Raw genomic sequence first — 144,179 nt, 5'->3', positions numbered from 1 at the left:
TATCTATCTATCTATCTATCTATCTCCAATTATAGTTGGTTTGAGAGGCTCTGAGATTTTCTGTGGGTGAAGATTTCTTTCTTACAGAACAGACTACAAAGTATCTGGAAAGACGTGTCTGTTTTTTCTTACTCTGCTAACAGTCCTAGAGGACTAGATCTCTCTAAAAGTGTGTATTTCATCCAAACTAAAGTTCATGCTGGGCAAGCATGTTGTTATATGGATCATAATCATAGAATCATAGAATCAACCAGGTTGGAAGAGACCTCCAGAATCATCCAGTCCAACCTAACACCCAGCTCTATCCAGTCAACTAGACCATGGCACTAAGTGCCTCATCCAGTCTTTTCTTGAACACCTCCAGGGATGGTGACTCCACCACCTCCCTGGGCAGCCCATTCCAATGACAAATCACTCTCTCTGTGTTTGGAGTATCTGTTTCAAAGCATTTAATTATTATATTTCTAAAGGGTAAGAATGTGAGATACAGAAGAATGTCTCAGAGGTCAGTAGTACCTGCTTTAGGGAAATGTACAAAAGGTAGTGTCCAACAACCTCTGCCGTTAGAGGAAATTTAAATATATGCCTCAATTTGTAAAAGTCTGTTTCCCCTAAAGCTCTTTTGTAGTTAAGTGTTACAGCTTCTTTTTCATAGAAAGAAACTGAAAGGAAACACAGTGTTTTTGGAAACCTTTAATGTCCCTGTAAAACAGGAAAAACTTCTGTCAAACAACTGCAAAGATGATGTACAAATGTGGAAGAACAAATACCATGATGAGTGTTTTCCAAATCTAGAATTCTTGTTGTAAAGCACAAGGAATACCCACTTTTTCATAAAGTACAGGAGTATTTTCAGTGAGAAGCTTTTTAATGTTGTTTTGGTACAAAAAGTGAATTGTGCAGTGTATTGCATTCACAGTATCACAGTATCACATTCATTGACTAGCAGCCCGCGTGCAGTAATTAAAATCACAGTGAAAGACCAAATACCAACTGAAGGTAATGGACTTTGGAACACATTTTTTTTCTGACAACTCTCGACACTGCATGGACAGTTCTTTATACACAACAGAAATACAGTAAATGCAGAATGTATGGAGAGCAATGCTTCTGGGAAGACTGAAATTCAATGAATTAGAGCAAAATACTGAATTCTGTTTATGTTTATGCCAGCATAAGTCCAGGGGTGCTCCACTAATTTAGTGTTACTCTGAATCTCAATCGATACATTTGAAATTAACATCTGGCTCACAGTACATATTTCATCTGTATCTTTTCCTGACTTCTATCAGCTATCTGAGAGCAGAAAGGAAAAATGGCCCTTGGCCTTAATTTCAATTCTAGAAGTCACGCTTTTAATTTGTATTTAATCCCTCATTCTTTCTGAACCATAAACCTCTCATTTCTGACAAAAAAGCCCCACAGCTATTGCATTGTCTTGTTCCTACTGCAGCTTTATACTCAAATACCTCTTTATAGAATCATAGAATCAATCAGGGTTGGAAGGGACCACAAGGATCTTCTAGTTCCAACCCCCCTGCCATGGGCAGGGACACCCTACCCTAGATCAGGCTGGCCAGAGCCTCATCCAGCCTGGCCTTAAACACTTTGAGGGATGAAGCCTCAACCACCTCCCTGGGCAACCCATTCCAGGCTCTCACCACTCTCATGCTCAACAATTTTCTCCTCACGGCCACTCTGAATCTCTCCCCCTCCAGCTTTGCTCCACCCCCAGTCCTGTCACTATCTGATAGCCTAAAAAGTCCCTCCCCATCTTTTTTGTAGGCCCCCTTTAGATACTGGAAGGCCACAAGAAGGTCACCTTGGAGCCTCCTCTTCTGCAGACTGAACAGCCCCAACACTTTCATTCTGTCCTCATAGCAGAGGTGCTCCAGCCCTCTAATCATCCTGGTGGCCCTTCTCTAGACATGCTCCAGCATGTCCACATCCCTCTTGTAATAGGGGATGCAGAACTAGATGCAGTGCTCCAGTGGGGTCTCACTAGAGCGGAATAGAGGGGGAGAATCACCTCCCTCGACCTGCTGGCCACGCTTCTCTTGATGCAGCCTAGGATCTGGTTGGCTTTCTGGGCTGCAAGTGCACACTGCTGGCTCATGTTGAGCTTCTCGTCCACCAGCACCCCGAAGTACCTCTCCTCAGGGCTGCTCTCCAGCCAAGCACTGCCCAGCTTGGATTTATGCTTGGGATTTCCTCAATCTCAAGCTGCAGGACCTTGCACTTGGTCTTGTTGAACCTCATGAGGTTGGTTTGTGCCCACCTCTCCAGCTTGTCCAGGTCTCTCTGGATGGCATCCCTTCCCTCCAGTGTGTCTGCCGCACCATACAGTTGGTGTCAACAGCAAAATTGCTGAGAGTACACTCAGTGCCTCTGCCATGGCAGTAACAAAGATGTTGAACAATACTGGTCCCAGGACTGATCCCTGAGGGACTCTGCTTGTTGTTGGTCTCCACTTGGACACAGAGCCATTGACAGCCACTCTTTGGGTATGGACATCAAGCCAGTTCTTTATTCATCTAGTGGTCCCCCCATCAAACCCATGTGTCACTAGCTTGGAGACCAGGATGTGGTGTGGGACAGTGTCAAAGGCCTTGCTCAGGTCCAGGTAAATAACATCAGTTGCTCACTCCTCATCTATCTTATATTTGTTCCTTTATTGAAAGCAAAAAATGTTTTTAAAATATGTACAATTCACTGTTATGATTTTGTATGTTTAGAAGTTACTTTTCCAATTCTAATAGCTTCCATAGATATCACCTTCTAGATAAAAGACTTAGAAGTAGTAATATAGAAATGCTTAGAATCTTTCAAACTTGAACAGTGTATTCCTGCTCGACTTAAACTTACCACAAACAGGAACACTTTTTACAAGAGAAATAAACTGTACAGAGAGTTATTTACTCTACATTAAATTACCAGTTCAGCTTCTGCTGAAACCAGTGGGACTTCCTACAGATTGGTTCAGATCCTAGATAAGAATTAGGCATTAATCAATGGAAAGAATCAGAGGCAGATGAATTGTATATGCATGCCATAGCGTGTAGAGTCATTTCATCTGGCTGGGTATTGCATTCTTTTTTTTACACAGATGCAGAAGCAAAAGAATACTGGTGCTATCTACAGCTGTGCATATTGCTAGGAAAAAAATAATATTCCATCCAATTATTAAAATGCTCTTCTTGCTTTGAAGAGAACCAGCTGGACTTTGAAGGCATCCTATTTTTCTGTCAGTCTCTTAAGATGTCTAGTGATGGTGATGTGAATTCTTGGGCTGGAGTGGTGACTGAAAATGGTTCTAGATTGCTCAGGCAGTCAGAGGTAAACAATTGAGTCCATCCACAGGAAAGAATGACTACTGTGGAAAGTACTGATTTGCAGTCCAGAAGCCAGTAGCACACTTACAATGTATAAGGGAACAACTAATCTTCCGCCAACACCAGCAGAATATTAATTGCCCTCTGGAAAGTAAAGCTAATTCCTAAGGCTGCTATCTCCTTGTCACAGTCCCAGAACATTTTCCTAAGCAACACAGTTATTACACAAGATGTACAAATTGTCTGTGGTGATTTAGTAGCAGTGTTGCAGTGCTGGCTAGCTGCTTCACCAAACGGCGGGCCAAGATTTAAATGACTTACCACAGGGACATGTTAAGCAAGCTTTTGAAATGCCTTAGAAATAAGAGTGATCTATCAAAGTATGTAATGTAGCACTTGTATGTACTGGCTTGACATCTCTTTTAAAGCAATTGCTCAGTGGTCCCTGGAATCCAAGTGGAATAGTAGCAGGAAAGAGTCATACTGCAATCAGTAGGAATCCATTGCTTGAAGGCTCTGAAGGACGTCCAGCACAACTTCATAACAGAATAAATATTCTTCCTGTATGCAGAGATACCAGTGTGAAATTGCTTGGTTACATTCAACATAAATTCTGGACAAAGAAGGATGGACTGTCTGAAGTGCTGTTTATAACATCAACATCTTTGCAACATGGATGTCTGGATTTTCTTCCTACCTCCTATTACTCCAAATTGAGTAATTGCATCTTGTCTTTTTCCTGCATGAAAAAGCTTTTCAGGGGTAGGTTTAGATCACCAGAAGGATTTTACTTAGGTTATGATGACTTAGCCATAGCAAGACTTTGGCCTGAAGGCTGCAGGTTTTGCCAGGCTAGCACTTTATGGCATCTTATTGGTTCTGTTGTGGATCCTTGCTTTTCTTTTAACTTTAGAATGGGGGGAAGGGTCTGGTATCTGTACTATGTTGATGTGTAGAATTTTATTTTCATAAGTTAGTAAGGGACAGATGTTTTGTATTCAAATCCAGACACCATTTGCCTTTAAGATTTTTCCTCAAAAGAGAGGGCTTTAAGTTCCAGGTTTATCAATGCATGTGGATATGTGCTACTAATTGATGTTTATAAGAAACATAAAGTAATTGTATGTTGAGAACTTACCTCAGTTTGGATCATGCCGAAACGCTGACATCCTCAAATCTCTAACTATCTGCTTGATGTTGAAACTATAAGAAGAGAACAGGTTTTATTTTGTTGACATGCACATTAGAAACAAAGATGGAGAAGTATATTCTTAAAGAAATAGCAAACAACAAAACCTGTATTTATTCCATCTTGTTAGGACAAATTTCTACAGGAGTTACTCAGGTCTAAGATATCTCTAACTGTTAAGGTCCCTACCAGTTTGTAATACTTAATGATGATCTGTTTGATACTACATGTAAATCTTTTTCTATATAGCTAAGCAGAATTTCAACACATAGCAAACCTCCACTTCTTCCAATGCCAGTGCTACAATGAGCAACAATAGGTCCTGTACTGTGAGCTTTCTCATATAACTAATAAATTTTAGAAGCTGCTCAGCCCGTCTGGGGGTATTGTGGTCAGGCCAAGTGATAAACTGCAAATGACTTACAATCCGCTCTCTTCTGTCTGGAAGAGAAAGACAAGAAATTATCAGTCTTAAGTCTGATTTTCGAGAAATTCCACTGATAAGCTCTCTTCAGAATCATTCTTAGTCAATTAGTCTACAGTTCTTCGGCTTCTCATGTATGACCACATCAAAGTTTCTTTTAGGTTTCAGAAATGAACTCAGAAAACAATGCCTAGGAAGTTTATTTCATGTAATAATGCTATATAAAAGTAATCATATTGTAGACAAAATATACAATGTTGTTAATTGAATAGTCCTGAGACAGTTCTTGTTGCCAGCTTGCCAAAAACACATCAAGCTGAATGGGAAAGAATTACCTGTTTTTTTACCATTAGATGCATTTCGAATGCATGTCTGGATTTCTGCTGAAGTCAACCTATAATCTTTCTGTAGTACTGTGATACTTGTGCAAGACAAAGACAGCAAACATAACACATCCCATTGAACAATCACTCATAATGGCCCACCTTCCCATTCTTAATAATCTTTTGGGAAGACTCATACTGAATGCTTTACTATACTTTACACTCAGTTACATAAGGTGAATTGTGTGTTCTTCATACCAAGAGACTTTTCCTTGACAGAAAAAGAACTCTCAACCTGGCACAAGTAGGAACTTTTTTATTATTCTATTAATTATTATGCACTGCAGACAATTTCTGGAAGCTTTACTTAATATTGAGGCAAGACTTGATGTCCTCAATTTCCTTATTCTTACATCTGGATTCCATACTTGTTCCGTTTCTACAAATTTGTTGCTAGATTTGTATTTCCTGGGCATTCATATCTTTTCCTGAATGAAGAGAAGAACAGATGTTCTAAATTCCTAGGATGAAATCCACCTTCTTTTCCTCTTTCCTTCCTGCCAACATTAGAGAATATGCATCCATTCTGGCAACCCTACTGGTTTGATGTTGTGAGAACAGTAACGCTTCTGCAAAACGCTGAACACACTAGCTCTATGACTCTAAAGAACCTAAATCCTGGATGTTCTCACCTTAATGTATGTAATGTTAGATCCATTACTCATGCAATAAGCAAAGAAGGAGCTTTTCGTTAACTCTAATTTCATGCCTATTATCTAGATTGTTATATTCCTAAAAAAAATGAGCAAATGTTCCTGTAGCAGTGACAAAAAATACTATTGAGTGTTTCCTCATGTGAAATATCTAACCAGTTTAATTGTATATGAAAGTATTAAGTCTACTCACCCACTTGTTGATCATTTCTATTGTTCTAATTATGAAGTATTCCAGAATCTGGTAACTGCCTAGCCTGAGATGGAAATTAGCCAGGTCTATAGAGTCATGAGGAGGTTCAGGCCAGTATCGATGGCATTTGACTTGCCCTAGCTCCACTTCTTTTGTCATCATGGCAATCACATCTGATTCACCTCTCCCAGACACCATTTGCCCAGAAATCAGCCATAGTGGATGGCAGAGGCCCTTGAGTTCTAGATATAGAAATGCTTCCTCTTCTCCAACTTTCATTCTAATGTAACTGCATTAATGTAGCCATTCTTCTCTCCCAGAGGAACCTCGTTTGTCTCTATCTTCTGCACAGAAACAGAAAGTTGCTATTTCTATCTGTAGATCCTGAAACAGATCTACCATCTTAAGCACCTCAGACGATGGAGAACTCCAGCCTAAACAGGAATTCCAAACAGATAAACTGTATGGTACACTGAGGCTTTATTTCTCCTAAGATACTTATGCAACATTCTGACCCTAGCCTACTCATCTACCATAGAATTGTCTGGCAGTAGTATTCAAAATACAGTATCCCGACTCTACTTTAATGTATGCCATAGGAACATTGTGCCCAGTAGTTCTTGTTATGAAATAGAAACTACTTCTGGGGTGTTTATATTGTATCACTAATGTAGAGAGGCAACAGTGATATAAATTTTGCCTGTGTTGCCCTGATGCTGTGGTGTGTCAAAAAGTGTTCTTCATTATACATATTGGGGAAATCGTAATAGCAGTCATTCAGCTCTTGGAATCAAATCTTCCTTCTAAAATGACTTCTCATCAGCAAGGAAACTTGTTTCTGACTCAGAGTTGAGAAGCTGAAAGCTCTAGTTATGTACTATACTTTCAAATACTTCTGGAAGAATCTTTATCTTTGCAAGACCTACATAACTCCATGATTTCCCCTATACATTTCAGAATTCCACTGTGTTGCAAGCACTAGATGTAGCTGTACATTTAAATGGATTTAAAGAACTGCTGCTATAGTTCATGTTACAGTTGCTCATAGAAATGTAGATTGTTATCTCTGAGAAAAAGGGAAGGAAACACAATGACAACTGATCCCCTACCAGATCAGTCTTTCCTTGTGGGAAGATGATAATTTAGAAACTTAAATATTGTGCAAGGCAGACATCCTTATGTTGAACTCTAGCTCTTTTGGAAATATCTCAACACATTCCATTATTAGTGGAGTTGTCTGTAACTAAGGACATGGTGGGATTAGCACCTCCTACATCTCAGTGTTGTAACTGGTTTTCTGTTTTCTGATGTCCTTGTTCACCAAATGTATGTTCGCATTAGTGTGCATACTTACATGGAAGAATATCTCTGTATCTGTTTTTCCCCTGGTTTTCTGGTGCTTTGCCAGTTCTACAGTCATCTGTTGGTATTCATATGTTCTAAAGCTAAATCAATGAGAAAATAGTGAATCCATGTAGTTTATATCCTTTAGAGACAACCTTTACAGAGTCAATGTGAGCAAACTTTACCGCTATATGTTACCCTGGGAAATATGCTTCTTACAGAAAAAAATCAGTACATCTTTCCTCTAAATGTTATAAAATAGAATTTGGAATAGTGTCTTGGCCAAATGTCAGCACTTATTGCTGACAACCCACATCACTAAAGCACCAGTTATTGCCCTGTTGCTAGTAGGGGATGCTAGTGAACACTTTTCAGTGAGAGAGAGTGATGTATTTACAGAAGAGCATCAATAATGGTAAGTGCAAATCATATAGTCATTGAGTGCTTTGTAGTACTGAGGTACTTTAGTCTGGAGAAGAGGAGGCTCAAGGGGGACCTCATTTCTGTCTACAACTACCTGAGGGAGGCTGTTGAGCGAGGTGGGGGTCAGTACCTTCTGCCAGGCAACCAGCAACAGAACAAGGGGACACAGTCTCAAGTTGTGCCAGGGGAGGTATAGGTTTGCTATTAGGAGGAAGGTTCTTGCCAGAGAGAGTGATTTGCCATTGGAACGGGCCTGCCCAGGGAAGTGATGGAGTTGCCATCCCTGGAGGTGTTCAAGAAAAGGACTGGATGGGGCACTTAGTGCCACAGTCTCGCTAATTGGATAGGGCTGGGTGCTAGGTTGGCCTGGATGATCCATGGAGCTCTCTTCTAACCTGGTTTATTCTATGATTCTATGATAGCAGATCTGGTAGAAGAGAATGCTGCCTAATGGGAAGCAGGAACGTGCAAGTTAAGTTCACTTACAGCTTCAAGCTACCTTCACTTTTCATTATTTTATCTCTTTGGCATGTATTGGCTGATGCTCTATCATCACATTATGCACTATACAGCATATATGTACTAAAATATGTGACAATTACTTAATGTCTTCTCAAGTCACTACAGCTTTTACTCAGATAAAATATCCATTTGCTTTGGTATCCAGTCCTTTTGCTGTTAGATCTTCATGTTTTCTGTGCAGACATGTGACTCAGCTTATAGCATGCTATGCCTACATCAGTAATAGAGTGGAATGAATGGAAATTAATACATGCCCTTGAGCCTTCAGGGAAAGTCAGCAAATCCCATACATTAGAGATTGAGGGATTTTGTACACAGCAAGTCAGAGATGTACAAGGCAAGTTGAAGAAACTGATAACACTGTAATTACGATGGAAAAATCGGTAGTAATCTCCTCCACTGGTGATGAGTACATCCTTTAAAGGAATTTCCAGTATTGTGTTGGAGAGTTTTGAAATAATGTCATCTTTGGGAATTTGCTAATAAATCAATACTCCATTTATATGCTTTCTAATTTTTACACTTTTAAAATAATTTATATGTCACTAAGTATAATTATGTGGTTTGTTATCTAAGGAGGTATATTGCTTTTCTTTTTAACTTCACAACGTTCCTGACATTAATAGCTCTTGTAGCAATGAATTCCATGGATCACTGGACCACTGTGTGAAATCACTTTCCTTTCAACCAGTTAAGTGTTTCAATACTAGTGACCTCTCTAATGGCATGGATTTCTTGCTTTAATGCAGCTTCTAGAATAGTTGCTTAGGAAGCCATTCAGCAGAGAGCTGGTTAACTGAAGAAGTCAGTCTAGGAAAAACTTGATTCATACATCTACATTTATGTATTGTTTTTCACTCGCATGTTAGCAGTATCTTTGGACAGAGAACAGCCTAATCCTGTGATCTATGTGGAAAGAGATCCAATACGTGTAGCATCACCCAAACAGAGTCGATTTCTAAGTCCCATTCTGGCTGAAGTAAATCTCTGAGAAGCAAGCAGAGTCAGTAAAGATACACAAGCTGATCCAAATTGGTATGATGCTAAAAGTCACTTTCTCTAGCTTTGCTAAGCTCTTAGATCTTAAAAAAGAATCCACTTTACCATAAACTCCTTAAAATACTTCTTCACTCTTGATCCGCAAACTGAAGGCCTCGAATAAGACTTGTGATGCCAGTCCTTGGAACTTACTCCAGTCAGTGATGGTTTAATTAACTGAGTCAGTTCATCTCCAGAAGCAAAGGTGCTACCTATATATGAACAAAAAAAGCAAAGGAGTTTTTAGTTACTATCATTAATAGTGCAAAGTCTTGCCTTGAAAACTAGCGGGCTACAGTCTTATGTGCATTTTGGTGCTTATGCTGTGGAATTGAAATGTTGAAAAAATATTTTTGGCTACTCTGTTGACAACAGAATAAGCTGGCACCACGGATACAACTAGCACTGGCATCTCATGTAATTTTCGGAAGCAAATCCCAACATATGGCAATTTATTGCCTCATACCATTTCTAAATACAGTCAGTTCTAAATTATTCTTACAGAACCAAAGACTTTAATGCAATTTTGTGTTGGTATATCCTTGGCCCAGCTTTACAGGGAATCATCTTCCTGATCTCCAGTGCTTTTCCAAAAACTAAATATTCCCTGTGTGATGCTAAAGAAAATATCTTCCGTCCTTTTCATCTTTACTTCACACTCCCCTTCAAGAATAAGATGTGAAGTATCATTGATTCACAAAAGTCAGGATTCAGTCTTTACTAATTAGCTCATCCAGAACTATATGTTCTGACCCAAAATTTGACAGGTTAAAAGAATGAGTAAACATTTATATCTCAGAAAGATGGACTACTCTACTGGAAAAGCTGAAAAAAAAATCTGTTATCATTTGGAATAAAACCAGGAGCTTATGTGGAAAAAATGGTGGTTTGAGGCAGAGGATTTATGGAATTTGTCACTTTAGTCATAGGCTACTATTGGCAAAGTATAACATGCCACAGCTACTTTTTAACTAATCTCCACTAAAGTGTGCTTTCAATGCTTTTGTCTGGGCCACAAACTTGCACCTGTCTTGACTAAGCTTCAAAGACATTTTCCATTCACTTTCTTTTCTCCAGCCACCTCACAGATGGGAGGATGTTTCTATTAAGTAGTTGAGAACGCTAGGGAAGACAGAACTCTGGCTCCAGACAGAAACATACTGTTTCCCATGCACCTCTTTTCCTTTTGGATCAAGTGAAATAAAAATTCATAAACTTTGAGCATTTAGCAGAGATAGAGTGGTTATAATTTTCTGTGTGCCAGCTAGTACAACTCGCTAATGAGAGGGAGAGAACTGTGGTTTAACTTCTAAAGCGCCCATCAGCAATTCATTGCGTCAACAGGGCAGGGCAAGAAGTAGGGAAAGACCCATCTGTGGAATACTGCAGCATTCTTACTAGGATTCCATTCACAAATAATCCTATGTTTCGGGGCTAGAAGCAGCTTGATTTCCTGTGGGAACAACCTAGACAGATTCTTTCTGGTATCAGAGGAGCTTTAGCACCCTTGAGCTGTTGAAGTGCTTCGCTATGCGCTTAAGCACATCAGCTCTAGAAGTTTTAATGATGTTACTGTAAGAGTGAAATCCCATAATTCTGGAAACAAAAACCTTGAAATAGAGTTTGACTCTTCATTCTACCGTTTTTGCGTAAACATTTCATTTAAAAAATTTTTTAAAAAGGAATTTTATTGGAACACTAAGGGAGAGAGGAGAGTGATTTAGAAAGGCCTATTGCATCCAGTGATCGATGAGCACATTTTGTCGTATGGTCCCACAATTGGTTCCATTAGTTCTCAAAACCTTCTTAGAGAATTGTCTTTCAGATATGAAAAAAACTTCCACTACATTCTGTTTACTGTAAGAAAATTTCATGTGCTTTTATTATAGTCATTTTATGACAAACTAAGAATTAATGTGGGTTTTTTTTTTGTTTGTTTGTTTTTTAATTCTGCACTGGGTAGCTCCCACAAATTTTCTTCTTACCCAAACTGTAATGTTGTTTCTTTTGTTTTGGTCAGCCACTGAACCAATGTGTCATTTATTCTACCACTGTCCAGTAGTGCATGATTTGAACAAAGGTCATGATGTTGCAACCAAAACAATTCTGTGATTCTATGTTACTCAAATTAATTCAACAACTTTCTTTTCCTCTTATTTTTTTCACTTTGTGCACCTAATTAAGTTAAACCAAGATATTCAGATATTTTCATTTGAGGAAGGATGTAATATATAAATGAAAAAAAATATCCCAAACAGAACTCAAATCATGTTCATAGTGTCCTGGTCTTTTAGACCAAAGAACAAATTCTTGGTTTGTATATAAGGGGATTAGTGTTGTTTTCACTGCACTTATAAAGAGTATCTGGCTTATAGTCTTAAAGAAACAAGCATAGTTTTTGCATGCTTACTTCTAGGGTAAGGGGGAAGTCTTGTGGGGTGCATTATCTTCATCACTGTTGCAGATGTCTGATTCAGACTGTTGATTTTCTCACTCCACAGCCTTCAACATTCTGCATAATTCTGTGATCTGTAAAATAGCATTAGTTTAAAGGTTTTATGGAAGTGGCTAGAAACTCTGAAAACTTAGCTGAACCAAGGTGGGTGGGGTGAATTTATGTTTGATAACTTTTAACTTTCTTGAGTAACACTGTCTTCAAGAATTCTTGATTCCCAGATGTCTGGAGTTGCAAACATCTGCATCAATACCCACAGTAGCCCAGGCTACAACATCTTTTTGGAACACTTAGTAAAATCCACAGGGATCCTGCCCACATCAGTGTGATAGTGGTGCCCACTGTTTCTCTCTCCTCCTCACCTAGATAGGCCTAAAGCTAGCTTAGGCATTTGCAAGAGCTGTCACATGTAGGTAGCTTCTGTTTCATTTATCTTAGTAGCCCATATGGAAGCTGACTAGCAACTCTTACTGTAGATGAAGCTGCATTCCAATAGAGATGCATATTCTGTTATTTCAGAAACAATGAGTGTGTTTGCCACACCATATAGGACAGCTCTGGAAAATTCAAGAATAAATTATTCATACTATTTATTTAAATAGTTTTGCTGCATTTGAAAACATTACCTGTACTGAAACTATCACTGGTGATATCCTATATAGCCTTGTCCAGCCACCTGAGCTTGCAGATAGGAATTGTGTGTACTTTCTCGGATCCTGCAGGTTTAAAATGAGAAAAAGTTTTCAATACATAGAAAATCAATATACAAAAACATCAATAATGTAGTTATTGATCATCATCATTCTTTCTCATATCTGAAAAAAAACCTGTGTCCTTCACTCAGAAAAGGACAGGGAAAACAGAGTATTTTCTACCTTAATAAGAAGGTATGTAACTGATTCTATGTATCTACTCGGACGTAGAAAGCCAGATCAGACATACTGGTGAGATTCACAGCAGTACAGTCATCAGACATGTCTACAACTTAGCATGCATGGACTAAACTTAGAAAAGCTTCATAGTAAATATATCTTCTCTGATCTCACATAGAAAATGCGGTCACAGGAATCATGAATCGCTCTCCACTTCTTCACCTCACAACTCTTTGCAGCAGAAAGCATCAAGGCCTGAGATAGAATTGTTGGTAATAATTTATTTCTGTCTCAGGACAGCCAATCTCTTAATGAAGTACTCAACTGAGAAGGCAAACCCTTTGATCACTCTTCATATGCAGTAGAAGCCAAAAGTATTGGTGGCTGGTTTTTCATCCTAGAGAATAACAACCTGGGTAACTGCATTTCAGATGCAGGACATCTGTTGTTAGTATGTGGAAGTGGCTCCTTCTCAGTTGTAGCTCTCGATCGATAAATATTTATATTCTAGTTCAGAGTAATGTTTCTTCATTCCCTGCTTCATATTCTAGATGCACTCAGAAACCTCCCTGGCATGTCACATGGTATAAACTATCCAATGTCCCCCAAGAACTATAATGGTAGCTGTCCTACATTGGGAACTATAGAGTTAAAAAATCCTCCAGGGACTAGAGAAGTCTAGGGGGGACACACAGGAAAGTGTAAAATTGTTATTCAATCCCATAATTCTGCTCTCTTTATAAGCTGGCAACAAGGCCAAGTCGTTCTCCCTTCCTCTTCCCCCTGCCTGGCATCTCTGGCAGGAGCTACTTTTCTTGGTAAATATGTAAGAAGTGAGCCTGTTTGTGGCCTCCAGGGGCCTTGTTTGAGCCTATAGGTGGCAGACGTGCTGGGACAGGAGAGGAGCATCAGACATTGTAGAGAAGTTTTGGGTTGAGGAAAGGTTTAAGGGGGTTTGCTATGTGTTCTGTATGCATTTTGTAATTTTTTCTGTATCTTTCTTTTCAAATATAATCCTGTATCTCACAGTATCACAGTATCACAGTATCACCAAGGTATGGAAGAGACCTCACAGATCATCAAGTTCCAACCCTTTACCACAGAGCTCAAGCTAGACAATTGGCACCTAAGTCGCCTGCCGTCCAACCTTGCCTTGAACTGCCCCAGGGACGGCGACTCCACCACCGCCCTGGGCAGCCCATTCCAGTGTCCATCTGACTCTCTCAGTGAAGAACTTTCTCCTCACCTCCAGCCTAAAATTCCCCTGGTGCAGCCTGAGGCTGTGTCCTCTTGTTCTGGTGCTGGCCACCTGAGAGAAGAGAGCAACCGTCCTCCTGGCCACAACACCCTTCAGGTAGTTGTAGACAGCAATAAGGTCACCCCTGAGCCTCCTCTTCTCCAGGCAAAACAAATCCCAGCTCCTCAGCCTCTCCTTGTAGGGCTTGCTGCTCAAGGCCTCTCACCCAGCCTCGTCGCCCTTCTCTGGACACGCTCAAGCATCTCAATGTCCCTCCTAAACTGGGGGGCCCAGAACTGAACACAGTACTCAAGGTGTGGTCTAACCGGTGCAGAGTACAGGGGCAGAATGACCTCCCTGCTCCTGCTGACCACACCATTCTTGATGCAGGCCAGGATGCCACTGGCTCTCTTGGCCACCTGGGCACACTGCTGGCTCATGTTCAGGCAGGTATCAATCAGCACCCCCAGATCCCTCTCTGTCTGGCTGCTCTCCAGCCACTCCGACCCCAGCCTGTATCTCTGCATGGGGTTGTTGTGGCCAAAGTGCAGCACCCTGCACTTCAAGCTATTGAATGCCATCCCATTCCAGTTCATTTGAGAGTGTCCTATTCTATCCACTCTTTTAAAACACCATGACAGTAGTTCCCACTTCCTTTTCATTTTATTTCTTTTGTGCTTGCATTTCCCCTATTAGAGCAGGGAAATTCATGTCTGTCTGTTTAACCATGAATTCCTTTACCCAGCTTCTGCATCTACTGACTACACTGCCTGGAGAATGTCATATGGATTTTTTTTTCCTATTTCCCAGGAAACGTATTTTATTGCTGGTTTTTTTGCCTCTGTTTTTTCAGTAGCTTATTACTTTCAAAGTCTACATATTTTGAGTGGGTGGCACTCTGTACAATAGAGTGTATTTTCTATCTCATGGAAGACAGCTAAAGGCTTTTGGACAACTTAGTGCAAATATCCATTCAGGAATCTACATAAAAAAGTCTACTTTTCTTTTCCTAGTTTGATTATATTGGTTGATCAGGTTTGTGTTTTCGTTTGTTTCTGGAGGATAAGACCTGTATTTCTCAGATTCTTTCTGAGGAGTAGGCTTACATTTGCAAACTTAGAAATAATTACGACGCTGTGAAATTTGATATGGGATGTCTTGCAGGACTTACTAAGATTGAAAAGTATAACTAATTGGAGAAGTTTGGATGCCTTGGAGTCTAATGAATATTAATGGAAGACAGATGAATGGAAATCTTGCAATGTACATTATTTTAAAATACTGAAAAAATAGAAAAAAAAATGTTAAACTAATAAATCATTCCTGCCAATATTATAAGGCACCAGAATTAGACTTGCATATGCAACCTTCCTTCACCTGCCCTTTTAGCATATATGTATTATTCTAATCCTATACTCTTATCTCAGTGGAATCCTCCTGGTTCATTCAAGTGTTAGCAGTTCAAATCATCGTAGGACACTTCTCTCACAATCTTTTTCTTTAAGATACTGTGGTTCTTGCCTGCATTACAGCAAACATATTATAAACAAGCATACGAGTAAGTGGTAGCATACAAGTTGTGCCAGGGTAGGTATAGGCTGGATATTAGGAAGAAGTTCTTCACAGAGAGAGTGATTTCCCATTGGAACGGGCTGCCCAGGGAGGTGGTGGAGGCACCGTCCCTGGGGGTCTTCAAGAAAAGCCTGGATGAGGCACTTAGTGCCATGGTCTAGTTGATTGGATAGGGCTGGGTGCTAGGTTGGACTGGATGATCTTGGAGGTCTCTTCCAACCTGGTTGATTCTATGATTCTATGATTCTATGATTCTAGAAGGCTGATTCAGATAGTACCTGGGTGCACGTCTGGTTGGATTCTTCTTCTTCCTTGAAAGTGAAAACAGGCTCACCTTTCGGGTTTCCCTCAGCACTATCTGAAGATCAGAAAACAAATCAAAATAAATCTGCCTATAAAATTGCTGAAAATATAGATCTATTTCTTCTGTGCCACTCACAACAGAGGACTCTGAGCATGAAAGATGCACTGAGATACAGTGTCAGATGCTGGCATGGTATATGCCTTTCATAGATGCTGTGAGAGTGTCAGTCCAGCATAACTGCTTTACATTACCACTGAAGAACCCAACATAATTCAGGTTGCCAGAAGATACTGTAGTAGACCCCTGAGTCAACAGCAGTTATAAGACATCCGAAACAGAACTTAAATTTGTTCTTTCTAGCCCAGCTCATGCCTTTGCACCGCTGAGGTACAAATTTCATAGATTAACATTGATGCCTGTGCTTTTGTAACACTATTGTGTTCTGCTGGTTCCACAGCAGTTCAGTTTCTAGTAACTCTAACTCACCAGTGCCATAATGCCATACAAGATGCAAGTAAATGTTCCCACAGTCAGTGCCTCGAACTTGCAGAGCTGGTGAAAAGGCCAGTCTTACTGAAGTGGATGGGGATATTTTTACAGCCCTTAGTAGAGCAAGAGCTTCAGTCAGCCTGTTCATAATTAGCTTTAATATCTGTCCTTTTGTATTTTTTTTTCATCATTAACCCCCCTATATTAAACTAGAATAGAGATGGGGAGAAAGCAAATGGCAATCATAGTGGCTTCTCACCTGAGATATGAAACAAAGCCTCCAATTTGTAATCAGCAGGCCAGGAAGTATATTGAGGAGGAATTACATATTCTTCCCAGTAAAGTTTATCCACATTATAGGAAGCATGTCAGTGTTCAAAGAAATAGAAAGCTGAGGAATGTGGAGCCATAGTCTATTGGTAATAGTACAGCTTTGTTTCTACCCCCAACTTTAATTAGCATTTAAATTTAGCGTATTCAGTAGAGCAGAGCCTGCAGCACGAGGAGATGTAGTGCTTTCAAGAGATAAGGTAGGAGTTCTGGGATTTGAAATTTGTGGGAAATGTATGTTAGCAGCTGGGTCAATAAATCTCTCTGATTTCATCAGTGACTTCTATAAAATTAAGTAAAATTAATTCAGAAACCCTTGTGACTTAAAAGCACAAACTGAATTAAAACATTTTTGAGGGCCTTGCAGCTTTGCTTCCGCTATTCCTAGAGTTAAAAGTCATGCTTAAGCATTCCTTCCTTGTGGTCCTCTGTATTGAGTAGCTCAGACAGATCTGCAGATCCTATGAATCAGGACTAAAGGTAAAGTTAACAACACTGAATTGTTTAGCTAATAGAAACCCTTACTATATACTCAGTGGATATAGCTTGCTTACCAGGCCCTACTTCCATATTTTGGGGGAAGGTTATACCTGCTGGCTTTGGCCACCTGAATAAGCCCATTGTAAGGCCATGCTTCGGCAGACAGTGAGTTGAACAGTGCCTTGAGCCTTGCGCAGCAAATCTATCACTGTTTGACGTGGCAGACCAGACACGAAAGTTTCATTCACCTGAAAAATACAACGATATGTGCTTCCAAAAATCCTGTCATGGAAATTTTTTCTTAATCCTGTATCCCAGCACTGAGCAACCTTTATATAGTTTCTTTGCACTTCATGCATCCTCATCCCCCCTGATTTTAGTAACTTGCTTGATTCTCTCCTTTATACCTCTTTATACCGTGATTGCCGGCAGTACACTGCAGAAGTATAGTTTGAATGTTTTCATAGACACTAAGGGGACACTCTTTCCCCACTTTTCAGATGGAAGATGGAGAACAAATGGAAGCAAATGAAAATCAGAAAAGCAAACAAAAATATTTAAACTATTGGCAAAGGAGGGAAAATAAGCTAAAGTTAAAACAAACAAAAGAAGACATGTTAAAAGATGATTAAGATAATAAGATTTATATAGAGATTCAAAAGCTCTAATTCCATGGTTTTATGCTGTCTTAGCAATACCTGACTGGCACTAATGATAATTTCCTTCTGGTTAGCTGATATATGCAGACTTTATCCGTTCCATCTTGCTCTCCCTGACTTCTTCTCATGTAATCCTCATGGACACAGTTACACTATGGAATAGTTGCATCTGCTATTTTGAGTCTGCTTCTCTGATAGAATATCCCACATGCTGCACTCAGCCAGTACAGATGCCCAGTGCCAAAGGAAGCCTCTAGGCATGGACTATGGGCAGTCCAGAAGAGTCATCTAAGCCTAGGCGCTGAAGGTCACCATCTTCTACATGTTACTGTGACAAACAGCCACAAATATCCAATCTGAAGAGCCCTTATACTGAACAGAGTGCTTCTTCTAGAGCATACTAGGAAAATGTAGGTAAAACCAATGAAGAGCAAGCCAATTACCTTCAGTAGGATTCACCAACTTGAAGCGTCCTCCATATATCAGCAATGCTGTCTGGGCTGATGGCTTTATTAGAATAGCCCTGCCATTTCTTCCAACCTACCAATGCAAATCTAGGCTTCAATTTCTGCTTTTTCAGCCTCAATCTTGATTATGAAGTCCTATAATGGAAAAGGATACAGTGTAAAGTGGATTTATTTTACCCTCCTCAGATGCCCCATCTGATAATTTCAGAATGAAATATCTCAGGTCTCAAAGATTGATGTAGAAAGTGCTTCACAATCACAGTTAGACTTATTTTCTCCTGAATTCCATGGTGTGATATTCTTTCATTTCCTACACTTTCTCTCTAAGCTAAAGCTTAACCTTGCAAGCTGTTTAAGATTAGTATAAAGACCTAATGAGAGGGCTACAACATATGAGTAGTTCTTAATTAACAAGCTGGCAAAATAGTGATACTATACATTGAAAAACAACAATAGAAGAATCTGACCTCACCAAGTACTCAGCATGCTCTGCTCTGTGAACACTGGAGCAATTCACAGGACCAGTCTTTAAATGCATTCTGTTTGCTTTTTTCAATGAAATAAACTATTGAAAAAATCTCACTCCATATAGCTCATTTCATTCAGTGGACCATCTCACACTTGATAAAATTTGTCACTTTACCTTACATTCTGGAAATCAGGGGCTGTATTTGCTGAGCATCACAGTTTGTTTCCTCTAAATGTTCTCTGTGAAAAACAGCAACATTTTTTACAGAGCCTCTATTGGTAAAATGTTCTGTAGTACAACACTTCAAATCATAGAAGACAAAAATGGAACTATTTTTATTTCACATGTAAAATCTAAAAACCCTCCTTTGGATTTATATGGACTTATATCCCCAAACTGCAATCTGAGCCTTGTGTGAATTATCCCTGTAGACTTCTTACCTCTCGTTAATCAGGTTCTAAAATGAGCTTTAAAAGCTGCTTGCTAGAGGGTCAGGATACCAAATGGACAACAAATAATGTATAAAAGTTCCCTAGAAACTACAAGTAACGGCAGTTTTGGTTTTGAAATATTAATCTTTCCCACGTGCTGCCAATACCACATACTGAATTCCTTTGAAAGAATGGGCACAAAATTTTACAGACTCTGATTGGAAAAATGCAATAGTTACATTAACCATGCTGATCGTGGCAGATTGCTGTTCTTGGGAATCCAAGTTTTCATTTAAGAAAGAAATATTGACTTTTTCTGTCTCTGCCAGTGACTCTGAAAAGCATATGTGTAGATTTTTTCTAAAAGGCCTCCCTTGTGTATACAAGGAAACATAAACTCTGTGCTTAGATTATTAAACAAAGCATCAATATCTGATACTGATGCTACATGAGGCAGTTTGCTATGTTTACTACTGCAAGATTAATTTTGCCAATTTGCAGAGTGAAAGAAACAATTCCGTCATGAATTAAGGAGATATTATGTCTCAGCAGTCGCTATTTTTAAACCTTTAACAACAATCAGAGATCAGACTGAGTCATTCTAGACATGTGGCAATGATCAGGCAGAGGAAGAAGCAGTGTTCATTAGTGTCTGCAGAGATGCATACGTAAGAAGACAATGTGTGTTTCTTGACACTCCCACCTCTACTTGCAGTTTACTTTATAATATCTTGGTGATCTTCCACAAAGTACTCTTAATGTATGAATTATAGAAAATTGTGAGTGTTCTGTTTTTAGGGAAAAAAGCTTCCCTGCTGTATCTGCAATTTTAGCATGCTTCTTGTAACTCTCTAAGAGAGTCTAGAAAATGAAGGCTCACTTCTCTTGTGGCAAATTACTATAAATATAACAGAGATGATAGTGAACAGAATATCAAAGTACTATAAAATATTTTAAGTGCCTTATAAAAGCAAAGAATATGTTTTTAATGAGGCAGGTAACTGTAGAGCTCCTAAATCTGTATAAAACATGATCAGATCTAGTGACCTGTATTGAAAGTGTCTTGAAAATGTTGGAATCTGCAAAGCTCATGGAGCAAGGATGTGTAAGCAAGATCCTACCAGGTTATGCATTTACCATTCTTTAGTTATACCACAGTCACTGACAATACACATAACTTCATTTGTGTCTTGTAGTAAATTTGGAGACGTTTGCTCTTCAGTAAGTCAAATAAGTTACTTCAGTTTATAAAAGCATGATTAGTTGTTGCAGAATAGGAAATCTGTGGCTAGCTTGCCTTGGAATATTTTTTCCAGGCAGCCAGTATTCAGATGAGCACAGGCATACAAGCAATACTGCTCCAGGGTTCCTTTTCTAAGTTACCTTCGCAGATAACCAGTCAGGTAAATGGAACTGTGGATTAGGCTTGACTCAACAGTGCAGCCAAATGTACCCGGGAATGTATTACCTGCGCAGCAAATACACTTTCTATGCAGTGATGTAGATGCAATACCTATCATTCCACTTGATGGCGCAGATGCAGCCTCTACTTGCTGAGACTCCTGATGCTGCTAAAGCAAATCTGGTAAAGTCTGTAGTGCAGATGGCTACTGATTTTTTTTTTTTTTTTTTTTTTTTTTTTTTTTGGTCACTTATACTGTTAAATACTGTGCCCTGATAGGAATACTCTAACATTATTTAAGGGACATTGGTGCTGCCTGTTTCTGATTTTCTATAGATTCATTGATTACAGTTTAAAAAGTTGGTCTAAATGATGTAGTGGCTCAAAAGGTGCTGGAAAAGTCCCTTAGAGTCTAATTTCAATCAAAACAAATGTTGAAATGCAACCATGTAAAATTGCCACTTAGTAACAATTTTTTTAAATGGAAATTGACTATGCAAAATGCAATAAATTCTTTATGGAGAATTATGTATTTTATCTCTATCTTTGAACTCTTAGAATGGCTACAGCAGAAATACTGAATGCCAAGTTACAATCTATTAATAATGTTTCAAATGCAATGAATCAATACCTTATGCTTATTTCCAAAATCAAAAGCAAGTTTAGAACTAAAAAACAAAATATTAGCCTTACTTACTATTTTCCTGTTCTATGGGAACCACAGGGTTGCCATTTCTGGGGGCAGAAAAAGTGAAATGTGTGAGCTATTAAAAGCTGTATGCTTTGTGAAGCATATATGAAAAATATTTTCAAAAGTTGTTTGTTTAAATCGTAGTTGTATTTTATTAATAATGTTGATTTTATTAATAGTGCTTTCTTAAAGAGCATTTCTATCAGCCTATAATGTATCTGACTGTATTTAACAATAGTGAGGCATTTTATTTCAATGGGTTGGGGAAAGAAAATACTCATTACACTGTCCGTTCAAATACATAACTGCTTTGTCATACATTTTGCACCTGGTTCCCCCTCTGTCAAGTTGGAATGATCTTTTGTCATTTCCCCATTTCTGTTTTTCTCCTTAGACTGTAAATTCTTACAACCAGAACGTCTCGTCTACTGATTGCTTGTATAGCCGGAAGTATAATGAAGCTGTGATTTCTTCATTTGCTAGAGCAGCACAAGTTGGTAAAGCATAGATAAAAATTTGAACTAAATCAAGACAGCTGTGACAGACATAGTATCACTTGCTCTGGTTGTGTTACTTTTGGAAACAATTTGTCTGTTCATCTAAGGTCTTTGGAAGCTGTTTCTCTATCAGTCTAAGACCTTTGCTGATGTTATGTCAGATTATAGAACAAAAAGAATCTAAAGTACAGCCAAGAATTCATGAGGAGAATTCTTAACTGCAGGTTATAGATAAAGCTTGAGATGATTTCTCATGACATGCTGCAGATATGCTTTCTAGTACATCTAGCTCTTGAACTAACAGAGTTTCCCATGCAAGGTAGTTTTGTGTCTGTAGTTAGGAATCTGAAGTTGTACAGAGAACATTAGCACTAGTGGTGGAAATGCAAAGATTTTCTCTGCAGAACAGAATATGTGGAAATGGCAGCAAGCCTCACAGTTGAAGGATTCACGTTTGCATTTGGATGATGATGTTTTAAGAGTTCTTATTTGTGTTGTGCAAACCTACTTGTACTTGCTGTGTGAGTTGTAATTAAAAGGGGTTAGGATATCTTTTGGATGTTATGTATCAGGTTGCAATGTTCAGATATTTGAGGTATTTTTATTGTAGTTCATTTTGTTTTTATTGTTTAACTAGATATAAAATTTAGAAACCTGTTTCAGCATTAGAATTGAGATTGAGTATGCTCAGATTTACCTTGTGGCTTTGATTTGGACATTCTGGGTGGCAGCTTCACACACTCTCACTGCATCATCCAGGCTAATGCCCTCAGTCCACAGTCCACAGATGTAAACAATTTGATCTCGTGGCTGCAAACTGCCCTCCACACTGGCAGGAGAGCCAGGCACTATGTCTAGCACATAAATACCTTGCAACTTGCTTCCAGCTCCTCCTGTGAGCTTCAAGCCTAGAATAATGCAGAGAAAGCACCTTTTGTGGCAGCTTGTTTTGCATTTCACTGTCAGTGACACACAGCCTAATGAAGTACATGTGGGGCATTGGAATATGGGCTGAACAAATCACCAATATTATAAAGAAGAACTTTGCCCCAGCAAGATGAGGTATAAGAGCTGGAGTGGGAATGTAATTAGATGTTAAAGTATGGGAAAAAATTGGAAATTATATTGTCTATATCTATGCTTCAGCATTTCAGTAGTGCTTTATTTCACCTGATTTCTAATAGTCATCTGAATAAGACACTTACCTGCATAACAGCTACTCACTCACTACCAGAGTGCCTAAGTGTCTTGCAGTCTGTAGAGTGCCATAGGGAAGGGAGACACACAACAACTAAGGAGATACCTATGCAGTGCAGAACGGAATTGTGCAAAGAAGCTCGATCTCCAAACAAGCTTCAGAACTGGAAACAGGCTGCTATTCCTAAGCAAATTTAGCTGTACAGTTTTTTGAATCTACAGTTTTATCTGTGTGCAGTACTTGCCATGTTCTGCAGACATATCAATATACTCCATGGGGATTTCTTTCATCACTTGTATTGCCCAGTGTAGACAAAGTCTTGTGTCTGCGGTGAATCAAGGATTTGAGTGGAGACTTTCCTGAATAGCAAACTATTGTCCTAACCAGCATTTTGTCCTTCTCAAATGTTTCCTTTTTTTATTTTCTTTTTTTTCCCTTTCCATCCAAGTAGATCTTTATGTATCTCATCAGATAGTAGACATTGTTATCTAACTACTAATAACTTCCCAATCAGTAACATAAAAATATGAGATTGGACATGTGGCAGAAACTTCAGCAGATAGGATGATAGAAAGATTATTTTCCTAACTATATTAATTAGTCTAGTAAGATATATCACTCTTCCTTTTAAAGCCTTTCCTGAAGTAAAATTCTCTTTTCCTTGGTCATGTGTGGTGGAGGAAAGCATAAAGGTGTCAACCCCACTGAGAATGATATTGATCAAAGACCACAGTTAGGGTTTTCTTACAATTGCTGTAATCTCTGTCCAAAACAGCATGCATAGTATTTACCACACACCTAGCTGTCCATTGGCACCTTTTGTGAGAGTAATTTTCAGGAATCTCATCTGGCACTAAGAGAGGGTTGTGGATCACTGTCAAGGTCGGCCAACCACAAGGTGCAGATCAGGAGAGATTTTTGCAGTTAAAGTCAGGACCCTCATTGCATGGTAAAGATGTGACGTCAATTCCATTCACCTAAACGGCAAATCAGTAAAGTCATGTCATAGATCTCATTTACCATCATGTGCTTCTCCCTCCAACCTTAATTTTGCATATGAACTTAAGTTTTCACTTTCTTGTTACTACTTTGCTGTGTTATTTATTTCACTGAGTGCAACAGTTAAAATTGCATTAAGATTTCTTGCTTGAACATTTATTTTGCTGAATGCAGAGCTTTCATTAAAATAGGGTGGGGTTTTTTTGTTGTTTTAAGTTTTTTGTTTGTTTGTTTGACACTCAAGGTCTTGTACCAAAAGATACCCCCAAAAAACAGTCTAATGCAACAAACTGGGAGATGACACCAGCTGTAAACAGACTATTCATACATTACAAAGAATATAACTCCTGCATCGTTTATATGTCACCTATCTTACTACACTAATTCCGGTTATGTCATTTAATTTGGAAGGCATTGAAAGTCTCAGTACATTGTTATTAGATCAATCATATTATCCACCTGGTCACACAGTCTGTTCAGTCTGAAATTTCTCCTACTGAAGTCAGTAGAAGTTACATGATTCATTTGCACTTGCATGGCTAAACATGTGACAAATTGGAAGAATGATCAAGCTAAATGACACTGTTTCTTACAATATTTTATCCTCTTATGACCAAAGCATTGCTGTACCAATCATGATTCAGGTCTCCCCTTCTTAGCCTTCCATCAGAAAGGGCAGGGTCATTCAAGATCTCATCAACATACAAGCAGGCATCACTTTATTAAAAACTACGGAGAATCCATAACCGCTGTTCTCTGACTTTGTCAAAGTTACAAAGATCTCCATTTCCTATTAAAATAAGCAGAAGACAGTTTTGATGTAGGCTTTTCTGTTGCCTCGTTAACATTTTCTGCTGTATTTCACATGCAGATAGAAAAAGGCTCCTCATATGGTATAAATAAAAGCATACATAAGCATTTTTCTGATTTGTCACTGTCTTATTTCAGAAATAATTTTACCTATTTTGACCTCGTGGAGATCATAGTGATTGATTGATAGGGCCTAATAAGGCAGAGAATGCCATCAAGGACTGGGAATTTTGGCATGTGAAATGTATGAAGGAATGCTTGGAGTCTCCTGAGCTGACAAGCACTGCAATAGTAGGGTGCAGAGATTATTGTTGGTATTGCTATTGCTATTTCTGTCCCACTGAAGGAAGTAGATGGAGACAAATTTTGTCCTCTGTGCTCTCAGTTTAGGAGGCTTTCAGAGCTCATTAGTGTCAGCAGGAATGCAAGATGTTCAGTATGTGGACTGAGTCTTATGTTTTGAACAGTAATTAGCATAAGAATCATACTTTCTTATCAGGACCTTACAGTAGTATCACTGTAACACAGTGATTTCCCACAAGAATTTAAATCAACAGAACTAAAATCCAGATAGAGTTTTGTAAATTGGGAATAATAGTGCAGAATGGTGGAAAGATGAAGAAATAATAAGGTTGCAAGAGCAAGGAGATTCCTTCAAGGCAAATAGCACAGAATTCTGGACAGATGGGCACAGTGGAGGGTCTGCTTTACTTGACTTGAAGATTGTGGACATTCAGAATAGTAAAAAAATCCATGTAGAAGTAGTGCAGATAATTAGTTTAATATTTAAGAATGCTGTACTTCAAACATTGTTTCTTTTCCCTTGATATATTCAACCTATTAATAATCTGATGCCTATCACATACCCTAGTGCAATCTTCCTTTTCTTCCCTCTCTTCCTTCTCCAGGTCTTCCAAGTCTTCCCATTCATTATCACTGTCATGTGTTTCTCTGGCAGGCAGGGATGATGAGAAGTGACCAGAGACACATGGCTGTGGAATTGTCCTTGTGGAGGGTATCTTGGAGTTTCCTTCCCGTGAAAGTGAGGTCACAGATGTTGAGCTGATGGTGAGATACTCTTCATCAATAAGGGTTAGAGAGAGAGTTTCAGGCATACATTTTGTTTTCAACAGGTCATCATCACTCTTATTAAGTATGTGACTGGAAAATAAGATTGCAGTGCTGGGGTTTCCTCCACGTGCTTTATTTGTTGGCCATGGAAAAGTTGCTGCTTATGCATGACCTTATTTTAATTTTAACTGAAGTGCTGGTTATGATTTTAAACTGCCATCTGGGTCCTTCGGTGTCACTAGAAGAATAAAGTCACTGATATTTTGCAAAGCTAGTTAAAAGATCAAAAAGCTTTCAGAATTTGAAAATAGCCTTTGCAAAATCTTGTATTCTTTTCTTTTAAGGCATTATTTAGTACTTTGAGTGCTTCTTGAAAACAATAATATGACTATTCCTAGACCAATAATTATTGTGTCTGCAGTAAGCAATTATCTGGCAAGTGGTATGCACATTACAATGTTACTATATTTTTTGTATTTGCATTTTTCTTGAAAAAAGGAATTCCAGCCACATTCCTGGCTTCTACAGCAATGTACCCTGGGACAGCAATGTGCCTTTGTGGTCAAGAAGGCAAATGGGATCCTGGGGTGTATTAAGAAGAGTGTATCCAGCAGATCAATGGAGGTTCTCCTCACGCTCTACTCTGCCCTGGTGAGACCTCATCTTAAGTATTACATTCAGTTGTGGGGTCCCTGGTTTAAGAGGGACAGGGATCTGCTGGAGAGGGTCCAGCAGAGGGCTACAAGGATGATTAGGGGACTGGAGTACTGCCTGATGAGGAGAGGCTGAGGGACCTAGGGCTTTTTAGTCTGGAGAAGACTGAGAAGGGATTTAATAAATGTCTATAAATATCTGAAGGCTGGGGGTCAGGAATGGGGGGACAGGGTCTGCTCACCTGCTCCCTGGGATAGGACAAGGAGCAATGGATGTAAGCTGCAGCACAGGAGGTTCCACCTTAACACAAGGGGGAACTTCTTTACTGTGAGGGTCATAGAACACTGGAACAGGCTCCCCAGAGAGATTGTGGAGTTTCTTTCTCTGGAGACTTTCAAAGCTCATCTAGATGTGTTCCTCTGTGACCTGAGCTAGATTGTATGGTCCTGCTCTGGCAGGGGGGTTAACTCAATCTCTTTGTGTCCCTTCCAACTCCTGACATTCTGTGATTTCCTTGGCAGCTACAGCATAGACCAGAAATGTGAAATACAAAAATATTCCTTTCTCTTCATAAAAAAATACAAGTCCTGACTTCTTTTCTTTTGTAAGCTTGCTTTTAATCTTATGTTTGCCTCAAAGCACAACAGTTGTCCTACAGAAATCAATGGATTTGTTCAATTACTTGAACTAAAATTATTACTGTTTTTTTTCCACAATATTTCAGACAGTAGTCACTTTTGATGTTCAAGTCCAGAAGGAATTGCATGTGTTGTTTTTACTGCTGTTTGGGTCATTGCTATTAATGAAGTCTACTAGACTACCATTGCAATATCTCCCATTAAATTTACAATTAAGATTACAGAAATGCTTGATTACTTTTTTTAAAGTATGTGTTGCCTTCACATTGACCTTACTGAACACTGCTAAACCTCTTTCTTCTTAAAAAAAATTAAAATGGGCATAACGTTTATCAATACTTCACACAGCAGAGATGCCAGCTCATTTCATATATATACAGCTGCCTAAGATTTGCCTCTTCTCTAATAGATAGTAGACACAGATCAATTCAACCAAGGCAAACATTCATGTCTAAAAGGAGCACAAGATTATTTGTCATGCATTGAATCACAGAAGGTCTCCAGTGCTAAGGTCTTGTTTCAAAATGTGCCCTCTATGTTCAGAAAAAAAAGATAGTTAAAGCACAATAGCAAAACAGTCATTTGATTTTAGGTATAGGTAGTAGCCTTTAATGGCAGTTCTGAAACACTGTTGGAAATATAGGAACTTGTAAGCTCATGCCATATACCCTCAGTGCTGAAGCAATCTAGCCTGTTAGCTTATACTTGTGCAGGAAGGGAATGAGAAGTTGGTCATCTTCAGTAGGACAGCAAAGCTAAAGGCTGATAGATTTAATGGCTGGACAGTGGATAATGTGGAAGAGATTGGAATAGTTTAAAGAAATGTATGGATAAAAGAAAATGGGATCTGCTCCCTTCTTTTAGAAACCAGAAGGAAAAAAGTTCAAGGATGTTGGTCAATGTGGATGTCAGTGCGGACTGATCTTCAAAGAGCATGAAGGTTGTTTGGCAGAGCTGCACAAGCTCAAGGCAACGAGCCAGCACTGACTTAATGCAGTACAGCTTCTAGCCCATCTCTAATATCCACCACGGGAAATAATTCAAGCTTGCTACTTGCAGACCCATACAACCAACTCCACTGACATGTCTGACTTTCTTTTGGAGTCTTGTGACCTCTGCACTGACTTCACAGGAGAAAACCATTAGATTTTCATAGCAACTTTTTTTAAAGGTTCTTATTGGCAACATAAGAAGAGTGAAAGGAATACATCTACAGTATCACAGTATCATCAGGGTGGAAGAGACCTCACAGATCATCAGTCCAACCCTTTACCACAGAGCTCAAGGCTACACCATGGCACCATGTTGCCGGCGTCCAACCTTGTCCTTGAACTGCCCAGGGACGGCGACTCCACCACCTCCTGGGCAGCCCATTCCAGTGTCCAATGACTCTCTCAGTGAAAGAACTTTCTCCTCACCTCGAGACTAAATTTCCCCTGGCGCAGCCTGAGGCTGTGTCCTCTCGTTCTGGTGCTGGCCACCTGAGAGAAGAGAGCAACCTCCTCCTGGCCACAACCACCCTTCAGGTAGTTGTAGACAGCAATAAGGTCACCCCTGAGCCTCCTCTTCTCATGGCTAAACAATCCCAGCTCCCTCAGCCTCTCCTCATAGGGCTTGTGCTCGAGGCCTCTCATCAGTCTTGTCGCCCTTCTCTGGACACGCTCAAGCATCTTGATGTCCCTTCTAAACTGGGGGGGCCCTGAACTGGACACAGTACTCAAGGTGTGGTGTAACCAGTGCAGAGTACAGGGGCAGAATGACCTCCCTGCTCCTGCTGACCACACCATTCTTGATGCAGGCCAGGATGCCACTGGCTCTCTTGGCCACCTGAGCAGGGAACTTGTAAAATTAATACCAGAAGAATTCTATATGTGCATGAAAAGTTTAGAGCAATCTGAATCCCTTTACTAATGTCTATTTCCTTCTAATTAGGTATATATATATATATATATATATATGTGTGTGTGTATATATATATATATATATATACACATATATATATTTGGAAGCACCATTTAAAATGAGATTACATTTAAAATATTATTTTAAATGCATGTTATCATAAACTGTTCATGCTGCCTTTTGAAAATGTAAAAGCTAAAAGTAAATAATACTGAGAATATACCAAACTAAAACATTTATTTTAGAACTTCTTTCTTGGGAAGAATCCACAATTTTTCTTCAAATTTGTATTTTCTCACAAGAAACTTTGTTTTGTTGAGACTGTATCATTTGGCAAACATGTTTGCTATGGACATATTTCTGTTGGTTTTATTCTCAGTAGTAGAGGATCATATTTGTAAGTAGTAACTTCGATTGTGAACAGCAGTAAAGCTTCTCCTCTGAAGAGACAGAAGACCTAAAAGTATGAATTGCCATAATGGTCCCACCTGACTTACTGTTGGGACTCTTCAGTCTGGAATCTCTGACTGTCTGGACTGTACTTGACAAATGTCAAGAGTAACAAAAGGATTTCGAGTGATTGTATGGAAAAAATAGAAATTAATTTCTAGGTAAAATTACTAATACTGTAAGGTTAAATGTCCCTAGGAGACCTTTAACTTGTCTTTCTAGCAATCTTTTCAGTTCTGATGATTTACATTCTTTTGCATTTGGACAGATAAATAGAATGGAATTGATCATCTTCTGTGTACCAGTGTCTGGTATGCCCAAAAGAGTACAAAAGAAGATTGAGTCCATTTGGACTGTACTTTATTGTATAAATCCTCTGGATCAGGGCTCTTGCTACCTTCTGGAGACCTTAAAATAACTTTCTTTTTTCCTTGATCACACATTCTGAGTTGTTTTTATTTACTTTCTAAAACATTGTCTCTGAACAAAAATTGAAAGCAAAAGGGTCATATAATTAAAAAAAACATGTTAGTGCCTATTTAACTCCGAGAAGCTGAAATGAAATCATATAATAAATAAGGAAGTTTTCTTTTCCTCTAAGTCAACAAGAGTCTGTCCACTAATTTTGAACAGCGTCAGTTCAGCTGAACACAGGCATAAATGTCTACAATAGTGCAGTGCTCAACAATTGTCCTGCAATGCAGGCTTATACAAAACCATAATAAGAGAAGACTGAACAGAAATAGCAGATCAGGATAGTCAGAATGGGTGGTATGACAAAATCTTCAGTAATCAGCAGTGATTAGAAGCAGGTAACCTTCTGCTTAAACAGCAATTTACTTTAAGAAATGAAGGAAAAGTTGCAGAGCACATTTTGGTATTCCCTACCTTTTGGCCATCCACATTCACAGGGTGAGTAGCAGTTCTGCTTCATTTCTTCTTCTAGAGGAGTGGACACTTCAGAAGTGGTAGCTTCTCGAAACTTCCGAAGATGCTTATAGAAATCTTCCCTGGGCATCACAAATTTCTGTGTGATTTTCTCTGTAAACTCAGCTTCCTGCTCTTCATAAGTGGAGCTGTCCTCTTCAGGAGGCTCACTGAAATCTGCTGCCACTGGAGAATCTAGGCAGTCGTCAAGGTCTGAGAGGTGCTACCTCCATCACTGGTAGACTGATCTATGTTATTTTCCTGCCTCTGCACTGCCTGGCACTTCTGCCTCAAACTCCTTATTTGGAGATGGTGCTGGAGTCTATCAAAAAACAGAGAGTTAGTGTAACTCCTTTTTTTAATCTCCCACCTTCTATAAGAAACAAATTAACCTGAAGATGTAACACATGTAAGCATCCAAATGTGAAAATATCAAATAGCCGCTGGAAGAGAGGAAAGAAAAAATAGAGGGATTTATTCTCATACTAAAGAATTGTTCTGCCCTTATGTTTATCTTTGACATTCTTCAGGACTTCCAGACAGGGAACTACTATTATACCATTCAGTTTTCCCAGTAAATTCTCTACGTAGAAGTGCCTCTTTTTCATATCATGCCACAAATTTATGTCTGTATTTTTCTTCATTGTGCAGAATTGCCTTTCAGATTTGACTCCTGTGCAGCAAACCATAAGAATCAGCCAAGAGCACATTGCATGAGAGCAACAGGAGCCAGTTTGTTATCTGGAGATGGTCTTGACAGTCATTTCTGCTCATTGACAGCTCTTATAAATCCTGGTGGGACAGGAGCTATGGCAGGGGAGTGATTTTTGCATAGAGCACGAGTAATGAAAATGCAGTTTCATTATAAGGGTATTTGTCTGTATGTAGCTGAGTTGTGTTAAAGAAGCAGGCATGATAATGCAGATGGCACTTCAATCTCTGCAGTCTCCACTATTTAGGCATTGGGGGTTTTTTTTTTGTTTGCTTGTTGTGGAGTTTTGGGGTTTTTTGCTTGTTTGTTGTGGGGTTTTTGTGTGTTATTGTTATGTTTGATTCATTTTGTTTGTTTGGTTGGTTGTTGTTAGGTTTTTTGGGAGGGGAAAGTGGATTTGGTTGTGTTTTTTTTTTAATTTCTCTGAAGATTCTGTTATCAATAACAATTTGAATAACCAGTTGAAATCATTATTTAATTTACTTAAGCTAATTAAGAGGAAGCCTGGATAGGAAAAAGTCTTTTTTTCCTTCTGCTTTTGAGAGTAATATAGCTACCTCGACCCCATCAGTTATAATAGCTACAGTCAAAAATATCTGCAATTTCTAGCTGAGGATCTAGTAGAGCATTATTAAAAGCATCACTAGAAGGCCTGCTTGGGCATGTGCTTTTTCATTCCAGAGACAGTACTGCACTTCAAAAGTTGTGAACACATTTATCTGAGTCCAACATCTGTCAGATTTCTATTATTCTGATTGTCAAGCAATAATCAGTTAAATTCTAAAAACAGAATTAAAGCTGAGAAGGGAAGGAAATGGAAAGAAGGCTTTGGACAAAAGGGGAGGTTCCCTTGTTCAAAACTGGAGAGAAAGCATAGTAGTGTTTTTCCAGATTTACAGAAGCAAGTTTACTGATATGAGCTTTGCCTTACCAGGGCACTTTGTTCTATTTCTGGAAGAACACCTTTTGGTGGTCTGCAAAGTAGTAGTGTGACTTCTGGAGGAGCTCCTCTCAACAAGTGCAGGACATCCTAAGCAGGAAGAACAAATGTTAGATTTCTTATGGAACACAGTCTATAGTACATCTTAATTCACCAAATGAGATAGAGACAATTCTTATTGTGTGAATGCCAGATTCCCACTATTTGTGCCTCTCAGCAGTGTATGGGAGCCAAAGTTTGCTACTGGATGATGATCATGTAAGTGGACTACAGTATTTGTGTGAATGTTTCTCTAAATCAAGGTCAGTTCTTCTTACAAGCTTTTGTTTCACTGAAAGGCACACAGGTTTATATTACTTTTTTTTGTTTTCTTGAAGAAATCAAGACTTTCAGACAAATTCTTTCAACCACCTTTGTGGCTGGGACACATCTTCAGTCAATCATATCGTCATAGCTCCAGAGGCTGCCATATTGACACAACCAAAGGAAGACTCTCAAAGACTCTCTGTGGCACAATATCTGTTCAATGGCATTCAGATTTTACCTACAGTGGGAAAATAAATGCTTAGTCTAGAGTGGGAAAAACCCAAAAAGCTGTAGGCCAAAACATTTTTTCTGCCCCACTCCATGACCTGAGTAAAAAGGCTGTACATCAGAGAGCAAGACAGTGCTGGAAAAGTGCAGATTCTGGGGAAAAAAAATAAAGTTTAAAAAGAAAAAAAGTACAATTTCAGCACTTTCCCAGGTGTCCAGGACTTACAATACCTTGTCTTTCGACCTAGCTATTTAATGATGGGAACAACCAGTAAGCAGGAAAATTGCATGATTTCATTGTTTTCTATTTGTTACCAATCTTATCTATTCAATGCAGATTTCTACACAACATTCAGAGATTTTTCATGAAGTGAAAAGCTTACAGTGAAAAAAATAAATCCGCATGCACTGCTCTTTTACCATTTCATTTCATAACACTTGAGAATTTCTCTTTCCAGGTAAAAATGTTACTCTGGATCTGCCTCATCTGGTAGAGATTTGAATGTGCAGCAAGGTATATAGGATGACATTACTGAGCATAAACAACCACGGGGAAAAGCAATGTTCCCATTGTGCATAACAGAAACAAAGATTCCAACTAATTAACAACTGGTGTGTATCTTACAATAGATTTTGTCCATCTTAGAAACTTATAAATTAAATAGCAGAAGAAATTCTCTGTAAGAATTCTATTAGAAGGGAAATTCTCTGTAAGAGTTCTAGAGAACTCCCATAGAGAAATCAAAATCATTATATGCAAATTCCATCTCTTTTTGGTGCTAATTAAATTTAAACTCTGTTTCATCTCATTGTCAGTATTAACATGTTATCCATTTGGAGTTCCAGTGATAGTACCATCTGGTACCTGATAAAAAAGTCCTTGAGTAGGTTTCCCATTCACGGCTAAAATAATGTCCCCAATTTCAATTCCACCATTCTCTTCAGCTGGCTGCCCTGGAAATAGCCTTTTGATCCTGACAATGGGTCCTCCAAGGTGTTCACAAGCATCTTCTTCCATTTGCAGAACACTAAAGCCGAGGCCTCCAGAATTCTTTGTCAGTTTGACTTCAAATATATTATCTGTTCAAAGCACAGATTGGAAAAAACAATAGGAGCCATGTACCCTGTAAGGAGCTCATGTGAATTATATCCTTGTAACATCTTTTCTCTGTGTGCTGAGGGGATGGAGCTACTGATACTAATGGGGAAAAAAAAAAAAAGGATTTGGTGTTCCTTTAACTTGGGTGAGCCCTTGAAATTGCATAGGCAGAATGAGAAGAATTGGATTCTATCCTACTGTGTGTTCAGGGACTTTATACAATCTGGTACAAGACCATTAAAAACTGCAGCCTTTTGTTCCAGCACTAGAAAGTTGAAATGCCATCATTTCCTAGTGTTATTCTGTGAGTGTTGGGTGGATCTTACTATTCTGTAGCTACCTGATGTTAAAGTCCTGCACTAAGCAACAGATGCTAGAATTGGAGCTACTGCTCCATCCAAGCAAGAATAAGAGACTAGCCCTTTCTCAAATACCACACTTGTAGCTGAATGCCGTTCTGCTAGGGACAATGCAGAGTAGCAACTGTCCCATGGCAAAGTATGGTTCAAATCTAATATTTATAAACCAGCCTTACAGTAAAAACCGCAGCGTTTATTTGTTGGCTAAATACAGGAAAATTGATCTCTGAATCTTCTGCTTTTACAAAATGGAGTGATGGAACTCTCCAGTTCTTGCCCTGCAGCAGCAATCCACTCTAGCTTTGTCCCTGACACTGTATTAGCAGCTGTGTTGGTGGTGCTCTCTTGTAAGTAAGACTGACAACATCAACACAGCTGCCTCCTGTCTGGCAGTGCTACAGAGTACAGAAATGGGTATTCTCTGCCAGCCCCCTCTCGTGAGGGTTGGGACATACAGTATGTATGTCTAGGATAAATTCAGCTATAGTTAGCAACTGTAACTCTATGTACATCAGAAATATTTTGTTTAGAACTCATTTTTTATAATGTCATTAATATTGAACATTATTTCTTATTTATTTAGGATGTAGTATTCCTTTTAGCTCAGAAATTTCATAGAATCATTTTCATTCATTCCTTTCTTGCATGTAGTAAGAAGTCAGCTGGACTTCCTTTTTTATCACTCACCATCTGTCAAAAAACAGTAGTCTTTGGTGCCATCTGTGAAGGATGTTGCTTCAGAAGCAACTGTACATTGGTCCTCCTTTCTGTCATTAGCAGTCAGGCGTGACTCTGCCAATTGGTAGCTTCCCCTTTCTAGAACCAGCTTGGCAATCTACAGGAACGATGAACAGGTCAGAGTTACGTAGTACATAGTGACTCTACGTCTTTTTTACTTTTCTTTTTAGGAGAATGGGGTTGGGTGGGGTGGGGAGGAAGGGTTTTTTAGCTCAGTTTTGATACTGTGTTTTGTACTGAATGCAGTTGATTCTACTGGATATCTTACTGAATTCTGTTGTTCTACAAACCTGCCCAGATTTCTTAAGGTGTTCCACAGCCTGTTTGTGGGTGATGCCACAGAGGCTGATGCCATCTACTTCCAGCAGACGATCACCTGAGACCAAAAACAAAAAAATTGCTTTAATGTCCCAATTCTGTGTGTAAACCTTGAGGCTAACCACATTGCAATAGATCTTCATACTTACATGTCTCAAATGATGTTGCTTTGTATAAAAACAATACTGCTTGTTGTACAACATTCTACAGTACTTAAAACATACCAGGGTATTTTGCAAGTAAATGCAATGATAGTATCTGGTTATCATAGCAACATCCAAAGTAGATGCCAGAGTTTCTAGCCTCATGTGCAGCTACAGAGAGTAACTGTTCAACATTGGTATGGGGGGTTCCTGGTTTTCATGAGACATCTACAACATAACACAGGGACAGGATGAGGAGCGATGGACTTCATATTACATTTAACAGTTCTGTGACCTCAAATTCCAAATGTAATTTGTTGTTGGTTCAGTGGCAAGCATTTCCACACTAGCATTGGGGTCTGTAGCCCAGAGTTTTATTGTCAAATATGTACCTATCTTTATTTGTCCATCCTTATCTGCTGGTCCCCGGAAATAATTGACCTTCACGTATATCCACCGTGCGCACACTAGTATAATTCCACCCTGCAAAAACTGGCCACAAATTACAGTGGAATCTTCACATGTTCTTCCTGTGATAAAAAAATAAAGCAATTTACACATACATTGCAAGGAAACTCTTGGGAATTACCTTTTCTTAAATATATGGGGGGGGAAGGAAATACAAAAACAAGATAAAAATAAAAGTATGTTACTCTAAAGTCCTGTCTGCTGCCGAGTTCCTAAGCAGTAATCATGGATTATTTTCCCTGGAAAATGCAATATGTTTCTACATTGCTATATAAAAACATTTAGTAAGCTAAAATTTCTCAACTTTTCAGTATGCTAACATAAGGATGGGTTTGCACCTTTCAGCTAATCTCTAGCCCAAGCTTCCAATTATTAACCTTCAGATAGTGTATAACGCATGACCAGAACCTGCACAGACATTTGAGAGACTAGTTCAGAGAAAGCCCAGCTTAACATAAGAATCATGTTCTGTCCAACCTACATCCCCTGGCCAAATTCAGGTGAGAAAGCAGCCTCAATTTCTTCTGGCAATGAACAGCTGTTGTTTCCCACTCCATTTCAGCAAGGATCATAAAGACATCAGAGCCTGGAGGGGTAAATTCAACTTTGATAGCCAGGACAAGCAATTATTATTCAAATGTGCAGATAGTTTTAATTGCTGCTTCTCTGGTCCTCTAAATATTCAGAAAACTGTATTTCCTTATTCTAGTAATAAAATTTACTAGGAACCCTATCTCTGTCTTTCAGAATAAGAAGCATGGAATATCTTGAGTCCACACAGCTACATTTTCAGCCCCTGACCACAGGATGGCTTCTATTATACTGCTTGTTGAGGCACAGGCCAAAACATGTGGAGGACAGTCAATAATTAAGCAGTGCCTGTAGGCTGCTGTTTAACCCCATGCCACGATCCTGTGTGATCTGCTTGAACACAGTGTTTGAATTGCAGGATCCCCAGTGGGAGCAGTAAAACCAGTCATAACTTAGGCAATTATTTTGCATCACTGCATTTCTAGAAGCTCTGACTCTATCTTTTGATGTCTGAACTCCGCTTTGAGTGATAGGTCTTGTTCTCAAATTGAGTAAGGATGAAAAAGCCTTGCTCTGCCATAGGCTTCGTGCTGATGCACTTCTTTCACTGATTCTGCAGGCAAGAACTGGGGAATGATCAGAGTCAGTACTTTATGCTTTCTCCACCAATCAATTGGACACATAGGTTAGAAAGGTGCCATACTAACTATTTTTATTTTCAGCCTGTCTTCTATGATTGTTCCTCATAAACACAATTCCCTAGTGTTTCTTGGCCATGTGACAATTTGACAGACACACTGAAAGATTAACAGTAACACTTGCAGTCACGCTGATTCCGAAGGTCCCATCTTCTTTAACAAGCTCCACAGTATAGACTTCCTTTGAGCTGTTTTCCAGATGGAGATGGTAAATTGGAAGAATCAGCTTCCTGTCTCAAAAATATAAACACTAATGAGACTACAGCATCTCAATCAGAAAAAAAGTCAGGAAAAGGAATCAAAAAAGGAAAGAATTTCCAGACAAAACTCTAAACAGCCTGATCCTGCCGTCACTGGAGTGGCATCATTTTAATCCCAGATATTACTTCAAGTTTACACTAATTAAACTATAATCCATTAAAATATGCATAAGATGAGTATTGATAGGGAACCTGTCTTTGAGTAGGACATTAGACACAAAATATTGCTCTTCTGTCTGATTGAAAACTTAAAATATTACAAGAAAATAAAATTTTGTGCCTTACTGGAAAAGGGAGAACTTTTCCCCCATTCCTTTTCAGATAGTCTAAACATCAAGCATTTTGACATTTCCACGTAACAAATAAGATTCATAGGTTTTTCTTCTCCTCATTAAAAAAAATAATAGATCCTGTTTATTTCCCACTCTTAATATGTCTGGCATCTTGTTAAACACATGCTGAGTCTTGTGTTACTGAATAGCATCAAAATCTCAGTTACCTCCACATCCAGTCTATTAACTGAAGGAACTGTACTCCTAGGACCCAGTTTTGGTGCTAAACTCCAGGAAAGAGCCTTCTCAAGTTCTTCTCTGTGTGAGTCCTGTTCTTTGGAGAGAGCTGTATGACAATCCTGAATCTGTTTTCTCCCACTGTCTACACAGGAGATCTCAGATCCACTTGTACTGTTTCCTCTTGACAGATTCTTTTCTTCACTTACTCCTTCTTCATACATATCTGTAAAGTCATACCAAAATAAAACATTGCTGAATGTAAACAGTGAGTGGACTTGAAGGTAAATACTATTATACTTCCCCAGAGGAGGACAAGGTAGCTTCCTACATCAACTGGTTGTGAAATCAGATTTATGAAATGATGAGTCAGTCACTGTAAAATGGAGTGTGGTTACTATAAGTGTGGAGAAAGCTGTTTGCTTCAGGACTGCAGAGAACTATGACTCTGACAGAGAAAGATATGCCAACATTCCCTTGACATTCAACAGTGCAACACATAAGAGATGTTTTCCTTACTGACTGTAGGACAGAGATCACATGTTCTACAAGTAGACTATTTTCACTGTTAGCCTATGTTTATCATAACTGGCACTGAGTACCAAGAAAATATTACTGCATCCCAGTGCCTAATAAATACCAGTGTCCTGTGTTAACTATTAGTGTTCCATAGCCAGCGGAGTCATTTGCCTTTCTATACCTTTGGGTTGAGAGATGATGAGTTCCACTTCATCAGGAGAATTCTGGATGATTTTAACTGCAGTATTAAATGAAACACCCTCAAGACTAATATTATTCACAGAGATGAGTCGTCCTCCTTAACAAAAAATAAAATAATAAAAGGATAAAGAAAATAAGCAAATAAATCTAAATAAGCAAATAAGTAGCTAACTTTAATCCATGAAAGTACTTTAATTTTAGTTAAAAAGTAAAGACAATGACCTGGTTTGATATTTCCAGCTCTGTCTGCAGGTCCCCCAGGAATAATTGAAGCGATAAAGATACCAAGGTCTAATTTTCCTACATTTTCTCCTCCAATAATTACAAATCCTGCAAAAATGAGATAGCATGAGAATGCAGAGGTGCTGCCAGTATTAGAAAACACAAAGCTTGGGAACACAAAAGGCTCTTACTCCAATGTCATGTCTTAGACATGATTTGGAGAATGGGGAGTATTAGGGTCTTGATTTATGAGAATTTTAAAATGACTTTATAATTAAAATGTGCTAATGACTTTGATGAGTGTTTAAATATAAATTCTTGGTGAGAATTCTTTTCTGGCATGGGACTTTCAAAGATTCCAACTACTTCCTTACAAGAGTTATGAACTGTATGCACCTTACTGTTTTATGCCTGCAGGAGGAAAATTATATAAAAGCTCATTAGAGAAATTTGAATGGTGCTCTACATTATGTAGTCTAGTGCCCCCGGGGTGGGCCATGTAAAGTCCTAATGGATATGTAAGAGATGTTTTCAAGTAGTTCAGGTTCAGTATCCCAGCTCCAAACATTCTGCCTATTGAAGAATGCATTCTTCTCACTGACAGAATAGCTCAGCTGGGACAAGAATAATCCACACAGACCTGCACCATTTAGAAATTTGATGCTTAATTGTATTAACAGTCAACTGTGAAACTTGATGGTCCTTTGAGCCAATCCACAAGAACAGGGTAAAATGTGATAGCATGTGATTTGCTGTAAGGATGACAGAGCACTGGAACAGGATGCCTAGAGAGGTTGTGGAGACTCTTTCTCTGGATGTGTTCCTGTGTGACCTGCCCTAAGTAGTCATGTCTTGGCAGGGGGATTGGACTGGATGACCTTTGAAGGTCCCTTCCAACTACTACCATTCTATGATTCCGTGATTACAAAACAAAATGGTTATCCAGATAAGAACCCAGAAGTTGGAAAACTTTCACATTAAGCTTATGTATAGATTTTTCACACCTCTACAGGCAATACCAAAATGGTTTCCAGAACTTCTTCTCTCCCTGAGTAAGATCTAAGAGAAATAAAATAACTCTATGTGTGTGTGTTCCAGATACAAAACTAGACCCTTGTTCCTTTCATTCTACTCTTAGATCTTGGTCCCCTTGACCACTGTGGTCTGAAAGAACTGTGGTCTTGATCTATGTGTTTAGTCCTTTCCAGTCACAGAAATTCTAAGTTCTTCATAAAAACTGATAGTCTTATTATATAAGAAGAATAAATGAGGTGAAAAATGTTAGTGCCTTGCCCAGCCAGTCCACAAGTTTCAGTGTTACAGAATCATAGAATCATAGAATCAACCAGGTTGGAAGAGACCTCCAAGATCATCCAGGCCAACCTAGCACCCAGCCCTATCCAGTCAACTAGACCATGGCACTAAGTGCCTCATCCAGTCCCCTCTTGAACACCTCCAGGGATGGTGACTCCACCACTTCCCTGCGCAGCCCATTCCAATGCCAATCACTCTCTCTGGGCAGAACTTCCTCCTGACATCCAGCCTGTACTTCCCCCGGCACAACTTGAGACTGTGACCCTTGTTTCTATTGCTGGTTGTCCGGGAGAAGAGAGCAACCCCCACCTGGCTAGAACCTCCCTTCAGGTAGTTGTAGACAGCAATGAGCTCACCCCTGAGCCTCCTTAGCACTAGGATCTGATAGTCCTACTAAAATATGCAACATTCCTGTTGCTTACTTACCAAATCCATTTTTAGAGTCACGCTTTAGGCTGACACAAACTATTTCTCTTTCTAGACCACTTAGCAAAACTTCCTTCTGGATGGCTGGTGATCCAGGTGCTACAGAAACAAAACTTCTAAAATAAATGCAGATTAAGGCAAGGAGATTCATATAGTTCACAGAAGTGGGGCTACAAAAATTATGAAATATATTTTGTTCTTGTTTCCCACATGACCATTCATTCTGAATCAATATTCAGGAAGGAAGCTCAAGCACATTTGGACATTTGCATTCCTTAGAAAAAAATATGTACATTAGATGTGTGAGATCTTCCTATTATGTTCCTTTCTGAGAGGCTATGCATTTATCTGCAACTCTTTTTAATTAAGATTAGGATATTTAAAGCATCATGGGGCATACTGCGCCCAGTGAACATAAGGATGATTTGGTCACAAAGTGTCCTATGGGTTCCTGTGGAAAGTCTAGCCTTTGGCCCTGTGAGCTTTTCTGGCACTGTGGGTGCAATCCAGTTAGCTCTGACTGCAGCAGTGATTTTTGTAGTGTAAACACTACTTGGCATTGTGTAGTTGCCACAGTGTACTTAAAGCACAGTTCTAATTTTAAAACGGACTAGTCAAATAATCATAGCTTTATATTCCATAAGTCTGCTCACTTTGTGTGTGCTATATGGCCTCTGTCAGAACATTAGGTGTCCAGTTCTTATTCCAGTTAGTGTCATACAAATGAAAGAACAAAAGAGGAACCTGGTGTCTGTGTTGTCCCATGTATTAGCCTATGGGAGAGTCCTATGTTTACTGAGCTATGTCTCTGAAGAGCACTAAGTACCACTGTACCACCACAGCCACTGATAGAATAATTTTATCAGTAAGTCCCTTACCACTAATCATGATGGAAAGCAGGAATCAAAGGGAAGAAAACAGCTTGCTTTGCTAAACTCTGGATTGATTTTCAGGACTAGAACTGCAAAAGAATATTCTCTAATGTGTAAGTAGAATGTATTTTGGTCTCCTGCTATTGAAACAATAAATACAGAAGAGTATTATCTTTCTTAATGATTATTACACTCACCACTGATTGTGTTCTGAGTTGAATGGATAGAGAGGTAATCAAAACTCCTTTGCTTTCCATTCAAATTGATGTGCATTTCTGACTGGGATAAGCCTGATGTGGATCTGAACAACAGGAAACGAAGGTTGTGTTACAGTAGGAAACAATGGTATTTAGCACTGTCATTAGCTTGTCAGAGCTGAGTTGGTATGTATGCATATTTATAGCCTCTCAACAAGTATTCTGATTTCATTGCAGGAGAAAAGTAATTCACTCTTGTCAGCATTTGCTTGCTACTAACAGCTGCCATTAGACTACTCACAATTGATTTCCCCTTGTGTTTTATTCTGAGCTCAGTGCAGGTATAGGGAAAACTCAACATAGCCTCAGGAAAACACAGTATAACCTCAGCATGATTCACTTATCCCTGATGTCCATTTAGGCAAGATCATGTCTGAAAGTTTTCCTGGTAGTTCATGTTCTTGGCTCAATTTGAACTCCTGGTATTCTGAAAGGCACTACAATTCACCAAAGGCCTTGAGACTATGTGCAGTTTCAGTAACCACCTACACTGTTCAATGTACCAATGGCAAGGAAAAGAGAAGATTTTACACTCTTCTCTATAATTTGCATCTTTAGACATAGAGGAACCAACTCAGTAAGACCTGCTCAAAGCCATCTTCCACTGTGCACTCAGTTCACATAACTGCCATTTCTAAAGATAACACACAGACTTTAAAGATTCTGCTTTTATTTCCCCTTATTTTTACCCTTTTCAATAACCTAATTTTGATTCATTCCAGGGTCTGGTACAAATTTAACACTGCTTTTCCCCAAGATCTTATCTGCTAGGCTGTTAGCTTCCTCTATGTGTTTGTGCAACTGCTGACATCACAGAATTCTAGGCCTTTTAGTGTGACCACAACAAAGACTGCAAAAAAAAAAAAAAAAAGTTTAAAAGTCTGCCTCAGAGTTTACCATAAAGTTTTGCAATGATATAATGTATGACTAAGTATTCTTACACATTTAGGGGGGAAAAGCAAACCCACCTGTCAAGATTGCTTTTGTCTCTAGTCCTGCTGTTGGTTTCCACACTGAGGTTATCACAAGATTTGCTCATTAACCCAGCAGAAAGGTTTTCCAGGTTTGCTCCATAGAGCACATTCTCTGAACGAGACAGTCTCTGAATCAGGGCGAGGTGTTCACGCTGAGCTGCATATGCAGAATTTGATTTGTCTATTTCCACAAATTTACCTTCCTCTGAATAAGGAGAGAGGGAGAGGAAGGAAAATAAATCCATATTTTTAAGCTCAAAGGTTTCTTCTGTCTAACCTTTTGAACATGCCAGCAAAGTAGATTGACACCATGGATATATTTATTCCAGTATCTTTTGTGACCTTGAGTGGAAAGGGTTTCCATTCCATTTAATTCTTAGAAAGTACATGCTGTATTTAGAATTGAGTTCCATGAATTATATAGCAAATTCACCTTACACAAAGACAAATGAAATGTGCAACCTGTGTAACTTACACTGGAATATCTCTGTAAAGAACATTTTGTAAACATTCTGTGTATAAGAAATACCTGTCCATTGGAGACTGAATTAGTCATGTTGTTGGTTTCCCATTTTCTCATATTGGGCCCACTGCTCTGGTATAAATGCATCTGAGAAGACATGAGCTGCACTAACACATGTTCTCTTTAAGTTCAGAGAGGGTCTAAGGAGCTATTCGCGCTGAGTGATTTGCACGAGTTAAGCTTAACAGTGACAATGCTTGCTATCTAATTTTCCATCTCTGTGTGAAATCTACTATTTGCTCAACCACATTTTAGGCCTGCTATACTTGAATCTATCCTCTCAAAATATTTTATTTCCCTGAAACAATATCGTGTTGGAGGAGGTGTTGTTAGTTTATTTAGGCTCTCAAGTGGTGGGATGGAAAAGGAATTTGAAGGAGACAGATGGCAACTGGAGACATGTTGGAAAGCAAAACAGGAACCCTACTTGGTACAGGGTAGCACAAATATGGACTTTAATGTTGCCTGTATGTGACAGCTGACCTCTTGTGTGGTTTTGGGGTTTTTTTTTAATGAATATTAGCCTAAATACAATTTTTTAGAACAGTACTCTGTAACATTAAACCAAAGCTTCCTCATTCCTCAGTGACTTTGATCAGCAGCATTTGTTAAAGCATAAGAAGGCTTAACTGTCCACAGTATTAGTGCAGCCTGAATGTTGCCATGGTAATCTCAAAGTAGGGGATTGCTAGCAAGTTTTGAAGAGATGATGACTTATACATCTGAACAGAGAAGCAGAAGCAAGATTTTCCCTCATGCAGAAAGAGCTTTATAATCTCTTACAGCCTCACTGTGGTGGCAAAGGCTGCATTTTGGACTACTGTCTGTCATTGTATTCACAAAGCCTTATTTTCTGGCACAACAAGCACACACTAAGCTTCAGAATCTGCAGTCACACAGCTTGTGTAAGTCTGGACTGTCACAGTGATTTGGGGTGCTTGTAATCAGGATGTGGGTTATAATTTTCTTTGCTCTCAATCTTTGTATTCCTTATATATAGAATGTAGTGATTTTTATTGAGTTATATTACCATAAGCAAATGTGGCACAGGAAATTTTAAGATTTACATACTACAAATCACAGGCCCACTAAACTGTGCTTGAAGCTACAGGCACTCAAGCAACAAAAGGTGCCTTGAAGATTCATGTCATCCCTTCACTTTCTTCTGTGGTAACAAATTTGAGCAAGTAGGATTGTACTTTTCATTAAATAGTTTTAGTGGGAAAGGCACAATATATCAATCATCCTGTTATATCCTGCCATATAATTTGTTGTAAACACTTTTACAATTTCACTAGAGAAAGGAGCAACTCAGCAAATAAGGCATGACAGTTTTCCTGCTGTAACTTACTGGGTCAAATACTCAGCAGTTTTCAATGATAATGGCTCTGTTCAAGGCAATGGATGAGCCAGGGAAAACTTAGGTTGCTCCACTGAAGTCAAGAGTGATGACAGCTGCCAGTTTAGGTTATTATTTCTTATGTGCCACAGTTTCCCCGTAATGATCCTCAGACATCTTTAGAAAGCATGCTGAGAAGTGTGGGTGAGAAGTGCTATGTAACTGCTCTAGGCAGAGTGGTAGATTGTCTTAGAAACTTCAGAAAACTTGAAGTCTAAGGAGGAATTAGTTGTATGTTTCACTGGCATGGCAAAAGCCAAGAGCAGATAGCAGCTACATATTTGTTTGCATATGACTGATATGCCTCTGGTTTAGTCATTCTGCCTGAAACTGAATTGCAGAGTTGCACTTTTGTCTTATTCAAAGATAATCAATCAACTAAATTCAGCTGGGTATTACTACATCTATTTTTTGTGTGGAACATTTATTAGGTTACATTTGGCCTAAGTCTGATATCTCTCTGCAGAATACGCAGCAGGTTTCCTGAAGAGAAGTGTAATTATGTTTCTTTTTATCCCATTTTAGCCACATAGTTATTATCCTAAGAGAATCTCTCTCCATCCCCTGCATGTGCCCACTCACATGCACATGCTAAATTAGACTTACATACTGATAACTTCCAATGAAGTAGGAGACATTCTTTTCTAGTCTGCAAATGAGAAACTGAAGAACAGTGAAACAGATGTGGGTAACAGTGAAACAGATGTGGCAGGTTCTGATTCTCAGCTTCACTGAATGCATCTTTCCTGAACTCTAACCTTGTCCTCTGGCTCAAATAGCAAAAGCGCATTTATACCTCACCTGATGAAGTCTGACGAAGTTGCCTAGAATTCGACTGTGCATTGAATTTGTGCTGGGCAGAGCAGAGGTTCAGTAGATATTTACATGTCTTTGCTGTATCGGTGATGAAGGTGTGTTTCTTGCCACTGAAACTGCTTTCAATCATGAATTTTTTTCTCTAAAGGGAAAAAAAAAAAGCCAAAACCAAAAAACCACCACAACTTGTTTCATATATCAGTCACTGCACCAAGGCACTTAGTTTGTATAATCTTGCTGGTTTGTCTGGTTGTATTTCAAGTGAAGCTGCATGCCTTTTGGGTGCAGTAAATGCCTAGTATAAATTCAGTAGTTGTTAATGTGCTGCCCCCATGTTGAAAATCAAGAGCCTTTGGAGACAGACTACATGGCAAACAGGTTTATAGAAGTAGCAAAAGTTAGCCCCACAGATGATAAAATCATTCACTTCATATAAAAATGATAATATCTTCACTAGGCAGAAGAGGCATTTTGGGAGAGCAAACAAGCTGAGAAATGTGATGCAAGGTGACACCTACACCCTGTATAATGTAGACTGATATAACTGATGTGAGAATGCCCTTTGGAAGGGGTCACAATCTTGTCACCAATAGTCATTGTTAACAGACATCAATATACTATTATATGAGGACGGCAATAACAAGATCTTGAAAGAGGGAGACGTGATCCTGTGGTATCACAGTATCACAGCATCATCAGGGTTGGAAGAGACCTCATAGATCATCATGTCCAATCCTTTACCACAGAGCTCAAGGCTAGACTGTGGCACCAAGTGCCACATCCAATCCTGCCTTGAACAGCAACTCCACCACCTCCCCAGGCAGCCCATTCCAGTGTCCAATGACTCTCTCAGTGAAGAACTTTCTCCTCACCTCGAGCCTAAATTTCCCCTCACGTAGCTTGAGGCTGTGTCATAGAATCATAGAATCAACCAGGTTGGTTAGGAAACTTAAAAGAGAGAAGGAAGCGAAGATGAGAGAGGAATGAATATGGAATATGCCATAAAACGGTTTGACATAGTCTCTGTAATAGTTAACACCAGATTATTCAGGTTTATAGCAATTTGGTAAAAATTCCAGAATGAAAAGTTGCTAAGAACTGGGCATCATGGTATTTGCATCCAGATCCAGCCTTGCTTTTACATTTGCTTGTACAGAAAGAGCCTAATTCTGGCTCTCAATGCAACACATTTATCGAAGTGATAGACAGAAGGGGGAGTAAAGTAGTAGAGTGGAGAAGAGTTTCACTTGATCCCAACTCACATGAGCTGAAATTCTCTCTGTTTCACGCCATTGGAATCTTAAACTGGCAATCCTTGTGTGATTTTTGACCTCATACACAATGATGCCTTTGGCACAGATTCCCAGGATGATATCTTCTCCTGCTCCTTTCTTCTCTTGGGACACATGATAGAATAACACTCCATATTCAGGAAGCTGCTGAGTCACCTTGTAGAGAAAAAGCGGATTTACCATGCATTATTCAAAGAGAAGCAGGGGAAGAGGAAGTGGTTTAGAGTGTCTTTACTGAACACCTTTGGAAAGCCTCACCAAATTTTCATATCTCCTGTCTCACCGAATCATCATCTTATTTTGGTATGTCATAGAGCCATTACATGCATTTATTTTCCTTATTTGAAACAGCACTTTCCCAAATACCTGATTTGAAGAGGTAGGAGGATTATGTAGCTTCCCGCACAATGATCTAAACATTCCAGTGGCACCAAGGTACTCCCTGTTACTGGTACCTGGCACTTAGGTGCACTTCTGAATAGAAATCTGTGAAGTGTTAATGCTGCTTGATTAGTGTTAAACCTTGGGGTGTTTTTTTTTTTCATTTTCTTTTCTGTGTATTTCTTTCTCTGAGCAAACACAGAAATTATAAGGTACAACAAATATTATGATCTTAGTTAAACTAACACTTTCGTACTGGAACTGCTCTGGAAATGATGACCAGCTATAAATCTTAACTACAGTGACACCACGTGCCCCAGCATGCAATGAAGTTGCTCAGATATAAATGCCCATTCCTTCACAGGTATCATCTTTCAAAATCAGGCCTTACAAATCTCCATTGCCAAGAATCTTAAGTTATAGGGTTTGCTACACTGTACCTCAAAGTATCTCACCCAAATATAGTGGTATCTTTTGAGGGAATTTCACTAACCTAGAATTTCCTTTTCAGTGCCAGATTTCATAGTAGACAGATCTTCAGTGTTCTTGCACAGTGCTCATTGCTGGGTGAAAAGTTAAGCAGGATAATCCTGCTCAAGGGACTGAGGAGACACCTTCTGCCCCTGCCATCAGACTGTGCAGAGGATACACTAAGGAACTAATGCAGAGGATTGGGGTGCTGATTGTCTTCCTACCTCCTGTGCTCAGGCACAAAATGTGAAAATGTGAGCCAGACCATTTACAGAACCACAGATTATGAGGAGGGGTTTCTATCCTTTTTTGTGTGATCTGTAGGTCGATATGAGTTTACCCTAAAATTTTTTTTTTCCCCCTGGGAAGCTAATGTGGAATCCTCAGCTGACTTTTCAACTATGCATAGATACTTTCAGTGACCAAAATAAAACAGTTTCAGAAGATCTGTTTTTCAGAAAGTAGAACAGAATTATTCAGGTTCTGAAAACTGGGGCATCTACAATCACTAGCTGAATCTGAGTTTTAATTTTTAATCTCTTTTCTATTTGGAATTTGCATGTTCTTGCCATGGGGGCCATCTTTCTCACTTTGTATGATCTGTTGGCTCCTTCTACAGACTTACTTGTTAGAAAAGATGTTAACAAAGCTGCTTTTCTTCACTGGATTTACCACGCATGATGGGACTGTCTTTAAGGCTAAGCTTCAATCTATTACTTCAATTCCACTGACAGTGTTAGATGAGGAACTAATATAATTAAACAGCAATGAACTGAAATGATTCTATAAATAAAAGCATGTGACACTGCAGCAAAATGGCTACTGGTATTTATCCACTTTTTAATCCCTGACATTTTTCATTTGATGGAATGCAGTGAAATGGAGGAGAAGGAAACACTAACAAAAAGAAGTTAAATTTCATGTCATTGTCAATAGTTATGTGAGAAAATAATTTAGATAACTCCTTCCTGGCTTGTTGGGTTCACAGATACTTATAAACAAATAACCACTACATGTTTAGAAAGAGGCTGAACAGCTGCTGTACTTTCAGAGGTCAAGGAAGTGTTTATTCCTGTGTTTTCTAATGATCTCTAATACATTCTGTAGGTGTTGGAATAATCATCTGGAAAGCAGGGACGTTGGTAACATGTGGAAAACCTGCATCAACCCTTAGGATGTTGAAAATATTCTGAAATGTGCATTAGCCCTTTACAGAGTATCAGTGAAATGAAATCTAACTTGTAAATATGTTGTGAGTGATATAGAATGAAATTATGAGGGTTTTGTGGACTGTTCAAATTTGTTCACCACAATTCAAATCCACTGCATCAGAAAAGGAGCAAATAATTAAAAAATGGTAAATATAGAGGCACTGTCTAACTTTAAATCAATAAATAAATAATATTTAGGGTATGGCAAGTTACCTTTAAGAATTCTAGTTCAGCTTCATCCTCAAACAGTGAACGGTTCAAGCGATGTAATTTAGCAAGCTCTCGCTGTACATATGCCAGGGTCATCTTCTCTATTCGGCTTGCGGGAATGTAGTCTTCCACACGAAAATAGCTCTTTCCATGCATCTTCATGAGACAAAAATATAATTATAAAATAGAAGAGAGGGAGGAGCCTTTTCTTCTTTCTCCCCTTTTCGTGTTTAGTGCGTTTATGTTTTCAAAGTGACCTAGTTTATGTTTTCAAAGTGACCTACATACTGAGGTCATCCTGTTGCCACTTTCTAGAAGATGAGGACAAGGACAAAAGGCAGCATCCTTGCAGCCAAATGTGTCTCTTGCACCTGTGCTCAGTCAACTGCTCAAAGCACAAACTACTCTGTCCAGAGGGAAGAGCTGGACCTACAAGCATGCCTGCAGTCTTGCACTTGATCTTGCAGCTACAGCTGCATCATACAACCTAGAATGGGTGACCCAATACTGGAACGGGTCTGGCCAGCTGCATCAGACCACTCAGAGTTGGATTAACCTACACAGATTGAGGATCTAAGGCTACACACAAAAGAGCTGAGAAACCTGGAGTGTGGGTGGTGGTGGTTGATGGTGTTTGGTTTTTTTGGGTTTTTTATTCCATGGTTTCTAATTCCTTTAACCCACTCTGTACATCCAAGCTGTGCCTGCGTTGGAAATTTTCTACAGATTGCCAGAGTTTCTGGCCTGGGCTATCAATTGTGAAGGACCAAGAGTCTTTCATCATTCTGCCATATTTCCTGCCAAGTTCATCTGTCTGACTACTGTCAGATATATTTTGTAAAAACGTTTAAAACTGAAATATGATTGCTGAAGGACTTTGCCAAAATTATATACTATTCACAGTTCTTCTTCAAACTCTATGTTACAAACAAAAACTACAAAACCTGTTGAGATACGTCTGAGAAATATTATATTATTTGTCCATACCTCAGAAGCATAATTGCCAAGCTCTGCCTGTAAAGCCAAAGCACCAAGCTTCAGAGCAGTCTCATCATTACAATATAATCGCTCCTCCAAAATATCTTTACGAAGCTGCAGGTAAAACTGATGCCTTGTCAAGCCATGCCTGGAACACAAAAAGGTTCAGGATCACAGGAAGAGCCTTGAACACTCTCTGTAAATGCTGCTGGTTTTCTTGAAGTCACCAGAACCATGCACTTACTGAATAATGTTGAAGTGGTTGACAAAGAATTTTATCCTTAAAAAGAGTGTGAAATTAATGATGGAGCTTTTCTTCTTTGGTTGGTCATTCCAGCCATCTGGGGCCACTTTGTAGAGTTTGGTGTCCTCATCCAAAAAGAAGAATTCTTTACCTGAAATCAGAATTTTGTGTTCTGTGGTAAAACTGGAGATTCTTTGGTAGCTCAGAGTTCTACTGTCTTCATTCAGTGCACTGCTAGCAATAAAAATGAAAATGGATCGTCTACATCAGTTAATATATTGCTTATTTGATAGAGAATTTAGGGTAACATTTAATGTATAATTTAGTTTACCATTGTTAGATGCTGAACTGGTGTGGTATCTATGGAGTCACTTGAAAATTTAGAGGGCTACCATTCTACCCATCATTTAGGTTTTGCAACCCATTGTCATCCTTATGTCCTAAATAAAAGGTATGCTTCTACCTAGTGCCACAGCCATGCTTGCCATCAGAAATGGGATAGAGAGATGTGGTCTTGTAGATGAAATAGCTGAATGTCTACTTTGATTTATATATAGTTTAAAAAGACAGTCAACCTTTCTCAGTACAGTGCTTTCTGGCATTTCTGCTGGAGCTAGGTGCTTCAGTATTATTCCAACACAATCCTGGGACAAGCCTTTTCTGCATGGGAATATCAGCCAGTAACAGTATGGCTATGCTGAAGTATAGTCTTAGGGTAAATGTGTTTTAACCAGTGCAGTACAGTTTAAATCAACTTACCTTACTTTTGCTTAAGTTTTGGATTACTTTTGTCTGAGCATCTTAAAGAATTTTACTGGAATCTGTTAATAAAGTGACTACAGAGGCACTGGTGGAGAGAACTATTACTGTAGTTAGCTGTGTCTCATTACCTTTCAGGTAAGCCAAGCCAAAGTAGAAATGTTCCACCAAGTTTGCATATGCCACCACAGTGTTGAAAACATCTCTTGCCTTGGACTTGATGTCACATTGTACCTCAAGGCACTGCCCATTGAGTAGAATCACATTGAGATCCCTTTGGGACAAATAGGATTTCCCTTTTTTAGTCTAAGGACATGTAACAAAGAATGAAGAATGAGTAACCAGTACAAGCAATGCAAATTCACAGTATTTTATTGCTGAGGCCCCTTAATCTGCTGTTTCCACATTACTTGATGGAACTGGTCACAGCACTGCCTTTTGTCTCATAAGTTAATTCCCCAAACATCTGTAATGTTAAAAAAAAAACAAACCCTGGGAATGCCAACAAAACAGCTGAGTATACTTAGACTCCAATCACCAAGGTTATTCTAGATTTGAGAGAAATTCCAAATTTCCTTTGCCCTCATTTTTTACTGCTGTCAGCCTTTCTCCTTATCTTAATGAAAAGTAGAGCATATGCCTGCAAACCACAGGAGTCCAGTATCTCATCACTATATGTCACATTTCATGTTTGCTCTTCATCTCAAAAGTCCTGTGCTGAAGTGTGCACTCTTGGTTGTGATGGTAATTTAAGCTATTTTTATACCATTAGAAATAACTACATAGCACTGACAATTAAATCACCTCATTTCAAGTACCTCTGAAGGAACCCCAACTTAGTGTGGAGGAAGACATGGCAAGAATATGGAACTGGGACTCAGATGCAACTTACAAAGATGCTCAACTAAAGAGTCACTAGGTCAGTTCTGAATTCTTAACATTTATACTTACCACAATGGATCCAGGCAGCTGTAAGGTCACTGGTGGTTCACTAGATAAAATAATAAACTCTGGACCTGAAAACTGTAAGGAGGCAATTGAGAAATTTAGTGTCTCTTTAATGTAGTGAAGATCCCAGGTACCAGTACCAGCGAAACCTATTTTTGTTTATCTGTATGCTAGAGCCAATTGAGTTCAGTGCCTAATAAACTGCAAATGCTGATTGAAGACTTTTCTCTGTTTGGAGTCTCTCACATGAACTCTGGGGGATAATTAGATCTAAGTCCATGATGAAGTCTTTAATTCTGTAAAGGCACTTAGCCAAGATCCATTTCCATTGCAGGGCACCTATTTTCATGACACACAAATTTTATTTGTTCTGAGACCTTTTCCCATTTGATTCCCAAGTCACTATGAAAACAGTCACAGACATGTACAAGCATACAACCACCCATATATACCATTGTGATTTCCTAAGCATACCTTCCATAAGGAACTGGACTAAAATGCAGAGCTGCTTTCTTTCCTGTGATGAAAGCTGACTGATATTTCTTATTAGCAGACATTGTGTTCTTTTGTTTTAATTTCAACAAACTTCAACAGCACAAGATGCTCGTTTCTTGCTGGGCTTCCACCTCAAGGAATTTTGCATGCATTTTTTGATTATCAGGTTTTGCTTAGTATTTATGGACAAAAGCTTTCCCTGCCTTCAGGTCTGAGTTACTACAACTGGATCTTGCCTAGTTTGGAGTCTGTCAGTTTAGAATACTCATCAAATAAGATAATTCAGTAGCTAATATGCATGTCACTGGTAAAGAACAATTGGATGAGAGGTTTGTCTTTAGTGTTATTCACATTTCTAAATCAGCTTATACAATTTTCATTAGCCACCTTTTCCTTCCTGTGGAACAAACATTTCTGTGATGTTGCAGCTGCTGTGTAGTCCTTTGTAGACACAGAAAAGGTGGAATCTAAACTTAGCAGGTTCTGTCTGCTGTTCTTCTGAGTTCCACCAGGGATTTCTTCTACAGAGCTGACAGACCTTTAAGGGAAATGTCATAGTGAGAAATATACATAGCATTAAATCAAAACAACACAAGTTAGAGGACAAAGAACTTAAGGTACATGAGTGGATTATTATGAAATCTAGGGCAATGTGAATTATAAGTCATCAAATGTTACTTTACAGAAGAAGAAAAATAATTACTGATGCCTTTATAAATATATCTAAGCTCTGCTCTAATTCAGTAACAGTCTCTGTTTTTTCATTTGGTGAACCAGATCTAGCTGGTTTAAGTCTGGTGAAGCCAAAAGGAAAAAAGAAAAATAGCCCCATGTCTTTCTAGTAATTCTATAGGATGAAGTTACTTTCTCATTTCTTATTTTCTGAGGCATAAAAGCTTCAGAAGGCCATGGCATTTGTTGCTATATAATTCAGAATCTTCCAGAATGGGAACTAAATTGATTGAATACTAATTCCTCAGAATAAGTTCATGTCATAGTGAACTGAGAAATTTTCAATTTGGAGAAAGGTGTATGAAATGTCAGATCAGAAAGCTGTCTTTAACATATAAAGTAGTGGTCTTTTCCACACAAGCAGGCACATGTATGCTCAGAATAAACTTAAAATGCAATAAATACTTTATCAATGGGCAAAGAATGATTATGTGGTATAGAAGGAAATGTTTTGTTGAGATGGATTTTTGCTGTTTACATTTTTAACAAACACCAAAGTCACATAGAATCTTTTTTGGTTGTCCTCCTATATATGGGCTAATTATTTCAACTCCACTGTTGTCATGGTACTGACAATGGAATGGTCACCTCAGCAGAAATGTGTTTGCAGATGCTTATAACCAAAAGTGGGAAATTGTAGTCCCTGAAGTTCTACGGGAAACAGTTTGCTCATCTTTCAGCACAGGAGGGAAGCATTTTCTTGGCAGCACGATTTTAGATGAAGGATACCAAGGTAACACCCAGACTGGTAGTCAGATGTACAGGAGTTACTTCAAAATATTCAGTCGATAAATCACTTGTTACTGATGTCATTTCAAGGAGCGTGATGTAGATATGGATGTCTATATACACACATATGTATGTGTGTGTATGTAGTTAGACAGAGACCTTTCTTAACAAATGCTGCCACTGTCCTGCAGCCTGCTGGTAGCTCTTTCTTACTGCATAGAGGTTTACTGGGGTATCTCACACTGTTCATTTATCATGGCCGATTTATCAGGAGGTTCAAACTGTTTACTTGGGATACATTTAATTGAGAGTTGATCTAACTGGAGCATTTCCTGTAGGCCTGAATTACTCGTGTCATGGTTAAAAGAGGAAACTCCTGGTAAACTGGGTCAAGAACTCAATTTAACTGGGATGTCATCAGGGATTTACATGGTGCTTAACTATGGGATTCCGGTCTTTGTAGTGTCTAGAGGCTAACAGTCCTTACGTCTCTTCATTTGGAATGGAAGGTGTCCAGAGAAGGGCAACAAGGCTGGTGAAGGGCCTGGAACACAAACCCTATGAGGAGAGGCTGAGAGAGCTGGGGTTGTTTAGCCTGGAGAAGAGGAGGCTCAGGGGTGATCTTATTACTGTCTACAACTACCTGAAGGGAGGTTGTAGCCAGGTGGGGGTTGGTCTCTTCTCCCAGGCAACCAGCAATAGAACAAGGGGACACAGTCTCAAGTTGTGCCGGGGAAAGTACAGGCTGGATGTTAGGAGGAAGTTCTTGACAGAGAGAGTGATTGGCATTGGAATGGGCTGCCCAGGGAGGTGGTGGAGTCACCGTCCCTGGAGGTGTTCAAGAGAAGACTGGATGAGGCACTTGGTGCCATGGTCGAGTTGACTGGATAGGGCTGGGTGATGGGTTGGACTGGAGGTCTCTTCCAGCCTGGTTCATTCTATGATTCTATGATTCTATGGTGGAATCAGCCATGATTAAAACCACACTATGCTAACATCCAATCCAGAAAACTGTGGCAGCATTGGTTTCTCTGGTTTTTGAAAAGGAGTTAATATCAGTTGTACAATTCTCAGCCTTCCTTGCCTGTGCTTGCAGGGCTGCTGTACATGTCATGGCTGAAATGAGGCTAATTCCTGGCAGAGGTCTTTACTGTTTGTGTCCCTGAGTTACCTATAGCTGTTCAGTAAAGTGGTGGTGCAGGACTGGGTATGGCTGGCATAAGCAAGACAAATCAGTCTAAGGACTGAGATGTACATGCAAAAATTGACTGAAAACGGTGGATCACATACATGGTCTATCATAACAACTGTAGAATTTGTCAGGCCTCTGTTGAGGTGACAGCAAGGTGAGACCAGATCCAAACACTGAATGCAGACAAGTACAGACCCTGTGGAATGTCTTGCCAGTGAAAGCAAGTACTGTTCGTAGTTTCTGGAAAGGTTTTTCCCTTCCATGCTTTCTGCGGAGCTGCTTTCCAGTTGTTTCAGTCACAATGAGTTATTTATGCTTCCCATCTGATTCTGACAGAGTTATGCTAAAGGCACCTGTTCTAGGAGGGCAGTGACATTGATAAAAAGTGAAGATGGAAAGCAATGTGCCTGTTTTTGTATAGATTGTTCCAAGCCCAACTCCATTTCACTAGAACAGTTGGACTGTTTCGCTAGAAATCAAACCTAACCAAAGTGTGCTTTAATTCTACTTAAACAGTATTTACTATCAAAGAGGATTCAAATGGTGACCTAGACAATTTCTGATAGTGATGTTACCACACTAGTTAGCCTGCTTCACTTGACAATAAAACAGCTGCCATCTTTTAGGAATATGAGTTTTGTTTACCTATTTATGAAGAGTTTGTAGCTACTTTGCGTCCTTGACCCACTAAGGGTGGGGTCCCATGATCTGTGCGCCTGTGGAACTTTACCTGAAATGAATGAAGGAAATTTCACCATTGAAGCAATTGTAGCAGAGCTCACCATCAGATCTTTGGACTATTAAATCAAGGAGGAAGTTTTGACTGGCTGCTTCCTCTCATATGTCCTTCCTTGAGCATGATAAATGGCTGTTCAATAAGATAAATAATACTAAAGCAGTAGTATTACAGGTTCTCTCATTATTGTTACTTCCTCTTGATAACCCTTCACATGAATGTAATTTGGGAAACAGTTGAAAGGTGCAGTGATTGTTATTTCTATATGTATGGGGATAAGCTCTAAAATAGATTTTACTCTTCAGAAATTGCTACTAGTACTCTTTGCTCTTTTATACCAGGCATAAAATTAGAGTGGTGGGGAAGCCATGAACCTCCTCTGGTTTAATCAGAGTAGGATATAAAATCACTGACATGAAAATTGTTTGCAAATATTCCACTCATTATTTGCTACATTAAATATACTGTGAGTATTTTTACATCACAAAAATATGGTGGGAATATAGGATGGTGTATGTATCATTAGCAAATAAGATTTGCATCATTTTTCATAATCATCGCCTTCAGTTGTCTCTGCTGCTACAGAAAGCATAGGCATTGTTTTGCCCAAATACATGAAGGCTGAAATCTAGAGATAGAACCAGAGGAAGTTATGTAGGCAGTAGTTATATGAATATTTCTTCTATCAGAACAGATGTCTTAAAACCTTTGGGGAAGAGTGGGAATGCTGAGTTTTTCTTCACTTAGATAGTTTCATTGATCTTATTTGAAGATCATGCTATTACGTAGGTAGAGTGATAGAGGCCATAAAACAAACTATGTGGAAGCAACACTGAAGCCAGCTTTTTTCTCTGGATAAGATATCTGTGTACTCCACCCTGAGACCTCACTCTGAATTCCAACACAAAAACATGACATTGAATTTTAGTGTACCAGCCATCAACTTCAGTTTAAAAAACTAGAAAATCTGCAGTCACGTTGCTAAAATATGCATTAGCATGTTGGGGTTTTTTTCAGGCTGCAGATGGTAGCGACAAAATGTGATATTTGAGATAAGCAAAATACTCAGGGCTAGTTAAAAAATTAAGATTAAATCCTGTGCTCTGAAACTTCATGCTTTTTAATGAGAAAGCCTCACAAAATGTATAGGTTTCACACAATTGTGTAAATATACTTTGACAAGCACATAAAAATCCCCTTTATTTTTATGCCTTAGATGTTATGGTAGTGGGACAAGGTGGCTAGCTTCAGTGTCCAGAGTGACATACTTTGATCACAAACAATATGTTCCTGATGTTTAAGAAGCATGTGGCCCTCAAAGAAGTTGATCCTATGGATGGCTGTTTAATTTATCAGTTGTTAAATGAGCTTAATGCAACACAATGATCTCCCAGATGGCAATATTTCAGTATCTCAAGAAAGGATGTCTGCAGCAAACAAGCTCTCGCATTCTGTGTTTTCCTCTGTGTTTTTTTAGAGTTTGTCTCACAAAATCCTGAGTACAATGAGTGATTTTTAAAAAATAACTTAAAAACCAGGATCCTGAGTTTAGCCTTAACTATGTGCCACTAGCTGTGTGACTAACATGTATGTATCACAGAGGAAGCAGCTGCAATTCCTGGTTTGTATTGCTGCTTCTATTGATTGCGATTCTTGAGCTTTAGAAAGGTGCCTTTCAGGATTAGAGTATCAACAGCAGTTGTATGAGTAGCCTCACCTTCCTCAGTGCTGGGGCTAAGGGCTTGGGGCTCAGGTGCAATTGCATGGCTGTTTTTTTCTCATTCACTTTCTCTTTGGTAGACCTGTGATAATGCAGTGGGCATCCAGATTCTTAGCCATCTTTCCTAGGGAAATTAGTTCCTTGACATCATGTTCTTTGTCTGCTATTTTTAACTAGTAAATATTAAGCCTTTCAAATTTGGAACAGTGTGGTTAATACATTCCTAAGAATTTCACGACAATCATCAACCAGATACTATAAACTCAGATTAATGCTCTTCAGTGAGAAAAAACAGGGACTACTCAGCACTTTTCTGTTATTTATGGTGTCAGTGAGCTAACATATTAATGTGCATACCTTGTTGCATTGTAACTGATGTAGTGGATGTCAGGGTTACACTTCAGGGAAGATATTTCTGGGATAAAAAAACCAAAAAACACCCACACATGCTTACAGAGCATTTTTGAATCCATGCCCCAGGAGGACCTAGTTTGTCATTCCTTGCGGAAGCTCACAGGTGGAGGAAGTAACCTCTGAACTAAAGAAGTAAACTTCCACCTCTGGGTCTGGAAGCTCAGGAGAAGTGCCCAAGGAAGAATGAAAACAAAAGTGAGAAGTAGATGGGAAGGTGAGTTACTGTGGAATGGAGAACAGAAGTGGGCAGGAGTCTGAGAGTGTGGAGCTGGCATGGTAAGCTTGTTTTTCTAGGAGATGCTGGTGATGTTAGACAATAGGAAATTTTTGCTCTTGGGCAATTTGAACATCTTGTCTAGGTGTCCTTATCTCAGATTCCAATTTAAACACAAGGATACACATGCATAACAGCAGTCCTCTTCCTGCTGAGTTCCCTTCTTTGCTTCATACTATCCCCTTGCACTGTGATTTACGTAGCTTGGGAAGGACTCTGACTGACATCTATCACAGTATCTTCAATGTATGGATCTATTCCAAGAGAGTTTCTTTCATGCTTTTCCTGCCTTAAAAGGGTTGAAATTGGAGCTAAAACTCAAACTCTGGTACCTCTAGACCAAGTAAATCAGAAGAACAGCATTGCAACCTAGCATTTAGCACAATTAAAACAGTGCACTGAGCAGGACATACCCAATGCCTTTAGAACAAAAATAAAAAGAAAACAAAGGGCTGTTTGGCTGTTTTTTTCCTCTGCATATCAGATTTTTCCCTTTTGTTTTTGAAAAGGCTTGAAGCCCACTATTCAAGTCTTAAATATTAATCGTAGATTCAACTGATTTCAGTGCTGTCTTCTGGCATTGCCCATCATGTGCATTTGTGGGGTAGCTCCACCCATCTGCTTCAAGATCCCATGGAACAGAAGCATGCTGTTAGGCTTTGTCTGTGATCCGCTGAACAGTTTCACTTGGCAAAGGGGACATAAGGAAGCAAAAAAGCTGTGATGGCACTGTGTGGTAAGCAAGGAATACACAGCTTTACAGTAGGACAGAAGTGAAAAACAATCCAGTTTAAAGCTATCTCTCTTCCCTGACTCTTAGCACAAATATACCTCCCTAGTCCCATAGCCACAAGTACATGGGAGTACCTATCTTTTGACTATACTTGGGTAGCCTCATCATTCATAAACATAATCTTTCAGGAAAATCTTACCTCTCCTATGTCCTCGGTTAGACAGTATCAAAGATGTGCTTTCAGAAATACTATTAGAATCGCTGTAGTCCGCAGAGAGTTGTCTGTAATCTTCTGTTGACTGACTATAATTCATTAATCTGGACCCTTTGTCTGGAAATTAAAAGGAAATATCATGAATCACATACTTTAATTACAAATCATTGTATCTGCATGGTAACATAAATAGCATTCTACCTGATTAATTTTCTATCATCCACATCTATCTGTCTTCTAACCCTGATGCCCAATTCCTTAAGGATCAAGGAAAGCTTGGTAACTTCATTCTATTATTTTCATAATCTTTTTCTGACCCAAAATAGTTCTTCTCCACCATTCCAATTAATATAAATCTAATGTATTATATCTATTCTACATGTTTAACTTAGAAATTGCAAAGTACAGATAACCTGAAAAGCTCCCCTTCCTTCCATTCTGAGGCCCAAAGCCTTCAGCTATAAAGTATTCTTTCTGTGTAGAGGGTGGAAAGTGTCCAGACCCAATCCAAGAGCAGAGTCAGCTGCAGAAATTCCACTAAAGGTTTATCCGAAGTCATTAGGAAGTACATATTTCTGTCCACCCTATCTTTACTTTGGTTGCATTGTCTCTTGTCCTTTTTCAGAATGTCTGAAGGTGATAAATTTTGATTAAAAAAGAAAATAATGAAATAGAATGGAATGCTGCCTTGAAATGTGTATCATTTTCTTATGACCAATAATACCTAATAGAAATGTTCTACAGGTATTTAAGCATGTGTTAAATTGTAGTTGAAGTTAATGGAACATATATGTGCTTTGCTGAATAGGGATTAAGCTGTTCAAATGCCTAATGTTGATCATACCCTGAATAGCTTGGGCCACCATCCCCCTGCCTCCCAGATCACAAATTTCTGTTGAAGCTAACCATATAACACAGAAACCAGAAAAAAGAAATATATAAACTATATTTAGTTACAGTTACAGAATTACTCTGAAGGATAATAAAATCTTTGTCAAATGAAATGTGCAAATAGCATATGCTGGTTTATTTATATAGCGAGCAGGATTTGGCCTTGTGCCTTGGAATCACTCCAGCAATCCATGTGTGAATTAATCAAATGTCTCTTGAATTCAAAATCAGAACTAAAATCAGGAAGAAAACACAAATCTTTGAGTAATCAAATAGGATGGATGAACATATGTTCCTTAATGCCAATGGGAAATCTTCACCGAACCCACTCTACCTTTGAAAATGGACTGAAGCACACAAAACACAAAAGCAGTTTTGAAAGATGATGTTTTTTTATATGCACAGGTTTCATGCAGAGTGCTTAAAGAGACAAATCTGTGCAAGTTGATTTATGATCATTGTTTCACAGCTCCCAGACTACTGTCTTCTGAGGAAATAAGGAACAGAAACCTTGCTGACTTGTCTCAGAGTCTTTCCATCATGAAGTCATTTATATGTAAAGCAATACACATCCTATTCCACAGTACATGTAATCACTACAGCATGAAATTAAACTATCCACCTAACTTGAGAGAGATTCAGAAAAGACTTGGTGTATCCTTATAAGATAATTCACTTTATAAGTCTTTCTTTACCTTGATTACCTTGATGAAAATTCATCTGGGAGGACAACGGTGAGGTGTCAGATATTTTCTCATGCAGTCTTTTCCTTATTACATGACTCCTGTCAAGATGACAGGCTGTGCGGTCTTCATTGACTATCCACTCTACCTAGAAGACAGCAGTACTGCAAGTCAATGTCTTATGATATGTGGACTTCAGACTCTCATACTGAAGTGATCCTTGCCCTCTGATTGTCGGAGGCTGCTGGTCTGGTTGGTGTAAACAATTTCATCTTCCAAGATTAGCACAGAGCAGGACTGAGTTTTCATGGCTTCCAGCAGTCATGTCAGCTGTGTTCAGAGGGGACGCCCTCTGTTACAGTGGGAAATAGAACAGTAGAGAGTCCCAGGGCAAGGGTCATCTCAGAGTGCTAATGAATACTGGTTGCAAACAGGAAAAAAAAATTGCAGCATGTTTTCTTCCACTTTCATTCAGCTTGTCATCAAAAAACAGTCAAGTGTTGAAAAATATTCAGATGCTTACTTATTAAAGACTTCACATGGATTGAACAGGAAACATACAGTTTCACTCCGGGGTGATGAATGAAACTCTCAGTATGATGTAAACGTGATTTCTTTGCATTTCACAAAGAAAATCTGATATCAGAATGAAAAATCTGGGGAAAATCCTTTTTCTTGTGTAAAGTCCATTCCTTTGGCCAATATGAAGTCTCTACAAAGGTTATTACTTCAGTATAAACCAAAGAAATGAAGGTATTGTCAATGCATTAGCATCACTTCCCAGGAACGTAAGAGAGGTTTGAAAGTTGGCTTCATTGCATCATGTGCTTGTATATATGACCATTTTTTCTGCGTCAAAGTCTAGAACCAAATCTCACTTCCTTAATTCACAGAAGCATTAATTTCAGGCAACTAGTCACCTCTATCCCATATTGCTGCTCATCTCTCTCACCAAAGAAAAGGAGATGATTAAAATATGAGTGTAGTACCTACCTCGCTGACACTTCCCAAAGCAAACTGGACCATTTTCTTTATGTAGACATTTGCAGGTAAGCAAGCAGATTCCTTCTGATGTGCCTCACATGCTTCCAGGATTGATTCAGGAGAAAGTCTTTTATGTGGCAGATCTTCACATAGTGTCAGCAAGAGCATGTGTAGTTGGTCACTCAGCTGGAGGGACTGAGTCAAAACGAAGGTAGTGTTAAATGACATCTCCCAGTGCTCTGAAATTCCATGTAAACTGGGACCAGGAGTTTCTGTAGGTTTTTCACCATAAGTGAGAAATGAGCATTGAAGTCTTTTAGAGTGTGGGAGCTAAATTCCAGACAGGTAGCACAATAGGACTAAATGGAGCCTCTACTATGATCCAGAATAGCTTTGGTGGGAAATGGAATCTGCAAGGATGTCATCAGCCCATATAGGGGCTACTTGGTGACAGATAACAGCTCAGTCTGCTCTAGAGCTTAAAGGTAAAAGTCAGACAGACATGTGGTAGCATTAGCTTCAAAAAGGCGAAGAGTTACACCAGCCAAAACTGTCGCCATAGAGACCAGATACTTAAATTTCAGAGTCGTTTAGCTTACAGCACTTCTTTTCTTAGATCATGCATACCCATGAAAGGTAGGTTAAATCTACTATAAGCTCATGTTCTCCAAGTCATAAACATACAATCAAAGGCACCTATACAGAAATTAAGCAAAATACAGGCTACAAATCTTTGAAAGTGTTCTAGGTAAGCAAGAAACACAAACATTTCAACTAGCAGAGATGCTGGTAGAAGTTGTTCAGAAATAAGGAGAATTATTTAGTTTTATTTCAGCACCTCATTCTTCAAAAAAGTGCATAAGCACAGCACCACAGTCATGACAACATGATGCTTACAATTTAACCCTTCCTAATCACAGGATCACAGAACCATTTAGGTTGGAAAAGACCCTTGAGATCAATGAGCTCATCTGTAAACCTTAGCCCTGCCATGTCCACCACTAAACCATGTCTGTAAGTGCCACTTCTACAGATCTTTTAAATACATTCAGGAATGGTGACTCATCTGCTTCCATGGACAGCCTGTTCCTTATTACAGTCTTGGAATAACTAATCTTAACTCTTAAAAGCAAAGTGCAGTTCATCTTAATTGGAACAATTCTGGGTTTTGAAGAAAAAAAGGAGGAAGAAAAAGAGGAATGATAAGATGCAGCCTAACTCAATTCCTGATTTGGATGAATGGGTATTTTTGAAGTCTGGACCTTGACACAGCTTTCCAATTCTTTCTAGTGATCCAAAATAAAAAGCTCTTTTCACTATGACTTCTGATTATGCATCTCAACTTTTGAACCTACCAATATAAGGCAGAATAAAAGAAAATGAAAATTCTCTATATTACTGGCCTGGTTTGGAGGAACCTGGTAGTCTGCTGACCAATAGAGGGTCATTCCTAAGGAATACACCAACATCTGTCAAAACAGAGAAAGAAACCCTGTTAAAATTAAATACATTACATACACAGAACCTTCATACTAGAGAGACCATCTTTTTGTGCTTTTGATCACAAAATGGCAGAAGTCAAACAGATAAATATTTTAAAAACTGGACTAGAGAAAAAAGATCTAAAAGTACAATAGTGACTCTTGGCTTATGGACTAGATGCCATACAAGTGTTGTTCAATATAACAAAATGAGTGAGGCTGCCTTCTCACCAACGATGCCATGAACAGGAAAAGAAATTCACATGATCACAGATGTTAGGGGTTGGAAGAGACTCAAGGAGATCATCGAATCCAACCCCCTCTGCCAGAGCAGGACAATACTATCTAACACAGATCACAGAGGAACACATCCAGACAGGCCTTGAAAGTCTCCAGAGAATGAAACCAAACAACCTCTCTGGAAAGCCTATTCCAGTACTCTGTGACCCTTACAGTAAAGAAGTTCCCCCTTGTGTTGAGGCAGAACCTCTTTTGCTGCAATTTACACCCATTGCTCTTTGTCCTGCCACAGGGAGCAATTGAGAAGAGTCTGTCCCCCACTCCTGGCCAACCTTCAGATACTTATAAACATTTATCAAATCCCCTCTAAGTCTTCTCTTCTCCAGACTAGAAGGCCCCAGGTCTCTCAGCCTCTCCTCATAAGCCATGCCCTCCATTCCCCTAATTATCCTTATAGCACTCTGCTGTACCCTCTCCAGCAGATCCCTGTCCCTCTTAAACTGGGGAGCCCAAAACTGAACACAGTATTCAAGACGACGTCCCACTAGGGCAAAGTAGAGGGGGAGGAGAACCTCCCTTGATCTGCTGGACACATTCCTCCTAATACACCCCAGGATCCCATTGGCCTCCTTGGCCACAAGGGCACATTGCTGTGCCATGGTTAACTTGTTAGTCATCAGGACCTCCAGGTCCCGCTCCACAGGACTGCTTTCCAGCATATCACCTCCCACCCTGTACTGGTGCAGTTTATTATTCCTCCCCTGATGCAGGACTCTGCACTTGTCCTTGTTGATTTCATCTGACTCCTCTGTGCGCAGCTCTCCAGTCTGTCCAGGTCTCTCTGAGTAGCCACACAGCCTTCAGCTGTATCAGCCAAGCCTCCCAGCTTAGTGTTGTCAGCAAACTTGCTAAGCAGACACTCTGTGCCATCATCAGTGTCATTGATGAAGATATTGAACAGGACTGGCCCCAGCACTGATCCCTGGGGGACATCACTAGTCACAGCTCTCCATTATTAGTTTTGAAGTTCTCCCACTGGTGATTAAAGCTCTCCCCTACCTGTGGGACTAGCAATCATGTCCAGGAAGAGGATTATTATAATAAGGATATGAACTACATGTTTCTTCATAGCATCTGAGTGATCTGGGAGTCTGCAACTATTGTGCTCTGTCTGAGGAACTATGCACTGCTATGGTTCTAGCAGTATTTAAAACTTTCACTTACCTGAGGGTTCTATCTTACCATCTTACAAGAGAGACTCCTTTGGCAGGGATAAAGAAAGTATGTTGTTAACAAAGTTGAATTTACTTCTGACTTCCTGGGAGTGCTTCCACCCTCTGATAATATGGATACAGCAGTCCTGCTGCTTCTGGGATTACAGTTGCTATACCTGGTTAAACATCGTGTTCATAGAAATATTTTTTCTTGCTGTGGGCTTTTACAAATAACATATCTTTGCAGATCTTGAGAAGTGATGTTCAAAATTGATTTTGATGCTTACATGCTAATCTAATGGTGAGCCACAAGATATATGTAAATCTTTCAAACTGTAGTGTTATTAGATGGTAGATACCTGGTGTGCTGCATTAAAATCCCACAAACTTGCCTTCATGAGGTACTCTCAATATCTGGTTTGTAATATACCTCACCTTTGTTAATCCAATGTGCTGGTTTTTACTTTGTCTGTGCAGTAGTTCTGGTGCACTGAAAGGGACGGCTTCTGTTTGAGATGCATTGTTTTGAAGGGACAAATTTCCTTCTGCAGACAGCAGTACTGACCATGGACAAATCACACATAGGGCAGGATCTGAAAAATGTTGAAGATGGAGTTCTTAGTGTGAAATTCACTGCACTTGGAATATCAAACTGCTGGTGTCTCAGCTGCATAGTGAAACCCATCATCAAAGCTTCCTGGAAATGTACACAGAAATCAGTGGAATGTTCATTTACGCCTGGCTGATTTTGTCAGCTGGAGTTCAGTGATGGTTTAAGACTTCTCTCTCAATTCATTTCACACATATAAACAATGTATTGATTTCGATGGATTTCTGAAGCATAAGGGAAGGCAGAATTACATCCTATGTACAGAAAATTGCCAATTTTGATATATGTTTTTTGTGACAAGCACCAGAGAGTACTGGAAAACTAGAAGACTCCTTTCAATACAACATAAATGCATAAAATCTGGCATTTTCAAAAGACTTTACTTTGGCTTCCATTATACTGCATTACCAGGGAACAAATCTCTTATTTGCGATGACTTTAATTTTTGGTCTGTTTGCTGCTTCTAGTCAGTGAGCTCCACATTTTAGTACCCTCTCTCTCCGTGTACTGTGTCTAGCAAAGCCAAACTTACTTCACCAGAAAGCCAGTGTCACTAGCTTTGTATTTCCATTGTACAGATGAAGAAACAGATGCTGAGCCCAGCTTTGATGACCACAGCATGTCAATCAACACAAGCTGAGGTAGCAGTGAAAACAAACTTCCCAAGCCCTAGCGCTATAAGCTACTAAGCTCTTCCTTAACTGGAAACATCATTTCCAACTAATCTGAAATTTTGGATTTTTAATTTTTTTAATCAAATTTTAAATATGAAAATTATCCAAACTAAAATTTAGAATCATTTTAACTGCTGCGCTATTTTAGCGCTATTCACAATCAGTCTTTCTGTCTGCATGTCTCTTCCATTAAAAGAGAGGGGATATGTCAAAAAAATACTAAGTGTTTTCAAATGATAAATCATAGAATCAGATGATTGATTTATTTGGAAAAAGAAATCTGGGATCGTCGAGTCCAACCATCAGCCTAACACCACCATAGCCATGAAAAGGTGTTTTAAGTGCCATGTCTACACATTTTTTGAGCACCTCCAGGGATGGTGACTCCACCACCTCCTTCATTAACCTCTTTCAATGTCTGACCACTCCTTCAGTAAATAATTTTTTTTCTAGTATCCAATCTGAATCTCACCCAATACAATTTGAGGCCCTTTCCTTTCTTGACACTAGGGAGAAGACACCAACCTGCGCCTCACTATAACGTCCTTTTAGATAGTTGTAGAGCACAACACGCTCTCCCCTCAGCCTCCTCTTCTCCAGACTAAACAATTCCAGTTCCCCCAGCTGCTCCTCAAAAAGTCCACTCCTCAGACCCAAGGTTAAGGTCCCACTGAGATTTGAACTCAGATTGCTGGATTCAGAGTCCAGAGTGCTCACCATTACACCATGGGACCTCCTGGACACATACATTCCTGATCTGGCAAGGTCATGAGGACACTAAGAGGTTTTGATGGTCCTGACTAGCTTCATTTGGGACCTACCTCCATCCTTTGCCCATAGTCCCATAGGCTTGATGAGACGCTGCCCCTCTGACTGAGATATGGTGTAGGACTGCCTGTCTCCAGCTCAGCCACACCCATACTTTGACTGTGGATCTCATCGATCCTGACCCGCAGACTGACTTCCCAGCATGATCTTATTTGCCTTGTCACCATGGACTTGCCTGGTGATCTCCAGGCTGTCTGACTGATTGCCCACACCAGACCTGATTTTGACTCAGCTTCCCAGACTGACGTTGGGCCTGCATTATCACCACAAACTTGTGTAGTGGTCTAGATTCTTAACTGTCAATCCCAGACCTGTCCTGCTTGCCTTAGGTACTGTGGAATAGAGCCCTGGCTGGCACAGCGCCTGCTTTGCCAGCCTTGTAACCATGCTTGGGTCTCAGCAATCTGTTCCTTAGGGAACACTTGCTGTGCTGCTCTCTGAAAAAAAAAATCTATTTGCAGCTGTCTCAGTAATGGATCATGCTCTTCTCCTAAAGGGCTGCATACTCTTAAAACACTGCAGAGAATCACTGAGGTCAGTCCCAGCAGTCTGAAGGAGGAGTGGAGGCATGAGGGTGTTCTACAAATACTCTATCTACCCTTTCATGCATAAGTGCATTTGACTAAGGACATACAAATTATTTCATTAAAGTATTAATCTTAAAAGCATAATAGAAACTATCTAAGATCAATCTGTTCACTTTATGAAGGGTAAAAGCTGCATTAACCATAGCAATATTTAGATACAGGGTTCTTGAAAACATAGGTAATTTTTTTTAATTATAATTTTTGGCTATTGAACCACATTCTTCAATCTAAACCGTGAGAACAAAGACCATTCAGATCTCCAAAGGAGAAAAGATCAGAAACATGCCCTAAATGCTTTGGTATTTTAGCATTTTAAAATGACTATTTAGTTCTTCTACATGAGGGTTAAAATATGAAGGGCAAATACATATTAAAAGTTAAGCTGGGAACTCATACACACCTAGGAAGTTTGTAGAGCCAGAAAGCACAGCGATCCAAGACTTATGGACCACTTGTATTTGCAAGTCATTGAATTTACTTCTTTAGAATATTAAAGCCCTTAAGTTCATTAGCTAACCTTCTCTTTAGGTCCTTCTCTATTTTTGGTACTGTATGCAATACAGCTAGCACATGCTGGGAAATGTTTCAGTTTTAGAAAGAGAAAGCCAGCTTGTACTCTCTAGCCTCAAAGATTCTCTGGCTTTCTGTAACATTGGCCAGCCAATGAGTCAGCATACCTGCCTATCCAGTCAGTGCCCAAACACACTGGAAATAATGCCATAACAAATGGTGCTGACACTACCATGCCTAGCAGGATTTATTACATCAAGCACAGTGCAGCAAAAACAGAGCAGAACCAGCCCTGAGAAGAGGCTGTTTCCAGAAGCAATATAGCTGTAATTAAGAGATGTGGAGGCAGATATATGGCTTAGTCAACTGGAATGATGCTATGCAGAGGCAGTTCACATTCACTGCCCTCCAAGGAACTGGATCACTGTCAAGAGATGTCCAAGAGTTCTATTTTTTTTAAACAAACAAAGAAACAAACAAAACCCCCAAACAAACCAACAAGAGATCAGGAGAGCACAGTGTCAGTTTAGTGTCTAGCACAGAGTCAATTAGCTGTGATGCACCTGAGCAGAATCTATCCAGACAGGTAACTGTGCTGCACTCCTTTGTGCATTCCTGGTACCTGTCTTGACTGGGCTGTTCTGATCTCTTGTTACACCAGATAATAGAGAGTTGATGATATAGTAAACCTCCTATAGTATTCCAGTCCATTACATACTAGTTGGTGATAAAAGTTCAGTGCTCCACCAATAGAAGAAGTTGCACATCACTTGTGTTCAGTATGTTGTATTTTGATACTACATGCTCATGAAGCAAGAACACATCTCATCCATTCTTCCCTCAAAAGGAATACCCATTGTCCTAAATAGTTCTCAAAACACGATGAGTTGCTCAGTTGTGCTGCCTTGTACAGCTGGCCTGCTTGGTAAGCATTCATCATGATGACTTGCCTAGCCATTATGGTAAGTCACATTCTCTTACTAGCTGAATAAGGAGCCATGTGAATTTGCCTTTATCAGTGTATGAAGGACATGATACTAGCTGGCACTGTACTTTCTGTTTGTGTTATTTAGATTCTAGAAAGAACTCTTCTGACTGGTTCCATCATGTATAGTTGTACTTTGATGAATTAATATCTGATGTGTAATTTGGAAAATAAACCAAAACCAAAACCAAAGCAAACTGTGAAGAACTATTACATAGGCAGAGAAATGTGCATGTAATCCCAACAGCATTGCAATATTTCTGTTTTATTAGAAACACACTACTATTTCTGTTAGTGCTTTTTTTCTCAACATTCTCCCTCATCCCCAACAAACTCAAAAAAGCTGAAATAACTAAAGAAATAACTAAAAAAAAGAAACTAAACTAAAGAAATAACTAAAAAAAATAACTAGAGAATTTCCATCAGTAAGACCTCTTAGGAGATACGTTCCACCTCACCTTTGTGAAGGTCTTCCAGAAGATGCACTGTGGCCAAGTACAAGAGTGCCCATATTTCTTCTTCCTCCAAAGGGCTTCCTTTTGCCCATAAGACCTCGACCAGTGTCACACAGGAACTGCTCATGCCTGCTGCAAAAGAAACCAGATTTTGAACACACTAAAGTAGACTGAATAGCTGAAAGCAAGACATACTGATTATAATGATACCCTTCTTTTACAACAAGAAACATTTTCTGAACTATCTCACTTCTTTGTTCAGAAAAAGTAGGTTTCATTCATCCCAATCTTAACTTGAGTAAGAGTAAACAAAAGGGATTTAACTAAGTGACTTCCTGCAATCTTTCTGACTACTTCTACCTATGATTTGATTCCAATCACAAGATCTCATGGGGCAAAAGGTTTTGCTCAAGAGGTCCTTCATGAATATGTGCTATTCTCATTTTGTAAGAAGGGGATTGATTTTCCTGCTTAATTGGATGCACTTGTCTACAAAAACATGATGGAGTTAATCTAAGAGGAAAAGAATGGCAAAGTGAGAGATGTTCTGTAACATGAAAGGTTTATAAACACACTCCAATGGAGCAATTGAGTGCAATTCATTGTTTAGCAGATTGATCAGTAAAAGTTTCAAGACTCTTAATGAATTCATTGATGAGAGACATTCTTGGTTTGGATGCCTGAGAGTCAGAGCTTGCAGTTCATCCATATCCTTAACTGCAGCTGTGGTGCAGCATCAGATAATGTTGAGAAAGGCATCCTGTAGTGAATCATAATTTTACATTTTATCTATTGGAAAAGTATTTTCCTAAACTCAGTCAACTAGAAACTGAATTGTGATCAAGGCCTCTTTTCCTCAGAATATTTTATCATACTAAATATTGTCAAAGAAGATTTTGTTCTTCATAAATGAGTCTAATTTTTTTCATTTAACCAGTTTTAAGTTCCTATAATTTATTAATTCAGGCAGAGCTGCTCTAGGTGTACACATCTGTAAGGAAAATTGATTCCATGCTTAAAATTAACAAAAAAATTTTGAACTTAATTTATGTTTTTGCTGTTATTATCCTGTAACAGTGTGCTCCATTGGATCCATTGTATGCTGTGTATATAGAAGAAAAGTTGGAAGTGAATGATCTACTACTTTGAGGTTTTGACATCGTCTGTAGACCACCAAGGGAGGATACTAGAGCCTAGGGTGCTATTGTTATGTACAGGATTATAAATGCTACTGCAAAATGGCTTCACTTAGAGTCTGAAAATAGATCTTTTACCCCTAACCATGTCTTCACCCTCTGTACACAGCTTATATACTGCTAGCATTTGCTGTTGCAATAGCATTTACCATGTCTGCAACAGAATATACTCTGTCTTACAGGTGATTTCTTTGCCAGCTTCCCACTTACACAGTTTTCAAGGGGTCACTGCAAGAGCATTACATTATTCTGCAGGACCAACCTATCGCTGATTAACAGACTAGACAGACTTTGATTCGTGGGGTCTTGCCTTGGCTCATAAGCTTCCAAACAAGGAATCATAACATTGGAAGAATGATCCCTTGCTGCAATCACCTAGTGACATTTTAACCAGAACCAGCATCCTAATTTAGGTCTCTGCAGCTTCAAAGCGTAGTAAAGCTTCTTAAGAACCTAACCTTAATTAGAAGAGACAGACAAATCCTCTTAATCTAAGCCATCACCATTTCTCTTAATAATAAATTACTGTGGCAGCGCTTCACTTAACCCTGTGGTACTCGGCCTAAGCAAGCAATTCATGTGCCCAGAGCTAGAATCTGTATGGATTCTCTCTGTGGTTGATCCACTGGACTGTCCTTTGTGTTGTTTCACTTGAGGTTGTGCTGGAAGGAGGAGCATTGCATCTTCTATTTTGGTAGAAGTGCTTATATCAAGTGATTTCAGAGCTGAGAGTTCTAGCTAGTTAAAGTTACTCATTAAGCAACGACACTGTTCAGAGAGTACAGCTTTATAGAGCCGAAGTGAAATCACCATTTACACCACAGCTGCTTAACTTTTGAAGTGGTTGTTCATTGTGAGAGTAAAAGTAATGTCTCAGATCAATATTAAGTAGGAATTACATGAATCCTACTAGTAACAGTGTGCGAACTTCTTCCAAATATTATTATATTGTAGGGCCATGGAGAGAATAATCTCTTTAAAAAGTACTGAATTATTTCTTTAATGCAACTTGGAGTTAAGTGATGTGTAATTTTACCAGCAAATTGACCACTGATTTTAAAATATGCTCTAAATGTCTTGTAATTTTGGGTTGTATTTTTGACTTTTGGTTTTTAAGACAAGCATGATGTAATATTTGGCAAAAAAAATGTGTGAGTGCTTGGGGGCAAAAGACAGTTAATTTCCTTCTCTAGCTGAGCTACGCTATATATATGATCTGATATGACCATAAAAGTCACCATTGCAGCACTGTACATAATCATGATCACTTAATAAAAGCTATAATCCGGAACCAAACAATTCTGACCTTCAAACAAGCCACAAATGACAAATCAAAGTAGACAAATTAGGAGGCAAGGAGGAAAAAAATAACAATAACCTTGCAAGAAAGGGACTTGATTGTTTGCAGTAATACTACACATCAAATAATTATGCTAGATCTAGTAGAGCCTGCAGAGAAAAAAATAGAGAAGCAGAATGTAATCACCCACTTTGGCCAGGATACAGAGGTCAACATATTTTTTTTCTGGTAAAAGTAGAAACATCTTTCAGTGCCAGTTTGTGTTCTGAGGTCAAAGATAAGTCTTCATCTGACTTCTATGGAAGAAGACAGTGCCATCCAAAAAGGCATATTAGCCTAAAACATGCTACCTGTTCTAATCTCTGTGACACATTTATTTCATTATGTGGACTGTTTCAAGTAAATAGATTTTCCCTTGGAAAAAATTAAGCTACAATTCCTGTATAGACATAAAAAGGACACTGAACAGAGGCTACCACATAATCTTGCCACAAATACCCATTTATTTATCATGTTTCATTCTAAGGTATTTAATTCTATTTTAGTATGTTTTGCTTTGTCATACATGCAATCTTTTGCCCAGTCATTGATATCTAGAGTCAGTGAAATAAATTGAATTGGTTATAGAAGATAATGAACTACAACTTTATATCTGAATGTACTATGTAATAACCATCGTGCATTAGTGATCTAATATACCAGGGCTACTTTACATACAATTTGGCTTTATTAGACTTGACAATCTTATTTAGTAATAAAATGTAAGGGAACGCCTCGACTTTTTTTCAATCTTTATTTTGACTGTTGCTGCCTTGTTGACTGTATAAAGACAACAAAACCTGCTGCTTTTATAAGGCAACTGACCTTTCCTTATCAAACACAGTCATGTAATTGAAACAGCCTCAAGAGATTCAGGGCTTTCTATGCAAGTCTGTCAGAGGGACCTCACTGGGGGGTTTGTTCAGCTGCAGAATCAGATTCTACAGCATGAAAAGTTGCAATCTGTTAACTGACTAATGGTGAAAAAATATATGGAAAGGAAGACCACAGGACACAGTAGTGAATATGGCAGTGAAGAAAGAGAAATTATGCTTGGGTTTTGGAAATCTGCAGTCAAGTTTATTTCTGATCTACTTCTACATGCATGGATGGTTAGCAGATTTGTCCCATTTGGGCATTCTGAACAACTGGAAATGAGAATTTTGGCAAATAGCTTGAATATAAGCACAACAATAGCAACAAAGGATTAACCCTGGTAAGATCCAAGCATTTTGTGAACTGTAAAAGCTTCTGTCAAACCAGGAAAGCCTTGCTATTTTTGCCATCTGGAAGCTATTCTTGCAGAGGTCTTGTCTTTCTTCTGACTAAATATCTAGTTCTGCTTCGTTACTCTATAATAAATTTTAACTTGCTGAAAGCTGTAAATAAATGTAGATTTTTGCAAGCAGTTGTGTCTGAGAAAGGTGCACTAACTAGTTATGGTTTGGACATAAATGCCCACCATAGGCCCTTAATTGATTTTGACATGAGTGAGCCAGACAGAGACCACATAAGTAGGTCTTTTAACAGATCTGAGATTGCTGACCTCTGTCACTAACCTCACTAAGAGACTGAGCGTAGGCTTGTACTGACAGGCAAGTGAGAGGAGGCTTGGTGTGTAACCTCTTCCATTTCCACCTCTATATCCAGAAAAAAAACTCTACTCATAACAGCACATGTAACCTGGTGTAAACACATTGAACATGAAGACCCTTGAAGTTGGCTAATTCTAATCTTGCTTCATCTAACTGCTACACTATGTGGAAGAATCTGAGTCTCCATTGGGCAACATTACAGATCAGAAATTGTTCTAGAACTGCATCGAAAGTCACACCAACAAAACTAGAGAGTAGTCTACAAAAAGATGATCTTTAACAACTTTTCTCTAGACACAGTATTTTTCTTAGCCTTCTATCCCTTTCAGCTGTTGTAGTCCAATTTCTTAGATGTCTACAAGTCCCCCGTAGGCCTTAGGTCTTGCCTGGTAGGCTAAAAACACCTCTTGTAAATAAATGACCAAAACCAAGGGCACCAAATCCTGCTTCAGCACAGCCAAAGGCAAAAGTTCTTGTATCAGTGGGAGTAAAGTGAGGTGGGGAAGAAAAAACATTTTTGGAAAAAAAGAACTTAGCCAGATGACCTCAGGTTCTGTTCTGCAAGATGTCAAGCAGTCTGGTTTGGATCTAAGCTGATCAAACACCAAGAAAGATGGGAACTGAAAGCAACATTTTGCTAGGGTGTTGGAGTGCTAATAGACTGATTTACAGGGTTGAAAAAGGGGTCCATATCAGCCAGATTAGCAAGACAGACTTGATAATTCTTAGAAGTCTTTTAGAATAAACAGCAGGTAGTAAAATGCATTTTTAGTTAGCATTCTTTTACTCGATATGAGGCACTGTACAATGAGTTAATTAACATATCAGGTAATGTAATTTCTGAACACACCCCGGTGAGGACTTTGACCTAAATAAAATTAACCTGTCTATCCTATCTCTGTGGTTCCACCCTTCAAAGATTAATAACTTAGAGCAAAACGTGGCTTTGGAGCACCATGTGCCTCAGAGTAGCCCTGTGGTGAGTTTTTATCTTTACATTTTTATGACACGAGTTCAGAAATTTCATCAAAAGGAACTGAAAATTCATTGAAGGATAGAAGTAAATTAAACAAAAAATAAAATCTAACTAAGGGCAAGACAAATGCTTTTTTAAACATCAGGTATTGCAAACATACTAAGAAGTTTTTGAAGCCCATCTCAAGATTTGCTGTACAATAAATCAAACTTGGAACACTAAATTAGGGGGATTAAAAATAGGGCAAATATTAACATTTGGATTGAAATCATCGGTGATAATTCCAAAGCAAATTTACAGGGCTTATGAACAAGCTGTTCCAAACCTAACAGTGCACTGACATGATGAAGGCAGAACACTCCCTACAGTCACAGGCAGAGAAGGAATAGCTGCAGCTAGTATCTTTCTTGCTGCCTGACTTTCCTCAGTCGTGATGGCAGGGACAGCATTCAGCATGACCCTAAACCAGGGCCAGAATAATCTCCGTGCATTTTCCAGGTGGTACTTACAGAAAGATATGTCATTGGTCTCTATTCACTTAAATGTTGTACAGTTCTAAATGTGAATGTGGAGATATTTTTGAAATTAAAAATTATCCTATTATTAAATGTTAATTAAACATAAGATTAAATATTTGATGTACAGAATGAGTTATGAATTGAAACAGGACGACAACGCCTTTTGCAGAGGCATGAGATTATTGCATAGTACATAAGCATTAAACTGATTCTGGTCTCTACAGACAGTTTGGAATCAATGAAATAATTCTGCCTCGAGTGTCTACACTTAAGTATTCTTAAATGAACAGTTTTAATGAAGATCACAATATTTTGTTGCTCAACTACATGTTACTTGCTTATTAAAGAAAACAAAACAAGCCAAAACAAAACCCAAGCCCTGTAATTTGGACTACTGTATGGAAATTTTAAGATGTGTTGGTCTCCAAAATAACTAGGAAAGAGGTAGTTAGGAGATACTGAAGAAGAACTGAAAGCTAAGACCAAGCCATGTGTCAGTGAGAACCCTAAAGCTGTTTTATTCTGTATCTGATTCATAACAATCCACAAAACTGTAACATGAAATTGGCTACAGAAGAAAGAAGATAATTGCTTCAGCCTGTAATTGTGAGCTTCACATAGGGCCTGATAGCAGTTCTGGTTTGATACTTCAGGTTACGTTTTGCTTTTGAAGAACACTACACTCCTTTAAGACAAATCAACCTTCTCAAAAGTATAGTATATTATTATTTACTAAGAAATGACAACTAAATATATTGGTTCTATAGACTCTGTTCATCCATATAATTTAAAACTTAAAACTCAAGTAAATTCTCAAACAGCAAATTCTAAAAATATCTTAAAATGGAGTTAAAATATAATTAAGGGAATACTGTTGCTGTCACCAAGCTAACAACTGTTACTGATAATCCTAGGGGAAATACAGAAAAAAATTGTATTTAAAAGAAATGTATTAGAAACATAGAATCATAGAACCAATCAGGTTGGAAGAGACCTCCAAGATCATCCAGGCCAACCTAGCACCCAGCCCTATCCAGTCAACTAGACCATGGCACTAAGTGCCTCATCCAGTCTTTCCTTGAACACCTCCAGGGACGGTGCCTCCACCACCTCCCTGGGCAGCCCATTCCAATGGCAAATCACTCTCTCTGTGAAGAACTTCCTCCTAACATCCAGCCTATAACCCCCCCGGCACAACTTGAGACTGCGTCCCCTTGTTCTGTTGCTGGTTGTCTGGCAGAAGAGGCCAACCTCCACCTGGCTACAGCCTCTCTTCAGGTAGTTGTAGACTGCAATGAGGTCACCCCTGAGCCTCCAGGGTAAACAACCCCATCACCCTCAGACTCTCCTTATAGGGCTGTTCTCCAGGCCTCTCACCAGCTTCATTGCCCTTCTCTGGACTTGCTCCACTACCTTAACATCTCTCTCGAATTGAGAGGCCCAGAACTGGACACAGTACTCAAGGTGTGGCCTGACCAATGCTGAGTACAGGGGAAGAATAACCTCCATGTCCTACTCAGTCTACTATCAACCAGCATCCCCAGATCCCTTTCTGCCTGGCTGCTCTCCAGCCACTCAGTCCCCAGCCTGTAGCACTGTGTTGTGGCCAAAGTACAGAACTCTGCACTTGGCTTCATTAAATCTCATCCCATTGGCTTCTGCTCACCCATCCAGCCTGTCAAGGTCCCTCTGCAGGGCTTTCCCACCCTCCAACAGATTGACAACTGCTCCAAAATATCTTAATTGTAGCTGTATGAATGGTTCAGAGAATTTTAAAAATGAAAGAATCTGAGGAGATTACATGCCCTTAGTGTGTACTTCAGACTTTTTAACATGTATAAATTAAACTCTTAGCTTCTTGTGTATATAATGCATCTTAGGGCTAATAAGTAATCCTTTAATATATCTAAAGCCAGTTCTTGATACATGCTTTCCTTCATGACAGCATATTGGGTTGTTTTCCTGGAAATATAAGAAGAATAAGTGGATAAAAGCTGGATAATTACTAATTACTTTGCTTAAATACAACCTACTGTATTTCAATGCTGTTCCTCCATAAAATACTAATAAATGTGAGCAATAGGAAAAGCTGGAAGAGACTGGAAAAGGCACATTTTTTGAAAGGTCTGGTTTAAAATGAATTTAAATCATGACCTGATTTATTCACATGAATTCCATACACAAGTGTTTCACTCACCGTACACTCATTGCTATACTTCCAAAGAGAATACACTGCATTCCTCACATCAGGGAAATGACTCTCATTAACTATGAAACTCAACTCTCTAAAGTATGAGGTAGAAATTTACACATTTATGACCTGAATAAGCACTTTAAATGATGTTAATATGTTTAAACAAAGTAGGCAGGTGGAGTCAAAACTGTAAACAGCCACGAATCAATAAGGGAGTAGCTTAAAGCATGACTTTTCCTTAGAAAGGTTACATCATAGAAATTATACCCTCTAGTGTAAATTTCTTTAGGTTTTTTCCTTTCTAGAAACATGAACTTTAATCAATAGTAAAATTAACCAGACTTTTTCAAAGTATTCAGCACTCAACTTGGATATAATCTCATTGCTTAAGAGAGTCAAATTTCATTGTTAGGAAGTCATGAACTTCTTGTGGGCCAGTCTACTCTTTAAAGCAAAGAGTTGAAATCTGATTCCTGAGCAGTATGTTCATGTGCTTCCCTGACAGGAATTTCATGATCTAATCTGTTAGAATATGTGGCTTTATTACACGATCAATGAACATTGCTCTTCAAAAGCACAAATGTTATTGATAACAAAAGAAACCACAATTAGAGGGCAAAATTTCCTCTATACTTCAAAGTGAATCTACCTGTGAAGTTAAGAGGTACACTTACTGTCTGCAGTCAGTTTGCAAATACTCTTTCAGTAGAAATGTATCAAAACATCTCACTGGATAACTGCATTCAAAAGATAGCGCTGTGATGTTTGTTCTTGATAAGCTTGGTATGTCTTATCACCTCCAACCTGACTGACATTAAACCCCAAGGACCTCACTGAATATCTACTACTGTCCTTCTATTTTTTTCTTCATAAACCTTTCATTAAAAGGTCATTCTCCAAGACAGCACAACAGACTTATGGCCTAGAAATAAATCCAATGTATCTAATACATTAAGTACATTCTATTTCTTCAAGGATTGAAGCATCACAGTAGTATTTCTTGTTATTTGTTGTTTATGTCTATTTCTAGGTATTATATAATTCTCTGCAATGAGGCAATCTTATTCCAGACACTGGAGCTGGAAATGAAGGGTCAAACGATGTGTTGAATCTGAGGTTAAAAGGTAAGCACCACAACACAGGCAAAAGAACCTGAGCAGGCTTTACTCTAGTTTACTGAGATGCCAAAGAAAAAATAAGTCCCAAACGAGGATGGAGGGCTAGTCTATACTACCCAGACATCCCAGTTTATCTATAGTTTGTCAAGCAGATAATCCTACTATATGGAATGCTACTGTGGTTTGCCTATTCTTAATATGTTAAACAGGTGCTCTACAACTTGCTTTTGAGTCCTGAAAGTGTCACAGTTACACCTTTGTTTGCAGTAGGGAGAAATCCAAAGCTTCTGCCCTTGATTCTGATGCTAACTGGCTCTATCTATCATCATGCCTTCTTTCACCACTCCACTGATGATGATGCCATTTGCTATCACTAGTAATTCACTTTATATGTAAATAGTAAATTACCATCATTGTATTCCTCTGGTATTTCCATCTAAAAAAATCGAAATCAGTGGTGTTTATAAAGCACACATCAAAACTTCCACAGAATAAAGCTGCTTTTATTTTAGAAACTGCAAACTGTAATGCAGGCACTCACCTGACAACACTGTAGAAAAGAATAAAGGAAAAATTGGGAAACTGGTTTCTCAACTGAGAGTTTAGTCCCAGGTTATAGTCACTAGAGACATACCTTTCTGGTGTTTGGAGTTCAGTGCTCTTTCCTAAATAGTAGTGCTCAGTGTAAATTCATGAATAAACAACACAATTAAACATGTTTTCCAGAATCATATGAAGTGTGTTATAGAAAAGACTTATCCCTGCCATAAGAGCAGTGCTTTCTATTCCTTTGCCTTCAACAGAAAAAGAAAATAGTCTTGAGATACCCTGAACTTGCATCATTTGTAACTCCAGAAGGCATCAAGGGACTGAGCACTGACATTCTGAACCATGATCTGACCAACTCTATTCTATAATTTTTCATGCAATCAAGCATCCTTCTAATAATAAATAACTAATGACTTGATAGAAATTAAATGAGATTTAGCATAAAAATACCCCAAGGTAAATATTAAATACAGCTGTACAAAGCCAAGAAGATGAATGCATTAATACTTAATTGATAATGAGATTAAGAGAAACACATAAGAACCTACCCGTGCAAGTTGGACAGATGCTGCATCCAGAATAGTCTGCAATCTTCTATATTTTTGCCCAAGACTGATTGTTTAGATCATCATAAATGTCATAGTCAGGGTTTGCTTGGACTTCTGTTTCTTCGTTTTTCTCTTTTTCTTTCCTGTTCTCTTCTCTCCTTCCTTCTCTCTCTTTCTTCCTTTCTCTCCTTCTACTGCTTTGTTTATATCTCGTAACCAAGCACTGTGTGGTCTGGCAAATGGCTAAGCAAGTAAACAGTAAGGTTCCTTCCCTTGTTTGCGAGCCAAGCGTAGCAACTTCTGGTTTGAAGTTGAGACAAGCGTCATGTCTGCTCTGCTGAGGCTCTTTCCTTTCCTTTTCCCTTTTTTTTTTTTTTTGTTTACTCTTTTTTTTTGGTGTGTGGTGGTGGTTGTTTTTTTTCGTGTGTGTTGTTTTGTTTTGTTGTTGTTGTTGTTCACCCCCCAGGTAATAAAAGTCAGCTTTCAGGAAGTGGCTCAATATAAATCTCGGGGTCTGTCGACATGTAAGAACTCAATAGGATTACCTGACGCACACGGGAGCATTAGATCTAAAGCCCTGTAGACTGATGTCACTTTCAGCCCTCTGCCATTTCACAGAGAAGCAGTATACTAAAGCAGAGATTGATGGGCTAAGGGAGTGAGTGTGTCTTTTATGAGCAGCAAAATCCTTCAGACTCAATAAACAATGTGAACAAGATTCTGGTGTGTCTGTCTGGCAGCAAAAAAAAAAAAACAAGTGAAAGAAGAGAATTTGATTTTTAAAAAATAAGTATTGTTCTAGCTGGAAAATTCTGGTTAATGATTGCAGGGCGCAGCTGCTCTTGGAAAAAGGCATGGGATGCTGCAGGGCAATTGTGACCTGGGCATAAGAAAGTGAAGATAATATACCATACCAAAAAGAAAGAAAGTTCTATTGCACTTATTCAATAAGCTCTTCACATTAATCATTCCTTTATCCTTCCCAACTCTGTTTCTCTTGGCATTCTATTTAATTACTTCTATCTTCAAAACAGTTCTCGTCTGGTTTGAGCTCTGCATCCAAAAAGCCTGAATACATCCATTTATTTCCAAATGTTAAAAAAAAACCCACAAAAACAAAAACCCAAAAAACCCAGAAGAAGCCATCAAAATGTGTGTTATGTATTGCAGTACCAAATATCTACTTTTATGTTCCTAGTATTCAGAGAGAGCAGAGAAAGCATTTTATTTCATTGTGCTTTTTTTATTTTCAAATCTGATGACACAACAGAAAATGCAGTATCACAACAAGAAAAGATTCGTATCAGGCAGAGATCACTTTTGCTGTTCAGGCCTATGACAGACACAAGTCAAGATTATTTTACCACTGGAACTGAAATCATCATTATCATTGAACCTCATAACTTTGATTTATATGCCAATGCTCAGCTATTGTCTCCTTTATGTTTTCTACTGTCTTGGACTGTAAGACTGCCTCCACTCCTGATTCTTGTCCTTCCTAAGTGCTCTTCTGGGGAAGAGCCGGAAGATCCTTCACTTTCTCCCTCCCACTTTGTACAAACACTCCACATGACTGAATTTGTTTACTCATTCCCCCTATAAGCTGTCCCTGATCAATGCAATTTGCAATGCAATTTCAGATATATTCTTTATGCCAAAGGTTCACAGATGTGTCCACTGTAGATTTCTGTCTTCATGTCCAAATGAAAACATTGTGTTGTTTCCCTTTGCCTAACTTCATGTAACTAATCACTTAAATTCAATGTGGCAGTATTTCTCACTCCTTTTTCCACTTCTAGTCACTGTTAATACTGCTGTTGTTCCCTCTACCCCTTTCTATGAATTTCACATTCAGTTTGGTCTTCTTCCTAGGTTAACTGTTCCACTATACCTGGATTGTGACATGTACTTTGCAATAAAATTTACAATCTATCTTTATCTATCTTTAAACACAATTTATTCAGTCTCTCATAGTCTCAGTTGTTGCAAATCCCCCTGTTCTGACACTGACAAATGCAAAATTGCCTTATCCAAACTGTCATTGAAAACATCCATTTTGCTGAATTCTCACATAGGCACATCATTCATCCATCCATCCATCCATCCATCCATCCATCCATCCATCCATCCATCCATCCATCCATCTTTCTTCTTCTTCTCTGGTCACTTTTCTTTATAGCAGCAAAATAAATCTTTTCTAAACTTACTCTTGGACCAGAAGTTATGTCTGATCTGAAGGGTAGTCTGCCAGGCACGCAGTCAAGACTCAAATTAGGTAAAAATGTCTCATATCTAAGACCACAGAATGATATGGGTTGGAAGGGACCTCTGGAGATCCTCTAGTCCAGCCCTCCTGCCCTATCAGGTTCATCTAGAGCAGGTTGCAGAGGATGGCATCCAGGTGGGTTTTGGATTACTCCAGGGATGGAGGCTCTGCCACCTCTCTGGAGTCTCAGGCTATTTTGTAATTGGCAAACTAACATTTGCTGACAAATTTTACCAACTGTACAATAAAGACTATTTTTCAACCCTTTTGTGAGCCTTTTTGACTTGTGATCACTAGTACTGATACAGCTTTCCTCTTTTTTTCTGATTCATGGATCTAAATATCAACAGATCAGCAAAAGGTTGTTGATGATGAAAGGAAACTTTGAGTATTGATGCACCTTAGAATGTATTCAGTCTGATTGTCTAAAACAGTCATACTACAAGGAGAAGAGCGACACAGAAGTCTGTGGTTGCTACTTCCCTAGGTAACAACTGGAGAGGAGATAGGAATTACTTATAGTGGTGCATTTGTAGCTACCAGTTTTGATTTAAGTATATACGTGTATGTATAATGCTGTTTGTAGAGTTAATAGATTGTGTAGCTTGTTGAATCATTTTGCTAGAGTGGTGTGTGAATATGCTTCCACTAAATGAAGTAGAAATATTGATTTAACTAATCAAAGTTCCTAAATATTTTATCCTCCTTTGCTTTAAGAAAAGACTAAATCATTTTCCTTACAAAAGAGCAGGCCCAGTGAAAACCTGTGGTAGTTCTGTGTGTGTAAGCAACGGTTTAAGATTTGTGAAATCAAATTCTAACCCATTGTTACTTATCTATGCTAATTAGTCATTGAAAACAATCATTTTTGTAAATTATTCACATCATATTGGTCTAAACCAACCTAGTATTTCAGACACATAAACCCGAACTAGACAGTATGAAAGCTTCAGCTGCATTCATCCTTTTCACCTATTGCATCCTTACTGTGTACAAATGACATGTAATTGTGGCAAAGTTTATATAACTAGATCACTATGAAAGAAGGTTAACAAGATGAAAGACTCTTTATCCCACTGAAGGAACTGCTGGATGGAAGCTTAGGGTCTCCCTTATGTTCCGTCCAGCTTTCTGAGAACTGGCAAGGGTTAGAATCCAATTATTCTCTGACATTAATGCCTTTTCATCCTACAGAAGCTGGAGTGTGGGAAGCTCTTAAAGTTTACATAAAGGTGAGGATTATTATTTATTTCTCAGCTGATGGTGGTGCAAGCAGGCTGTCAACCCTACAACAGCAGGTCAGGCTTGGGGGTTCTGTTAAACAGAGAAGGCTCATACTGCATCTGTTAAATTTTAACTGGTTTTAGTTCACAGCCCCATGGAGTGGATCACAAACTGCTTGAGCTGCTGGAGATAAATGGAGATCACTTGAGCTTTCAGAAAAATCAGGGAATCTCGCTTTTTGTTTTAAGCCAGCTCAAGTAATTTACCCTGACCTAACCACTTCTGATAGCAAAGTTCCATGCACAGTCTCAATGCTCTGTACACATATAAACTCAAGTTTTGTTTTCCTAATGGTTTCTAAGCAGATTGGAATTGGTCCAGTCATCTATATTTAGCTTAGCAAAGTAGTATAGGGATGTGAGTCTGTGCTCTCATTCTGGTCTTAGCTCTCAGGGATATTTCACAGCAGTATCTTCCTGGGAATCGGGTTTGATTTGTGTAGTCCTGATCTCAGTTTTGAAGAAAAAGAGAAGTCATCAATGTGAAAGTAAGATTCAAGGAAAGGCTCTATATAAGGAAATAAAATGCAAGTGAATAGATGAACAAATATATCTGAACAACCTGCTCCTTAAATTAATTTTTAAAACCCACTAAACTGAGAGTGGAGGTGTTTGGGGGTTTAAGTCTGTGGTTGAAGGGGGCAAAAAGATAATGTTACTCTTATCTGCCACTGGTGACAGTAATTGTTTTTTCTTAAGAACAATATTTGGCAAAGGCTGAATCAAAACCCCTGTGAGTTTCTACATCTTTAGAAAGTTTAATGAATGGATGAGACCAAATGAAGATGTCACTTCTAATACAACCTGTTTAATTTGCTTATACTTCTACACTGTTTTTGAGATGTGATGGGCAGCAATAAAACATGATTGGACATGTCCCTCAGGTTTGTGATACCTGATTGCAGCTCTACTGATCACATAAGTAATTCGATGAGAGGCAGTATTCCAACGATACATCCTGATGCATCCTCCAATGCATCTTTCTAGGATATAAGAAGAGAAGTTGTGAAGCAAGTAATTGATACAAACAGGCACTGTTTAATGCCAGATGTTCTTAGATTGGAATGCAATTATTGTCTAAATGAGAACTGCAAGTTCAGGCCATTAATCTGAGGAAAGAAAGAGTGAAAATTCTTTTAAATATTTCTGGAATATGGTGATGGAATTCTATGTGTACACTTCATATGTAGCTTAATTTTAAACACCAAACAAGGACATGGATGCTAGTTATAAAGAAAAAAAAATATCTTTTCTCTCTTGATGGAGAATTTGTGTTTGGTTTGCTCTTGGCCATCACAATGAATCCTACATACACTCAGTATACTTGTATGTACCAGGTTAACACATCTAGAAAGTTTTCCCTACAATAGCTGAAGTGATGAAAATATATCTTCATTTCAAAATCCTAAAAAGAGTGTAGTTAAGTGGTCAAAGTATTCCATAATGCAGGGATGTGTGCAGGCATTGTGCAGTATAGGCACAAAACACACTGTTAATTATATTCAAAATGGTTTAGGCAGTTCTTAACAAAATACCAAGTCAGAAGTGGTAGAGTTGTCTCTACTCCTTTACCTGCCATTTAGCTCACAGTTACCAAATTCAGTTCCTATGTTTAATATTGGGCTCAGTAAGCATTTAAACAGCTGACTGGTGTTGACCAATTTTATTCAAAATGCAGACATTTTCATAGAATCATAGAATCAACCAGGTTGGAAGAGACCTCCAAGATCATCCAGTCCAACCTAGCACCCAGCCCTAGCCAGTCAACTAGACCATGGCACTAAGTGCCTCATCCAGTCTTTTCCTGAACACCTCCAGGGACGATGACTCCACCACCTCCCTGGGCAGCCCATTCCAATGGCAAATCACTCTCTCTGTCAAAAATGTCCTCCTAATATGAAGCCTTTACCTTCCCCCGCACAACTTGAGACTGTGTCCCCTTGTCCCATTGCTGGTTGCCTGGGAGAAGAGTCTGACCCCCACCTGGCTACAAACTCTCTTCAGGTAGTTGTAGAAAGCAATGAGGTCACCCCTGAGCCTCCTCTTCTCCAGGCTAAACAACCCCAGCTCCCTCAGCCTCTCCTCATCGCCCTTCTCTGGACACGTTCCAGTATCTCAAAATCACTCTTGGATTGAGAGGCCCAGAACTGGACACAATACTCAAGGTGTGGCCTGACCAATGCTGAGTACAGGGGAAGAATAACCTCCTTTGTCCTACTGGCCACACTGTTCTTGATAACAGGCCAGGATGCCATTGACTATCCTAGGCACACTGCTGGCTCATCTTCAGTACCCCCAGGTCCCTTTCTTCCTGGCTGCTCTCCAGCCACTTTGTCCCCAGTCTGTAGTGCTGCCTGGGTAGTTGTGGCTAAAGCATAGAACCCTGCACTTAGCCTTGTTAAATCTCATCCCACTGGCCTCTGCCCACCCATCCAGCCTGACAAATTCCCTCTGCAGGGCTCTCCTACCTTTCAACAGAGCAACACCTGCTCCTACCTTGGTGTCATCTGCAAACTTACTCATGCTGGACTCAATCCCCTCGTCCACATCATCAATAAAGATATTGAACAGGACTGGGCCCAGCACTGATTCCTGGGGGACACTGCTAGTGACTGGATGTGGCACCATTCACCACCACTCTCTGAGCTCTGCCATCCAGCCAGTTCTTGACCCACTTCAGAATGAATCTGTCCAAACCATGAGCTGCCAGCTTTGCCAGGAGATTGTTGTGGCAGACAGTGTCAAAGGCTTTGCTGAAGTCCAGGTAGACTACATCCACAGCCTGCCCCACATTCACCAGGCAGGTAACCTGATCATAAAAGGAGATCAGGTTGGTGAGACAGGACCTGCCCTTCCTAAACCCGTGCTGGCTGGGCCTGATCCTTTGGCCATCCTGTAGGTGCTTCGTAATGGTACTCAAGATGACCTGTTCCAGTGCTCTGTGACCCTTACAGTATAGAAGTTCCCCCTTGTTTTGAGATGGAACCTCTTGTGCTGCAACTTACACCCACTGCTCGTTGTGCTATCACAGGGAGCAAGTGAGAAGAGCCTGTCCCCCACTCCTGATCAGCCCTCAGATATTTATAGATTATTAAATCTGCTCTCAGTCTTCTCTTCTGAGAGACTTTCTAATTTTTTTCCTACAAGACCTAACAACATCCTTGAACTCTTCCTGGGATAGCTCCCCTTTTTTCCAAAGGTGATACACCCTCTTTTTTTCCCCCTTAATTCCTTCAGCAGCTCCTTGCCCATCCAGTCTGGCTGTCTCCCTCATCAGCTCATCTTCTGGCACATTGGCACAGCTGCTCCTGTGCCTTTGAGAGCTCTTTCTTGAGGTATGCCCAGCCTTCCTGGACCCCTTTGTTTTTAAGGGCTGTTTCCCAAGGAACTTTCTGAGTTAGTTCCTTAAATAGGCTAAAGTCTGCCCTTCAGAAGTCCAGTGTAGGGGTTTTGTTGATGCCCCTCCTGGTTTCACCATATACTGAAAACTCTATAATTTCACGGTCACTGGGCCTCGGCAGACTCTGACCACATCTCTCCCCAGCCCCTCTCTAGGGCCATTTTCTAGCTCTTTTCAGAGATACTGTATGATATATTATCTAACATGGGAGAGGTGTAGCATTTGGGAGTTGAAATTAACTCCAACAAGAGTCAGTGCATTCCTGTTATAGTGTGTTTTGTTTTTTTCTTAAACCAGAAAAAATTCACTGAGCAAGTTCAGGGCTGAATATTGAATGCTGGTTGAAGAGAAAGTAACTGAAGGATTGCTTTCAGTATCCCCTGAAATCAGTGACAGAGTCATCAGTGGTGTTCTTTGGTGTAAGGTGACTAAATTTTGGTTAACTTTGAATGGTTCCATTTATCAGAAAGCATGAACAGAGGATTTTACAGCTATGATCCCCTTATAAAGCTGATACAAAGGTTTCTATTGCCTTGTTCTGGACCCTAGAAAAGCCATTTCCTCTCAAATTACTGATAGAAAGTCAAATAAAAAGTCTTTATTGATAAAGGTGCAGGAAGGAATGTCAGTATGTAACTTAGAAAGACAAGAGTGAGGAGAGATATATATTAGAAGTATGTTTGTCAGATTGCTGAACCAAACCACACAGATGAAAAACTGCACACATTTAACAATCAGTCTTTCTCAGCGAAGAAAACTACAGCTCTTTCACAACTTAGGTAGAATATATTGCCACAATCCAGACCAACGAATCCACTGGCTCATGTTGTCCTCAGATAATGCCAAGCCCCCAAGAACTTTTCCCAAATTTGCCTATGCAAACAGCACAAATATAGAACACACTATGCTGTGTTAGTATCGGTGTATAGAAATAAGGGGCATGTGGTACTATAAACAATTTGCTAATAGTTAAACCACACTTCTGTCCACAAACAATTTCCAGATGGCTGAAGTATGTCTATTGATTACACATATTTACTCAGTATACCTATAAATGTAAATTCACTACACACATAATACTGTTAGCTCATTAAGAGCTTTGCAGGATCAGCAAGGAAGGGGTTAATCCTATTAATACCATTTCAGAGAGCATGGTTTCTTGACACAAATGTCATTTTTACTGAGCTTCATTATCCCTCAGCCATGAACTTGGTCATTCCCCTCCACATTTATAACCTGTCACATGGTGCCCCACGGTGGCTGCTTGCCTTCTGTTCCATTTACTCAAGCCACCGAGTGCTCAACTCATTTTGGTTGCTATTACCAAAAAAAACATTTACCCCAGTTCATGACTAGTTGCTAATAGTCGGAATTCAAGTGTAAAACATTTGGCAGCTACCAACTGCTTCAAGTTCTATTTGAAGAGAGAATACAGGTGCCTCCAGCTAGTTGATCTTGTACTGCTTTTGAAGACATAATTAAATAGAAAATCTAGCTGTTACAATGTATCTTTTATTAGGGTCTTTTTTATCTATTTTATTACTACAATGAAAGTTTTTAATGTCAGCTGTATTCATCAACAATCAGAATGTGAGATTCTTGGTTCACTTTTCTTTGTATGCATTTTTAGGCTGTAATATGTCCTTTAATTTAGGTTTTGGTCTTAATTGGTTTCAAGAACATTTCCATTTCGCTTTCATTCATGAAATGTAGCTTCTGGGCCACAATCAATGGTAAAAAAATGTTTAATGTGCTATGGCTAAAGTGATTTAGTTCATGTAAACATTTGTGTTACTTCTGGAATTTTCTAACATGTTTCAAAGTCTGATTTTCATTTCCACATATGACTCTCTTATCAAACACTATTTATCAACTCATATTCATATCAGGATATGGATGTTGATCCTGCCTGTGACATAAGTCATAGTGTGGAACAATCACCCCCCACCCCCAATACCCACAATTCCTGTTGATCTCTTGATGAAATAATTAGTGAGGTAAGGAGAGGGTTTGTTAACTCTGTTGATTTCCTGAAGATGGCTTTCAGTGCTCCAAGGTACCTAGGTGTCTAGAATGAATGACAGAATTACAGTGGCTGCATGTTTGCACAGGAAACTCAGTCTGAGAAGTCCCCTGAAATTCAGTTTCTTGCAATGCAGTCTATTGAAGATTGCTTAAGAAGGACAAAGGTCATGGTCCATTCTTGCAAAGAAATAATTTTCAATACATAACTACAAAGACTGGAAAAAAAGCCAAACAAAACCCACAAACAAACAAACAACCACTCAAAAAAAATTCCAGCACACACAGTTCTTTCTCTAAATGTTGACAACTTGCAGTTAGAACACATGCCTAGAATATTTTATTTCTGTTTTCAGGTTGTCTGAAAATGATTGTAGGCATAATGAGATACTTTCTTCAAAACCAACTGTGATGGTGAAAGCAGATACCACCTTATATCTGTCCACTACAGTTGCACTGTGCTGAAGTGTATTGACTTATGTGTATTATGCTAATCCATTTTGGTACAAAAATAAACCATTATTCCTTATTATGGTTGTTTCGTAGGCAAAAATTACTCCTTTATATAATTCTGAGCCTGTTGTTTCATGTCATGGTTTCTAATTTTTGACATTTTAGTTTTTATACATAAAAAATTGGATCAGATACTGAGATACTCGGATCTGTTGCCTGACTCCAAAGATTTCAGCCTGCATTGTTTGCTTTGCAGTTTATAAACATCAATATGTTACAACTGTGTTTACTACCAAGAGTGTGGTAATTGATAGAATGATAGAACTACAATTTAATATCATTTCCTGACTACTGAAATCAGACCTTTTAATATGCCCATAAACAGATTTGTATATGAGTATATGAGAGTGAGAAAGCTTGCAGTATTTTGACACAATTCAGATTTAACCAGCACTTTTTATCAAAATATTTATTAAACACCCAACAGCAGTTTCCACTCAGATATAGGCAATATTTGAGTATTGACATTATCTCTGTAAGAAAACACTTCTGCAAAGCAGCTTTGAAAACAATATCACAAAGTTATATTTTCATTTACAGGGACTTGGCTTTGAAAATTTGATAATAAACAAAATTAAAGAAACCTTTGCCTTGTAAATTTGACCTAGTGTACAGGAATTTTACAGCCTATCTAATTATTTTTGATTTTTATGATAGTGTTAAATTCTTAAATTCCTTTCACAGTTTTCCTTCATAAAACCTTTGCAAACTTTGGAGCCCCTGTTAAAATACATTGTGCTCTTTCACTATGCTTTGCAATCACATCAGTCTTTTTGTGTAATTTCTGCATCATTATTTTTGTTGCCTATCACCTCTACATGCAAGATGGCAGTAGGTGCTGATGGTGTATAAAGGTTGTGAAAACTGCCTTTAAACAGTCCACTGGGAATACATCTCTGTTTAAAAACATCAGCTTTATAAACTATAAAATCTTAATGAGAATTTTATTATGGTCTAAAAAAGAAACATGACAAATCTGGATCCCAAAAATACTATTGTATACTTTAAAGACAGCTCCTGGCCTTCAGCTGCAAATATCAAAGTAGTATTATTTCAGATAGGATGATCAGAAACCACATGCATGCAAACATTTTCAGGAATAAAATCGATGATCTGTAAGGCCATGGATCTTGGTGAACAGAACAACTGACTGAATATGATCTCACTCTGCCCATTCTTTTGCTGTGTGCAAGAGAGCAGAGGTTAAGGCTGAAGGTCTATTCGCCAAGAGTAAGAAACATCCAAAGGTCCGTGACCTGCATCAGCCGAAACCAGCAGGGCTAGTTTAATCTGCTGCTGAAGATGAATATGACCTACCCAAACAAAATCACAGTATCACAGTATCACCAAGGTTGGAAGAGACCTCATAGATCATCAAGTCCAACCCTTTACCACAGAGCTCAAGGCTACACCATGGCACCAAGTGCCACGTCCAATCCTGCCTTGAACAGCTCCAGGGACGGCGACTCCACCACCTCCCCGGGCAGCCCATTCCAGTGTCCAATGACTCTCTCAGTGAAGAACTTTCTCCTCACCTCCAGCCTAAATCTCCCCTGGCACAGCCTGAGGCTGTGTCCTCTCATTCTGGTGCTGGCCACCTGAGAGAAGAGAGCAACCTCCTCCCGGCCACAACCACCCTTCAGGTAGTTGTAGACAGCAATAAGGTCACCCCTGAGCCTCCTCTTCTCCAGGCTAACCAATCCCAGCTCCCTCAGCCTCTCCTTGTAGGGCTGTGCTCAAGGCCTCTCCCCAGCCTCGTCGCCCTTCTCTGGACACGCTCAAGCATCTCAATGTCCCTCCTAAACTACGGGGCCCAGAACTGAACACAGTACCCAAGGTATGGTCTAACCAGTGCAGAGCACAGAGGCAGAATGACCTCCCTGCTCCTGCAGGTGCTTGCAGTGTATTTTCAGAGTTCTGTTGCCCCTTCTGCCAACTGTGCTTTGCCTTTTGGCATATGCAAAAATGGAAGAGGATGCAATGTTTGGTTGTGACAGAGTATTACAATAAGAAAAAACTTGATTGCTAAAAACTAATTCAGTTCTGGGGCAGTCCCATGGGAATGATCAGAGGTGAGGTGGGAGGTGTTTTAGAAACATGCTTAGAACTCAGTGGCATCTGAAGAGAACTGGAGGTGGAGCATGAAGAGTAGTTTTGGTTGGTTGGTTTTGTTGTTTTGTGGTTTTAATAATTGTTAAGAGAAATTATATGTCTGTGGGAACAGCTCTATGGATGTGAAGCTATTAATGCCAAGAGAGGGGGCAAAACTGGAATATCCTCAAGCACTGCCATATAAAAATCCATTCTTATTACAGATAAAATCTGCTAGCAGCAACAACCTCAATATAAAAATGTGGCATAGGCCACTCAAATGCTTGACGGTGAATAAAATGTGAATATCCATGTTTACAGAGCCCTATGCCTAACTAGCAGATTTCATGTATTTTAAAATATTGTTTATAAAGGCTTTTTTCTGTACCAGGTAGTAACAATACACAAAGGCTTGCTTCAGCCATATTGATGTGGCTTCAAGGTGCTGAGTGGCATCCTTTTGTCTCTAACAGGGACTTTCTAAGGAAAGGGAAAAAAAAAAGGCCAAAAAAAAAGGAAAAAAATAATAAAAAAAAAATTAAAGACAATGGTGTAACAAACAAACATAATGAAAAACCAAGGAGAGAGTATTAGTGTTAGGTGCCAAGAGCCAAAGGCAACGGTAATGAACAACTCAAAATCCCACAAAGAAACGCTGAAGATTTAGAGGAAAAACAGCACCAAAGCAGACACAGAACAGGGAAATGTTACAATGCTCCAGACACCCAATAATGAGACAAAACACTGTCATGCCAGGCATACATCAGGAAGCCTGAAGTTGCCAAGGCCATGAGAGACGTCTAGGAGCAGCAGAAAAACCTGATGCCAGAATGCAATGACTGGGTGCCAAAACGCTGGCAGAGACCATGAAGGCAAAGACCTGGAAAATGCAAATTTTTAATAAAAACCTCATCAGGAAGGGAGGCCTGGCTGAGGGGCGTAACTCTCTAAAGGAACTGCTTTCGGGGAAAGGGTGCGGAGAAGCAGAGAGATGCTGGTGCCAAACAGACATACACAGGGCCGCGGGGAGCTGGGGCTCTGCAGCCTTCGCAGGGCCAGGACGGAGCCGGACAGACTCGTAACGGCGGGGCCCCGGGGCCTCGGACGAGGCAAAGATACTGTGAAGGGCACCGCTGGCGCTGGGCCGAGGGCGGTGGGCGGGCAGCGGCGCGGAGCCTGGGGCGGGGCGAGTGCGGGAGGCGGGCAGCGGCGCGGAGGCTGGGGCGGGACGAGTGCAGGAGGCGGGCAGCGGCGCGGAGGCTGGGGCGGGACGAGTGCAGGAGGCGGGCAACGGCGCGGAGCCTGGGGCGGGGCGAGTGCGGTGGGCGGGCAGCGGCGCGGAGGCTGGGGCGGGACGAGTGCAGGAGGCGGGCAGCGGCGCGGAGGCTGGGGCGGGACGAGTGCAGGAGGCGGGCAACGGCGCGGAGCCTGGGGCGGGGCGAGTGCGGGAGGCGGGCAGCGGCGCGTAGCCTGGGGCGGGGCGAGTGCGGGAGGCGGGCAGCGGCGCGGAGGCTGGGGCGGGGCGAGTGCGGGAGGCGGGCAGTCGCAGCCGCAGCGGGCGGGTGGAGCGCGGTGCGTGTGCGCGGCCCGGCCCCGGCTCATTACTCAGCGGTCGAAGCAGAGGCAGCGGCGGCGTGGGGGTGGTGAGTGTGGTTGCGGGTGGGCCCGGTCTCGTTGGAGCGGCGGTCGGCAATGAGGGGAACGGGTCTGAGTGGAGCCGGAGCGGGGCGGGCACGGCGCGGTACGCAGGCGAGCGGCCGCGGGGCGGGGGCCGGGCCCCGCTCCGCTGCTTTGTTTACGTTTCGGGGAGGCAGCGGGCAGGCAGGGAGTTGGGGGGCGCCTGTGCCCTTGCCTGGAGGCTGGTGATGGTGCGGGGCTCATCGGTCGGGTGACCTTCCGTTTCTGCTCAGGACTGGGGGGTCTGGAGGTGTCTCGGTGGATAATGGCGGGGGCCTCTTTGTTGGTGTGTGTGGCAGGAGGGGCAGGAGGCTCGGCGCAGGGCTCCTCCTCCTGGGAGCAGAGGCACCCGGGCAGGCCGGGTTGACTGCTGCTTCCAGTACGGGCTTTCGGGGGGGAAGAATCTGTGGTCGAGGAGGTGGGAATGCAGCCCTCCGAGTGAGCAAGCTACGTCTGTGGTCAACTTCCGTGACCTTGCTGCTAAAGGTGCCTCTTAAAGGAGGGGAAAAAAAGCCCCTCTGGGATAATGTAACTGCTCCAGGTATAGGGGTGTCTTTCATTCTTTTGTTTTTCAGTTCTTGTATTTCTTACAAAAGAATTGAGCTGCCTCTGCAGAATGTCGCTTGCTCTTTGCTTTCTCTGTGTCGTTAGCAGCATGCAGTTTTACTTCCAAAGCCTGTTTCTTTGTGCCTTTCTGTCTGGAGTGGTTCCATCACTGAAGTTTGACCCGAGCACAGCGAACTGCCTACAAATATAAATCGCGCTTGATGATTTCCCCCCCCCTCTGCCCAGCTACAGTAAATGATTTTGAGCCCCCCAGACAGGCCCAAGTGTGTAAGATTTTTCGACTGTCTGGTAATATATACACAACGGGTGTCTTGCTTGTTCAGAGAAAGAAAGTATTACTTGCCCTAGGGCATGAGGAATTGAGCAAGCTTACTTGTTGCAACCGGGTTTTACGTACAGGTGTGGAGACCAGGGATGGTCTCGCAGGTCAGGAGAGCTGGCCTTCTGGAGATGCTAACAAATGAACTTTAGAGCGGAAGAGTGTATGACAAATGAACTTCTAGAGTGTCTTTGTGTATTTGCAGGTGTGTCAGTGTATTGGGTAACTTGGAAAAGATTTAAATTATAACACGAAGAGTAACTGGGCCAAACCTAGTTAAGGCTACTTTAAAAGTAAATTTACATAGCATATGAGCATTCCTTGCATATAATGAAGGAAAACTCTTAATTCTTCTAATACTAGTTAAGAATTTGTTTAGTTCCAAATAGTCCCTGCTTTCATCTCAATCTTTGGGGCAGCCATCTTATCTTGCCTTCCCTCTTAATTGAAAGATGTGTAGCATAGACTAGTTTGATAGTGGGGTACAGGTATGGAGTTCTGCGGAGTATGTGGTGCTAGTACAGAAATTGTAGGCTGCCTGCCAAATCTTGGAGGTTTTCAGGGCCAGTTGGGTAAAGGTATGATAGGAGAGGAAAGAGGAACATGAGCTGAATGAGACTAATCCAGAATTGTGGAGGGCATACGAAATTCTTTTGTCATCGCTGTGATGGAGCTGAATAATCTTTGAGGTCCATTCCAACCTAAACCATTCGATAACGGCATTTTAATCATGCCTAACAGTGCAGAAGTTACCAAGTTTTATGAACCATTGGCTTGTATAAGCATTGAAATAAAGCTTTTGGGGTAACATACATTTCAGGGACACTTCTAGGTCAGAAAAATAGATCTAATGTGGTTCTGAGCCCTAAGGTTTTAGACTGCTTGTTCTAGGCAGAAATTGTCGAATCATAGAATGGTCTGGGCCAGAAGGGACCTCTAGAGGTCATCTAGTCCAGCCCCCTGAGAATTACCTTTTATGTTTTAACTTCTATTCACGCACTTTAGGGACTAAAGCCTTTTCTGGTTTTATGGGTTGCAATATAACCCCATCTGTAGAGACTTTAGATAAACTTGATATATTGATGAATCGTTATGCATATTTTGGGGAGTGAACAAGTATTTGGAGATTTTCAACAGCAGGATTTATTTCTTGCCTGCTACTTACCCAAAACGAATTGACGTGTTTATTTCATATTTTGTTTACTTATTTTTAAACCATGAGCAAGTGAGATAGTATTTGAGCTTATAGTGCCTACCTGGATATTATTTTTCATTGTGCATTGATTGTGCTTCTTTTTCATCCTTCCTCCACTGCCTAAATTCTGTGAATTGTTATTGTTTAAAGATGTATGGAAAAGTACCTGCTCGGCTCCTCATTTCTGAGGATTGATCGGGGATTCTGAACAGATAGAAGTGCCCTTCTTGGTAGTCTGCTGAAAAGAATGGTGTGCTATTTCTTAAACATAATTTCACTCTCCTCTTGGAAAAAAATGCTTTGTATGTGTATAGTTTTGCTGTGTTTTTATATATATAATGCTCGTTGCTGTATCACTTTGGAAGCTAGCCTGAGCTAGAAAGGTCCTAGTTGTTTGTTGTTGGTTTTTTTTTTTTTTTTTAAATGAAGGCTAAACGCATTTTGTTGTTGTAAATATTTCCTTTAAATAAACTCTTACTCCTGAATTCAAAAACTCCAGAAACAAGCTTCTCTTTCTGTTATGGGAAAGTCTCTTGACTTTTGAAAGCTCTTTAAAAATGCAATTGAGACTTCTTAAGCTGTTCGCCTGCTGTGAAATTCACCAGTTTGCCCATTGTGAAAAAACAATTTTTACTTTAAGAATCTAAACATCTACTTCTCAAATCTCTCAGGAATCCCTTTGTTTAAATGGAGAGGGAAGTGCACCTTTAAATTTGATAAAAGCCCTTTCTGGTTATGCTCATGAAATGAGATCTGTTCTTAAAGGGACAGTCATTGCAAAATATATTTGTATGAAGGTACTACTTTTATTTGCATAGATTGTTTTTAGCAGTGACTGTAGTGTCAATGGAAGACACTTGGCTGATAAAGCTCTTGAGTTTTCAAAGAAATTATAAATGTTTATTTCTATAACTTCACACCACAGTTAATACATAATGGCTACCTTTCTTAAACGGTTTCTCTTACCTGCTGTTCCTTCTTGCCAGCTGCTGTGGCAAAACAGACCAAGGAACTAACTGATCCTGCTGAAAAAAATCTTCTCGAACTATTTTTCAGCCTAACTCCTTTGTGCTTGGAAAAACTATTAATATATACATATATTCAATAGCTACGCTAATGTACAGTTGGAAGACGGGGAGGCTGCTTAGGTGAGGATCGCCATCAGTCATTCACATTTCAAGCAGTGATTGCTGGAAAACTGAAGTGGCTGAAGTGGACAATTCTCTTCTGTTTTGGCAACTGCTTGTTAAAAAGATCTCTTTGCAGACTCGGTCTATTGCTGATCCTGAAAAGCTGTCTGAAAAACATGTTTATTTTTATTTCTCCAGTGCACACTGTAGAGCCCCAAATGGATTGGGAATGAGTACCCGTTTAGTCATGAGTTTGAGCCAGCAACTTTGTGTGGAATGACATCCTCTTCCACGCCCAGCTACATTAATTGTTTCAAGGCATGTGTGGTATCAATAGGGGCCCTTAAAACAATCAGGTACTCTTTGGACTGAGGCAGAGTGGTGAGCCTTGCAGTACTAGTAACTGCTGTGTGTTTATCTTTTGTAGCACTTCAGAAGTATTACTTTGCATGGTAGGGACAGCTTTTAATTCAGTGTGAAAAACTTCCCTTACTATAACTTTTCTGCACTTCTTAGACCTCAGAATACGTGAAGTCTTCAGGGAAAATAAGGTTGAAATGCCCTACACTCTTTCTGTCCCAAGTCTGGTTCAAAATATGGGACTGCAGATTTTGGTCACTGAGTAGTTTCCCAAGTTCTGTATTTCTTCAGTACTTACTGGGATTTTATTACTGTTTATCTGTACAAATTTGTCTTGTGGTGAAGCTGTAGCCTTCTTAATGGTTTTAAGCAATGCATTGGCTTAGGAAAATTTGAAGATGGTGCTGATAAATTCACGATGACTTGGTGATGGGTGGAATACATTACCAGTATGTGGACTTGAAATTTATGGGAAATAAGTAACAATAAGTGCCACAGGTCCCATTGATCCTGGAACAAGTAAGTGTAGCTATCTATCAGTGATATAACCTTTACTTAATGAGAATTAATACTTGAATTGGAAGAATTATCACAGAAACCAAAATGAAAATACATCAGGATTGGTAGTTATAAAATGTAATTTAAGATTTCCTTGTTGTAAACTTTGTGTGAGCTCATGAATGCTCACATCAAGCACTTGATAGCAAGCCTCCTTTTATGAGCTGGAAGACTTCTGTTCTGTGCACTCCATCTTATGCAGCCAATAGGGAATCGAAGTTGGCTTCTGCAAAGCTGTTAGGCAAGAACTCCTCCAAGAGACTGGAGATGACTGCATCAGATTGTAAGAAAGAGATCTATTACTGATGCTGAATCAGATCAATATAGAGAACTGCCCAACCAGCTGTTTATATAGTACCTGTTATTTTATGGAATATTTTTGCAAGGTTTTCTGAGGCTTGCATTTTTCTTTGATTTATGAGTAAAGAGATAATGACCTTTGTGTGCCAGACTTTTAATTAATTGCAATACATTTCTTAACTTTTAGATGCATTTTTCTTCTCACTAAGAACTAATCTTGTCTTCTTTTTCTGTCCAAATTGCCTGTAAGCTTCGTACTAAAATAAACCTCACAGTTGTTCATATTGTCAGTTTTATTGTCAGATAAATGCTGCTTGATATGTGAACAGACAGGATGCTTATTAATCATTCCCAGTTGGGTATTGTAGACTAATGCTAAAATGGTGACTGGCAGAAAATATACTGCAATGGTCGTTTGTGTTGCAAACAAAGTATTGTATATGTGCTTATATGTGTGTACGCTTAAAAAGAGCAAACAGTACTACAGCTTTCTAGTAGCACTCTAGAAATTATTGATTTTGAGTGTTTTTTCTTTAAAAAGAAAAGTCCCAAACAAACAAACACAACCAACCCCAAACAAAATCAAACAGGAAAACCAAACAAAAATCAAACAGCTAAAGGCCTACTCTGACAGTCACCTATAACTTGACTTGCTATAATGTTTATGTGTATGTATTATTTTTATATTAATTATGGATATTAAAAGCATGCTGGCAAAACATCTTAACCGAGTATTTCCTCTTCTAACTACATCCTTGGCATAATATGCGTGTTCCTGTCGTTGTAGTTTGTGTCCATTACAATGTTTACCTTGTATCTTAGTCTGAAAAAAAAATAAATGACTCCAGTCTGGTGTTTTGATCGTGAAATATGCAGAATGAACATAAGGCATCACATTTCTCAAAGTCATGGAAATGCCTAGCTCTGTAAGCGTGTGTTTATATGCATGTAGGTGCATAAAATGAAAATGGTTTTCCTGGTTTTAACTGCCAGGAGCTGCTGCCTAGACAGCAACTCTTGCGGAAGAAAATCTGGGCCTCCTGGTGAATGAGAAGCTGAGCAGGAGTGAGCCGTGGGCTTCTGTAGCCCTTAAGGGTAGTTGCTTGAAGGTCTGCATTAAGAGTCTGGCCAGCAGGTGTAGGGAAGTAACTGTTTTCCTGTCTGTGGGACAGCTGTGAAGCTGTAGCTGCAGTGCTGCCCAGGAGATCGCATAGGTACACGTTCTGTGTGAGAGACAAACTGAATGAAGTGCAGTGTTGAGTTGCTCAGATGGTTGAGCCTGAGGGCAGAGGACGGAAGGCTTGCAACCTGAGAAAGAGAAGCCTAAGGGAGAATGTGATTATTATATTTAATCGTCCTTATGCAAAGGATTATAGAGATGATGGAGCTACTTCCTCCTCAGAATTACACAGTGAAAAGATATTGGTGGTTACCAGATATAAGAATGAAAACATCAGAAAGACATGAAGAAATTACCTTAATACATGACAGTGGGCAAGCACTGCACCAGGAGCCCAAGAATCTTAATCTGTAGAGACTCTTTCCAGTGTATTCACAGTATCACAGTATCACAGTATCACCAAGGTTGGAAGAGACCTCACAGATCATCAAGTCCAACCCCTTACCACAGTGCCCAAGGCTAGACCATGGCACCAAGTGCCACATCCAACCTTGCCTTGAACTGCCCCAGGGACGACGACTCCACCACCTCCCCGGGCAGCCCATTCCAGTGTCCAATGACTCTCTCAGTGAAGAACTTTCTCCTCACCTCCAGCCTAAATTTCCCCTGGCACAGTCTGAGGCTGTGTCCTCTTGTTCTGGAGCTGGCCACCTGAGAGAAGAGAGCAACCTCCTCCTGGCCACAACCACCCTTCAGGTAGTTGTAGACAGCAATAAGGTCACCCCTGAGCCTCCTCTTCTCCAGGCTAAACAACCCCAGCTCCCTAAGCCTCTCCTCGTAGGGCTTGTGCTCGAGGCCTCTCACCAGCCTCGTCGCCCTTCTCTGGACATGCTCAAGCATCTCAGTGTCCTTCCTAAACTGGGGGGCCCAGAACTGAACGCAGTACTCGAGGTGTGGTCTGACCAGTGCAGAGTACAGGGGCAGAATGACCTCCCTGCTCCTGCTGACCACACCACTCCTGATGCAGGCCAGGATGCCACTGGCTCTCTTGGCCACCTGGGCACACTGCTGGCTCATATCAGGCTGCTCTAGACCTTGTCCAGATTTGAAGCTCTACTAGTTTTGAGGAGGTGGATGATCTCCAGAGGTTGCTTTGAAACAATCTTCTGATTCTACTCTTTATAGACTTCTAAAATTTAGCTTTGAAGCAGCTTGAGGAAGTCATCAAAACAAAGGCATGGTGATGTGGATATAAATAAGGCTACTCAACTGTGTTAGAAGTTGTGGAGGGAAAACTAATGAGATGTGATAAGCATTTTCATTCAAGTCTGCTGGTGGCAATACTGACATTTTTCTGCCCTGCATTGGACTTTTCAGGTGACTAGGTCAGAAGCACTTACAGGCTGGTATAAAGAACAAAAAGGTTGTGATACCTGTTATGCCCGTGATCATTGTGATGAACATAGAAAATCTCATCTTCAAAGGTGCAGCATGAAATAAGCAGCCTAGTACTGATTGAAGTTTGTCCAGGTCTCACTTTCTATAGTTGAGCAATATGTTGGCTGCTGCTACAAGGCTTTTTGCCTTCTGCTGGGTGAGTGACAGTTCCTTATGCTAAGCTGGAGCATGGTTACTCCAGAAAGTGGCTTTGTGGAGCAAAACATTTCTGATTTCCAGTTGATCACAATAGCAGTTAATGACTTCAGAGCGGTGGTAGGACTAATAGCAACTGAGAGTAAGAAAAAGAGCAGTGGCAAGTCCATAAATCCTTATGTGCTGTTGTCCTTAATGCTTCTGCTGCTTTGAGAAGATAGCATCCTGCAGCTCCTTTGTTTCTGTTAATTCTTATATACTTGTCCATTTAGTGAAGTTAACCAGAAATCTTAAGGAAAGGAAGGTGGGAAAAATAGGAAGTTAACGACTCAGCATGGCTCTGAGTATCTTAACGTATCTTAACAAAGCAGCTGTCCTGAGGCTTGAACTTGTAGGATTTACGTATGTAAATGCAGCTGCTCATGTGTGACTCTTAAGAGTTGTGTGGGGAATCTGGTGTTGGGGATGGCATATTCTTGCAAGGTCTAGATAGATATTTTTAATAGCTCTAATGTCTAAGATTGTGTTGGGGAGGGTTTACAGTAGTTATGATGCTTATGATCTTGGGTATAAAGGTACAAACATAGAAGGGTGTGGGCTGGATTGGTTTGTTTCCTTGATGCCAAAAGTGCGTGCTCTAGAGACACACTTATCAGGCAGGTCCCTGTGTATGGCAGTCGTTCATTTAGTGAGCTGTGAAGCCCTCCAACAACAAATGACTTAACATTTGCTTTCTTGCTGTAATGTGAAACTCCTCCTTGTTGAACAATGGCTGAGGGTTCTGTTGCTATTTATTAAATTGAAACATTACAAGATTCTTGGGCCACTTACATGTCAATATGGGGAAGACAGTTCAACTGCTAATAAGATTAAGCTGGATGTAAAAGGGTTCCATTAACATTAGCATGGCATTGTGTGGAAATCAGAAAGTCTTCACTTGACTTGAGTTACTTTATTATTCTCCTCTTCGTTTATTTGAATTTCCTCTTTGTGTGTATAGCCACTAACACTAGTGTATGGTGTGCAGCAGTTGTGAAGAGGTTTTTTTGTTTAAGTTTAAAGAACAGAAATTCTCAAGCTCCTTCTAGTTTGGGAACTTCTGCCTTAGGAATTTTTTTTGTCAGAACAGAGCATCAGTCACTACTGAAATGGGAGAACAGAACAGACTCTATTGCTGTTAGTAAGGAACCCTGTAGATCAGTGTCATTTCTTACAAACTACTTACTAGACTTTATTTTGCTATGTCCTGATTTTCTTTCCACCCCACTCCCAGAAAACTACTGTGCAAAGTACTACACTGCATTACAGCAGATATCTGTGAAGGAACTGTCAGTGCTGAAGCTGTAATATCTTTTGAATTTTTTTTCCCCTTTTAAAACTCTTACTGCTGGGGTATTTTATGCCAAATACTTTAGATAGGATTTCATGGCACATTAATCTCTTTCTACTTAACAGATAAATGCATGAATTCATGAAAGTGGCACACTTATAATTGGATTCTGAGTTTATGTAGCTGGGATTTACAATTAAAATGTTTTAAGATTTGTTTTTGTGGAACTACTAATGTGATTCTTAAATGCAATTTCAAAACAGTCTGAAAACTTCTTCCCAGCTGTTATGCAACTCCTGGATTTTTGTAATGTTCTGTGGCAGTTGTCCTCTTCGTTACTGATGTTTAATGAGTATTTTAGGTCACTTGATGTCTTTTGTTTGCTTGTGTCCTTTAAAACATTTGGAGAATATTTTGATCTGTTTCTTCTGCTGAAACATTTATTTTCCATATATTGATACATATTTACATATATAATACCTTCCCATACAATAACAGGTTAAAGAACAAGCATTTTCTCCTACCCCAGATTAATCCTGGGATGAGATTTCATTGTTGGACATGATAACCTCAAAGGTCTCTTCCAGCCTTGACAATTCTGTGGTTCTAACCTTGTGTAGATATCAGTGAAGCCCCCTAAGCCATATTTACTGTTTTATTTTGCTGATGGCTTAGCCATTTATTCTGTATTACTACTTTGTCAGTTGTTGGATAGGCAGAAGACTGGCATATGCTGGCAAGCTTGTGGTATTAACAATTCCTTAGGTAGCTAGTTGAAACAGTGCAGTGTGAAGATCAATAATTTCAAATTAATTATGTTACGTTCTTTCAAATACCTGAATCAGTTGAATGGGCTATGACATACTGTGCATGAAAAGGAGGTATGTAAAACAATATAGAATAGTGTTCCCTTCCATGCAGTGTTCCACTCATTCAGCAGGATTATGGTTTAAATGAGATTTTTAACATGTTTTCTGGGTTCAGCAGTATGCATTCAGGTAGAGCTCTTGCCACAATGAAATTGAGTACTTAAAATAGGACAGCTTTATGAAGTCTTGCATCACTGAATTTTAAATGGTTTCAGATTTTAAGAAAATTGTTTAAAAAATAATTGGAGTGACAATAATCCTGAATATTTTTAAGCCTTTAAAAAAATGTTTACCTTGATTATTCTCTCCATCTACTGTCTTTTTTGTATAATCTTACTTGAAAAAAGGATTATGGAATTGGAAGATCCTTGCCTTAATCCTGTTATTTCTGAAAAAAAGGAGAGTTTTGCTAAGAATAGTCATTTAATCTGCTTCACAACTTCTTTGCCAAACTATAGAATTACACAAATTTACTTTAGATGGAACTAGATGGTTCTGGTTTGTGATTCCTGTGGCAAAACTGACCTAAAAGAGACAGCTGGCACAGTGTTACTTCATATATTATGATAATAGGATTCATCATGGAACCATCTGTACTGGAGCTTCATGTGATATTACACTCAAGAAGCTGTACTCTCTTATGAGGTGTAGCACAGTGGAGCGTTTGTGGACTGATCATTATTTGGTAGCTGTAGCACTATTCATTCCAGTAATGCTTGTTCTGGAAAAATACTGGGGATTCTTTGTTTGTTTGGGTTTTCTGCTTTGTTTTGTGATTGCCTTGGTGTTGGTTTTTTTTGTTTTTTTTCATTTGGTTGGTTGGTTTTGGTGGGTTTGGGGTTTTTTTGAGTGATTAATTAAATTGACAGTTCAGGAGTCCACAAAAAAAGTATGAGAGGAACGGTAGGGTGAGAATATTCAGTATTAAAAATGCCAGTTTACAGGCTGCTCAGTATTGTTTGCTAGTAAGTGCTGTTGGCCACAGAGGAGGATTTTCAAGACAGGGTGCAGTGGTACTCCAGTGCAGCTGTATTGACTGGCCGTGTTACAGGAACTGACTTGATGAGAAGTGCTGGGAAGTTGCATGAACTGTTGTCTTATTTGTTACTGATTTTGATAACCAGAGTTGAACTGACTGTCATCAAAATCAGCCTCATATGAAGTCTGGCTAAATCTCAAACTTCACAAGTCATAGTAAAGCTTTCAGGATGCTGTTCAAATACTTCTGGTGATATGTCTTTATGGAGATTATTTTGTCTTCAGAATATGTTCCTTTTTAAAAAATGTGTTCCAGAAACCAGGAAATCTGGGTAGCACCAAGTGTTCAGTATTCATATATGATGAAGTATCGGCTTCATTTCCCCTACCACAGACCAGCAGGCTTCCCTGCTTCCCAGGAGAAGAGGGAGATGCTGAAGTAATGGTAAATAAGCAACCGTAAGTTTTGGCATCTCTTTATGTAGCTGATAGTATGTGTTCACCTATGCTTGCTTCTTTGCCTGCTTTCAAGCTACTGGAAGTCTGATTTTCAGACCATGCTGTATATTTTAACTTCTAATTCTTCTGTATACTGATTCTTAATTTTGTTTAGCTTCAACTTCCCATGTTGCAAAGTTAGAGTTGATGCTGTTCCTAACGTGTGTTTTACCTAATTGCTATACAGGGCCTAAACCAACAGTCTGTGGGTATTTTTCTTCTGTGGCCAGCTGCTTTAGTGACTGTCATAAATGGGAGATAAAACTCAGTAGCACTGCAGGTGCTGGAGGTGAGGTCAGTTATCAGAGTGTTCATGAGTGTGTAGAAAATTAATAGAAATGTGCAGTCCCATGAGCTTTTTTCCTGTGTCCTCTTTGGTGATCTCTGTGCCATTAACAAACAGTACCTTAACTCTCCATAAACAGCTACTACATGCTAGTATTATTTTTTTTGTGATGGAAGTGCTGTAGCTTATAGTCTGGCATTATGTGACAGTATTTTAATGTGGAGAAGCTGAGGTGCAGAAGTAGGAAGGCAGATTAAGTGAAATCCTCTAAATAAGAGCTTTTTTGATAGAAAATGGAAAAATTTCTGTTTGGAAAAGCGAATCACAGCAAAACTTATGTCAGCTGTGAATCTGCTTCACTGAAAGGGTTGTGAAGCACTGCCCAGGGAAGTGATATTGAAAGGACATGTAGTGCCAAGGGGTGTGATTTAGTGGTGACTTGAAAGTGCTAGGTTAATAGTTGGGCTTGATGATCTTACAGGTCTTTTTCAACCAAAATGATGCTATGATTTCATGAATAATTTAGTCTGTTCATGCATTTGTTACTTGGTTCTTAATTTTCCTGCTTCCTTGAGGTATGTTCTGTGTTTTTCTGACTGTAAGGAGTTGAGTTCTCAGCTGAACATGATTCAATATTAAAACAAATGTTTTGGAAGCAGCAGAAAATACATTAATTGTATTATTTTGGGCACTTTGTAAGAATTATTTCACAATATGAGACTTCTATTTAAAAATATATGTAGCAGTTTAATATTGATTTTTATATAAAGGATACTTAAAGAATGTGAATGCAGGCTCAGCATTTGAAGTTGGTGTTGCTGACCCCTGTTCAGGAGCATTGTTTTCCTAAAGCCCCTTAGAAAATATGGTTTTTGCTACTTGGCTTGCATGAATGCATGCTGTGTGCTTCTGAGGAAAATGTGATATGAAGTGGACATGTTTGCCTTGCCTGTACTCCACGGAGACGTTGCTGTTGGAGCTGGTGGTTCTGTCTGTGCCAGAGAGAAACTGAACAGTGCTAGGTAATGGTTCAGCTGGAGCAGTCTTTAACAACAGGAATTGGTTTTATGCCATTCTGCATGTTTGAATGTGATCTCACACTACCTATTTCTAGACGAATGCCAGTATCAAACTACTGTTCTAGCTACAATCTTTGTTTTGTTGCTGCCAGTCATAGGCCTTTATTACTGTTAAATGCTTTCTGAATTCTTCTCTTTTTCTTTTTTTTTTCCCTGACATTGTATCAGACCGTTTGAAAACATGGAAAGAGAAGAGCATTAAATTACAGTTGCCTAATAAAAAAATCACTGAGGTCTTCTCACTTTCTCCAATTTGAGATTCCCCTAGTTTCAGATTCATCTTTAGCTTTTAACATTCTGAAACTGTTGCATGCAACCTGTGACTGATTGCTATTTCTGGCTACCTAGCATTTGAGCATAATTTGATGCTGGAAATTCAAGTACTGGTGCATAAATGTTCAAAATTACCTATTCAGAGTCACTCCTGGTTTTATTATTAACCTTTTATCATAGCTTGTGAAGCCTTTATCATGAGGTTCTCAAAATAGCACACTGCTTTGTGGAAACATCTGGTTTTGACTGAGATGCTATGCTATTGATCAGATAAATCTGACAGGAGCAGTGCTAGAGAATATGCCAGCGTCAAGTTCTGGCCCGTGTGACTAGCCCTGCAGGTATAATCCCTAGTAGATCCTAGCTTCAGTGGCAAAACGTGTCCTTCACTTCTGTGAAATCTCCTTGTTCAAGAGAGGACATGGAACAGCACAAAACTGGAAAGCTCAAGGGTCTGCATTTGGTATCTTATATATATATAGATTTTTTAAAAATTATTTAATAACTTTTAGTCTGTCCCTAAGCTGAAAGCTGACTTTCAGTGGGTATGAAATTTTATGGAAGCATTCTGACTTCTTCCATAAGACATGAGTTATTTTTATTCAGTAGATAACACAGTGTCTGGCTTGAGCATTATAGTTCATAAAATGTGCAAATATTAGGCTGGGAAAGACATAAATTGCAGGAAGCTCACTAAAAGTAATTAGAAAATTCAAAAATAATTCAAGTTGCTGGTTGTATTTTCTTTGAAGTTTTCTCACTTCCTGGCCTTCAAAATTCTGCTGCAATAGCATGAAAGTGCACCTGCTTTTTTCAGGAGGGAAGAACAGAGGGTTGTGCCTGTATGTCTGCTGAAGAAATTCTCTGAGTTATTGAGAAGCTCACTAGCATTTTCAGCAGCTCTTAAGATAAGCCCTAGAAGATTAGTTCATCCTTGATAGGCTTGGGATTCTGTTTTTTTGCCTCTTCCTCAGTGTACAGATTGGGACAGACAAATCTTCCTCTACTAATTCTTTGTTATGCTTTTTGTCTCCATATTATCCTTAGTAAATTTAAAATATTTATTCCTGCTTTGATCCACAAACTGGAAAAAAACCTCTTGCTTTGTTTCTGGAGTTTAGAACTGCAGTTTTCTTATTCAAACTTGTAGATGGCAGTTAAAAAGATTCCCTTTTGCAGGGTAATAGAGGATGCCTCGACATTTTTAAAGGGCTACAGAGGAGAGATAGTTTCTTGCCTAAGCGTAGAGTGCAAGGTTTGCAATTTGCATGTATTCAAGAAATTACCTGTGCTGTGAGGAAGCACAGAAAAGCTGCTGCTGGAAGCTGAAAACAGGGGAGGTTGGCTCCAAAGCCGGACTTTCTAGAGTGTAGGATGCAACTATTTTTGAGGACGAACAGGAAATGAGGAGTGGATAGCTGTTAGGTCTGTCTAGAGAAGTGTGGGACCAGAGAGCTGGAAGCAAACCAAAGATTGGGACAGATGTGTGATTTTTGGAATGCAGAATTATGTTTAATTCATAGCAATGATATTAAATGAGGTGGTCTTTTATGGAAACTATAGTGATGTGAATATTTGCCATGAAAAAGCAACTGGAGTGGAGAAAGGGGTGTATTTCCCCCCCCCCCCCCCCCCCCCCCCCCCCACTTGTCCTCTCCTCCTTAGTAGATTCCTCAGATTGCACCTACTGTCTCTTTTATTTCTGTCATGACATCTGAATATGATAAAGAAAACTGTATCTGATTGCCTGCATTACTAGAAAAAAGTCAACACTTGTTCCTTCTGGAGTGTGAGGTTAGAGCCTGTAAACTGCAACATTAAATCATGGGAAAGATTCCATTAATATTAATGGATTTCATAGTTTAATTTAGCACTCTGCATAGTTGTTTCCCATAAAATGTAGACGGAACAGGGTTGCTTTGACAGAGAGGGCTCTTAAGTCTTCCTAAGAAATTTTAGCAGTCTGGGAGCAATGTTTTCTGAACCACTGATGTGATTTGTGGATATAAATAGCCATTATTATATTCTCTTAAGTTTCATTTTCCTGTTGTGTACTCAGATGTCATTTTGCTTTAAAGACATATTTATTTTTCTAAACAAAACCTGTAATCTTTTCTGAAATAATGATCTTATTGTAGAATATTCAACAGGCTTTTGGAAATCGAGAAATTGTTTTTGAATTTTCTGTTTTAAACTATTAGAAAGTATTCAGGACTCCTGTAACAGTCCTAAAGTTTAGAAATAACAACAGCCTCTTAAATCTGTAGTCTTGAGGCAACTGAAGTGACTTACCCCTCTCCCTTTGAACTTGAAAGCAGTAGGCAAGTCATGACAGAAATCTAAGTGTACCCTTTTTGTAACATTAAAAAAAAAAACTTTTTTAAAGACGTGATTATTTCTGTGACTAACTGAACAAGTTATAAAGTTACCTTTGAGGAACAGATGATTTTGTTCTTTTGTTGCCTAAATTTGAGACTCTGAAGTATATTTGAAAGTCTCGGAAGTAGTCTTTATTTGCAATACCCATTTAGTGGATATCCAGAACCTTTAAAATGTGACAGCTGAAGATCAGACAAGCGTTCTCAAACAGGATGCATGCAGAGTAGCTACATGTGAGTTGTAGTTTCACAAAGACATTAATGCAAGAGCTTTATGTACAGCATGCTTTTGTTTTGGTTTCAGTAGCAATCTGGCCTATACTTTCAACACTTTTTCTAGGTCAGCCACAGATTCCTAGAATATTCATTTCAGTACTGTTAGATTCCCTTCTAAAACAAGTTATTGAATCATCATTGACATACAGCTTATGTCTTTAAAATGTTAATTGTATTACCAGTTAATGTGCTCCTGTGTGCAACTGCTTGATTTTAAACCTGCCTTTTCCATTTCTGTATCTCTTTAACTGTCCTGATCCTCATCCTTCATCACCCTGCTTCTTAGCAGCTGCTGTAGCAATCTTCCTTAATTGTAACAGTTTTGCCCAGAGCCCCTAAGTTTTCAGCACTTGTAGGCAGACGTCTGTCTTAGTATTTGTGTTGTACCTAAGATGCTTCTTGTTCTAAAGATTATTGGCTGGTTTAGCATCTTAAATTTTCTTCTATGACTAAGCCTACTTACGCCTGTGTTCAGGAAAGGATTGCTTTAGAAACTGTGAACATTGAGAACAAGTCCAATACCATGCAAAACTTGTAACTAATGATGGTTGGTTTCTTCTTATGTTTTTTTCTCATTTCTTACATATGATTAAATTTTAATGTATTAGGGTATGTTAATACCTTCTCAGCTGCGCTTCTTCACTGCACTAGGAACAAACAGAATACGTATTATTTCTTACATAAAAGGATACTTAGGCAAAGGTGTTGTGTGTTAGTGTGGAATGAATCTTGTATTTTCATTTTATGTTGTCTATTAGATGTATGAAACAGCAATTAACGAGCAGTCTTGGAGACTTAGCTGTACAGAGCATATGTTTCTCCACCCTTTAAGCTGGCAGTGTTCTAGCCAATTCTGTTCTGTCTCCCTAGTGGGAAAATTATCTTTCCAGTTCCATTTCTTGAAAAGAAGAGACATCTCTCAAATGTATGGGTTTTTTTTTAATCAGTTTGCAATGCAGCCTTTGAAACTTTCCTGTTAGTTATCGCTATCTGTAGTGAGGGAAAAGTGCAGAAGAGGTTGTAAAATATTTTGTGCTCTTATGTAAACAGAGAGCTTCTTTCTTCCACAAAACCTGTTCCATTTCTGTCTCCCTATATGCCTGGAATGCATGCATTCAAGTCACTGCATGAGGAAAGTAATGTTATGCATAATTATGTGTTGCTTTTAATATGATCTCCGATTTTAAAAGCACATACTTGGTACCTAGTTGACGCAAAGTGTAGCAGATGTGATCACCAATGAAACATTATTTAATGGTAGTGGTGCACTGAAGGTAAATACTCAGTCACCTAGTTGAAAGCACTTGCTTTCCATTTAAGTTCTAATTATGGATACATAAACTTTGTTTCCAATGTGAAACCCCTATAGGCCGTGTGAACTGAGCAGATTCTTACAATTGCCTGATAGTTTAGCTGAACTTGTTGGAGTCCTGATGTGGATCAATCTGTATTGAGTTTAAAGGCAAAATATGAGATTGCTGAAATCCAGTCATAATGACCTAGTGGGTACAGGGCTCTCTACTATAAGCTGCACATAGCCATAAACCTCAACTGAGCTGCACTGGTGTCAGCTCTAGTTGGAACATGTTAAGTTCATTTATGATTTGGGAATGTGCTGTTACTTTGGAGGCCCCTTTATAGCATCATCCAGTGGTATAGATCATAGGCATAAAAACCATTAAATAAAAAGGAGTTGAGAATGGGCATCAAGTGATGCCTTCTAAAGAAGTCACTTTACACACTCAGTAAAGACAAGTTTACTAAATATATTTATATTGTGTATAGAATTTAGCATTTTGAGTGTTTAATGCATCTGCAATAGGACTTTTTAAAGTGGAAGCCATGTAAGCAAAAGGTTAGCTCCTCTCTTTCCCACTCCACCTTTCTGTCCCCAAAACATCTGTTTCTCTGATGTAGTTAGACTGTACAGGAAAAATATTTTAGTGTATACTGTTCAAACATTATCTTTTATCTTGATTAATTGTGTGCTTTTTACATTAGAGACAAATTTTCATATTAATATTACCTTACATCATGGTTACATTCCATAGTTAACAAGTTTATATAAAATGGTCTTGCTAAGAAATGCTAAGATACCTGTCTGCCTTTGAACAGACAGCTGATGTTTACATATTTGTTTATAATCATTGATGCATGCAATTTCTTTTATTCTAAAAACTCTCTTGTTTTAAATATGCTTATTTTTAAAGCTGAGTGGAGAAATTTGATCAATCTTCATTGTCCGCACTTGAGGAGAAGGAGGAAAATGGGGCATCAATGAAACATTTTTTTAGATGTCCACAGTTTTATAATACTTACTTTCATAGGTATGTGCTTCTTGTCTTTTTAAGGAGCTACAAGTTTGCTGCATCCATGTTCATGCCTTTATAAGTTTATCAGAAGTAATGTGTGAAAGTTGTTGACCATGTTATGTCTCTGCAGGACTATTAACTTCTAGCTGTTCTTTGTGGAAACAGACTAAGACCTATGCACATCCATGTGGGTACTCTTGGGGACTTCCTCTGTGGATACAATGTTATTTCCAACATTTTTGTTGTGCTTCTTTGGGTAAATACTAATGGTACTCTTCAGAATTGGTAAGCTAATACACCAAACCACACCATACTATTTTGGGGTTTGGTTTTGGAGTTAATTGCAGGCTGCCACTAAAAGATTGCCATAGATTGAAATTTGCTTAGGTGAGGTATTTTCAAGGAAAAGCAGAATAGTTAATGTGTGAGAGGAAATGGAAGTGCTATGGGATTCTTCCCCTGCTAACAGTTGACAGCATTCTGGCAAGGTGACAGTTAATGGGACAAATGTATTATTAGTTTCTTCATTATGAATAGAAATCTGGACCCTTTATCCTGCCTTTTTTTCCATATGTGCTTCGGCAGAATCGCTAGAAAATGGAACAAAATGTCACTTTTCAGGCAGGCGAGTTTATCTGATAGAGCTTAATCATGTTTTGATGAAAAACATTGCAGGCATACATTGTGTCAGAATCTTGAAAGTCTGACAGTTGCTGTATTTAGACTTAGTTTAATATTTAAAGACTAAGACTTTTGGTGTTGTGGATCTTTGAAGATAGACTTCATAAGAATCATCACCAGTAAATTAGCAGATAAGATGAAATGAAGTCTTTGGCTTTCTTCTGGGAGCTGTGTTTAGAGAGCTGGACAATACCAGGCACTTCTGAGGATTCTTTCATGAGAGATGAAGAGACAGGAACCACAATGGGTTCAGAGCTGAGTGGGAAGAAAGCACTGAGTGGAAGTAAGCTTGCTTATAAAATGAGAGGCTTACACTTTCCATGAATAATGGGCAAAACTGGAGAAGTTGTAAGAGACTTTGAGATATGAGGTGCAGAGGAGATGGACATCAAGGCAGATTCATGCTGAGGAAGCTGTGTTGGCCAGATGAAATGCTCCAGGGTTGGAGGTGAGGGGAAAGCATATGTGTGTTTTGAGACCTATGTGGTCTGCTGTTTCTCCTGATCTGAGTGCCTTTTGTCAGAGTGGCTTATTTACTCCCCATAATAACTCACCATACGAAACATACAAGAAGTGGCGTTTCTGAGAACTGACTCCGATTGTTCTCAAGCTCATTAAGTCAGTTCTGTGCTACAGGAGCATGCATTCATAATGAAGAGGTAGATGATACCACTTGATAACACAGTGGAGGCTGATAGTTTTTGATGGGGCTGGAGAAAAAGGAATGATAATTCAGGTGCAAGTGGAGAGATACTCCTTCCTCACTCTAGAATACTTCTCCCTCCTTCCTCATTTAGTTGTTCTCTCTTGCTATCACTGTTTAATTTATGTAATCTCTCCTATCTGTGGTCAGGGGTGCTTCATTTTTTTTCTCTGCTTCAGCTGTTGTTATAAGCCTACACTTAATCTTCTGTGAAGCTTATGGGAACAAACCTCAAGGATAATGGGAAAAGAACTAATTGTGGTTCTGGTTGTGTTCGCTTGAGCATATGTTTAGCTAGATGAAGATTTTTCAGGCTTGTTTCTAAGTTGTGCAACAGTCTGATATATGTGTTCAGCTAACCTGTTTGGTATCATCCTTCTCATGTTTTGAACTGTGCTGACAGTCAGGACTTTGAGTAATGGTAAACAAGAAAATCCAACGTAGACTCTTGGGGGTTTTTGTGCACATTGAGATACAAGACACAACACTACATATATCTTTAAAAGATAAAACATTAAATTCGGAGTGGTACTTTAGAGCTGCCATCAGCAAATGTGTATAAAAGTGCTTCCCAGCTGTATCTAAGTATTTGTTTTTATGCTGTTTTGACTACTTTTTACTTTTGCAATACATTCTGACTTGAAGTTCCCCAGAAGTTAAAAAAAATTCCTACTTTTCTTTCTCAGAAAGCAGTGGCTTCCTTTAAATAGTGCAAGTACAGAAGTGTGGTTTTGCTGTATGTGAGAGCGCAGGGCTGTTTGCTTTTATTTGCTTCTTCCTGTAAATAGCTTCTGCAAAAGCAATCTCTGCACTGCAAAGTCCTTCTCCCCAGTCTTGCTTTTTACTCGTTTCCTAGGACTTGGAAGTATTGCCAAATAGTAGTCTGAGAAGCTCTCAGTTGTCAGTCTGTCAAGGCTAGTGATGTATGGGGTAAGGTAAGAACATTTGTTTTAAGAAAGAGTCAATTAACAAGTTTTATGACTAAGGGGGAAGCATTCACTGAAATTGTACTTTATTTTGTTAATAGTTAAATTAGGGCTGGGTGATGGGTTGGACTGGATGATCTTGGAGGTCTCTTCCAACTTCGTTGGTTCTATGATTCTAGGAAGTTTTTTCAGCTTCAGATACAATGCAGTGTAGATTGTTCAGTATTATTCAGTTACAAAGTAGGGTGTTTCGTAACATTTTGAAGAGTCCAGTAGCAGAGAAAACCTTTCAAACCGTAATCTCATAGTGCTTTTCTAAAATAGTGGTATTTTTCTTCCATTTTATTTCATTATTCTTTACTTTGTGGGAGTTTTGCCCAGTTTTGACTTTTTTTCTTTCTATTTTTGAGTGTTGCGATTGAGATCAGTTGGTGGATTTTTTTCAAGAGAGTTGAGGCACATTTAATTATGTCTGATTGTCACCAAATCATGTCCCTTAACTCATCTTTTTTTAGATAATTATTGTAATTAAGCCATTGACAGCAGGAGTTTCTAATTTCTGTGGAATTGATAGGAATGTAATAATTCTTTGGACTAGAACTTCAAACTTTAACTCTTACACTGTATCACAGTTCAGGGCATTTTATCCACAATATTTTGCTTTAGGAATCTATATCAGAGTAAGTTCTCTTTTAAAATCTTTTGAATAACTAAAAAAAAAAAATCAAATATCTTTATCCAACATAAATATTTTTCACTTGTTGAAATAGGTGGTTTGTATGTGTGTGTGTGTATATACATATGTGTGTGTATATATATAACACCTTACTAAGAATAAGCAAAGATTTATTTTATATTGTAAAGTACTATTATGAATTCACTAGCGGTGTCCCTCAGGGATCAGTGCTGGGCCCCATCCTCTTTAACATCTTCATAGACGATCTGGATGAGGGCATGGAATCAGTCATCAGCAAGTTTGCAGATGACTCTAAGCTGGGGGCAGATGTGGCTGGGTTGGAGGGCAGAAGGGCTCTGCAGCGGGACCTTGACCTCCTGGACGGATGGGCAGAGTCCAAGGGGATGGCGTTCAATAGCTCCAAGTGCAGGGTGCTGCACTTTGGCCACAACAACCCCATGCAGAGATACAGGCTGGGGTTGGAGTGGCTGGAGAGCAGCCAAACAGAGAGAGATCTGGGGGTGCTGATTGATACCCGCCTGAACAGGAGCCAGCAGTGTGCCCAGGTGGCCAAGAGAGCCAGTGGCATCCTGGCCTGCATCAGGAATGGTGTGTTCAGCAGGAGCAGGGAGGTCATTCTGCCCCTGTACTCTGCACTGGTTAGACCACACCTTGAGTACTGTGTTCAGTTCTGGGCTCCCCAGTTTAGGAGGGACTTTGAGATGCTTGAGCGTGTCCAGAGAAGGGCGACGAGGCTGGGGAGAGACCTCCAGCACAAGCCCTACGAGGAGAGGCTGAGGGAGCTGGGATTGTTTAGCCTGGAGAAGAGGAGGCTCAGGGGTGACCTTATTGCTGTCTGCAACTACCTGAGGGGTGGTTGTGGCCAGGGGGAGGTTGCTCTCTTCTCTCAGGTGGCCAGCACCAGAATGAGAGGACACAGCCTCAGGCTGTACCAGGGGAAATTTAGGCTGGAGGTGAGGAGAAAGTTCTTCACTGAGAGAGTCATTGGACACTGGAATGGGCTGCCCGGGGAGGTGGTGGAGTCGCCGTCCCTGGAGCTGTTCAAGGCAAGATTGGACGTGGCACTTGGTGCCATGGTCTAGCCTTGAGAATTGTGGTAAAGGGTTGGACTTGATGATCTATGAGGTCTCTTCCAACCTTGGTGATACTGTGATACTGTGAATTTAGAAGTGGTTATTAAATACAGATTTCCCCATATCAGTTTTCAAACACATTTTATAATACAGCAAGTAACAAAGCTTTCAGGCAATAAATATTAGTTGGTAATACCATGTATGATATTCTTGCAAAATGTATTACTGTAAAATTTTTACTTTTTAAGACAATACTTTCTCTGAAGATCTTGTTGCTTTATTTCACCTTTTGAACCTATGAAGTTTACCGAAATGAAAGAAAATGCAATTGAGCAGTTGACTTTGTGTAGTCAAAATATTGATCTTTAAATGGAAAGTTGTCAGCATTCATCTGAAAACCTTGGATGGAGTAATCATTCTTGCATTTGTTTCCAAGGAATTATACAAAGTGAAGTATGAAACTTCCATTATCATGGTGCTTTGGAGATAGAGCTCTGCTCTTTAGTATAAGAGATATTCAAGCTAATCCTACATTAAGTATCACTATGTCTTACTACAGTTTTAGTGGATAAAGTCAATAGTTTGAGTTTTATTCTCAGCTGATGAACAGATGTAAGATTGTCTTAATTCTCATTCTTTTGCCAATTGTTTGACTGATTTCATACCTTCCACAACAGACTTTCTCTCGCCTGTTTCAGGGGTTGTTTTGGTCATTGTGTATTTGTAGGGCAGCTTTATACCACAACTTTGTGAGCACATCTGTGAAGGAAGTGTTAAGAAATAGTCCAGAAAGTAGTGGATGGGGAAGAAAGGGCTAGGGTTGGTGTTTTGTGTTGCTAACAAATTGGGATTTTTTAATCTATCCAGTAGACCTACCACCATTTCACAGAGGTACCATTTACAGTCTAGATCCTCAGCTTACATAGAGTTTGTTTGTGGTTTTTTTTTTCCTTCTGAGCAACAGTTCTTGTCAAGTTATACTTTCTCTATTGGCCTTTAACAATCTTGCTGATAGACTGATACAAGGTTTTTTGTCATTTAGCTCAATGTTTGTGACAAACTCTTCTTGACAGTATTTTGGAAAAGGAGCTTGTTTAATAGGTGTTGTTTTTTTATATATATGCAGAGTAAGGTAATGGATTTTTAATTTATGATATACCAAATGGCTAAAGGTGTGTCATTTTTAGAACTTCAGGGTGCTTTTTATTGCACTGATGTATCTGAAATGAGTGCAGGATAGCTAGTTGGAAGTAGAATTTGCTAATTTTACAGGATTAAAAAAAAAAAAAAGAATTTTCCTTGTACCACATTTGTGATTACTTGTGGGGGGCACATTTGCACTGTCTGTGTTTTCAAATCTCTCTTTGAAATTCAGGAAATGTATGGTGCCATGATATACGGATACTAAGAATCCCTTTGGCACTGTTGAATAATAATATGGGAAAATGTTCCTTAAGATAGTAGGAATAGAAGACAGCATGCAGTTACTCTTGAAGAAATGAAGGTATTTCTTCTTCTACTCAAACAGGAATTTGCACAACTGGACATCTGTTTCAGCTACAGCCAAAACCTATGTAAAAAGAAAATTAGAAGTGCACAATTAAGTAAAAACACAGGAAACGACACAGTATAAGCCTTTTTAATTGTTTTCTCTTTTGTTTTTTAATGTGAGAGGGTTTGGTGGAATATGCATCCCTTTTTAGTACCTTTTTTTTTTCCCCATGTGATTAATTTGACATTCTTAGAAACTAGTATCTGGAATCTCTGACAAGCCCGGTTTTCCTTTTCTGACCTAGCTTTTGACTTTACGTTCCCCCATAAGTGGTAGATAACTGCAAGTGGTCCTTGCAATTGTCACCAAAAGTGCTTTGATAATTGCAGTGTCTGGAAGACTTGTTTGTTTTGTGGCTCTTGTATTTACAGAGTCATTGAGCAGTTTAGGTTGGAAGGGGCCTCTGAATAGTGTTTGGTTCAAACGCTGTTTTCTTGCTGTGTATATGTTTGTGTGTGAAGGGATGGTATTACTCTTGAAACTCTGGATGATAGGTATCTTCCTACCTTTTGATCTACCATTGTAGTCTTAGATTTTTGGTACCATCCATTCACTTTTGATTTTTTTCTTTCTTACTTCTGCCCTTCTGAAATCCTACTTTAGGAGAATATTGCTAAAAATAAAACATTTCAGAGGCATGCCATCTCATTGCTGTAGACCTTAAAACAACATACATTTGCATTTGGGACTTGGGGGGAAACGTCTTCTATGTATTATAAATAATTTTGCATTTTGTCTTCTTATATATGGTTGTAAAATCTTAGTTTTTCAAATTTTATTTCTTTATAGATCAGAAGCAAATTTTGGATGAAGCAATTTAACTAAGTTGCCGTCATGAGCAGAAGCAAGCGGGACAACAATTTCTACAGCGTTGAAATTGGAGACTCTACTTTCACTGTGTTGAAACGATATCAAAACTTAAAACCAATAGGATCAGGAGCACAAGGGATTGTATGGTAAGTTTCTTTAAGATTTAAATGTAATTTTAGATTCTTTTAATAGAATTTTATGAGTCCTTTAACTGTTGCATGATACCGAGTAGAAGCGTGGAGAGATACCTTTTACATTCACGTTGCAATAGTAATGGTTGACCATTTCCCTTTGCAGAGGCTGTTTTTACCTGTGTCCCTCCTGATCAAACTAATGCCTGGCTGTGCAAATTCAGCCACCTGTGCTGTCTCATAAATTAATGGGGGGAGGAAAGACCTGGATATAGAAACTTAATTCTATTTCCAAAACACACTGTTTATAGTGAAACAAAAGACAAATATTCTATATAGTGTTTGCTATCTGTAAAATGCTTTCACTTCTTGAGATGGTTTGAGGGGTTGTTGTAGTCGCTCCTATAATCTCATTAGTCCCTGATACCTATTAATGAGTGCTTGCGATGCTGAACTCTTTGTAATGTGTAAATACCTGATGCAATTTAGTGAAATATTACTTGACAATTTTTTTGAGTGGGAGCTCTGCTCTGTGGACTGAAGCATCCAATTATTTAAGATTGTTCACATCTACTTGCTTGTAGGCACTGTTTCTTGTGTCATGATACTGCCTCAAAGATAAATGTTGGTGAAGCTTCATCTGCATTTTTAAAATGTTCTACAGAAGGATGCTCTGATTACCCTTGAGAAAAACAGGAGTACTGATGCAATTAAAGCTTGCCCATGTTAGCAGCTGGTAGGGTATCATTCTTGTGATCTGGGTTGCTGTTTTTGTTGTTGTGTTTCCTTAAAAAACACATCCAATTTTATTTGGAGGAATATTAAGGAGACAACCTAAATGCCCTATCTAATACTGAAACAGACTAAGGCTACCATTGTGTTTGGGGGATGCAGAAGTTTGAATACTGGTACAGGAGCAGGTAGCAGAAAATGTGAAGAAAAGAAAAAAGTTACTGGTGTACATTGTTCCAATTTTTACTTTCTTCCATAGTTACTAAAGGTTTTGATGATGTTTAACAAAAAACATTCAAGCTGACATACTATATTGACAGCACACTTTGCAAAATAGCTAGTTGGATTTAGTAGATTTAACTGTTTACTGGCAGATGTTCTTTATTGGGTTTGAGTACCACTCAACAAGAAAAGAGTATTTTCCCCATTGAAGCTTTTTAAAGTAAACTAGTAAGTATTTCCTGAGTCTGTGTGGTAGCCAGCTGTTGTGTTACCTTGTAAAGGAAACAAAATCCCTGCCTTCCTGCCGTGAAAACGTCATCTTTATGGGAGTTGTCCCTGATGGCAGTCTTCATTAGTTAAGCAGCCTGCATCACTGAATCATATGACAGTCTTGGCATTAGTCTGCAAACAAAATGTTATTCTTTCTAACAGGTTAAAACCAGTGACATCAAGATATTAGTGTTTCATCTTTATGTAGATGCTCTCATTCTTATGAGAATATTAAGCAACTTCTTAAGTGAAAGCATGGGGCCTGTGTATAACCTACTTTTCCTTTCTTCTCCATACCTTTCAGTGTGAAGTCTTTACATACAATTGATGTCCTTCTTGTTTGAAGTGTTTTGGATCTCTTAAGTGCCCTGATGTTGAGTGTCAAGAACTCAATATCTTTAGCAAGATATTTTAGAAAGCAGAGATCGTGTATTATGCTGTGGAGATTGTTATGTATTCATGCTATGAAATTGGCATCCATTTCTATATTTTGAGTCATCCATCATACAAGTGCCCTTTGCTCCCTAAAACATTGATTAATACTGGAAATTTGGGTTATTTGTAGACATGGTACAGGGTATCTGAAAAATGTGGTAGCTGTCACAGCTTAAAGGACCTGAGATGTAATAATACTATTTTTCATTACAGTGCAGCTTATGATGCCATCCTTGAACGAAATGTTGCCATCAAGAAGTTAAGCCGACCATTTCAGAACCAAACTCATGCTAAAAGAGCCTACAGAGAACTTGTTCTTATGAAGTGTGTTAATCACAAAAATGTGAGTGTGTTGTCCTGTTTCAAAGTTTACTAGGTTATTCTTTGTAGAAACTGAAAATGTTACTTCAGAGTATGGCATCCTCTGCAGATTGTAGAGATCTTTCATTGCATGGTTGTACCTCTGTGATAAGCATAAAAGGCTCTTTCAGACGGTTTATTATTGACTAGACTAATCTTTCAGTACTCCCTTCAAACTCAGGAAGTAAGTTAGTGTTATGCTGCTACATTTCACAAGCAGCTGGAAAATAGGAATGTCATGAGTGGTGGCTGCATCTTTGTTTCTGCTGCTCTTGCTAGACAAATAGGAAAAACAAGGCTGTAATAATTTGTGGGTTTTTTTTCCTGGTTCATGACTGAGTTAGGAATCTTGCAGTATTGCAACAGGAACTGTCTGATCCTTCTGAAACTGAGTTATAGACCAGATCACAGAAATGGGGACAGAAGTGATAAATTCATCAGGGTTGAACTCTAGAAAGCTGATATTGGTGCTTTTCATCATTTAAAGAGAGATGTGTGCTGTTTTCCTTACCTTCCCTTTTAATATCCCTGCAGTAGTAAGATAGAAATCACCCTGGTTGGTAGGGAAGGAGAGATTGATAGAAGACTTACATTGTCTTTTAGCTACTTGGGAAACTTTTGTACTTTTTCTAAGACAGGAATAGTTTACATGTGGGGTCTTTAGAGGCTTACCTAATAGTATAATTTTAACAATGCTAACTTGTTGCAAGTTGCTCCCTTGAAAAGGAGTAGCTTGACCTGTTTCTGCACATCTCATCCTTCCTTAGCAACTGAAACGTTCTGAAGCAGCTTAAAGAATCTGTTTTTCTCTTTGGGTGGAGTTGTAGCTTCACCTTTGTCAATGGCAAAGAGCTGTCTTGTAAGTAGTCTTTTTTAGTTTTATTTTTCTTCATATACAATAAAAGTTCTCTTCAAATGAAAAGTAGGAGGCAGGAAAGATTGACTAGATTCCTTAGATTTTAAGGTTTTTATATCATCTTGTTAACGCACACAGAATGCCTCTAGATCATGTGATACTCCTCCTAAAATCATTAGTGTCTACTGCAGCATGTTAGGCCCAGTTGAGCCACCGAACATTTGAGCTTCAGCATGTACTGGGAGGTTTGCGTCAGAATACTGATCATTAGCTTTGAAATGTTGACTTTACAACTTTGCTGTTGCTTTTGTGCAATTATAATTCCTCTCCCACTTTCTACAGATAATTGGCCTACTGAATGTGTTCACACCACAAAAATCCCTGGAAGAATTTCAAGATGTGTAAGTGTGATCTGAACTAAAGCTGAAAATTACTTTAAAAAATATTCACACAAAAAGATGACCAAGGGGAAGAATGCACTGAGTTGTGCTGATTATTATTATTAGCTGATGATTATTCTTTTTTTTTCTTTTTTTCCTTCATAAGCTACATAGTGATGGAGCTCATGGATGCAAATCTCTGCCAGGTGATTCAGATGGAGCTAGATCATGAACGAATGTCCTATCTTCTTTATCAAATGCTGTGTGGTATTAAACATCTTCATTCAGCTGGAATCATACATAGGGTAAGTGAACATAACTGTATATATTTCACTTTACAGTTGGTTTTGCTTTGAACATATAAAAGACAGAAAAAATACAGAAAAGGTGACCCATAGCCTGATCCATAGGCAGAGAGATAAAGCTGAAAGAAAATCATCACACTTAACTTTTGTCCAGTGTAATTCTGGAATCAACCTTTTGAGTGTTTAAATGATTGGATAATGATCTGTGGAGAGCAAATAAAGATGTTTTGCAGTGAGTTACATTACCTCCTCTGATTCTGTATAATGTTCTATTTTAGTAGTCATGGCAGGAAAGCATCTCTGCCTTTATTGTTTTGGTAACCAAACCTGAAATCTCACCATTTGAAAGAGCTGCCCACTTCGTTTCCTCGCTTTTACTACCAAAGTAATGACCTTAAGTCTCCAGGTAAAAAGATGATGATGAAGACCCATAAGTGGAACTTTCATACACCTTTGTGTCACAAAGCATTAATTCAGACTGCCTGCAGGCAAACTGCTGCTTTTTAAATGGGATGTGTGTGTGTGTGTGTTGCAATCCAGGCAAGAAATTCTGAATTTAATGTTGCCTATTCAAGTTAAACATCATATGTGTGTGTGTGTATGTGATCTCACATGTATGTAATGCAAACATTGCTGAAATTGTCTGGCTACAAATTTTCAGAGATGATCTCTGCTATTTGGGAACTAAGATTGTATTTCTACGGTTGTGCATATTTTTGTTGTGATTTGTTTAAGAGTTCTGAAGGTTTTCATCTCTGAAATGATGCAGTAAATATCGTTTATTTTATTCATGTGTGATACTTTCAGTCATTGCTACATAGTATTCCTCATGGATGATGTACACAATCAAGCAAATCATGAATGGCAGTTTTGAGTGCTACCACAAGAATTGCTGTGTTAGGATTCTTATCCAGTTCAGTAGTTCACCTCAGTGTGACTTCTGTGTTGAACAGCCTACAGGCTGGACCCTGTTCAGTATGCTGTTTTTCTTTTGGGGGAACTGGGGCATTTGGTTGAGTAGAGAATAAGGGTTGAAAGGTCAAAAATTGCTTCTTTTTGCTTAGCTCTAGTACTGATCAGTAGCAACATTCCAGTGAGGTGATCAGGGAAGGAAGGTGAAAAGTTCCTTCTTACATGCGGTGTGCCCTAACTGCTGTGTTTGAAAGAGATGGGTGGGGGAAGGTGTAGGCAAAAGCATTGTCTGCAACCAGGCCTTGCACACTGTGCTACTTGGTCTGCATGTGGGCATTAAGACAGATCAGTGGGCTTCTTCCTTTGTTCTGGGAATGCTAGACTAAACTAGGTTACTGCATTTAATACAGTCGTGATACTGTATTGCATAGGATTTATATTATGCAGCTCTTTGTGTTCTGCTGCATGTGCCTGTGAGATTGAAGTAACAATTATGTATGGAGATTCATACTTTCTGGTCTCTTCAGTACCTAGATGTGTAAGTTTGGTGCTGTGGGTTTTCCTAGGTATTTTTAATTTCTGGCAAACAGTGTATTGTATGGAGGTGCTAGAGTACATAACGTAAGAGTGTCTCTGTGGATCTTAGCACAGGCAGGAGGGAACTTCTAAACGCTTGCTTCAAAGGCAATTTGTACACCTGTAAAGCAGGCATTAAGCTTGTAGAACTCATGGATAAATGTAAATATTCATATTTACAGAAAAGAAGTAACTACTGAGGTAGTTACTGGGCAGGAGTAAAGACAGCCTCGAAGGTAGAATTCTTTCCCCTGTAAATATAGGTGAAGTCTTTGAAACACTTCACTTTGTGCAGTAAAGTTCAAGGGTGACCAATACCAAAGAGACAATAGATTCAATTGCTATTTGAATAGTAACATATATTTGCATGGATGCTTTTGAAGAATGTGGACAGATGAATTTCACTTGTGTGTCTTCATGATAGATTTTCAACTGACAGCCTCTTCTCAGACTTTGTTAGAAGAATAAATATGTACAGACAAAATGTTTTCATTACTTAACTGTGTGCATTGTGCCTTTATACTTCAAGGTGTAAAGTATTAAAATTCTGATGCTCTGTGGGACAACTTAAAACCTCAGAAGAAAAGGAAGGCGTGTTTGAAAAGGGACAAATTTCATATGGACTAGTTAACTGCAGTAATAACTTTACTGGCCTTTCAGCACCACTGTTCTTAATGTCTTAAGCTAATTACTGTGTTGAAACTCCTTAAATAAGCTGCACTACTGTGACTGCTTGTGGAGTATTCTCTTTATCAACCCAGTGTACTTCTTTAGTGTCCTTTAAAGTTTTAGGCTCTTTTTAGTGTTAGTTTCATGTTTTTTAACTGTGTTCTCCTGCTTCTAGCGCAGCTGCAATAACCTTATAATCTCAGTAACTTTTTCATAGCTTGCTGGGTAATGTAAATTACAACATTCTGTAGCATTGAGTATTGCTTGCCATTAGAAGTAAGTGGAGTTTTCATAGCAAACTAGAGGCATGGAGCAAGGCAGAGATCAAAGAATTTCGCACAATTTCACCTGGAAGTTGTAAGGGGCATACTTGGTTGCCACATCAGTGGATAAAGATTTGATATTGGTAGAGATTTTGCTATAGCTGTACATTGACTTTAACAGATGTTGGCAAATGAACATTACTGTGTTCAAAGCATTTTGCAGAGATGGAATTTCCAGCAAGTGTAGAAGTACACATTCATTTTTATTTTGCAGGCTGAGGGTGGATAAGTGATTAGCATTGCAGAGTTTTGCCTCACTGACTTCCTGAAGGACACAAAGTATCTTATTAGTCTTGCCAGGAGGCACTGAAACGTTGTGTTCTGTCCGATTTGGAGCACTTAACAAAGGTGCCTAATTACAGAAGACCTTCACACAAATCTTCATAAAACAAAAAGCCTACAGAAGCCATGAATTACTCTCCAGTGATGCCACTCTTTCCCTCTAGTGGGAAGGTGACCATAAATAATCTCTGATTTTTGAGGACTGACTTTTTACATTTTTAAGGCAGGATATCTTCTGCTATATACTTTGCATATATTTATACAGCCTAACTTGATCACTTTTATATAGGAGCTTTTGAGTCCTTGTTTATTTAAAACATAAGAGGTATTGGCTCTGTGTGCATTTATATGCAGTAACTGTCAGCTCTTTCCTCCATCATTTTGAAGGACAGTTCTGTATACCAAATTATGTGTTCCTAGATTTCATGAAAACTACAGGATGTTTAGAAATTAACAATGGGCCATACTTTGCAAGCTTTTGCTTTTTGTCCTCATATTTTTTCTTGCAAAGGGAAGATCTCCTCAGATTTTCAGTACTAATTCTGTAGCTTTTGGGAGGATGAGCACAGTTAATAGTGTGATCATACACCTGGGATCCTACAATGAAAATCCTCCAAATAATAGAAGTGTACAAAGTCTGATAATAAACATATTAAATACTTGAAATGCCTTGTACTTGAATTCGTTTGTGGCATCTCTTAAGTCAGGGTTGTCTGCAGGGTCTGTGTGATTTGGTAGTGCATGTGTGAATGTGTAAGTATGCAAGACTTTTAATTACCCATTAAAACACTATTTTTCAGGAGTGCTTGTTGTTTCCTCTCTTTAATGCAGATTTCTTAGCTTTCTCAGCTGTTTGCTGAAAGCCATACAAGTGCAAATGAAAGCTACATATATCTTGCAGATAGTCACTTTTATGTCTTCATGAAACAGTGAAAGATTGGACTACTTACCAAATGCCTGCAGCTCAAATGCTGCAGTTCTCTGTCACATCTTGGATTTTTCTCTGCTCAATCTTGTGAAGTGTTGGCAGAAAGGATCCAAGCCTTATATACGTGAGCCCGTGTGCTATGAATAATTTTATGATGACAAAGTCATTCTGAAGTTACTCTGTTTGTAATGTTTGCTCTGTGACATTCAGTTGTGTGTAAGATCCTCCTGAGATAATGACCAAGTATGCTTGCGTAGTGTCTGTATAAATAGATATTGTAAAGCTGCTGTTGTCAGTGTGGTTTCAGGGTTCAAATGGAGGGAATACAGTTACCACGTTTTCTAACTTAGTTGATGTGAAGCTGTATAAATATGACAACTGTGTTAGTTTCTGGCAGTTTTTCAATGGTGCCCTTCTGGGTTTGGTCACCAAAATTTGATATAAACTCATATCTTAAATGGAAAACTAAATTTGTTTGTGTGTGGGGATTTCCTCCCTGTTGAGAGAAATATCTCAAGAGAGGTAATGCAGCCTCAGTTTGCAAAGAAACCTTTTAGCCTTTACATTCATGTTATAATTTTAATAATTCATGTATCAAAGTGATTATTGCTTCCAGTTACTCCAGCAATTGTCAAGTTACTAGTAACTGTACCATTGTTCCAGTGAGCAGTTTCTAGACCTTTTCTCAGAGCTAACATTTCTTACTAACCTCAGTTTATTTCAGATGTTGCTAACCTGTGTTGTAATGCTGGTTTTATTTTCCTTCTTTAATTGCTGTATAAATCTACAGACACAATGAGGGAATTAATTCTGTAGTCTGCTGAATGCACACGCATTAATGTGACGGGAAAAGAAAGTGCAGATATAGCAATAACTTAGATTTGTATTTGTGGGGTTTAATGTCAGCAGTATTATCTTTTTAAAATGTGAACCACAGAGTACTATGTGCTTGTCTTAGCAGTCATATATGATGTTTCTTTTTAAAGGATTTAAAGCCCAGTAATATAGTAGTAAAGTCAGACTGCACTTTGAAGATTCTTGACTTTGGACTGGCCAGAACTGCAGGAACTAGTTTTATGATGACGCCTTATGTAGTGACTCGTTACTACAGAGCACCAGAGGTCATCCTAGGGATGGGATACAAAGAAAACGGTCAGCAATAGTCTTTCTTTGGCATAGCTTTATTTTTTTTCTGTTTGGCACACCACATTTTACATGTTAATGCTTTTTTCAAGATGTAGAAATTTTATAAGTTAGTCTTGTGACCAAAATGCAGATTCTGGATACACCAACTGTTTATTCAACTCAACTCATTAGAAATGTTTGCATTTAATAAGGAAAAAAAATTGAGGGCCTTGTTTGTTTAAAAATTTAAATAACTTGGTTGGTAGATGAAATTTCATCCAGGAAGAACTGGAAATATATTTTCATAATATGTGGTATGTACCTTGATATACCTTCACCTGACTTTATTTCTAATGAGGATGTAAATTGCAATTCATCAGTAAATACGTGTCCTAAATTTAATGTTTAACTGTATTCAGTATAGACTTTCAGGATGTAGGGAGCTTAAAGACTACAGAGGAACAAGAGAGTTCAAACTACTTACTGTGATGTTACTTTTTGTTGAAACCAACCTACTTTAAACCTGTTGCACTGAGCTCTTAATTAATGTTACTGAAGAAAAAAAACAGTATTATACTTGAGCCAAGAATGCAGAGAGTACTGTTATGTAGCATCATAGGTTCTTTGAGGTCCATGATGAATTCCAGCTAGTATCCTTTAGGAAACCAAAGTAACATGTCATCCTGAAGTTCTGTTGTAGTAGCCCCAATTCTGCTGCCATTGCATTGATTTGCTGTCTGTGTTGTCAGTTCAGCTCACTTGATGTTTTCACCTCAGGTAGGCACAGTGCGCAGAGGTCTCTGCTGATGGGTTTGGTTTTTTTAAACTCTTACTGATTTAGTCCTCCAGTAAGGCTCATGAGATGCTGTGATACTTAAGGCTTTGTTAGCTATCTCCTGGTGACGTGAGGCATGTCTTCTCAGGTTACTGACAAAACTGGGGCTTGCTTTGCTTTTCAGGATTCTTAAAATAGTCTGCAAACTTGCCTGCCAACTGCATATACTGTTACAGCAAGTGACTTCAGGTTATGTGTAAATGATAGCTGCTGCATGCACTGAGAGCTGATTTTGTCATCATGTATAAAAGCCAAGAAGAACAACTTCTGTTGGTGTTGACAATGAAAGAAACCAGCTCAAAGGAATGGGGCTGTGGCAAGGCTTGTGGGTGTTCTTTCTGTTGCATTGTTAGTGTGCATGAGAGGATGTGCATTACTTCTAATGGCCTCCATAGATGGCTATTTTTTAGAAAACATATATTTAAGTTCTTTTTTTTCCCCCTCTCCCCATTCACCAGTTAAGGGACATCAAAGAACCTAAATCTGTAGTTCAAGTCACGCAGCTGCTTTACAGAAGCAATTGATACAGTGGAAGTCACAAGTTTTCTGACTTCGCTTGCCCACTTTGCATTTTTCTCTTACATATTGAAGTAATTTTGGGTTGTGAAAGTGCAAAACATTCTGTCCACTGAAACGTTGCTTAGGTTATTATTGGAGTTAAATAGACTGTGTTCTACAGCACCATGTCATGCTGCTGACAGTCTGTTTCTTAAGCAAGCATGAGTCCTGGTATGTGGCAGAAAGTAAATTAGAATTTACTTTTATATAAAAAGCTCTCAGCCTCCTCAAAGCCAAATATGTGTTCATTAAGAATGGCACTTCTGGCAAATGTAAAAGTAAGTCTGTGGGCTGAGTCAGAAGACAATCTGTAATTTCCATATGCACTGTTGTCATTAAAAGGCTATTTACAGAAACTGTTACTCTTCTTAATTGCTGCCTGAGGAGTTGCCTCATGGTGGAGCTCAGAGAGATGAGGGAGGCAGCTATAAAGAATGTAATGACAATAAGAACTCTGGTCTGTCCAACATGTTCACCTGTTGGTATTGATACCTTTCTTAGCCCATTAAAGCCATAGTTAAATTAGAAGTTGGGAAAGTTAGTTGACAGTTAAGTAATGGTTAATACTAATGTAGTTTGAACAGGAGCACCTGGCAGCTTTATGCTGTTTCAGTGCCCTGCTAAACTTAATGTGGGACAACAAGAATAGTGTGTTTTGATGACCAAGATACTTAACTGCAGAGTGATATTCCTTTTGGTACAGTACTGTACACTTAGGAAATCTTTAATTGTTTTAAAACTAGCGAACATCTCATATGAACTATTTGTAAAGATAACTCTACATAGACTGTCATACCGAAGGAGATAAAGCATATTTGGGTATATTAAATTAAGAAATCAGACCTTGCTAGCTCAAGAAATTAGGAACTGTAGTACACCAAAACTGTTCATACACAGATACCTTAACATACTTAGAGTTCTGTGCTGTTATATGAATGATTGTCAGGAAGGAAGCACTGAATAGCAAAGGCCCAAACCCACTGAAACAGCTATGTTTAAGTTTTCTATTAAGTACCCTGTTTAAATTTCATTTTCACTTGGTATTTTTCCTATTAGAATTATAGAGAATAGTAAGCTTGCTCTAAACAGGATTTTGAAGAATAAAATATGCTCTGCATGAGTAGTAGATTTGGAAAGAGTTTTTCAAATCTGTAATGCTATTTTATTCAGTATTCCATAGAGGTAGTGACAGGACCAGTCCTTGGAGTACAGGCTAGAGACATATAAATAGACAGGATTTGTTTTATTAATGAAAGCAATAAAACATAAGCAAACATCACAAATTTGAGTTTGTAGGGTGACCAGAAGAATGGTTTGCAGTGTTTTTCTTCACCTCTGAAGTGATTTGTCATCTAGGGCATGAAGATGAGTCACTGACTCACAATGTTTCATTTCCCAGTACTCTCCATACAGTTATGAGTGTTGTGTTTATCCTGTCGGACACAAACTACTTACAGCAGATTTAGGTATATTAAGAAAAGAACACCACTGATGATAAAATGTTAACAATATTTTTTTAAACGAACCAGGCTCTTAATTTTGACCTATTAATATGCAAAACTATGATCTCACATCATATGATTAGATACTATTTTAGAGGAACTTGTAAATAAGGAGGAAGGTACCTTTTCTTGAAAAGGCAGCATTGTTTGCTTGACATCGTTGAGCTGCTTCAGAACCTTTGTGTGATTTTTAGTATACAATTGTTCTCATTTAAAATCCCTTCTTACTTGCTTAATTGAAATCCCAGTGTCAAGTTGGACATAAAAGTATTCATAATAATACAGTTTCATTATTATGATGCAAACTTTTGCATACAGAGTTAATAGTATCTCTGAAAGCAACCACAAAAGAAATTGGCATACCTTTAAAAAGTAAACTTGTGCATCTTTGAGTATGTCTTCCAATTCATTTGTTTTGAGGTAATGTAGAAAATATGTGTTTCATATATTCCATACCAAAAAAAAAAATCACTTTTGAGTTTTGCATAAGATGTTATTTCAGCATAACTGGAGAAATATTTTTAAACCAAATAATTTTAACCAAAAATCTTTTAGTGGCGTACTAATACCGTCATTAACTGATCCTCTAAAATTCTAAGTGATCTTTTACTGATTGCATTTGCTTTTTATTTAGAGAGAGATACGCATGGTAATTTCACTTTTAGAAAATGCTTGATGGCAAACTTTAATTCCTGTACAATAATCAATTCATTCTTCTCCTAAAATAGATTTAGTATCTGTTTAAATACACAGTATTTTGAAGCATCAGTTTACGTTAAAAATTATTTCTACAACCGCAGTGGAATTACTTTCAAGAAATAGTTATCTTTGGTGCTTCAAGTCCAGTCTTTTGCAGATGTAGCCTTGCAAGCCTCAGAGCTTGGAGAAGGGCTTTGCTCTGCTCTGTTCATGTGTATCTCTCTCTCTGTCTCTGCTATTGCTCTAGCACTATGTTAAAAGGATGTTTTTCTGCCTTGGATTTGAGACAGTTAAAAGCTAATCCTTACATACTGTGTAATTTGAAGTTTTTTTATTGATTAATATGAAGACTTGCTCTTCTTCCTGTGCTGTCTTTGCAGTTTATAGGATGCAGTCATGTTATGCTTCTTTTCATTTTAAATGACCGTTGCTTTGCTTTTCCTTCTTTTTGTGCTACAAACATAGTGGATTTATGGTCTGTGGGGTGCATTATGGGCGAAATGGTTTGCCACAAAATCCTCTTTCCAGGAAGGGACTGTATCCTTGTGCTGCTGCAGCAGGTTGAATTAGTTAGGAAGTGATTAACCTTTCTATTGATGTTGTGTCATACAAATGCATATTGTATAACTTGATTTTTTTTTTATTAAATGAACATGGATTTTTCTTGTGATACACTTTAAAAACAAAATCAAAACTTCATTTATATTCAGGCTGCACCTAGCAGTAGGACATAGTCTCTGCTGGTCCTATAGTTAGCATTCATTCACCTTCACTCATTTTCATTACTCAACGCTTTTTATAGTCACTTCATGTGTGTGTGTGTGTCTAGATATTTTTATTTACTTTATTTTGATAACTATCTTTTATGTTAATATCATTGCATTTTGTTTTCAGTTGACATTTGGTCAGTTGGGTGCATCATGGGAGAAATGATCAAAGGTGGTGTTTTATTTCCTGGTACAGATCGTATCCTTACCTTTGGCCTAGGACGTAGTTATAAAAGGTCAAAAGATACAACAGCAATATAGTTTCAGATTAAGGTGGTTCTAATTTTTAAACACTGGTTTTAAACTGCCTTTTCAAAATAGAATTTGTAAGTTTACTACTTTAGCTGCAGAAAGCTGCAAAATGTCTACAGTTATACCATTGAAAGCAAATGCGTATGACTGTCTTTAGAGATCTAAGCAAGATGAACGAAATACCACTTGTGCAAACAGGCATCTTTTTCCTTTTCCTTTTTTTTTCCTCTTCTTTTTTTCCTTTTTTCCAATTTAATATAGTGTCTGTCCATTGCTTTCAAATGTTACCACATGTAAGATTTTGTTTCATTTTGTTTAGGTGGTGTTTTACTGATTCACATGCATTGATTCCTGCCTTGGAGATCACTTTTATGTAATAACTTACTAATATTGTTTAGTCCTCAAACTTGTAAGCAGTTGTTATTCTCTGAGTTCTAAAAGACATATCAGCTTCATTAGTTTTGTATTTTTGTATGCAAAAATGATCCTGCAAACAGCTTTCAGAGATATTTGGCACTTCTGGCTTTCTGTTCTGTAAATGACTTGATGGTGTCTGTATGGGTTGTCCTGTGAACAGTACATCAGACAAAGCATCTGTTTCAAACATGGGGTTGAAACTTCTGGATCATGTCAAAAATGAGTGAATTTAATTAAAGCTTAGCATCTTATTTGTTTTACTAGTAGCTACACCTTTTTTTTTAGCTGTTATCAGACATATTTACTATTTTCACTTCAGACTAACTGTGTCATAATTGATAGTTACCTTTAGGGGTGACGATTTTGAGGCACAGTGAAGAGATGCAGTACGTCCTTCTTTCACACAGCTCTGTCACTGCATAAGCTGCACCATGCTTAGGTTTATGCATCTGGTTTGCTGTCCTGGCTTTTCAATTTCTACTCTGTGCCATACAGTATGTATATTTGTTTTAAAGGCCTGCACTTACAAAATCCTTATATAAAGGCTTGCCATTACGTTTTTAAGAACATACAAGAGGGCCTGCTATATACAACTGAAGGTGCAGGTAGTCTCAATATCCAGGTTTGGACAGTAGCCAAAAAGAAAAAGCTGAGGAGAATATATAAATGAGATTTGGGTATATAAAATTTTACCTGAGCTCTCTCCCAGTATTGGAACCGTCTGCAGCTTAGAATTTCTGAGCCAAAAGTTGGTTTTTTTTATTAGATAATACATATTAAATTATTCTGCTGTGAACTGGTCAATGTCCCTTTTACCTTATGCAAAATTTCAGTTAAGATGAAACTCTTTATCTTCTGCATTAATGTTTCTGACAAAATTGTCATTGACTTATGTGGGCAAATATTTAACTCTTGGTGTGCCCATTGGGCTCAGTGTTGCACATTTTCAGTGAGAGATCATAACTTGGGAGAGCCCAGGACTGGGTTGAGGTATCACAGAGAGAACAACAATCACCTACAAGGGGTAGTTCCTGCAAGAGCCTTGGTGATGTGTAGTAGCTTCACTGCACTGAATTCTTGTTTGAATCAGGAAGTAAATTGTCCAGAGACCAAGCAGTGCCTTTAAGTTCATCTAATATTTTTTTGTGAATCTCCCAACTTTCTCTGTTTATACAAAGAAATATATCCTTTGCTGGTGAATGGTGGTTTTGAGAAAAATGAGTGTTGCCTTGGCTACAGTGCCATACTCTTGCTTTGTTTCACTGTTTTCTCTAGGAAGATAATACTAATAAATGATGACAAGCTTGATGTTTTATTATAATTTTCTGTATTTTCTCTCTGAGGTTTTCAAGTGGTTTTAACATAACTTACTAGCTGAAAATTGGACACAGTGTTTTTCTTAGCTGTATAACCTTAGATATTGATCAATGGAATAAAGTTATAGAGCAGCTAGGAACGCCATGCCCTGAATTTATGAAGAAATTGCAGCCTACTGTCCGAACATATGTGGAGAACAGACCTAAATATGCTGGATATAGCTTTGAAAAACTCTTTCCAGATGTTCTTTTTCCAGCTGACTCTGAACACAATAAGCTTAAAGGTAAGTTGCATCTTCTGTGTGGTGTACATTTAAAAAGCTTTAAAACTGTGATCTGTTGAACAGAAATCTGTCTTGGTTTTTTTTCACTATAAAATCATCCTGTCATGGGTGATTGTGCTGGTGATGCTTACCTTCACTTTCTCGTCTTTGAAACACCTATTCATTCTGGAGATACCTTTATAAAGAAAATATAGATATAGATATTCCTCTGATAGATTCCAATGGTAGATGCCAGCATGATTTATAGAAAAGTGGGGGGAAAGTGGAATAAAAATTGGGTAGGCAGAGGAGATATTTTTTCTCTAGGGATGGAAATAAAGGTTGATATTCATAATATGTAGATATTCTGTAGTTATTGAAATAACTTACTGGTTCTAAAAGTCGCTTACTTGGTGGAGCCACGGAGTCACAGCCTCCCTTATTTTCTGTGACTAACAGTACGTGGCAGGATTTTTTCCCCATCAACTTGAGAGTGATGTAGGTACATGCCCACTGCTGTTTCAAACAAGGCTGTAGTGGTGGCTGAGTTGTATTTCCCAAGGGGCACAGCTTGCTGAAAATGTATAGTGAATGTATACCCAACTCCTTCCATGCCTGTGTTTTGTTTTTTTCCCATCAAATGGAGCACTTTCATAAACTCCAAATTGTGTAAGACATTTGTAGATGCTGAAGTGGAATTAGTTTGCTATGGTCTCCTCTCCTTTTAAGCTGTGAAATGATATGCTGTGTGCACTGTATATGGCACTAATCTAAACAGAAAATTTCACTTTTGCAGCAAGTCAAGCAAGGGATTTGTTATCAAAAATGCTGGTTATAGACGCATCTAAAAGAATCTCTGTGGATGAAGCCCTGCAGCATCCATACATCAATGTTTGGTATGATCCATCAGAAGCAGAAGCTGTAAGTTCTTGTTTTAAGGCTATGATTAGGAATGTACTGTACTAAAGCAAATTTGTGAGCTTCAGCTGTTTCAGTATGGTTTGATTTCCCCTTGAATGGATTCTGAGGTATTTAGTCCCAGGCAGGAGAAACATTTTTATTAGCTGCACCAATTGATAGTATTCTTAAACTGAAAAGTGAACATTTCAGCAAAATTCCAAGTACTAGATCTTGAGCTTTCAACTGCTAAGGCTGGGGACTGAGCATATGAGAAAATGGTGGTTTTCTTGTATTTTTAAGAAAAGTGGTTAGCTGTGGCCCACTAAGAATAGAAAAGATGCTTGATGTAGACAGGGCAATTAGAATTCTGTTGATCTTCAGTGGCTGGTGGGAAAACTTACTAATTAACGGTAGGTAAAAAGGGCTGTTTGGAGGTGGTTGCACTTAGGAGCAATTTTGCTGGACTCTTCAGTTCCCGTTTTAATTATTGGAGTAATTATTAGAGTAGCATAAGCAAAGCTGGTAACTAGAAGAACTTTAAAATGTGTAGCAGCATCTAGAAAACAGGCAGAGTCCAAGCATGTGAGAATATATGACCATGTAACTACAGTATTTTTAAGTCAAGTTACGATTCTGAATGCTTACTTTTGTTTTTCATTCATTCTGGTTTTATATCTCTTTTGATTGCTTTATCATGAGTTAGTTCTGTTTTTCAGCCTCCGCCAAAGATCCCAGATAAGCAGTTAGATGAGAGGGAACACACGATAGAAGAATGGAAAGGTAAGAACAACATTTTAAGTATAAAAAAATCTTTGGGGAGTAGGCTGAGCCCAAACAATTACTGTTACTAGATTCTTCTGAGCAACCTAATAGTCTTAAACTGCTTGGAAAGGCAAGGGAATACATTTGTGCTTCACAACTTCCTGATTGTTGAGACACTAAAAACTTTTCCTGCAAAGGTGCCAAACCTTTGTAGTGAAGTTAAGACCTTCTCTTTTGAGTCTCCTTTTGCAAACCATAAGGCAGTGTTTTTTTAGGGAGGGTCTATCTTCTGGACAAACTGCTACTGCTGCAGAAGGTGCAGGAGTTTGACTAATGTAAGTCTGAAGTAAGAATACTAGTATTCAAGTGGAGAGCATGTTAGCAGTAATAGTACATTGAAAAAACAAGCAGAGGATTTGAAAGCAGCAGCCATGAGGAGTGTTAGTAATCATAGAATCCTAGAAAGGTCAGGGTTGGAAGGGACCTCCAAAGGTCATCTAGTCCAACGCCTCCTGCAGTCAATAGGGTCATCCTCAACTAGACCAGGTTGCCCAGAGCCTCGTTGAGTCTCACAAGGGAGATTACAGCTGGTGTTGGTGATGCTGATAGTTATGAGCTGTGGGCTCCTGAGAAAATAAGTGGGGTTGTGGTGCGGAACAGATCTAGGATGTATAAGAGTCATGTATCCAAGAGCATGGTTATTAGTATGCATTACTGGTTTAGTGTTTTTATTTCCTGGTTGTGTATGAGGTGTAAAATGATAGAGTATATGAGGGACATTGTTGTTATTTGTAAAGCTGTGCTTCATTTTGAAATTGCTTCTTAAAACTGTGGTTTTAGCACTAAGAAAAAATGCAGATCTAATGGTACATGTAAGGAGGAACTTCGTGCACAAGTCTGTGAAATCTAGTACTACCACATTTTTAAGTTGCCTTTTGTTAGAAGAGTTTGAATTGTAAAGGCAGAAATATGGAGAATGATGGAAATTCTTTTAAATATGTGGCTTCCAAGCAGAGTTATTTCCCTTTGGAAGTAGATTTGCTGAGGGTATTTCAAGCAATATGGAATTTATTTTTGAGGCTTCCACTGTTCTTGAAATTATAATTCTTAAATGCTTTGTGATTGCATTAGTTTGCCAGTGACAGATAAGAAGCAGTGTTCTGACAGTTTGTAGGAGTTGCATTGAATATGTTTAGTCTGTTTCTTTTATTGATGCTTCTGTAGATTAGCAGCTGAAGTCTTTTCTGGATAATAAGCTGACATTGGCCTGGAAAATTTCTGACTAGTACACAGGCTGAGTGATAGATTCCTGTTATTGTGATGCTTTGGGTGTTACCCGCCCGCCCCTCCCCCCCCCCCCCCCCCCCCCCACTCTTATGAAATCACCCAGACTAGACTCAGCTGAGCTGGAAGTTGGAATTGGAATGAAGCTTTATATTTACAGCTTAGCACAATATACAAGCAGATGTTTACAATATATACAGCTATAGACAGAAATATACAAGTTAAAAAGTAATACAGAAACACAACAGCCCTCCCAGAAACCAGAGTCCCCAGGAGGGGCTCCCAACCACCCTTCCACCTCCTTTCCACCCCTTTACCTTATCCCAAACTTTGCCTTATGTTCCAGGTGAGTTTGGAGAATCAGCCCAGGGGGATTAGAAAGCAGATGGATTAGTCAGACAGCAGGTTAGGGAGAGAAGGGAGGCAGCCAGAGCCAGAGAGAGAGCGAGCAACTCCATCATCTATATTTATGTTCTTTTTTATACATCTCAGCAAGCCTATGAGTGAAGTAGACATCACCATTGTTTCCCTTTCACAGCCTATAATCTAATTCCTCTCACTAAAATATCCCAGCTAGGCTCAAACTAGCATAGTTACAAGCGCTTGTAACCTGTTAAAGGTTGAGGAACTTCTGTATCTGAAAGATAAAGTTGCTGCTTTCATTAGGAGTGACTACTTAGGTGCCAATATTCTATGGTTATCTGGGCCTTTAGATGTTGCTGCTGAGGACAAAATTCAGTGCCAGATGTGAGCTGGGAGGATGGCAGAGTGCTGGCTGGGCTTGTTCCTACCTGACTGGGTTTGGTCCTGCTTGTTCCATGGGAGACTGCCTATTGAGTTTATCTGTGTCAAAGAAGCCATTGATAAAGACTGAACACTTCTAGCCAATAAGAAACCTATGAAATGTAAATGTACATTTTAATGAGAGATGTATTATTGATTCGGTCTTGCCTGCCTTCCTCTGCATTTTCAGAGTTGATATACAAGGAAGTCATGGACCTGGAAGAGAGAACCAAGAACGGGGTTATACGTGGACAACCAGCCCCTTTAGGTTGGTTACAATAAAAGCACAGTACACAGCTCCACTGAGTTGTAGGTCAGAGGGGAGTAAAGCTGTTCAAGACATCCACGTCTTGAAGTATCACTTAGAAATATGACTCCTAAAAGACCAGTAACTTCTTGAATTCTCTTTGAGATATTATTTGAATTGAATATATGGGGTTGAGATCTCTTTTTTATTAATTTGGTAAATTCTTCCATCATTGTGTCCTCCCTCATTTAGTTCATCCCTCAGGAAATGTCTTGGTGCTCCATTGCCACAGTCTGGTGCCGTTTGAAATAAAATATTTAACCACTACTTACATCTACTAAGTAATGAAGTAGAATGTCTAGGTTGGAAATCTATGGAGCAAAGACAAACTCTTGCTGATTTTTGTGCCCATTTGCTGACCATTGATAGAACTTCACTTGTGCTATTGAAAACTTGCAACAAAGTTGGAAGGCTGTTGCTGACTCTGCTCAGAGTTCACTGAAGTCCACAATCCAGGAATGTCCCTGGGTACCTGAGGCTGAATGTATGAATTGTGGATGAACACCAGCTGTTTCCCAGCCTAAAAGGGAGGATCTGATAGGAAGAAAACCAGATCCCTTCTTTCTTTATGAAAATATATCAGTATAGCCTGACATTTTTGTAGGGTATCTTAATTCTGGCTTTATCAGTACTGTCTCTGTGACTTTTAACCTTCGGCCATTAGCATTTCCTGTAATTTAACAGGTTTCATGCCAAGTGAGTTTTTTGCTTCTTGAGATACTATAAATTAAGCCCCACATCAATGACTTGACACTGACAATAGATTGAGGAAAGGAATGACTGTTAGGAAGAGACAGACTAATGCAAGTACTGAACCCTGCAACTGTATCTGCAACTGATTTGCTGCTTTGTTTCTCATAGCACAGGTGCAGCAATGATCAATGGCTCTCAACATCCATCTTCGTCGTCATCTGTCAATGATGTGTCTTCAATGTCAACAGATCCAACATTGGCCTCTGATACAGACAGCAGTCTAGAAACTTCAGCTGGACCTCTAGGTTGCTGTAGATGACTACTTGGTTTTTGGGGGGTTGGGAGGGGGGTCCTTCTAATTGTTAATAGGGCACCTTTAAAATTTGGTGGTATTTTTGAGTGTTTTTTCAAAAATAACTGTAGAATCCATTATAAAGTGCTGTACTTTTAAACTGTAAGTTGTGTTAAAAGCAGCCACTTTTTTTTTCTTTGCTGTAATTAACTGTAAAGTATTAAACCTGATAATTTTTATGGTGGTTTTAAAATGTGCATATTTGCTTTACTATTATGCTGCTGATCTTTTTTTACTGAATTTGTAAGATTTGTTTTATCAAAGCACATGTTAATGTTGTGGTCATTACCATACAATGAATTATTTAAGATTTTATAGGTTTAAATTTTTTTTATTAGAATTTATTCCATATGTTTTGTTCATGATATCCTTCAAAGTTTTATGCTTGGTCATACATCTGTGTCCAGGTGGAGGGAGAGAGAATTCAGTGCAGTCAGTTGTAGTTTTGGGCATGATACTGTGGTGCTGGCAATCCACAAAGTCCTCCTATTTTGGCCACTTGCCTAGAAAAACTTCAGCAAAAGCAACCAGTAGTAACTTTTTAATTTGATGTTTTTCTTTAGAAAAATAGTCTACAATCCTTTGCAAAGTAACCTCATCTGAATGGTTTAACGAACTTAAGAAAGCAGAGCGTATCTCCAAAGCTGCAGAAATATCTAGCCTAACAAAATGATGTGATGTTTTCTGCAGAGCTGTGGCATGCCAAATCTTGTGATCACCATAAAACACGAGGATACTTCATGAATAATACATCGCAATGCAAATAAACTGTTTACTTCTAGCTTGTAGCCTGTTTTTGTACACACAAAATGAAGTGTATCCAGGATGTCTAGACTGCCGTGAGGGGAAACAAAAATGCTGTAGCTATCTTTCTTGTCAGATGTGATTCTTGGGAGTTAGGTTTATTACTAGTTTTGTCTACTGAGGCAAGTGCTTTTGGGGGAGAAGAGGGAATGACCTGAATACAATAGGGGCAAAACTCAGCTGTCTCCACTGAAAGTAACTGATTGCTAGAAACAATTAAGGGGTAGGAAGAACCTCAGGATTTCTGTATCTAATGCATTAAGTGAGCAATATATGCCATCCAAAGGAGGGGGAGGTAGAGCTGTATAAATTAACATTTATCTTTCATTTCACCATGAGACCAGTGCAGCAGAAATATTAATAGTGGTTCATTTTCAATCATAAATATTCAGTAGTTTTCAGCACTGAAGCCCCAGGTTTCAATATAGTTTTTAAACAAAAGAGATACTGAAATACATAGAACAGTTACTAAAAGTCATGTAAAATGGTGCTGCTCCTCACAGAAGTATTTTAACTGTTTACATTTTATATTTACAGAATGATTTTATGTATAACTGACTTAAGTTATGTATGAGTTAATCGTTCAGAATTTATTCCTTTGGAAAATGCAGATATTTAGTGAAACTAGGCTGTATAATTGATTGCCTTATGTAGATGCATATTTTGTGTAGTGAATTAGAATGTGAAGAGGAATTTAAATTAGTAATGCTCACAAAAATGAACATTAAAAATATCCAGAAGTCTTGCCAGGTGCAGAGCATAGACAAATAAAGTAACTGGCTGCAGAGGCCATCCAGGAACGCCTGATGATCTTCAGCATGGTTCCTTCTGCTTGCTGGGTTAAGTAGGTGTCTTTTTGAAGTTCTGATTGGAAGGAGGAAAATGTCTTTGCAGTACATTCCAGAGAAATAGAGGTGATAGTAATGCTTTCAATATCTAACATGTCTCTTTAAAAAGCATACAGGGTTACAAGGAATGCTCATAGATGACTAAATTGATAAGCTGCACAGTTGTTTTCCTGGCCTGGTTAGACTGCTGGTAAGTGCTGTGTGCTTGTAATTTTGCTTTCCTCACTTGTATCCAATACTTCAATATTGCCTTTTTAAACCACATTTGTTAAGGCAATAATTTTTACAGGATCCTGCCAAATTGTGTATTACCTCAGAACAGGCAGGACATGTTTGGATTTATCTAGCACTGGAATGTAGAAAATCTTCTCAAGTTGAACAGAGCCTAACAGAATGGTCTATTTTGTAATTTTTTTTAAATCAAAGTTTAAGCTGTGAATTAAGCCAAAATTTTTGATCCTACAACAATACTCCATTGTTATATAGAGCCAAATGATATTCTGGTCAACACAGTGTAATGACGTTAAGACTGACAGAGTGAACTTCTGATGCCTCTAAGTGCTGTTAAGAACAGAATTCAGTAAATATAAATCCTATTTACATTTATTTTGGACCCGTCTGGATTGCAGTGGTGATTGAAATATCTTCGAACTTTGCAGTAATTTTTGCTGTCACCTTCTGGTGTCCTACAGAAAAAATTGCTTTTAAAATTAACATAGAGCGAGACGGTTCCTAGGCTTTTACCACACTGTGCTACCAACGGTAACCTTGGAGTTCATAAGCTCTGAGGGGAATTCAGCTTTTCTTCTTAAGGTAGGGTTAACGAATTGATGCCAACGTCTGCTGTGACCTATTGCAGCGTGAGCGAGCTGTGCTTAAAAGGATTATTTCAGTAAGGTCCAAGCTTTGCCTGTGGGAACTTAGAGTTCATTTTTGGCATCATCTTCATAACAGTGCTGCTGCCCATTTTTTTTTTTGTTTGGTTTTGGGGTTTTTTTTGTCCTCTCTCCTTTGCATTTGCTTGCACTTTAGGCAAATGGAAGTGATGGAAATTTCAAAGACAAGAAAATCAGAATCAGTAACCAGATTATCACAACATGCTAATTGAAATTTTATATTTGTTGAGATATAAAATTATTTCAGAGATAGTTGTACACTGCCACTGGAGTTCTGCTACTGTCTATCGTTATGCTCTCAGATCCTACACTATGTAATAGACTGAGTAATTTTATTCTTAAAGTATTATTAAGTTTTATTTTAGTCCATTTTCCAAAATCTTCTCATGTCAATAGGCTTCACTAAAGTGCATGCAACTTCTAGAACCATTCCCGTCCTTTGGGAGATGGTAGGGAATGAATTACTGAGCTGTCAGATTTGTCGTGTCAGGTTAAAAGCTGGACAACAATAGCAAGATTCTAGTCAGTGCTGTGGCAAGCATCGAGGATGAAATAGCTCCTCTCCTTCTGTGCGAGTACATTCTTAAAGAATTTGAAATAGATTCATAGAATCACTGAGTTGTTTGGGTTGGAAAAGACCTCTAGAATTGTCCAGTCCAGCTGTTGAACTGACACCGCTGTGGCCATTAAACAATGTTCCCAAGCAGAGGCAGGGTAGAAATTAGTGCTGTTACCGTGTGCTGCACCACTGCTCTGTTGAATTTTCTGTCGATGCAAGAAAAAGGAATCAGATTTGAGGTTCCTGTGTGTTTGTGTGCATGAGAAGCTGGACTGCCAGAGCAGTACCCATCAGTTGAACAACCTTAGACCAGCTTGACTGACCAGGTGACCTCAATTTCATTTATTCTGCTAAGCTGAACAGACATGGCACTTATCTTTGGGCAAGTGCTGTACAGCTTGGGTTTTTGGTTTTGAAGAAATTGACTATCTTACATGCAATAGCACCTTTCTGGATAGTAAGTCCAGATAGATGGAATGATACTGCCAGCCTAAATGGTTCAGTAAGCACCTTGCACCCTACCAACACAGGGGTGTGAATTCAAGGGAGCGTACAGTGAGCAATAGCACCCTCTGCTGCCTCACTATCCAGGTAAATGGTGATACTGATGTGGGATTGTTTCTCTGAACATAGACGAACTTAGCAAAAAATAAGCTTCTTGACAGGTGTTTGCAGGAGTTAATGCCCTACTTTAGTGTGCATGGCATTCGTCTTGACACTGCAGAAACAAAAATCATCAAAAAGCTATTGCAGTAGGATAGTTCTTACCCAGCCAATAATCCAAAGCATAAATCCACGGCATGAAATGTTTCTTAATTAAGGTGAAGGGGGAAAGGGGAGAAGATGGTTCAGCTTACACTTTGTTTTACTGTTCCAAGTTGCTACGGAAGGTGAACTCACGTTTCTTGACATGTTTTTGTTTGTCATTTTCAGAAGCTTGTCTGTGCTGTTACATTTTATTTCGGTTTTTTTGGTTTTTTTTCCCAAGTGTTTTGGTTCTTTCTTAGTTTGAGGACTGGAGCTGAAGACAAGCCGTCTGCATTTTTCAGTAGGATTAGAAAGAGGGTTTTAATGAAGGAATGTGATGAGATTCTGCTGCCTACCCAGATTTTCAGTTCATTTAGTTTGTGAGCTAAGGGCACTGGATAAAAGTGGTAATTTTTAGGTAATCTTCTTCACTCCCTTCTCTTCCTCTAGATATTTCTGCATTACAGAAGCATGTTATGAATCAGATCATGTTGTGTTTCTACATCTGCAGCTAAAAATTTTAAGCTAGGTTTTCTTGAACTACCTCACACAAACTTTCTACGTTTCTTAAGTAAGCAAAACTAACCCTTGCTATTGGAACTACACTCAATGTGAATAGAAAAATACACTTCCTTTAGAAAAATAAACCTGTTGGCCAATGTTGAGACAATACCAGTAAGTATGTTTCTATTTCACATAAGATGTTAATGTGTAACATACAGCTTGTGTACAGTAATGTACATGTAGAATATTGTGTTAGCTGTAAATTGGTGATTTTTATTATTGTAGTCTGGGTTTTAGGTGAAAATAGCTTACTAGTAGTGTCAGCTCATCCTTTACATTTTACAAAAGGAATAATTCTTGGTAAGCTTTGCATACAGATGAATTACTTTTGTAGGCCCAATATCTAGTCTATTTTTGAGAGTTCTTTAACTTTTATTACTAAAGTTGAGAAGAAACCCCTAATTATTGTGATCATTCCTTCTGCCCCTTTTGAAGTATATTCTTAGTTTTATTTTATCCCAAGAAATATGAAGGGGAAGATACACCATTAAAAATACTGGGGAAAACTGATTTTTTTTTCCCCCTTTCCCACATTTGATACCTTTTCTTTCTTTTCCTTTATTCCCTCCAGATAAGCTGTTGGTGGGGCATTACTGAGACCATTGTGGGTTTTTTACTTATTCATGCCATAGCTCATTAAGTGTGCACCACTGGAATGTATACATTGTTATCTAGTATGTCAATTGGTTATAATGATATTTTAAATAAAAAAGAAAAAAAAAAAGCTCACCCACTCTGCAGTTAGTGTTTCTTCATTGCTAGGTTGGAACAGAAAAGCTGCCATTGGAGTCTTACAAGCATCAGTTCTTCCTGAGAATTAATCTGCTTTTAGTGGTACTTCAATTCTGTCTTGTGTCTGAGCTCACTTGTGGGCAAAGTGACGTGTTTGTTCCATTTCTTCACACCCATGGGCTTTGGATTTGCCACAGACTGCTAATACCGTGTGTGGTTGAGTCACCTGGAAATACAGCTGCCACAACCCTGTGTTGCAGAAAGAGGTAAGCATGGGCCAGCCAGTGTATGGAAGGAGGGCCAGTCCCTCAGCCTTCACGAAAATCTTGCTGAAAATTGAGTCTCAGAAAAACCTGAAGTGTCTCACTTCTGAAATGCTCGTACTGGAGAGCTAATTGGGTGTCCAGGATCACTTCACCAACTGGCACCTCTAGAGTGAGGCTAAATCCTAGCATAATGCATTTCATTGCTTCATTTCTAGCAGAATGTCTTTAAACAAATACTCAGGATGCCCTCAAGCTGTGTTTGTCTGAGTGCTCTTCCATTGTCTTTGTGTAGGTTTTTAACAGTGCAGCCTGCTTTGTTTCTCTGGGCCACCTGTTTGTGAGGTGCTTTTCTAGGAATGGGGTAAGGCTCAGAAATGCTGGGTGTTATTTGCACATTAGGATAAAGTACAGATTATTTCAAGTAATATATTAATAAAGTGAGACTTGAGAAAGTCTTAACTCTGCCAGGGATTTGTCCAGAGGTGTCGTAGTGCCAGACCTGAAACACTGCAGAGTTCTGCTTGTTCTCACAGAACTTGGTAGTGAGTGTAGATAATAAGCTACCATTACCAATTTCCCTGCTCATGTTAGAAATGCCATGGAGACCTACAGAAGTTATGTGTTACTCTGTAATGCTGCAGTTTGTCTTTAGGTGTTGTTCTAAGCACATACTTGTGTTGAATTTCTGTCACTGAATTTTTGGTATGTGACACTTGAAACTGAAGGTGGTAATAAACAGAAACTCTGCAAAATGAGGACATTCATGAAGTTTGCAGATGAAGTGACATGCAAGAGAGCACAAGAGCTAAAGTTAGCAATGTGCACATCATCTTCCTCAGATAAGGGCATAGCATTCCGTGAGGCTGTGTACAACAGCTGAAGTGTGTTCCCATTTTTTTGCATGATTGCTCATGGCAAAAAGAAGCATGCTGCTCCTGTTGCTGTGCTTTACAGTTAAGATCTTCCTGTAGTGTATTTTAGCATGAATTGGGTGGTTTGCAGCTTCTTTCAGGCTTTATTGCAGTGGATCATCTTCAAAGGACCTGAAATGTGTTCCTTGTGAACAAGGGTTGCTAGAAATGGTCAACTGGGAAATGATTGGTTCCATGGGTCAGTTTGAGTGGATAGTGATTTGTGGATTTGTGAGGCTGAAAAGAACAACTAATTTTTTTTCCTGAATGTCAGATTTAGGTTATGTAGTGCTACATGACTGACAGATTGATCTTGTCTGGAGCTGAAGATTTGGAGGTAGGTGATTTTGTTCCCCAAGTTTAAATTTTCTTTCACTGAGAGTTAGCCAACAGATTTGTTTAGTTGTGTTTTGCAGATTTGTTTCTCAGGCTTCCAGTCCATATGACTTAGTTCTTAAGTTTGGACTGTGTGTCAGAACCAAAGGGTCTGCACTTGGTACCTGCAGGAGGTAATGCCATAGAGACAGTCTGAAAGATGTGGGCTGTCAAGGTAGATACTGTGAAGGGTTCTCATGTTGGGGATGGGAATAAAAGGGGCATTGGTGCTGCTTCTTTGATTGGATGCCTCAGCAGAAACTTTGTTTTTACCATTCCAGATGTTCTAGTTGCAGAATTACTCGCAGCCTGGTTCAGGCCAATTGTAATAACAGGCTGTGGTACTTAATGCTAGTAAGCCACTCTGCTGTTCCAGCTCAAAGTCATTGTTACAACCATTTCTCCTCACTTTGTGTGTCTTACTGCTGATGGATGCCCTGTTTCAAACAGCATCTTCCCTGCAGGCCCAGTTGTGGCCAGCAGCACTGCTACAGTGCAGAGGGTGGACAACAAAGGCCAGGGTGCTGCTGCTGCTGCCTGCAGGTGGCAGGCTGCTCCTTTGAATGCTGGGTGCCTGCTACTGACTCACTCTGGGGGCAACGAGGAATCCAGCACAGATGGATATTCTGGGAAGAAGGGAAGATGTTTTGAAGCAATTAAATCGACCTACCACACAACTTACTCTATCACCTTGCTTCCTTGACTTGTCTTAACTAGGAAAGAATATGTTAACATACTTCTTTTTTGCTCACTTTAAATGGTTTACATTTCTGTAGGAAGGAGAAGCATTATAGGGAGATAGAAACAAGTTCATTTTGTAGATGTTTAAATATTGAAACACCTGGATGTCTGTGAGGTGGTGAGGTCAAAATATTGAAACACCTGGATGTCTGTGAGATGGTGAGAATGTCAGTACTGAAA

The 144,179-nt window shown here is 39.0% G+C and overlaps 2 protein-coding genes and 1 non-coding gene across 7 annotated transcripts; 1 reads left to right on the top strand and 2 right to left on the bottom strand.

Annotated features, from left to right (window-relative positions):
• Positions 1-30,267: 30,267 nt before the first annotated feature.
• FRMPD2 (FERM and PDZ domain containing 2) lies at positions 30,268-94,657 on the bottom strand. Its single transcript, XM_064145559.1, is given in 33 exon segments — positions 30,268-30,827; positions 32,149-32,247; positions 33,557-33,771; positions 34,837-34,984; positions 35,178-35,263; positions 35,741-35,878; positions 36,194-36,224; positions 37,146-37,241; positions 37,243-37,275; positions 37,805-38,040; positions 38,515-38,631; positions 38,757-38,864; positions 40,497-40,595; positions 41,566-41,669; positions 42,594-42,804; positions 45,323-45,479; positions 46,600-46,785; positions 48,906-49,058; positions 49,890-50,028; positions 50,125-50,275; positions 51,015-51,189; positions 51,835-51,906; positions 55,650-55,709; positions 57,433-57,517; positions 57,793-57,850; positions 59,056-59,187; positions 60,657-60,792; positions 61,638-61,823; positions 63,032-63,097; positions 64,999-65,156; positions 69,216-69,344; positions 91,835-92,609; positions 94,640-94,657. Coding segments are annotated over 33 exon segments (4,626 nt in total). The 3' UTR covers positions 30,268-30,758.
• TRNAQ-CUG (transfer RNA glutamine (anticodon CUG)) lies at positions 66,510-66,581 on the bottom strand. The gene has a single exon. It is a non-coding gene; the product is annotated as a tRNA-Gln (tRNA).
• Positions 92,363-138,814, top strand: MAPK8 (mitogen-activated protein kinase 8). 5 transcript variants are annotated; one of them, XM_064144780.1, is made up of 12 exons: positions 92,363-92,463; positions 116,340-116,506; positions 118,364-118,493; positions 119,709-119,767; positions 119,913-120,051; positions 124,728-124,893; positions 129,355-129,426; positions 131,314-131,496; positions 132,272-132,396; positions 133,092-133,155; positions 135,395-135,472; positions 136,378-138,814. In XM_064144780.1, the coding sequence occupies exons 2-12, from the start codon at positions 116,385-116,387 to the stop codon at positions 136,521-136,523; spliced, it is 1,284 nt and encodes a 427-aa protein (XP_064000850.1). In that variant the 5' UTR covers positions 92,363-92,463; positions 116,340-116,384; the 3' UTR covers positions 136,524-138,814. The 5 variants fall into 5 exon arrangements, with proteins under 5 accessions (XP_064000850.1, XP_064000849.1, XP_064000852.1 ...); XM_064144779.1 differs by lacking the exon at positions 129,355-129,426 and adding an exon at positions 128,926-128,997; XM_064144782.1 differs by having other exon boundaries at positions 136,373-136,487.
• Positions 138,815-144,179: the final 5,365 nt, after the last annotated feature.

Source organism: Pogoniulus pusillus, chromosome 6 (assembly GCF_015220805.1).
Source record: "Pogoniulus pusillus isolate bPogPus1 chromosome 6, bPogPus1.pri, whole genome shotgun sequence".
Classification (NCBI taxonomy): Eukaryota; Metazoa; Chordata; class Aves; order Piciformes; family Lybiidae; genus Pogoniulus; species Pogoniulus pusillus.
This window is presented reverse-complemented; position numbering and strand designations above follow the sequence as displayed.

Excerpts from the sequence above, each read along its gene's own strand:
- MAPK8 (XM_064144780.1), top strand. The coding sequence starts at position 116,385 with ATGAGCAGAAGCAAGCGGGACAACAATTTCTACAGCGTTGAAATTGGA. Across the intron at positions 118,494-119,708 it reads AGTGTGTTAATCACAAAAAT|ATAATTGGCCTACTGAATGT; the intron begins GTGAGTGTGTTG and ends CACTTTCTACAG. Across the intron at positions 129,427-131,313 it reads TTTATTTCCTGGTACAGATC|ATATTGATCAATGGAATAAA; the intron begins GTATCCTTACCT and ends GTATAACCTTAG.